Source organism: Pholis gunnellus, assembly GCF_910591455.1.
Source record: "Pholis gunnellus genome assembly, chromosome: 16".
NCBI lineage: Eukaryota > Metazoa > Chordata > Actinopteri > Perciformes > Pholidae > Pholis > Pholis gunnellus.
In genome coordinates this window covers 3,232,765-3,376,943 of record NC_136543.1, presented here as the reverse complement: position 1 = coordinate 3,376,943, position 144,179 = coordinate 3,232,765, and the positions used below count along the sequence as shown (strand labels likewise).

General features: G+C 44.2%; 2 protein-coding genes across 2 annotated transcripts in view; both read right to left on the bottom strand.

Moving 5' to 3' along the window:
* The window catches only part of LOC306708357 (ETS domain-containing transcription factor ERF-like), a 43,280-nt gene extending 451 nt beyond the window's left edge, over window positions 1-42,829 (bottom strand). Inside the window, exons 1-5 of the mRNA XM_079176189.1 lie at window positions 42,220-42,829; window positions 14,126-14,360; window positions 7,695-7,807; window positions 4,240-5,111; window positions 1-4,083 (exon numbers count right to left, since the gene is read on the bottom strand). The exon at window positions 1-4,083 is cut by the window's left edge and continues 451 nt beyond it. Of these exons, the coding sequence (XP_079032315.1) occupies window positions 3,256-4,083; window positions 4,240-5,111; window positions 7,695-7,807; window positions 14,126-14,360; window positions 42,220-42,241 (2,070 nt within the window). The 5' untranslated portion in view covers window positions 42,242-42,829 and the 3' untranslated portion in view covers window positions 1-3,255. The remainder of the gene's footprint in view (window positions 4,084-4,239; window positions 5,112-7,694; window positions 7,808-14,125; window positions 14,361-42,219) is intronic.
* Window positions 42,830-70,003: 27,174 nt separating this feature from the next.
* On the bottom strand, window positions 70,004-127,073 carry pou2f2a (POU class 2 homeobox 2a; the record flags this gene model as incomplete). Its single annotated transcript, XM_079176205.1, has 16 exons — window positions 70,004-70,371; window positions 72,767-72,840; window positions 73,452-73,593; window positions 74,231-74,279; window positions 74,401-74,598; window positions 75,620-75,765; window positions 76,553-76,694; window positions 76,789-77,028; window positions 78,548-78,639; window positions 78,919-79,024; window positions 79,194-79,472; window positions 80,422-80,628; window positions 82,210-82,266; window positions 83,068-83,096; window positions 83,361-83,426; window positions 126,974-127,073. The coding sequence occupies 16 exons, from the start codon at window positions 127,071-127,073 to the stop codon at window positions 70,004-70,006; spliced, it is 2,295 nt and encodes a 764-aa protein (XP_079032331.1).
* Between the last annotated feature and the right edge of the window lie 17,106 nt (window positions 127,074-144,179).

Below are 144,179 nucleotides of genomic sequence, written 5' to 3'. Positions count from 1 at the left end.
TGGAGAAGAGAGACGGGGGCAGGAGGGTTCAGAATAATCAAAAACAGTCATGTTAATAATAGAATTACAATAACAGTAATACGTCAGGAAAAAATACAGAAGAAAATGACAACGACAAATCGGGCGCGGTGGGGTGAAAATATGGACCCGGCGGCGGAAACGGTTATCCTCTTGTTTTGTGTGTAAGGCAGCGCGGTTCAACGGTTCAACGGTTCAGGTACAGCTCGCTGTTTGTGTTCTTCTTTACCACACCTTAAAACGGCTACATCGGTCCTCACAAGGTCCCGGAAATTGGATTTAATTATTTTTCGCTGGCACTTTTTTAATGCTGAGAATGTAAAACAAGCCAATTAAAACCGATAGATGTAAGAGTGTGTGTGTGTGTGTGTCTGGTGAAGAAAAAGTATTTCAAAATAAGATACACACGAGTCCGGAGCTAGCTGGACGAGAAAAAAAAGGAACTTTATAACCTGGAGCCGAGATTTCATTTATGTTGAACAGCTGTGTGTGTGACGGCATAACCATGGAAACCACACATACACAAGTGCACGAACACACACCGAGCAGAATGAGCAAGTCAGGCTATGGGAAGTCCCTCTCTCTCCACTCCGCTCAGAGCCTTTATGATGCAATTTCCTTAGCATACGTGTGTGTGTGTGTGTGTGCAGTTTCTATGGTTTACTGTCTACTCCAGAAAGACTGTGGGGGCGTCTGATGTCACATGTGATGTCATGCTTCCCTTTATTCTAGTCACAGTAAAGCCTCACTGTAACCAGGACAGGTTGTGTGTGTGTGTGTGTGTGTGTGTGTGTGTGTGGGGGCAGGGTTCAGACCAGCCCGTACACACTCTGATCACACAAAGCCGTCTGAGTCCAGAGTCCGCGCTCGAACCAAAGACCGTTTGTGTCGACAGCTGGCTTATGTGAGGCGACGCAGAGCAGGAAAGACCGTCGCCCGGCTCCCCGTTTCAGCAGATCGGGGGCCTAAATGCTTCAGGTGTTTCAGTTGCAGGAGGGCGGGGTTTACCACACGGGGACAGGTGAGGGGGAGACCCCGACGTGGTCAAACCCTGCCTACTCCAGGGAGGTTAAAACACGCCCACCGACAAGTGGGATCTTACCCCAAGAGACTCTGCTCATTCATTTCTCCCCTGAATACACAATAACTGGTTTAAAAACAAACAATAATTTGAACAATATAAATATAAAACTCTGAGGCCTTTGTCGCTGCAGCTCAACGGTCAAGAGAAGGCAAGGGTGAGAAGGCAAAGCTAATCATATGCCCGTTAGAATATATACATATCTTTACCATTAAAAATAGTAGGATTTTCCTGATTTGTATCAAATGACCATATTGAAATATAATATTTGAATTCAATATATATTTGAATAAAATATATATGTGTAGATTTACTTATTCTGTATCTCTCTTTTACAAAAAACAGAAGGCATGGTGGTACTGTGTGTGTGTGTGTGTGTGTGTGTGTGTGTGCGTGTGTGTGCGTGTTATACAACATGCTGGGGGTAATGTGATAAAACTCTTGTTGGCTTATAAAAAGGCACAATCTTATTTGGACTTGTTCGTTAAAATGGGAGCAGTGTTCTTTTCTCCCCCTCTTTTTGAACTTTGAGTAAAACACCATTAAAAAGAAGGTTTGTCTCGATATCTCAGTGAACGCTTGCCTGAGTTTAACCTCGACGCTCCGCATTCATGACCCCCCCCCCCCGAGATAAATCAGTTCGCTCTGAACGTCGGCTGTTATCTGCGACGCACGAAAATTCCTCAGATCACTGCGAATGCCCTAAAATACTGTCCTGTGTTGATTGACAGAAAGAATGCAGTTTAAAAAGAAAACTAAAACAAATGGGGAGGGGGGGGCTAGCAGAAGAGCGGTCGATCCGTACGTTAGAGGGAGAAAAAAAACAACCTCAAAGCTCCAAAACCCCTCAGAGTGTGTGAAGTCGTGCAGGACCAGCTGAAGACGCCCCCTGTATCCTGAGAGGGTTTTGTTGCACACGCACACAGAATTAAGTGTGTCTGTAATTACAGCCTTTCTAGTCGCTGCTTCCTCGACAAGCGAAGAGAAGGAGAGAAAGATACGGCTCTTTTCCGCAGAGACCTGGGCGTCTTTTTGTCATTTTTTCTGTACAGCGGGAGCCCACGTCCATCTGCCGGCTAACAAATGCTAATGCGTGGCGGGTCAGAGGTCAATCGCCCTCTGGGCTCAGCTCGACTGTCCTCAAGATGTGCAACTCCACCCTCGTCTCGTGTCTCTATACACTGTAGTGAACGAGAGGAGGACGATGAGGCCACTCGGCTTGATGCGGCTTCTTAGTGTCCGAGTTGTTTCCTGGAGACAAGGCGCTGATTGGAGAACTCTCCCTAATCTCCCTCTTCAGTCAGAGATCCATCGGAGAGAGGTCACAGTTCTTTTTTTCTGTTCTTTTCTCCCCCTCACTACGCCTTGGGGCTTGGTGACGGGCGTGGACCGAGAGGCACTTCTGTAATCTCTATCAGGGCTGTTAAAAGTGATTGTTTTTTTAGTAACATTAGGATCTGTCTGTCTGTTGTTGGGGAGCGGTGATGATGTGAGGAGGAGGGCACAGGTGTGATGCAAGGTGACCCCCTTGCGGATTTAACTGGCGCTCTGAGGTGTTCTCATGGGGGGGGGGGGGGGGGGGGTTGGTTATCTCTAAAAAATACTGCTGTGTTGGTGTTTGATGGGGCGTAAAGGTCTAGCCTTGCAATACATCTGTGTTGTTGTGGTTCTACGCCAGCCGTGACGTCTCGTGGCAGCCTGCCGACAGAACTGACCACAGGCGGGCACGAAGGTGGGAAAGAAGGGAGGCGACGCTGCAACGGTGACAGACCCGGAGTGGTGATAATGGTGTCATCTTGTTCTTCGCTACCTTGTGAACATTGTAACATGTGCGGGGAAATATTTGGTTTCGTGTGGAGTAAAGGAGCTAAAAGTGCCCGGCTCCTTTAATTGTTGCACAGAAAACATTATTTCCTACACATGATACATGTTCAGACATTGAAGTGTGTTTACACCATCACCTTTCAGTTACTGTCTCCACTTTGCTCACGTTCACTAGTTCCATCAAGAAGCCACAAGGCATTATGGTCTAAAACTATAACGTTTGAAGATGAGACTCAGAGAGGTGTGTGTTTTGTATCCAAGTAGAAGGTGTGTGTGTGTGTGTGTGTGTGTGTGTGTGTGTGTGTGTGTGTGTGTGTGTGGGCACATGATGCTCAGCAGCCAGTGTTTTCTAGAGACAGCTGTGCCGTGGCCCTCTGCAGCTCAGAGCTCGCTCTGCGCTGGGTGGGCGGCGGTGGCAGCATCAACCCCAAAATGACCCCTCCTCCTCCACCCACGGTCGCCACCTCCCCCGCCGATCTCCCGCCCGCTCCCTCTCTCCTCCCCTCCCGCTCCTCCTCTCCCTCGGCCTTTACTTTCTTGTCCTCCGCCTCGTCCCGCTCACTGTCCGCCTCCATCTTCTGGTCCTCACTCCAGCGGCGCTTGAAGCGCAGCTTGAGCGGGATGCAGAGAGTGCCCCCGGGGCTGATGGGAGCCACCTGACCCGGCTCGCTCTTCAGGTTGACCGGGTGGAGGACGGCTGGGCCGCTGCTGACGCCGCTTCCGACGCCGCTTCCGACACCGCTTCCGACGCCGCTTCCGCTTCCGACGCCGCCACCGCTGCTGCCGACGGGAGGGGTAGCAGGGGTCTTGAAGACCTCCTCGTCGTCATCGGGGTCATCGTCGGGGTTATCGTGCGGTGGAGCAGAGAGGCCGCTCCCACTGGCTCGGTGATGGTTGTTGAGCTGATGGTGATGGTTGTTGAGCTGATGGTGATGGTTGTTAAGCCGATGGTGATGGTTGTTAAGCTGATGGTGATGGTTGTTAAGCTGATGGTGATGGTTGTTGAGCTGATGGTTGTTGAGCTGATGGTGATGGTGGCGAGCTGTCGGGGTGAAGATGTCGCTGTCGTCATCCCGGTCGTTCTGATTGAGCTCATCTTCCTCACTGATGTCAGTCACCTCCACCTCTTCCTCTGACTCGATGTCGGATATGGGCTCCACCTGGAGAGGAAGAATATTTTACAGGATGACGTTTCATTTATGACTCAAGCCAGATGTTATTCATGCTTGAAATGATTGAGAGGCATTTCCGAAACCCCTGAACCTGAACTAAGTGGAACCATCACATCCTGTGTGTGTGTGTGTTAGCAGTCTCACCTTGATCTTAGGAGGCCCTGCAGCCAAGGCAGAGTTGAGTATCTGACTAGACCCTGTGAATGAGGAGGACTGGCTGGAGGAGGAAGCAGAGGCCAATGAGCTCTCACAATCCCTCTGCTTGCGCCCGAGCGGTGGCGGCTGCAGCTTGAACTTGAACGGCGACGGGTGGTGCGGCCCATCCTCCCCGCCTCCTGGCTGGTGGCCTAGCGAATGAGAGAGCGGCATGTGCGGGCCGTGGAGGTGATGGGCGGCCGGCTTCTCGAGGGTGGGGCGGTGGGGCTGAGGGATGATGATGTTGGGGTAGTGGAGGAAGGCCCGGGGGCTGAGGTGGTAGTTGTAGACGGACTGGGTGTGGGCCTGCAGGTAGTGCTTCATGTCCTCCGGGTTGAAGGAGAAGTGAGAACCCAACATGGGGGAGGACATGGAGGGAGAAGGGGTGTAGGGCATGTGCGGGGTGGGGGTCATGGACAGGGCCGGGGACAGAAGACCCCCGGGGCCAGGCAGCGGGGAGACGGGGAATGGAGACAGAGAATCTGGGTGGACCCTGGGGCCATGTCTGGCCAGCCCGGTGTTCGGGTAGATTCTGAAGAGAGACTCGTGCGGCAGACGTGGAGGGAGCAGGCCCCTGTAGACCCTGTCGGGCCCCACGCCTCGCTCGTCGGCCCCCACGGCCTCCTCCAGCTCCGAGTTGGTGGAGGTGCCGTCGCTGCAGTCGCTCACGGAGCCGCGGGCCATGCGGCGGGCCACGCTGCTGAACATGCCTGGACTGCGCAGCTCCTCGCTGGAGGAGAGGACATCCGACGGCGTGGAGGGGGGGAAGCGGAAGTGGCTGCCGCCGGTCGGCACCGGGGGGGCACTCTGAGGGACACGAGCTGTGAGGAGGAAAAGAGGGGAGGGGCATTTATATTCAAATCCACAATGTGATGTAAATGATCTCAAAACAAAAAGAAGATAAAGGAGGATGGGAGAAGAAAGCAGGCAAACTGGCCCTTTAAACTGAGGAGAAAAGGGAAAAGTAGCTAATGAGAGTGAGTCACATGTCTCCCATAACTCAAACTATTTTACCCAAAGGGTAACAGGCACACAGAAAGAAAACACTGGGTTACTCAAAGCCACAAGTTCCCTTCTCTTTCAACCCCTCCCCTCTCGCTCTCTCTCCTGCCAGAGAGACTGTGGCACGGCAATAAATTCTTGGCAACCGCGCACGTGCCAGAATTAAATATTGGAAAAGTCGCTCTTACTGCCATCACAAACATGGGTTGGGTTCCTCTGTTTTTTCCAGCATTGCTGAGAGTGTGTGTGTGCGTGTCTCACAGCCATGTGTGTCAGAGACGATGAGGAGAAGATGTGTGTTTATCTGATGTGTATGCTTGTGAGCGTCTGCGCTCGCTCATCAATCCAGATTGACGTGGGCATGTGCGGGCGGGTGACCGTCGTACGAAACCATCATATCACAACATGTCATGTGTGTGGGCCACATCACACGGAGGCTATAATTAAAGTTTCGTGCCGCACTTATGTCACCCGGTATCCAACGCTCCCATATGGGCCTTGTTTACACTGGGTGGCCGGCACCAGAACGGGAGACGACTTCAGAGGAGGGAGGAGAGGAGAGGAGAGGAGAGGAGAGGAGAGGAGAGGAGAGGAGAGGGATAATCCGGGACGTGGCACACTGACGTCTGAGAAGACAGGGCAGATACATGCACACACACTACACCCAAAAGGGGTTTGAGTTTAGGATTTGTACTTCTATAGGATGGTATCTCATTGAGCCATCTTAGGGGTTAACATACTTGATATGAATAGAGGTATAAGACCAGGAAATGATTGAAGCACTTTTGCCCTTCTGGTTCCCTCATCTCGAAGTCAATGGGAATTTTTGGGAAGATGTCTGTAGTTTGTTTATAGCTTTTTACTTTTACCGATTTTGTTTACATTTCAAAAATCATAAAATAGTGTTCATTCGTGAACAGTATGTTGATGAACATAACGTGTAAGTATCACAAGCTTGTGTTTGCCAGAGAGCTTAGTTTCTGCAGTAATTGGCGTTTTTGTCGAGGAAAGCAGTGTGATGCTAACCTCCTGGGTTGGCCTCCAAAAAGCTCTCGATATGATTGGATTATATTAAATGCAGTGTGTAGATGGTGACCAGGGCTGGCCACAAAGCTGCTCCAGGTCTGTACTTATAAGATTTATCTTTGGCATGGGTTGACAGGTTGGTCCCCCGCTACACTAAATTTCACATACAACATTTTAATGTCTTGAAACAAAATTACAGCAAAATATCAGATCATGATTGGCTCTCTGTAAAAAAACTCTGTTCTTGGCTAACAAGTAGTGGAGCAACAGAGCACTGTCGACCCGGGATCCGTACTAGTTTTACTGACAATCATTATCCGACAATATTCAGTAAAATATGTGATCAGGACATCATTTATGCTTTTCTAGTCGCCGATCTCTGATAATGTTACATTGTAAACAACCAATCCCTGTTTAAATTGATAGAACGAGAGCTAGTAACGTTAGCAGCATCGCTAACGGCTAACGAACAAAGGTTTCATTCGGTGACATTATGATGTGTTCAGGCTCTGTTCAGTGAAAATGAGTACTGGGCGGAGGTAAATTATAATGTTATAATCTTGTAAAATGTAGTTTTGGTGAGAAACTTGAATATATCCAGTTTTCAGAGCAACATAAATAGATATTAGAGATGAATTATGACCTGTTTACACTAGCTCCAAGCATCTTATTAAAACTACTAATGACAAGATTTGTTTTAATTAATGAAAATACAACCTTTTATTTCCTTATTTAAATTGTGTGTCTTTATGAAGACAAAACCCAATAAAAAATTACTTTCACAAAGTAAAAGGATAACATTTAGTATTTTGATGGTTTACTGACTTCAGAGCGGTTGAAATGATTTTTGGGACGGATGGAGCCTTGTAGACCAGCTGCTACAATCAAACAACAAAGGGATCTGTCTGCCAATATGTATCATCAATGATCTGCAATTAGTATCAGCGGCAAAAAAAACGTGATCAGGGATCTCTAATAGTTATATTTGCTCCTTGATCCGATCCGTGACTCTGATCCGTGAGTTTTATGAGCCCTTGCACCACTACGAACAAGTGTTCAGCGGTTATTTTAGCTCTTCAAGCTCAAAGATAAGTTCAGCAACACAAGCACGGGGACCTCAAATTCAGACACCTGAAGGCCAAAAACAATGCGTCTGCCCTAGAGCTTACGCTCCTTGAACGGCTCCTTTCTGTCAAGTGTAATTTCATTCTTTTCATCGAAACTATAAATAACCGGGAATTTTTGTTCCCATGGGATGTTATCAGGGCAGCGGTTAGACACAACACAAGGTAACATCTCCACCATGATGCTACACACGTCCTTGAGTGGTGAGCCAAACTGGGATATCGGGTACAGAAATGTGAGTGTGTGCGTACCGGAGCCCATGTCGATGAAGGGGTAGTTGACCAGCACCAGTTTGTTGAAGTTGAACTTGTAGGTGAACCTCTTCCCTTTGGTCTTGTGGAGGATCCTCTTGTTGTAGTAGTATCTAAAGAGTGAAGGACAGACAAGAGTTATCCCCCAGAGAGTTACCAGTTGTAAATACGGTTCTCATCAGCATGGATAAGTGCACTTATCATGCACGTTTTCTCCAGCTGAGGCTATGGACTGAAGTAACATTTGTCCTGCATGAAACAAAACAGCTCACAGTTCATCAACCAAAATCACCAAAGTCCACTCTTCATCCCAAACCTGAATGAACTGTGTGAGGACATTTAGTAATCTTGACCACAGCTTTTATGGTCACAAGTCATCGACAGGCAATCAATCCTGCAGCGTTTTCTGGTATGTGAGCTAATTACTGTTTGTGAACATAAATGAATGAAAGGTACTGAGAGTCATTAGAGGGTTTGTAGTTGTTAAAATGAAACTTTTTCTTCAATGAATAACATTATCAACCACCTCTGGTGGGGCAAGAACTCGATACATAAACCGGTTTATCTCAAAAGCAATGCGCCCACACAGTGTTTAGGTACTCGCGTTCGATATAACGTTTTATTAGTAGTCCGCACAATGGTTTGTTCGACAGCTATAACACCAGCCCAAACCAACCGTACCAACAGACCAGAGTTTGTTTTCACCGAATCAAAGGGGTCGGGTGTGAAAGCTTATGAAACAGTCCTTTTAATACGTGTTAAACGCCTCTGTATGACCTACATAAGCAATCAAGACCCTCAGCAAGACGTTTGGCTTTCTATACAGGATTCATTCTACATTTTTACCAATACATCTCCAAGATTTCCAGTGTATACTGTACATAAAAAATGTGAGTAAAAGAGGTTGGAGTGTGATGTTAACCCATACAGTGAAAAACGTAACGTCAAGAGACATAACTGACCTGCACGAATGTTAAAGTGTTTTTTAACCAATATACATTTTTCCCCAGTCAAACCTAACTGACCCACATGTGCTTTTGTATACAGGTATTTATGAAGTTAATTTCCATGACTACCCCCAAACTTTCTGGGGTGATTTATTTTTCCAAAACGATTTGCGGCCTGCAGACCAGATGGGCCTATGTTTACATTTCCACAGGCAAAGTTTCCAAATGATTTAATACGTTAGCCAGCTAAAAGGAAGCAGGTGGAGATTGTTCTACTGAGATTTGACTTTGATTTGGGACAGTGATGTAGCACGGGGCAAAAACACGAGTCAACCTTGGACGGCCATTCAACCGATGGAGAGAATCGTTGGATTCGAAGAGATTAAAAACCGATCCTCTTCCTCCTCGACTGGTACGTAATATTCATTTATGAAATAAATTGCCCGTTTCTTCTAGGATTTTTGTCAGCAAAGCATCAACAAAGCTAGTAAACGCTTTGGCTAACGTTAGTTAAATGTAGCTGACGTTAGCATACCCTGCTTTATGGTCTGTTGGACTCTAATGGAGCATAATTTATTAAATGACCATCATGCTGTATTGAAGAAGACTTGAAACTAGAGATTGAGACCATAAACTCATGTTTACTGAGGGAATAAATCAAGAGAGAAGTAGAGTCATTTTCTCATAGACTTCTATACAACCTGACTTTGACGCCCTGCTTTATTACAGAAACCAAATTGTTGCACTACCTGCATGCTAATCCGACATTACTCAGTGAACACGCAACTTAACGAGCTGCTCATAATGTGAACACACGGTTGGATTCAAAATCTCACTGTGATCTGACAGACGGCTCCATTAGTAAGGGATTAGTCATCGTCAATACGAGCGATGAAGAGGAGTGAATAGCGAGCCGCTGACAGCTCATCCGGAAGATAAAATGGCTCCGTGTGACTCACCGATGGCCCTCGGGGACCAAAACCGCATTCATATTTCTGTACATAAAGACTAATAAATCAGTGTCTCTCATTCAGCTGAGACTGGTCACTTCATTCTGGGAACTGTAATGCATTATGCATCCTTTCCAGTCGGGCCCGAGGAGCTCAGTGGTTAAATTTGCTCGAAACATTAAGTTGTAAACATGTCTCTTGTTGTCAATTAGTTACAAAAGAGCTGTTCTCCATGTTTCTGTATAAATCCATCCGCCTAGTTTTGGCTACATATTTAACAGACACAATACAAAAATAAGATCGTTGCAAATGTAAAGGTAAAACTATAGTAATAAAATACGATGGCAAATTGAGGATAGAATTAGATATCTGTGAGGTGGATTAATGCTCATACAAGCTCAATAATCCAAAATGTAAACCCTTTAAGTGAGATAAAACTAATTCAAGGGAATACTTTCAAAATTCTGTTTAACTTTGCCAAGTCTAAATCCTTTATTTGCCGTTCCACAGAGCTACAAAAACCATGAATGACAAACAAACAGAATTCTGTGCACCATAACCGCCCTAAAACAAGCCAAGATGTAAATAAGATAAGATTCTTACAGTACAGTGAATGATTAGTTTCCTACGATCAGTCACACTCATAGTCACAGTTACAAATAACAGCAAAAACACAATAATACAGGACGTCATATTTGTCACACTGATGAAGCCGTGCCCAGCTGACTCCCTGCTCCACTGTGGTCAGAGTATTAGTCACTGGAGCTCGGTTCAATGCAGAACAAAGTGAAGTGTGTGAGTGTGAGTTTGACGTAAACCAGGAACTCATCCAGCTCCTCAATGACTCAATGAGTGAAGGGCCTCTTCTGATAGAGACGACTACTACGCACACCCACACGTTCAACACACACACCCACACGTTCAAAACACACACACACACACACACACACACACACACACACACACACACACACACACACACACACACACACGCGCACACGCACACGCACACACACGCGGAGCAGGCTGTTATGCAACAGGCACGAAAAAAACATAAACAAGTAATGACAAAAAACTACCGAGCATGCACAGAATGAATCAGAGCGACCATTCGAGTGGCTTTTAGTCATTTCAATAATTGAACTAAAACGTATTGGGGGTTGCGGGGAGGGTTCTCTAATCATTGAGGGAAGTTAAGCAAACATATAATACTTTCTTAAATGAATATATACTATATTACATGTTAGACGGGCTCTTAGTGAGATATGATGATAATGTATGTAATCCCAAGGGAAATAGCTTTAAAAGAAAATCATTTCCTCCTGAAATACAGTTGACATGAAGAATGTACAGTAAGTATCGCAAAAAGGCAAAAAAATGGAAGAAAAATGGCAAGCCCTTAAATGTGCACTGTGGTTCACTTCTGGCAGACTTTGTGCAGGTGGAAATTAACATGTACGTGGCAAGCGGGCATACACGGAAAAACACACAAAAAAAGCCAATCGTTTACTACACACAGGCTCTAGGAAGTCAACAGAAGTATTCGTGAGCGGGTGTTAACAATCGTGGCCTGTGTGTGCCGTAAAACAAGAGCTGGAAGGACATCATGTTCACAGACGTGTGGATGGATGGATGGCACTTAGAACGGGTCGGGGTGGAAGAGGCCAACGACGTACATGTGAGAGGAGTGAACACACACACACACACACACACACACACACACACACACACAGTGCCGAGTCAATATGGGACAGCCGGTCTCACATGCCGGGCCCAGGCCTCCTGCTCTTTGAAGACCATTTGAACTTCCTTAAAAAAACAGAAACTAGAAAGCACTTTTCACTTTTATAGACTCGGCCTCTATGTTTTGTGCACGTGCGTGAATGTGTGCTTGAGATCCAAACTCAGAAGCGCATACGTCTCTAGTCTATACACGTGTAATGTGTACGCGTGAATGAAAACACGCACATGTGCACTACAAAGACAGAGAGAAGCATCAATCAAAGACTTCACATCTAACAGAGAGACCCTCAGAATGAATTAACAGCCCTTGGTTCATATTAAAAAGGTTCGCAGACCACAGAAAAGACGTTTGCATCAAAGTTGCTCCTTGATGTAAAACACTCTACTGAGACCAAAAAGAAAGTAGCGGCTCCTTTAATAAATGGACTGTGTATTTACTGTGAAAACTTTATGGGATTAATTCTCTCTTCAATGGAACAATTTGCCACCTTTTTATGTGGTGGTCCAATCAGCTTTGATGGTAAATACATTGCTCAGCATGTGTGTTAGTGTTCTGTATGGAAGCAGATGAACAAAAGTACAGCCTGACATTTTCAACTTGGATTTCTAGTCTCCGTCTCTGCACTCCGGATGCCGCTCAAACGCACAACTTCCTTGTACTCTTCGCTCGTATTGCAAACTGCAAAAATGGCATCCCAAAATATGAGTGCACAGGATGTTATGGACAAGGATACGTTTTACAGTGTTTTGTCTAACTCTGATGATTCAGCCGTATTTATTGGAGTTTAGGGCCGGAGAAATGCAGCGTCTCTCTCTCTCGTTTGATTGAACTTCAGCACTTGCAGCCCTTTTTGAGCCCTCATTATAAATCTGTCAATTTGACATCTGAGTTTTACTTTGAAAGGTGCTTAGGAAAGGATATCAATTGTATCAACTTTTGATATGACACTAATGTAAAGTAGGTCTAAAAAGAAAAAAAGAAAAAAAGAGGAATTAACCATTTCATCCCTTCAGCAACTATCAGGCTCGTCTCATCCAGCATTCTTAGCTATACCTATGAAAATAATAGTTCGTAGGTATCCCACCAAATGTTTTCGTACGTTTTGCACATAATCGTGAACGAGGACGTATAAAGACCGCTAAATCTCGCCCACCGAGCAGGCGGGGGGGTGACGTGTTGGTCCAACAAACCCAGATCTTTCACCCAGGAACGAGAAGTCGTTGGTGGCTTTGGTAGGAAAACACGGATAATGGAGTAATTTTTCCGTAGGATATCATAGGAAGAAGCATATTATATACACATTACACCATGTTGCATGGCTTCTCCCTGTGTTTATACGGAATGCATTGTCCCTTTTAAAAAGGAACTTAAACAAATAAACACAGCAGCAAAGACCAAACAAGGTTCAAGCAACAAACAAGACACAGATGGGCTGGAGGAGGGCTGACATACAACAAGGTGTTAAGTGTGTGTGTGAACGTGGGTGTGTGTGTGTGTGTGTGTGTGGTGATGAGGCAGTGTAACTAGTCATCACCATGGCAAACTATAACCCACACCAACCTACAAAACAGGAGGCGACATTGATGACTAGCAGTGTGTGTGTGTGTGTGTGTGTGTGTGTGTGTGTGTGTGTGTGTGTGTGTGTGTGTGTGTGTGTGTGTGTGTGTGTGTGTAAACAGACTGGCAGCTAAATAAAGCGCTGCAGCATCCCACATGTGCTCCGCAGAGGGTGAAGGTGTGTGTTTCTAAATCTACCGTCACGCTCGAGTTTCAGCACGAAGCGCATTCACGACTACACATCAAACCTTTTTTTTACCCTACACATCTGACACGGTTGGACTTCAGATCAAACTGATCAGAGAAATAAGAGATTTAAAAAAGAAAAACAAGTTAAACGTCAAAATCGCCTACATTACACAACAGGGCTGACAACTAAAAATGACAACCATATTTTCAGTTTCGGCAACCAAAAGATGATGCCTGGAAGATTAAGGGTCTTAAAATGTTCCTAAAAATGTGATCTGTGAATCCTTATTTAGCAAAACAAGATGAACATAAAGTAGACCTTTGAAGCATAAAGTTTTGTTCCAGTTCTGGTGTGTGTGTGTGTGAGAGAGAATGGACACACTAGTTATCCTTCACCGCTGCTGAACTGTTATCTTACACTAAAAAGAAAATAGATTTTTAAAGAAAAAAACATCCGCCTTGACTGGTTCACTGACTTGATCCCAGTTCATCTGAAGTGCAAAAGAACACGATTCCAGCTTGTGTAACTTAAGACCGACCCGTCTGAACTCTTTGCCATTATCGGACTCCTCTGGTATCAAGGACACACAACCTCAATATGAAGCTAAATATTAGCATCAGTCCAGAGTAGCCTAACTAAGGATGGCTGATACCTTTCAGACTGAAGCAAGGACCCGAGAGAAGACCGTTTTTGTCATTGGTGTCAATATATCAACAAGTGTCAGCAGACCCGGCTCTGCAGCTCTGCTCCTGATGTGAGTTCAATCAGGTTTTAAAAGATTTAGTTTCAAGGTTGGTTTCTGTAGTGTAGCAGGGCTCGACATTAAAGCTTGCGCCCTTGCCTGGGGCAAGTAAACTCTGTGTTGGGTAGTTTAGTTTCCTGTGTTGTTTGTTGGCATGTAAAGCCCACATGGACTCTCACAGACATGGGTAGAATTGAACTAACTTGGACCCTTGGGGCCATGTGACTTTGAAAAATACAATGTGTGCTTAAGTGTGGAGACGCTGTCCTCCATCACCTCTTTTTATCCGCTTCAGTCTCACCTGAGAGCACGGCTGAGCTTGTCGTAGTTCATCTGCGGTTTACACTTCCTGGCCCCCCACAGACGGGCCACCTCGTCTGGGTCCTTGATCACAAACTCTCCGTAGTCTCCCTGCCAGGCGATGACTTCGTGGTACTCCTCTTTCCTCAGCAGCTCCAGGATGAAGTGCCACAGCTGGATCTGTCTGGAGCCCGGGCTTGATTCGGGCTTGTAGGCCCAATCCGGAAAGGCAAACCCTGGGGGGGAGAGAGGAGAGAGGAGGGTGTCAGAGCTGGATGATCATCAACAGAAGCGAAAGACAGGATGGACACAACAAGAGCTGGCTTATTCCAGCCCTTTAACCCCGTCTAGTCTTTTCTTTGTCTTATTTGTTGTTGGCACACTGCTAGCAGCGTAAAGCAACACACAGTTCGATATGTACCTTGATGTTTGGGTCCCAGTTCGGCACGTTTTCGGTACAATAGGGAAAACAAAAAAAACACAGAAGGCACATTGTAGCAGGTTCAAAACAGTAGGACCACATGCTTTAATTCAGTATCGTCTAAGATTGAGAGCGATCACATCTACGCAGTCATAAACACTCCATACCATAAGCTTCCTCTGCACGGTCTGAATCTGCAGTGGGAGGCTACCTGAACGCTATAACATTTAGAATTTCCACTGACTCCGGGTCAGTTGAAAATATTTTTCAGGTCGAGCATCTTTATGATTTTCCTCTAACCGTCTAAAGTTGTTCATTGTCTTTTTTAGGGATGGCACGATACGTCACAATTTTCCTGGTCAAAATAATTGCGATTCACGACAGTATCCCGATAATCAACAAAATATGCTTTAAACCCGTAAAAGTTGAATTGACTCTGGTGGAGTTGAACCTGACCTGGTTAACAGCTTATAGTCAGGGCTTTGTACTATGTGCTTGGCATAAAAAGTCCTCGATCTGAAAGACGAAAGACAATGTTACCCCTATAGTGATTTAATGGTAGAAGCACTTTGAGCCAGGATATAACCAACATTTTTTTTTTAAGTGTATCTCTTAACCTTGTTAAACTACCCGACCCAAAGATTATAAAAAAATTGTGTTCCATCTATTTGAAAACTTGTAAAAGAGAGCAGGGAGCACACAAATAGCAAATGTAGTTTGGTTTGACTCCACAGACACTTAAATCAGATGCAAGAGAGATGGTGCATGCAGGAAAACACTGGCTGAGTATTTGTGAAAAGATACAAGACATGAGAATTTGGGGAATCACAGGTTCAAGGATGAAAAGCGAACGTTGTAATCCTTGTTACATTTCGGTCTGCGGCTTCGTTGCAGAGTGGAACCAGTGCCTCCAGCAACGCTGGTCGTGAGCATTTCGACTCAATCTGTTCCCAGAGACCGCAGTCACATCAAAACTACACTGCTATCGCCATCAAAGCTGCAAAATCAGCGCTGTTAGAACAGATTAACTGGCCTTGAGATATGTGCAGACAAAACACAAGCTATGATTTTATAACTACTATCAGGGCGCACGCTCACACAAGCGCACACACTATTATCCAACAGTGAAAAGTATAGGCTTTGAGTTGTAAAGCAGTGGGTGGCAGTAAAAGACTCAACACCACTCCAACACAAGGCCGCGCTGAAAGGCTGCATAGCGAAGGCATAGTGACACACACACTCACACTCACACACACACACTCACACACCTCATTAGGACCAGATGTGTCTTGGCAATCAGGCTGAGAAAGCAAAGGGTGGGAAACATGTGGGCACAATATAACAATGCAGAATTCTGTGTGTGCGTGTGTTTATGTAAGTGTAAAGAAACACAGTATCCTAAATACCAGGGTTACAATCAGTTTCCCACACTCGACAAAGTCGGCCATGTCCATAGAACGGTGAAGGTGAACTTTTAACAAAGACACGCTGGTGCGACGAGGCCTTTCCACCCAAGTTGCAGTGACGGCACACGACACAATCTTGCCGATACAAAGGAGAAGTTGTTGTTGTCATTCTGCATGTGATCCGGGTCTAAAAACACCATCTTATGTATATGATATCATATTAAATGCTCTTTTTAAATCGGTGTGCCATATCCATATTACGGTTGACATTACGTTTAATTATGACACCGCATCTAAATTTAAATCTCTGATGGAACTGTAATTTCAATCCATTCATAACTGCAACGTGCAAAGCAACATTTTTAACCCCCTGAACCCCAAAATCCACCAGCAGGGTTGAGAAGCATGTTTTCTTTAAACAACCGGACAAAACTACACCGATTATCACAGCCAGAAGCTGTAAAAACGTCAGATTTTCAACTTTCCACAGGTCATTGAACACATCATGTGTGCTTCAGTCAGAAAGGCATTTTTTTTCCCAATAGTGGTAACACTTGTGACAACTTGGAAAAAAGTTGTATGTATAGAATCCATTGTTTGCACATTTTTGCAAATTAAAGCTTGTTTTTTTTTCTTTTTTATGATTAATGCCATTGTAATTGTGTTGTACTGCACAACAGACCTTTTTTAAGTTATCTCTACTTTTCCCATCGAGAAACATGACAGGATCATGACATAGAAACAATATATGAGATAATATACATAGAAGGCTGCCATCATTATGGAAACATCCACATCTGAGTTGAAATCATGAACCCTAACTTCCGCCAATCTTGTTCATCTGCAATAAACGTAACACATTCTGAGGAGGCAGCGAGTACCAGCGACTCAAGACGGCATACAAACGGGAGAATAAGAGTTGGAAAAAAAAGATAGCTGCCAAATAACTCCCAGAGCACAGTGAACTGCATCTGAATATGTCGCCCAGATGGTAATTAAATCAATTAAGAATTTTCCATTTACAAAATATTTGCTCTCAACGTCTGTACTGCATGCTTTTATAGAAATAAATTTGGGAAATAGTCAAATAAATGAAACAGTGTAAGTAGCTGCTTAGAATGCTTCCCTCACAGCGGATCAGTTAAAGACAACTGGTGGTCTTTCTGTGACGCTGACACGACAAAACTCCAGAGTGAGTCACGACATTCCTACCGACATGGGTGGTGCTTTCTCGAAGAAAAAAAGAAAATTGAGTAACGCCGTCTGAATTCTGGTGAACTACATTTACGAATGGCCGACTCTGCTGATGTTCAGATCGTGACCACAGCGGTCCCTGCACTGACAGCGGGCCTTTACACGTGTTCTCCCTTATCCAGACACAGATGACATTTTAATAGCAGGTGTAAATGGAGCGGGTCATGGAAAAACGAACCAGGACGGACGCAGGGAAACCGAAGTCCACTATCAGGTGTGCAAAGTGCAGCTGCGTGTCGACTCAGTAGTAGAGGTAGTACTGGCAGAAGTAGCAGTAGTTATTGTAGTCGTAATACATAACTGTCTAAAAGTGAGAACACTACTCAGAGAGAAGAAGCCACAAAAATGTGTCTACAATACAGTGTTGACACACACACACACACACACACACACACACACACACACACACACACACACACACACACACACACACACACACACACACACACACACACACACACTAAGTCGAACTCATGTGACTGAGCACTGGAGGCAGATTTTTGAAGTTTTTAGTGCATGAAAAACTGTCCATATTGTCAGACGAGTTTAAACTTAGCAAACAACCTCACTCCAAGTATTGCGTGAGTGACACTGCATGGAGGTCACCATCTGGCTAAATAATGGAGACACACACAAGTTAAGTAACTACAATCTGTTTTCCCCCTTAGGATAGATTTAAGAGATTCCAGCTGTGACGTTTTAGTATCCAACAGACACCAAAAACAGCCTGACAATACCAACACTTTTGTTCACGGGGACTGTTCAAACTACAGGCTGTATATAAGAAGTACACGTAGTCGTCGTGACGTCACCCATTGGTTTGTGGACTGCCGTTTTGAAGCCTTGAGTTCCTCATTTTGCCCTCGCCATCTTGGCTTTTTGCAACCAAAGCCCCGCCCTAAAGCATAGCCTGCTGTACGGTCTGTTTGACTCTAAATGAACATCATGCTGTATTGAAGAAGACTTGAAACTAGAGATTGAGACCATGAACTCATGTTTACAATGTTTACTGAGGTAATAAATCAAGAGAGAAGTAGAGTCATCTTCTCATAGACTTCTATACAATCAGAGGAGTCGCCCCCTGATGGACACTAGAGAGAAAGTAGCTTCAAGACACTTCTGCATCTGCTTTATTTTTTAGAACTGGTGGCTGCTGCCTGGTCAAAACCAACACGACAAAGAAAGTTGCTGATAGCAGCTTTAAGGAGGAGACAATCCCATCCTGAAAACAGACTAATAAACCACATGCTGCTATCTGATCTCCTGTGGTGCTCGGAGAGTGAGCCAAAAGACGGACAAGCTGGCTGTGACCGTTGATAATAGCCATTTGAAGGCAGATTACTGATGGGGTACGAGCATATGACTCATGAAGCACACAATGAGTCTGTTGTCGGTGGGGACGGGTTTAGGCGTTGTGACACAGACGCAACGCGCTGCTGTACAGCGGGGTGCACACTGGTGATTGTCGGAGAAAAACACACACTTCCATATCCGCGCACACAGGCTGACGCATCACAACAGCAGGAGTGGATTAAATCTAAGTGGGCGAGCTAATATCTCCCTCACACACACACACACACACACACACACACACACACACACACACACACACACACACACACACACACACACACACACACACACACACACACACACACACACACACACACACACACACACACACACACACACACACACTCTACAGGTTAGTGGGGAGAGGTAAGTGGGTTCATGCGTGGGTGCGCAGAGCACACAGACAAAGAACGCAGGAATAGCAACCATGCCTCCCGCACGCGTGTGTGTGTGTGTGTGTGCGTTTTGCAGATGTCCCTGCTGACTCATCGCTTTGTACGTTCGCCGTTCAGCTTTCACAGATTCCGCCTTTCTCCCCCTCAACACCACTGCCACCTCTTTCTTTTCTCTCTTTCATTCCGTCCCTCCCTCGCTCAGCCTCTCCTAAGACACGCCGTCTCCTAGCAACAAAAGCTTTCAGCTCTAAAAATAAATGTCCGAGTCACGACAAAATATGATTCAATTACAGGAACTTGCCAAAAGAGTTCAGGGCTCAGTGTGAGGGTGTGTGATCCGTCTGAGGCGGCCTGACCAGCGCTGTCACACGTGTTGTACACATAACATAAAACAGCCCCCCCCCCCCCCGTAGAGCACGTTTCCTCAACCATCCAGATCTATTTGAGCCTAAAATGGCTGTGCATTGATAACGTTTTGCGTCTGGAGTCCATACATTCTCCTGACGTCGTTCAGAGGCGGGGGACAGAGACACAAAATCAGACGGCACAACCGATGGTGTGACAGATAGCTGAGGTGCATCTGCTGGCGGTTAATGGCTGGTAGAATGTGAGATTTTAACAAATAAGGAGGAGTGTGAGACAGAAGGCAATGAGCGAGTGGGACGAGGACAGAAAACAGAGCAGTAAGACCGAAATAAATGTTGTTGTTGTGTACAAACTATCAAAACTAGAAGAAACCGGCAATGTCTGACGATGTCCGTCCTCAAACAAGGAGGAAGGCACTCCAGCCTAAATGTTACAATGCCAGCAGTTCACGACCTGTAGCTTTTTTTCATTAATTTCTTATTTTGCACAAACAGACACAAGTCGCCCTCATTCACTTTCAGGCAGAAATCCTCCCGTCATGAAATCTCTGGGCATCTGCAGCTACTAGCTTCAATACATTAGCCTCGCTTACGGATGATTCTCTGCTAACTGAAAACATGGCAGGCGAAGCTTGCATAACAGTTGACGTCGTGAGACCGAAGGCCACACAGGAATGAGTCGGCCCAATTTGTTAACCGTTTTTACAAACGCGGTGAAGCTCCGGTGTCAAATCTGCAGCTTCAAAGGGAAATCTGAGATTAGGCCACGCTTTAACTCGTACTTCTAGTTTCTTGTACTATGTCTGCATGAAAAAACACACAATAGCATACAAATATATTAACCTTTTATGGGATTTCACTGGCATTGGAGCGGTTTTCATTTACACTTGAGGAATGTATTTAGTCTGACACAATCTTCCAAAAAATCTTTTAACTCTAAACTTTTTTTTTATTTTTTATCCCGTCACATTTTTCTCTCCGTCTCAATTTTCACTGCAATATAAAAGTCCTGCTCCTCTATGGAAACACCACCATGGCTGGAGGAGAGCATGTAAAAATGTCTTATGTGCAGTGTAACAGTTACTGTGCCATAAGTCATAGAAAACAAAAAACGCAAGTTGAATTTCTTTGATAATATATTTTACAAAAAGTTGAAATTAATGGAATCTATATATCAAAGTGCCCACAAGTGTTACCAATGTTGAGAACAATGGAGCCTATACGTGCTATGTATATTGAACAAATTCCATTTTTGCAACCTCTCCTCTGCTCTGTGTTCAGCCTGCAGTTCAGTCCAAGTTTCACAGAATTTGTGTCACATGACTGTTGGTCTCAGGCAAATCAGTCATGGCTTCCAATTGCGCTGAGGAGTGCAGATTCTTTTTTTTTTTTTTCAAAGAATCTGGCTAAAATAAATGTTTATTCGGGGCAAAATCTAAAATAAGACATGGAGAATTATTTTTTTTTGATGAAATATCTCAATTTTAAGCTGTAAGGACCGTCGGAAAGAGGAAAATCTGACGATAATGATGTTTTTACAGCTTCGCGCTATGACAAACTCTGTAGTTCTGGCGATTGTTTAAAAGAAAACATGGTTTTCCATCCCGCCGGTTAGGGTTTTAGGGCTCAGAGGGTTAAAGAGAAAAGGAGTTGGGGTCCTTTTCAAACATAGTGCCAACCTGTGAAACTGGCAGCGCATTGACACACTAGAGTGCAAATGACTTGGTCCTTATCAGCAGCCAGTGAAGCATTAGTGCTGATCAATGCTCCTTTCACTGCTAACTATAATCACTGGTCGACAGCACAAGAGATCTGGATGCAGCGCTACAAGTCGGGGGAAACTGAAGTCGACAAACAAACCCAAAGCCCTTTGTACTATCTGGTGAGCTCTGCTCCAGACAGGAAGAGTTCCTGATTTTCAGGCGGAGGCGAAACGCACCATTTCAGGCCTCATTGGAGTCTATATATAGCCAAGAGCAGGCTAGGAAAACTCATTTACTATTAGTCTGCAGTCCCAAGCCACCTGCGTTCTCCTTTCCAAGAGAAACACAGGATCTGTGCGGCCACAGGTCTGCTTTTCTTCGGTGCGTTGACGTCACCACAGTTGTAAAAGCGCTCCTAATAACCCGATAGCCATCATCGGGGTATTGTCCAGAAGACTAAACATAAACGGCCTCCTACTCTACGTGCTCTCCCCCTAACAACTTTCTTTAACATGCTGTTCCATTTACCCCCCCACACACTCGTTTATTTTTTACCTCCCTTCCTCCTATTCTTCTGTGGGTCTATATTTAGCCGCTGCAAAAGGTTGATGCGTGTCTTTCTGCGTGGTCATGATTCGGGGGCAACAGGGTAAGTGGCCGGGGGCTGTCTGCCTACTGAAGAGGGGTTTATCAGGGATGGGATCGGGATAACACAGAGAGGCAGGAAATAAATGGGTAGAGAGCAGGAAAAAGGGGAATCTCCACTGGGCGTGTGCAGAGAGTCAAAAACACAAATACAAAAACAAATGGAAAAAATGATCGGAAAAGTTTCCAACCCGAATCCAACTCAGTCAAGTGGGTGTTGGGAGGGGATGTGGGGGGGGGGCCTGGCTACACATCTGTATATATGTTGGCAATGCCAATCGTTAGATGACATTTGGATTTGAACCATTGTGTGGTACCAAGTGTTACAGGTTGAATTGGCAAAAGGGCCCTCTGATAGCAACTCTTGATGTAATTCACCGTAGTAAAGGATGCACCTCTTCATATTATTTATTTATTTATATATATATATATATATATATATATATATATATATATATATATATATATATATATATATATATATATATCATAGCAGCAAAGAAAGCAACAATAAGACGGCCTAAAAAGGATCCACACACATATGCTGACCAAGCAATTACACAGTGAAAAACAATGTATTATACGGTACGATTACAGAGGGATTTTATTTAAAAAGATGGACACCACTAATGGAGAATAACTTTAAAGTGAGAGTAAGTTAGTTTATTTTCAGTGTATTACTTCAATTTAGTTTGTTGATTTATTTTTTATATATACATCCACACTGAATTCCTTCAATACAGCCGACCTTATAAGTGCTGTCATCCCCTGCAAAGGAAATTGTTAACGTTGATCAAAATACATTTTGATGTAAAAGGGAACATTAAAAAAATAGTTTTTTAAAAGAATAAACTTCAACCTCACTGAACGTTTGCATACAAAAGTTGGTTAAGAACTCCAAATTAAAATCTTCACTTACTAAATGTAGGAGCCAAATGTGGTGGTGTTGTTTTCCGTGTATACGTTGGGTGGCGCTATACTATCATCCTGTGCCTGTCTATATAAGCTGTGTAAATCACTGGTGTTGGCAGGTGTTTGACCCCGGAAGGGCAAACGGTTTTTGACCGCTTTATGCGTTACAGTTTCCCGAACTGGTGTGTTTATGTCGGTGGAAACAAAGGAAAATAAACAAGCTCTCATCAAACAAACTGGTCAGTGAATATGTACGTCAAAGGTAATCTAGACGCCCCACGCTAGCGCGTCAACCAGGTCATTCCAGAGGGAACGACACCTCAGTGGCCTACAGAACAGGTCTGGGCTTCTTTAACATTAGTCAAAAACCTGGCTCAAGGTGGATCGTTGTTTTGGAAAACATCGGCACGTCCGGGACGCGGCCATAGAGGAATCCAGCACGAGGAGGGATGCTCGGAGCTGGTCGGGTCTCTGGCAAGGTTGGAGGACGGAGCTAACGCTAACGCGGCCGTGAAGCATCGGACCACCGGATCATCGCACGGCGCCCAACGCACAGAGAGGAATCCAGCACGAGGAGGGATGCTCGGAGCTGTTCGGGTCTCTGGCAAGGTTGGAGGACGGAGCTACGGAGCTAATGCTAACGCGGCCGTGGAGCATCTGACCACCGGATCATCGCACGGCGCCCAACGCACAGAGAGGTATGCGTAGCGCTACTCTGTTTTTAGCCATTTACATTGTGTGCACACACAACTGGACATAAACCCAACGCTTGGTTGCCGAAGCGTGCGGACAAGAACAATAGACTTTGCATTTTGACATTCTATCATGGAGAACCGCGAGGCGGTGTTGGACTATACTACCGGGACTGCTGTGTTAATTGAGGGTAAACCCAGCTCTATGTCTGGTGGTGTTGAAACGCAAAAACGTGTAGTTAAGCGCACTGCAAAGGCGCTTGCTAACAAATTAGAAATGTTGCAAAATAGTAGAAAAGCTAAGCTAAATAAAGCAAACACCATAAGAAAATCAATACAATATTTATTGTCTGGGGATGATAAAACACAGGTATCAAATGCTCTTGGAGGACTGATTAAGGTGTGTGATGAAGCAAAATGCATGCATGAATCTCTGTTGGGTTTTCTGCCTTGTGATGAGAGGGAAAAACATGTAACATGGTTTAAAGAAAAAATGCTGTCTAATGATGAATGTATTGCTGGTACAAAACTGTGGGTTTCATTCAATGAAGGTACTCTGTATGAAAATGGTAATGTTGAGGATGGTATTAATCCAAATGACAGTGTTTCTAATGTTGGTAGTAAACACTCAAGTCAAAGGAGTAATACAAGTGGTAAATCCGGTACCACGTCCTCTGCACGGATAAGGGTGGAGGCAAGTAGAGCCGCACTTATCGCTCGCGCATCAGCTTTAAAAGAAATACATGCTTTGGAGGAGCAGGAGCAACAGCTGAGGAGGAAAAGAGAGCAGCTTGATTTGGAAGCCAAACTAGCTGCTTCCAATGCTATGTTGGCAGTATATCAGGCCTCTGATTTTAAAAGTTGTTCTCAAGGACCTTCAGATGGCATGGCTTCCTATTTTGAACGGGGAAAAAGGAAAGGGGAATCTGTCAACTGCTTAAACCCTTTGGCAAAGGAATACAAACTGGAGGGAAAAGCAAAGACACAAAATGACTTGACAGACTGGCCGTTACCACCTGATAAACCACGATCAACGGATGTGCGACCAAAGGAAATTGAGCAATGGTTTAAAGTTACTTCGCAACCTCAATGCAGTCCCAGTGAACAACAGCAGGATAAGAATATACTGGGAACACATCAGCTCCAGTACCAATTGACGACGGCCCAGTTAAAGGAGGAAGAAAAGCATTCTACAAACCACCATCAAATCAATCTAAATCCACCTGGAGACATACTTGCCATCATGCACAGGCAAAATGACATAACAGCAGCTCTGGTGCACCAGCAGCGTTCATCATCTCTGCCACCACGACAAATTCCCACATTTGATGGGGACCCTCTCCAGTACAGAGCCTTTATCAAAGCCTTTGAACAAGGAGTAGAGGAAAAGGCTGGAAGAGCAGATTGTTTATATTACTTGGAACAATTTACAGGAGGACAGCCGAGAGAACTGGTGCGCAGCTGCCAGCATATGGCTCCGGAGCGTGGCTATGCAGTGGCTAAGGGACTTCTTCAGGAACACTTTGGAAATCAGTATAAAATTGCAGCCGCATACATGGAAAAGGCATTGTCATGGCAAACGATAAAATCTGAGGATGGCAAGGCACTTCAAGCGTATGCTTTATTCTTGCGTGGCTGCTGCAATGTCATGGAGGAGCTCCAGTACATGCAGGAACTGGATATGCCTGTACACATGAGAGCCATCATAGCAAAGTTGCCATTCAAAATGAGGGATCAATGGAGGACCACAGCTCATGGCATTGTAGAGACAGCTAACCACAGAGCTCACTTCATGGATCTGGTCACATTCATTGAGCGTCGTGTCAGAATTCTTTCTGACCCTCTGTTTGGTGACATACAGGACCCATCAACCGGTGTTACTGGGACAAGGACTTACGACAGGTGTAAATCCCAACCCAGCAACAGAGGGACGGTAAATATTGTTGCCACCGCAATAACCTCTATGGACTGGCCTGAGGAAGCTATGGAACCAACAGCAGATACAGGGAAGGCTGTAAAGGCTGGATGCCTGTGCTGTGCCCATAATCACTCATTGAAGGAGTGCAAGCAGTTCAAGGGAATGAAGCACAAGGAAAAGCTTGACTTTCTGAAGGAACAGAGAGTTTGCTTTGCATGCTTGTGTGTTGGTCACATGAGCCGGGACTGCGAAAGGCGCTTGTCTTGCAAAGAATGTGGTAAAACTCATCCTACTGTGCTTCATATCAAAGGACAAATACCAGCTTTGGAACAGTTAAAGGAACCACCTAATGACCAGCCAACTTCAGTGAAGACATGTGGATATACAGGGGCCGGTAAGGACCGTTGTGGACTATCGATTCTCCCTGTAAAGGTGAAATCTGCAAAGGGAAATCACATTGTTCAAACGTATGCCTTCCTGGATCCTGGTAGTTCAGCCACATTCTGCTCAGAACATCTAATGCAGAAGCTGAATATTACAGGCAAAAGAACCAACTTCTTGCTACAGACAATGGGGCAGGAAGCGATTGTTCCAGCGTACACCTTGAGTGGTTTGGAGATATCTGGTCTGGACAGTGATGAATTTTATACTTTACCAGATGTTCTAACTCAGAGGAGCATGCCAGTCACTGCTGACAACATGGTGACACCTGAAGACCTCACTAACTGGCCGTATTTGTCACAAGTACACATCCCAAGCATAAAGGCAAGCGTGGACCTGTTGATTGGAACTGATGCTCCCAAGATATTGGAACCTTGGGAGGTCATCAACAGCTGTGGAAATGGCCCGTACGCCATCAGGACAGTGCTAGGATGGGTTATTAATGGTCCGCTGAATGGAAATAGTGGTGCTTTAGGGGCAGAGATTTCCTCTGCTACGGTGAACAGGATAACTGTGTGCAAACTGGAAAAAATGCTGACCAATCAGTACAATCACGAATTCAATGAAAAGGCGGAGGAAGAGGAAATGTCCAGAGAAGATCTCAAGTTTCTGGAAACCATGGAGCGCTCATCAGTACTTCAGGATGGGAAATATTGTTTGAAGTTGCCCTTCAGGAACCAAGAGGTCTATCTGCCCAATAACTTTGCTGTGGCTAAACAAAGGATTCAGGGGTTGAGAAAAAGATTTCTTAACAATAAGCATTTACACCAGGAGTATGCAGGTTACATGAATAAACTCATCAGTAAGGCCTACGCCGAACAAGTTCCTCAGCAAGAACTGCGTTGTGGAAAAGGGAAGGTGTGGTACATCCCCCACCATAGCTTCCACCATCCGAGGAAGGGATCCCTTCAAGTGGTGTTCGACGGTGGAACCATGTTCCAAGGAGCATCGTTGAACAGCGAACTCTTGAGAGTTGGAGGAAGGTTGAGCAGAGGAGCAATGCATGATGAACCCAAACATCCACTCATCCTCGGCAAGGATCAACAGGGATCTATGCTCATTCTCAAGCATGTACACCAGAATCTGGGCCATGGTGGACGGACTCATACACTGTCCACGGTGAGGAAGAGGTTTTGGATCACCAAGGCCAATTCTGCTGTCAAAAAGATCATTGCTGAATGCAGTTTTGGTAGACGCCACAATGGAAGAGCAGAACAAAAGATGGCAGATCTTCCTATGGGTAACTCAGCTTTGCCACCTGAAGTGTTCAAGCCTCATGACCAGTATGGTAGAAGACGATGGAAGCAGATGCAGTACCTCTCAGATCTTTCTGGAAGAGATGGGTAAGAGGTACTTACCCTTGCTCCAAGAGAGGCAAAATGGAACCAGAGGAAAAAGAGTTTGGTTGCTGGAGGTATTATGGTAATCATGCATCCTTCAGCTCCTCGTGGTTCATGTCCACTTGACAAGGTTCCGAAAGTTTTATGGACAAAAATGGACTACTGTGCTCTGTGAGGTTACAGACCAAATATAACATCATTGAAAGGCCAGTCAGAAAACTCTCTTTGCTACAGGGAGTGTAAACTGATTTGTCTGTAAAGCACTTGGTCATAACTTAACATGTTTGGCTCCTTTGTTATATTTTGTTTGAATTGTTATGTCTGTCTGGGTTAACAATTAGGGGCCGGTGTGTAGGAGCCAAATGTGGTGGTGTTGTTTTCCGTGTATACGTTGGGTGGCGCTATACTATCATCCTGTGCCTGTCTATATAAGCTGTGTAAATCACTGGTGTTGGCAGGTGTTTGACCCCGGAAGGGCAAACGGTTTTTGACCGCTTTATGCGTTACAGTTTCCCGAACTGGTGTGTTTATGTCGGTGGAAACAAAGGAAAATAAACAAGCTCTCATCAAACAAACTGGTCAGTGAATATGTACGTCAAAGGTAATCTAGACGCCCCACGCTAGCGCGTCAACCAGGTCATTCCAGAGGGAACGACACCTCAGTGGCCTACAGAACAGGTCTGGGCTTCTTTAACACTAAATTAGTCATTAATTCCTGCCGACATCCTGAACTTTACACAATCTGTATATAATAAAAGGTCCATTTCCAGTTTGAGATGAACTATTGATCGTGCCTGTCTGGGTTTCCAGTCTCGTCGTGCTGTCTACAACAGACAATCATACACGGCTTCAATGAGGAGTCCTGAGCCTCAAACTACTGTTTAAAAAGGCCTCTGCTCCTCATTGAGCTGATCTCATAATTACACTCAAAAGAATGGAGTTCAGATTGGAGGAGCCAGTGGCTTAAAGCCAGGGAGGGGCCGGAGAAACAGACGGGACGAGGAGGAAGTCAGGTGGAAAGGAAGAAGGGAAGAAGGAGAAAAGAAGAATTCCAGCTGAGATCAAAGGGAGAGGAGGACGGCTGGCCGCAGGTGCACGGCGTGAACCCCGACCTCGGTACTCACATGACCCCTCCCTCCATTACATAAGGCTCACACAGAGACACACACGGACAGACGGGGTGAGAGATGAAGACACAAACACAGGCAGAAATAAGCTTCTTGCTGGAAAAGATCCTAATGCTAGAGGTGTGAGGCTGAAATGTGTGTTTGCATTGGACAGAGAACTACGAGGCCAAAGTAATAAAGAGAAAGCTTCACAGAGAGGCGAACGAAAGAAAGGTCCGTGTGAATGAGGAACTGAGAAGTGTGTGAGGAGAGAGACAGGAAGAAAGGCTGCCCGAATACCAACAGCTCAAGCATGAATATGATCATTTTAACAGCGGTCGAATACATAACTTTGCTGTAGTGGAGAGTCTTTCCTATGAGCCGAGCTGCCAAGAGACGATTCGTTATTAATGCCTTCAATTTGTGCCGATAATGAGTAACGTTGGGTTTGCTGGCAGTATTGGTTAACGCCGCTGGAGCTTCAAGTTGGGCCGTCAACACGGCGGCACTGTGCGGCCTCAAGTCTCGGTGATCCATCTTCCAAATAGCTCGCACTGGGAACGGCTGCGAGTGATCCAAACTAAACATAGCCTCGCCATTCGAGACGCTGCACTGCTGCAGACAAAGTATACCGATTATCAGTAATCAAGGAGGCCCCTAACTGATCTACATTTGCAGTAAAAATGACATCTTTGGTTCAAAATGAACACAAACTCCAACACAAAACGTAACATTTAGTTTGATCAAATGCTGCAAAAGAGATTTTTTTGCTGCACTATTCTTTAGTGCGTCCATCGAATAACTGGAAAACATGCTGTATTGTGACATACATCACCATATGGCCCAGCCCTAGTCGTGAATCAGACGGATGCTGGACACTTGTCTGGTTTATCAGTGAAGTGTGTGAACTACACTGCAGGCTGGGTTCTCTACTAAACAGTACGATATGAGACGTTTTATCGGAATTCCCATGGAAATAGAGATTCGACAATCATAACGATCAACGATCGTGGTTGATAGTCGGTTGATCCCTGGGAGAAAGTACGGAGTTCGACCGTTTGCCATAGCGGTGAATCTAATGTGTGCAGGATCATCGCTGTGGTAAGGGAGAAACTACATAAACAGTGACAATCTCAGAGCTGATCTGCAGCACCCGAGCCCAGGTTGGAGGCCTATATTCCCAGAGAGGGAGGAGCACACATACGTGCACGTACACGTGCTCTGAAACTCGTCTGAGCATGTTTCCTTTTCAGAAAATAACAATCCCGTAAAACATTCAGCTGTAATGAGCTCCTGGCTACCAGACAGCCTCGCTGGAGATTTCTTTCTTCCTGTAGTCAGGGCAGAATTTGGCTGGAAGACACTATTGTGTATGTGTGTGCGTGTGCACACAAACGTCCGACTGACAGAAATACAGATAGGAAAGAGAGTGTCTCCATGCAGAGGTGCACTTGGGCAGTGCCCATTCGGTTTATCGGTCGCACAGCATGTGCACAGACACAATGGCACCTAACCTGTACATGTTTGTGAAACATTGTCTGTCTGCAGGAAATAAGGTGTGTTGACACCCTGCAGAGCAAAGTCAAGCAATGTTGAGCTCAACAAACTAGCCAGGGTCTAAATTACATTCAGAGGATATCTCACCCACAGAAAGTAAAGGAGCTGTCGGGGGGGAGGGGTTCGCAGGGATGACCGTCACCGATCGGTCAAACACACAGCTTCCTTGTAGTGTCGATTTTGGACAATTTTAGGTCAGTCTCCACTATGGAAACGCAGACAACAACGGGGTGAAGGAGTCTTTTAGTTTTTTTTAGTAGTCCCTGGACTACAGTTACGGGGAACTTCTTGGTGGAAACAGCTCTTGTTTCGTGTGAAAGGGAAAGACGAGTATATCTGGGAAGAGGAACTATGACCCAAAGTGAAACTCTCTCTCAGAGAAATAGATTAAAGCTGTAGTATTTACATGAAGACTAAACAATAATCAGAGGAGATATCCTGAGAAAATAACTTTCTGACAGACAAACCCTGAATTCAGCAAACCATAGATAAACTATTCTGACTAGAAGTTGTCAGAAACTGATGGAGGCCATTATGAAACATATGGTGTTGAAGAGAGACTTCAGAGCAGAGAGAGAAGATAAATATCTCCCGTTGAATCAGCCTTCTGTGTTGTATTTCGGTTGCCAGACGACTTTAATTTTCCTTCATCGTCGTAGTGTGGTGACCACTGACGAGAATTTGGTGACTTCAGCTGTTGGGTTGAGCCACGTTAGCGCTGGTTTGCTCGCCGTATGCGGACACGACCACAATCAAACACACGGAAGTCACCGCAGCCCGGAATAGGCCCGTCACTCCAAATCCAGGGAGCTGGGTGAGTGACTCATTCTCGTGCGCCCTGCCAATCAAACTCCCCCCCCCCCCCCTCCCAAGAATGCCGCTTTCCCTTTCAGCATCTTTCCACGCAGACAAAGAGGCTCCACTGTTGATTGCAACTAGTTGGGACAACCGGCATGACAATGCTAGCGTTGGGGGATGTGACAAAGCAGAGAAGGAAAAAAATAATCCAATCCTTTTCTTTTTACATTTAAAATAAACATTTAAAATAAACGGGATCTAAATTCTCCTGAAGTTAAGAAAACTTCAGTCATAGCCAGTGGAGTCGGCCGAGTATGTCAAGAACAAATATCAGACAGGAATGCGCATATTTGTGCACTGATAAACATTTGTATTCATACTGTGGAGTTTGTGCCTCAGAGGACTTCACAATCTGTACTACATTTGACCCGAGAGAGAATCAACCGAGGCTCAGCGACGAAACGGAGAAACAGAATGACACGAGGAATATAGAGGACAGACCTCTGACTTTTTCTCTCCTTATACCTCATATTTAAAACTGTAACTCACTCCATGGAAGTCATTGGTACAACTTAATGTAAGGCGACGGTGGGTCAGGGATAGCTGTGCCAACATAAACCGAGTAAACAGCCCGCTTTGACCGAATGAATGCATCTAATATGAAGTGTAGATCGATGCTCAAGGTGAGTTATGGGCACTTCATTCGTAAAGACAATTAGCAATACCTTTCAAAACATGTCAGATTAACCTCTTTTCCACTTTGCTGGGAATTGTTTTTGATTAGACGGACACCCAAAGCCGTTTTACCTCAAACTGCTGCTGAACATGTGCTATCACTGAATAGAAGCAACTTCTCTTCATCTTCTTCTGAAATCAAACATGAATATTTGTCATTTCTGCCAGAACGCTGTGGTTCTGAGCTACCGCTGCTCATAATGTCGTTGACGTCAGTGACAGCATTGCGCTCTGGATGACTGTGTCAAATGTAAAACAGCCTGCGAGGAGCTGTCTACATGTGTGATGTCTGGGCGCGTTAGTCAGCCCTTCTTCATTGGCAGAGTCTTAATTCCTCCGTCTATTGCATTAAAGCTGGATGGTTCAGCCTCCAGACTGAGCGGCTCGCTCCCCGCGTTAAAACATTAAAGGCGGAGGCACGGCGGCGTCACCGCAGGGAGATGGCAGCCCCGAAATGAACGAAGCCACGCTCGCTAGCGGCAGTGAGGAAAATTAAAAGAGTGTGTCTACGGCTGCGCGTTAATGCGAGACAGACGTCGGCCCTTTTTTTTCGTGGCATGTGGGGGGTCCACGGAGCCCCCCTAATAAAACGTGTGCACGCTGCGAGTGGGCGAGATGAGTGAGTGAGTGAGTGAGTGAGTGTCTGAAGGGACTAACTGACTTTCACGTTTCAATAAAACAGAGACCCGGCTCATTCGTCAATTGGGTTTTCAAACCGCCGACGGGGACAGCAAACGGGTCACAGATCTACTTCTCATGGGGTTAACTAATGAGTCAGGGCGGCGCTTTAAACTTAATAAAGTCAACATGTGAAGTGACCCTCCTGATCAACGGACAGCATTTAAAGCTTTTTAAAGAATTCAGCTTTAGGTTGATGTTATAGTGAAGAACTGCAGCAGAGCTTTTTGTGCTGCGAGTGATAAAAGAAAGGCACAGACAAGGAGAAACGGAAACTTCATGGCCGACTGGTGGTGCTGATCAAATGGTGCCGTTTCTTATCACTCATGTAATTTATGGCCCACCTTTGAAGCGGCTACAAGAACAAGCCCAACCCCTGCTTTCCCTCGAAAAGGTTTGGGCAGCTGTTTGATCTCATTCTCAACGATGGAAGTGTGAATCCATTTTAACAGAGATCCCCAAAGCTACATCATCAGCACCCCATTCTGTTTCTGTGCTTGTCTGCATGTTGATGGACATGTGACTGGGAATAAATAAAATGTTCAACAATGTTATGTGACCGATGACTGGCAGCCTGAAACAACAAATATATATATTTGTTATGGGCAGAAAAGGGTTTGTGCTCGTCTGAACATAGGTGTGTGAGAAGAGGAAGGCAAGAGTGAGAAAAGGAGAGGATGCGAGTGTGTATGCTGCCCGCATGCACTCGTGTGGTTTGGGGTGTGAAAAAAAAGGTTTCAGGGCAATTTAGCCTCGAGCTAACTTCATGTAGTTTAGGAGTGAACCGCTCTCAAGCCCGGAGTCGCTTCAAATATAAAACACACAGCGCAGCAGATAACCACAGAGTCCCAGGACAAGTTGTGACCGCCATAAAAGACCCCCAGGCTTCCCAAAAGGACCAGTGACTGGTACACACACAACAGATAAGAGCCACCTCTTTCTCACCGTTTCCCTCCACACACACCGACAGATTCTCTCCACTCTGAAGGTCCCACACAAGGAAAATTCCTTCTTCAGCTCGTTTTGACTTATTCTAGTCAAAACATTACATCATTTGTCTTTATATTGTTTTCATTTGAGGCATTTAAACTGCAAAATGAAATGAAAGCATGCAGCTCGACACTGAGTGATTGGATCTTGTAACAGGCTGCTACAAGGCAGCGTCTTTTATCCACAGAAGGGCTTCAGGCAAGTGGCGGACATGTTTTACTTGCTTGACAGCCAAACTGTGTGAAATGTAGGCCTATAAAAATGTTTAACTATTGTAATTTGTTGACATACAAAACACACAATTAATATGCTCTCCTCAAAGCCACCAGACTCTTGACAGAAACAGCTACTTTACCCGCTGACCATTGTAAAACGCACTTCATTCAAACTGAAATAACAATAAAACTCAGTGGAATCACCTGCTGTGGTAGCTTTCTACAGGAGCTTGGCATTAGTAGTTGTAACGGTCATAATGCCTCTATAAAAAGGTTATAAATTACTTTCGCACGAGGCAGGGCAGTCGCCCATCGGATGCTAGCAGCTAACGTTAACTAGCTCAACACTGATTTGTTGTTCACAATGTAGCATTATCGGGTATATGCGACTAGAAAACACTGAAACCAGTCTCCTTATTGCATATTGACCGATCAACCGGGGCTTGCTTGATAATGATCACGTCTATTTTTTCACTTCCGCATGCCCGAACAAGCGTTAATGTCGAGCCCTGCACAGGCCGCCATGCTGCTTTACAATGTCACACTAGACTTATGTCACCACAGAAGGGGAAGAAAAAAGTGTAAAAGCAAATGTTGGATTATATAATACATGTTGAGTAATGTGGAAAATGACAGCTCACAAAATATCTCTGAATATATTTATTCATGGTGAGTGAGTGCATAAATCTGTCGTTAATGTACTTATTTAAAAAGCTTTTTGTAAATCCAATAATAATTTAAACCCCAGAGGAGGAATTAATGCCGACAGTTATTTTTTTTATATCACCAACACGTGGGATTGGTGGGACGAAAAGTCATCACATGCCAGGCAACAGGCAGCTGCCTCTTGTCATGGGCACAAAGTGGGATTCAGGGTCCTGGTGCTGCCAAGTTCAGCTGGAGGAAAGCGTCTGCTCCATGTGGAAGGACTATGCCTCGAGCCCACCCAGATGTGTCTTGGTGTCTCAGCTTTTGGATTTAATGACTTTGGAATACAAGGGCACTTTAACACGGAATGATCTTTCCTCACAGCCTGCAGACTGCTGCCACATTGACACTTCATGTCTCTGTCGTCCGAAACCTTAAGAAAGTCCTTTAAGCATGTTCATGTCCAGCAAAGCGCCACACAGAACAGAGCATGTGAAACACTTGATAATGAATGTCTGGTCTCACTGATGCTCTAAGCTCAGCTTACCCCCGTCTGTTCGGGAAGGTTTAAGTGGCAACATGTCCAATGGAGTGTCCTTTGTAGAAAATACTATTTAGAGGCGCACTGAGATTCATATTTAGGAGAATATTAATTAAAAATGGTATTTCTGAAAGCCGGACAGCTCACGTTTTCAATCGAGCAGTGTGGGCTTAAAAATGCAGGTGCAATGCCAACAAGTGTACTGGGCAGGAGAAGTCTGGGTTGGATCAACTCCGTCCAAACAACCACAAAACACCCAAACTGTTTTCCTGCCTGCAACCTGTTGGCAGCGTTTCTCTCCCCTCGGCAGCTCTTGAGGTGGTCCCTTTTTAGAGAAAACACATCCAATTTATTTTACATCGTTTTACAACTGGTTTCTAAATCAACAGGTTTGTTTCTGACTGAAGACTTTCCACTGGTGTCTCAATGAATGCTGAGGATCGCCACAGTTGGATTTTAGTGCGCGTTTCTTTTTAAAAACACATTATAACCTAGATGTTGCCACCTACTGGAGCTCTCTCTGACACAACCTGGCAGACTCCATCTCACCGCTGTCCTCTGAGCTAAAACAGACTCCCTAAAAAGCTGGCAGTGACCGGAGTAATGTGGGCGGTATTATGCAGAGCCATACAGGACCACACCTAGTCTGCCCCCTTATCCTTTCTGCAGCGCGGCAATGGCAGACTCACGTTTGTGGAGACCCACCTCGATCCTTACGGCCGCTAAGACGACGCCACGCCGACCCACTCGTTCTTCACGAGCCACGGGTGACAGCCATAACACACAGAGCACCTCTTTGGGTTTGGATGACTCCAGTCACAACAGCCACAGACAAAGCACAGCCCTACCTCCACACCTTCGGTCTGTCTCAACCTTGGTTTGATTTAAAAACCTTCAAAAAGAGCTCCAAGGGCACAAAAAATATGTCTGCATTGTTTGATGAATATTGGTTTTACAAGCTTCACTCAGTTTTTCATGAGAAAATGGTTGAGGACAGAGCTTTTTTCCACATTTTCTCAGACAAAATATATCAGTCTTTTTTTAAGCCTCTAGCTGTAAATATCAATTAAACGGCAGATTAAAGCGGACAGGTTTACTGAAAAGGGATTTTTAAGTTAGTGAAAGTGGAAAACACAGTATCCTGTCAGATGTTTCAGAGATATCTGTCCCGCTGCAGAAGCCGTCCTTATCTGCTGGAGCGAGTCGTCAGTTCCACTTGACCTGCTCTGTCCTTTTCATAGGGGGGGGGGGGGGGGCTGCCACAGAGGCAACACGGATTCACTCAATAGTGAATGCCTCCAGATATCAAACGTGCAGGACGGTCATTTAAGACGATGAGGACTTAGAAAGTGGCGCTGCATGTACTTGTGACCGTGTTGAGATAAATAAAAAGCATTTTATTTCAGCTGTGCCGGTATTTGGGCTTTTTGAGAGCTTCATAACTGAATTACACAGCAAAAATTGCACAAAAAGATTCTATCAAGAGGAAAAAGTTACTGATAATTGGTAGTGTGTCCCTGTGTCCTTGATTATTCAGACTAAGAATTGACAGTCCAATCTGATTGCAAGTGTCTTGCCTACGGTCAACCGATCATGTTTGTCTGTTTAAGCTTTAAATAAAGAAATAGAAAAAAACTACTGGCTGAGATACGTGTGACTGTGACAGTTGTCTCAGAATAACGGGGCCGCGGTTTCTACGCACCGCAAACGGCAGCTTTAAGAGAATCGTTCATAAATTCTAAATATATTTAGCGCTACGTTGGTATGTGAGTGCTCTGATGAATAATTCTTTGATTTAGAAACAGCGTTGTTGTTGTAGTGATGGTACGATGGTCCCGCAAATCACAGAGGAGATTGATTATAAGCACATGTTTTATATTTAACAGTATTGTTAGTCTGATATTTAAACAAAGAGGCTATAGAACATGATTTATTGGGAGAAACCAAGCAATTCCATGTCAAATCAGACATTCAGTTCCCCGATATAGCCAGAATAGAATGATCCTTTGTTTCATAACTACATTTCCCACCGCTGTGACAATCCAACTGTGGTGTCGAACCATCAAACAGTCCACTATTCTGGGTCACCGGCCGCTAACAATTTTATCATTCCTGCTAATAACCGGCCAAACGTAGATAAAGTGGCCACACCATAAAGTAGGATTCAGCTGACTAAAGTATCAACAACATAAACCACGTTTTGATGTCAGCCTCTCAAATCAAAGAGCAAGAGCTTCTCCTCTAACCTCAAACCTTTATAGAGATGTTCAACAACATATGCAGAGGAACTCATCACAGGAGACTCAATGCACCATGATGAAGAACAGCCCAGAGAGGTACACATTTGTTCTCCACCAGAGAACTGTACCAGTTCAAGCAGTCTATGTGTTTTGTTCAAAGTTATCCTGGCAACATGTAGATGCAGTGTTTCCCCAACCATGTCATTGGTAGAGGAAACACTCCCGCCCCCCTTGAAGGACGAGTTAATTTTGCTTAATTTATTTACACGCCAGCATGTCACGTCTGTCACTACATGGTCGCGCGTTTACAATTCCCCTGCTCTCTGTATCGCGCACGCTGGTGTTCCGCCCCGATCCGCATGTGCGCGCACGATGCAACAGTCGCTCTCCTGCGAGAAGCAATATTTCATCAGTAGTCCCTCCAATAGAGACGCGTAGATGTAAAGTGTGTACAAAAAAAAGAAAATGATCACTTTAACAGTACAACATTGCAAATTGATGATTCCTAACGGTTTCAAACTACAAGATGGATTATGCTTTTAATATCCGAGCTGCTACACAACCACTACCGTAGTGCCCTTAGGCAAGGCACTTCAAATCTTGTCCGCCAAGCGTGCCTGCTGAAGCATGCGTTAAAAGAAAGCCTCGTGTTTGATGACAAACACTGTGAATATACAGCAAGCATGAATTTCATGTGAAAATAATATGGTGTAAAATGTATCCACCAGATAGAGAATCTTGGAAAAATAATAATAACGCCCCAAAAAAATATAAAACACCTCACATTTTCTGTAATGTTTTATACATCAGTGAGACCCACAACACACAAACTGATGAACAGCACAAAAATGAATCCACAACTCCTCAGTCGATATAAACTACACCACTTCTGTATCGGAATAAAAATATAGAACTGCAGGCTTGGATGTCTGTCACCGCTCACCTCGCAGACCGACTGGCAGGCCTTCCTGTGCTGAGGCCCGAGTGTTTGTTTGGCCAGCATGTCCCAGCTCGTGTGAGCTCTAAGCTTGGTATGGGTCACTGAAGCTACCGTACACACACACACACACACGCTTCCAGGAAAGGAGGCCCGCCGTGACCAGTGGCAATGCTGACCTGGGCCGCCGCTTGACAACACACCGGAGAAATGCTGACGTCACTCTGCGGCCGTACTTTTTCCACGGTCTGTTTGCCCCGGGGCTCGACTCAGTAGTAATTTAGGAATGTGAGTCGACCTTTTGCTTTGACCTGATCACTGACAGTAACCACATAATGGGAGGAAAACCAGGGAAAAGGGTACATCCTGTGAGGAACAATGGTATTTAGGGGCTTTTTTAGGCTGTGGAGACTTGAAACCTGGACCGTACCATCATATTTAGGGCCTGACCAGACTGGTGCTGCAAAAAAAAAATGAGACCCAAGATCTGGTTGTAGTGATTCCCATTTAAAATATACATTTTTATTTTACCACAAATAGTGTAAAATTTTGAATAGAACACCATAAAATCTAATGGACTGACGCATTCCAAGGCACATCAGCAGATTCAGTGCAAGGTAACTCATCATTCCGTTCTCTACACTGGCTCCCTGTAAGAGCTCGCATCCAGTTTCAGACTCTGGTGCTAGCCTACAGGGCAGTGAAAGGAACAGCTCCTTCCTATCTCCAGGCCATGGTCAAGCCCTACACCCCCGCCCGACCACTTCGCTCTGCTGCCTCGGGGCGACTGGTTCCCCCGTCGCTCAGAGGTCCCTGCGGCCGATCGACCCGGTCACGGCTTTTTTCTCTCCTGGCCCCACAGTGGTGGAATGAACTTCCCACTGACGTCAGGACAGCGGAGTCGCTGCCCATCTTTCATCAGGCTGAAAACTCTTCAAGAAGTACTACCCTGAGCCTTCCACTTAGCACTTATTTTATTCGTATTAGCTTATTGCACTTATTGTAATCGTATTAGTTCGTTGCACTTATTGTATTGCGGGTTTGCTCGTTGCACTTATTGTATGTTTGTTTCTGCACTGTACGTTTGCCCTGGTTTATGCTCTTAGATACTTGTTTAGCAAAGGATATGCACTTATGACTTCTGGTGACTAGTGGTTCTCTTGAATACCGATGTTGAATACACTTCTTGTAAGTCCCTTTGGATAAAAGCGTCTGCTAAATGACTAATTAATGCAATCACAATCACAATCCATTCTTCTTTCATGTCGAGTGACATTCAGTAAACGCTGCGTAAATGTTAGCAGACTCGCAGCACACGATACGACAGCGTCTCTGTCTGTCCTTCACATACCTCAAAACCGCTCAGCCGATCTACTTCACACTTGGCATGTGTATTGTCCGGGTTTATGTCAGGTAAATGAAGTAGTACAATGTTTTCCACTGAAGTAGAAGTACATAGTAAGTAGTATAAAGTTGAGTTACATACTTTGAAGTGCTTTCCGGGCTTTTTGCAAGGTATTTCGGGTGTGCAATGAGTTAGAATAGTAACAGTTCAATATTTTTTGTATCTAAACATATTTAATCTTTGGCTCTTTGGGGCCCTTTCAGTTGGGGCCCACCTTGCCGAACGGTAGAGTCTGCCCCTGGTGTTTTTCACCGGTGTTTCTGATTGTGAGAAGCTGTCTCTTGGGTGTGTGACGCAACTATGTCACGGCAGGCGTGTTGCTGAGGACCAAAGACATCTCTGTGCAGAGTGTTAAAGTAGTTCACATGAGCGGTTCCTCGAGAAAGCTGCAAGCGGCACCACCACAGGCCGGGCACCCTGCTTGTTTTCTACAGGCTCTGCACTCGTCGTCACTGAATCACGGAGGAGACAGAGTGTCCTGAAACACAGAGACTGCACAACCACATCACTGAACACTTAAGCCGCCAGCACGTCTTCTCAAACGTTCCCCCCCCCCCCCCGAGACAAACGTCTTGGCCTCGACTTGTAGCGCAATTGTGCCGTCTCTGCTGCTGGTGCCGACGGCATAATTCGGTTTAATGGTGAGACAGTAACACAACAGAGTCCTTCCCAAAGGAAACTAACAGCGTCAGTCTTTTAACTAAACACGCCTGTGGTTCATTAGCTTTTGGTCTAACCGGTGTTATTAGAGCTATTTGAATCTGCATAAAAAAGACGTCTCGTTGTTCTTCCTGTAATTACAATGGGCTGACTCAACTTGCCCACAACCAAATGGTCTTCCACAAAGGGCAATTTGGTCTCGCTGGTAAAAGTCAAACACTCGCTTTGCTGGGACCACATCAATGTCAGGTAGAGCCGCATATGGGGCGTGCACACACACACACACATTTACACTCACAAACACATAAATACACTCACAGTCATAAACAGCAGCCTAGCTCATACCAGACTTAACACCAGCTAATTGCTCATGTATGGCTCCTTTCACTCCACACACACACACAGTGTGCAACAAAGCGTGCTGGTTTGCTGGCCGTCTACAGCTGTGACGTCGAACATGTGGCGCTGTGTTGATATAAGGAGTAACACAAGTGGAAAATTGGTGCTGGTGGGCCAGACTGCTGACTTCCTGATAGGAAGAGTGGAGTGGAGGGTTGACCCATATATACATAAAATAGTCAACAGGCTGCTCCACCAAGGGAAATACAGACAAAGGGTCTGTGTAGCTGCAAGCATAATATAATGTGGATGTCGATCACGGTTACCCAATGGGATCCTTTGGTATTATATTATATTGATAACACGGGCCTTCTTACAAAAAAAGTCAAAGTAAAATAACACACACCACAGTGATGTCACTTCAAATGTTATACAGCTTAATTTTGAGCTTTTCAGTCCCCAGAAAGTAAAGGAAGTTGGTATGAATCACAAAACAACTAAAATGGGAACTACTGAAAAAACTCACAAGCCGTGCTGGCTTTCATTTAACAGCATAACCAAACCAGAAAAGCATTTATAAATAGTCAAAGGGGAGCTGTTCTCTGCTAGATGGCACATGGCTCAAACAAAGCGCTCTACTTTTAAAACTAAGTGGAAGTGCAGCATAATGTTGCTGTTCTGATCCTCGGGATGATGGGAGTCATTGAGAGGGAATACAATGTTCAGACGATTTAAATATTGTTTATGACACAAGAAATGTCTTTTGTCTAGTATTGGGTGCAAGTTTTCTGCGCGGTGAGCTCTATGGGTCAAGAATAAAAGAAAGTAGTTCCAGGGTTCATGACGTTCAGTTCTACTCTCAAACATTTGGGGGATTTGCCACCCATGAGGCACTCACAAAAAAATACACCATCAAACAGCTGACACAGGCCATTTGAACTTATATCATATTTACCCCCATATTTACACACCCACATGGCTACAGATCCTCTGACAAAAAGTTCTCTCTTGGGAAAAAAAGTTCTCTCATTATTGTTTTTGTGATATAAAAAAGTTGTCTGAAGCAGCGCAGAGATCTAAAGGTTTCTAATTAGGATGATGTGTCGCGGTGTGGCATTCCTCTCTTAAACATCCATTATGGGCATTTGATCTCCTTCAGCACAAGACTTCTGACTAAACTGAGTTTAAGAGCTCCTAAAAGGCACAATCGAGGAGACATCACAAGCTGCGGATGGAAAATTCGTAATCATTTAAATGACAATGAAAACAGCTTAAAAAACAGCGGAATTTGAAATGGTAGCTTGGAGTCGAGATCTGTTACTGCTACTGAAACCATCAGCCTGGACACAATTCCTGCATCTATCAAGGGTCAAAGGGGATTACTTGCAGAGTGCCTCACAAAGCAAAGAAAACACAGAATTTTTGTAAACAAAGGGTTGCAATAAGTTTCCTGATTGAATTTTAGAGTCTCACACCAAGGATGCGGGCAGCGTGTTATCCAGGATCTCAGATAACCTCAGAGTCAACCTCAGCTTATCAGCGATCATCCAATCAAACAGTCACTTTCTACTGTGGGCTGTGATGTAGTGAGACATAGAAGTGTGGTTTACAGATTGTAATAACGAAAATGCAAAGAGCTAAATAAAAAAACGCCATGGTGAACACCAATCAATTCAAATAAATATCTGACAATTAGCTTAGCCACTTCATACACAGAAAAGTAATATCTCTCTTCGCAAAGCAACTATCAACTCTTCCAATTGACTATTTCTATTTTCCTGCAATATGCATTTAAATTAAAACAAATCCGTTATAGTTATCTCTCTTTTAATCCACTTCTTTCCCTTTCTCCTGTAGATTTAAAAATAAATATTGTATGTGCACTGTCAACTTTCAGTCACTCATAGTTGTTCCATGTGGTGTTGGTTAAAAGCTAAACTAAAGCTGATTCGTCTCAAGTGGGACATGAAATAAATGTTAAATGCACCACTATCGCAGTCAGGGTCAGTGTGGCCCCGGCTCTGACTGCTTCCCACTGATCCGGAACATCATGCTAACTCTCATGTCCTCACTGTAAATAGCTCAGCATAGTAGCTTCAACTTAAATATCGTGCAAATAACTTTTAAAAATTGCATTTACGGTTGTATGGATCCGCTTTATCTGGAAATAAACTTGCCCGTGAGGTGGGCTCTATTTTTTTTAACTTTAGCAGAAAAAATAACATGAGGCTCGGATGGATCCACCCTAGCGCCATAATTTTGTCACACTTTCCCCTGGAGCGGAGAGTTTGGTTGGCGTGCTAACCAGCTAGCCGCTGAGGCTAGGCGCCGTTGTTTTCACTTGAAGAACAACGGCGGCGTCTGAAAAGTTGAAGCCAAGAAGCGTGAACCGTCAACTCACCGGGGTCTGCCGGGGTCTTCATCTTCGCTGTCGTCTTCGGCGCGTTGCTTCGGTCACTTTGCCCGTCGACTCGTAACTTTAGCTCGCGTTTAGCCAAGTGAGCTAGCCGAGTTAGCAGTGACACCCCACTCCTTCCTCCGGTGTTGTTCTCACAAGTGGCTCGTTAGAAAAGAACCTGCCCCGACAATGTGCTCGTTTTTAAGTTGAAAAATAAACCAGCTAACTTCACATACGCTTCTGCGTTTTATCTCGACACATCAGCGTTTGTTGAAAAAGTTTTGTTTCGCAATATTTGTACGCAGCGTCTGATGCCAAAAGTTGCCCCGAGCCTCTGGGGGGGGGGGGGGGGGGGAATCCAGTCGCCCGGGTCTGAATGGCGCAGGTCGAAGTTTGGAGGAGTCGTGCTGCCGTCGGTCGTACTGGAGCAGCGGAATGCGACGAGTCTAAACGTTCATCCCGTCTGTTGAAACGATGTCGCATGGTCGATTCCTCCTCCACATCATCATCCTCACCGACAGTCACAACAGCGGCGCCTCAGAAAGGAACAAAAAAAACCGAACCAACTCCGCTCTTTCTCTGCCCCTCTCTTTCTCCGGCAGACTTTTTCTTTTTCCACTGCACTCACTTCGTGTTCTCTCAACCCCCCCTTCTCCTGTCGGGTGTCGTGTTTCGCTCTCCTCCTGCCACACGGGGCCGCCCACGCTGACCCACGGAGGGAGGGAAGGGTGAGGAACTGAACGCCCACTTGTTGCCAAAGATCGTTTATGGAGTGTGAATGTTCATGGTGGATTCAGTTTTCCTTTCTGGGGGGGCACAAAATCAGGGAGTAGATAAAAGTGCAACAATTAATCTTATAAAGTTATGGTAGTATATGTTACAAAAAACAAACAAATCAACAAACGCACTTGAACTAAAGCGTTTTTTGTTTAAATTAAATGTTGTAGTTTCAGCCATAAAAAACACAAGATGTAATACGGTTTTGTCAGAATCAGGATGAGGAAACCCGCAAATATTCACATTTTAGAGGCTGGGACGAGTTTTTGTTTTCAAAATTATTATTGGATAAGCAAAATAGTTTCTGACTTAGTTTAAGTAGGATAGTCAACTACACCTGTGGACTAAACGTTTCAGGGAGCCTATCGTGTGCGAGAACAAGTGGCAAACATTGATGCTGCGAATAACGACCTACTCAGTTCAATAAATAAAAAGCTAATTCAATTAATTATATAAATAACATGAATAAAACAGACTGTGTATGTAAAGACACAAACACATGTCTGCTGCAGTTTGGTTTATGTTTGAGTGTTAATTAAATTAAATCAGTTTACTTTTTTTATTTTATTCCGAGCAATTCATCATCTCGATAGACGATCTTCGATGAGGACCAGTCGCTGCTCTGCTGCCCGGAGTTACCGCCGCCGCTGCCTCCAGTTTAGCACCCCGCTCGCTCCCGGTTGGCGCGTCACGGCGTTGCCGTGGAGACCCGCTGCAGCCGCGAGGCGCCGTGTTTACCTGTAAATTGCGACGGAGAAGCGGCCAGGGAGCCGCCGCCATCCGCCATGCACACACGCGGAAGGAAGGAAAGGAAAGGGACAATCAACAGGTGTCCTTTATCCCGCAGGAACGGACGGTGGCCGTGTGCAAAGACTATAATTATGAGAGGACGTCGCCTGGAGCCTATCAGGCGCTTATTAGCATTATGGGCTCATCACTCACACACACACACACACACACACACACACACACCCCCACACACACACACACACACACACACACACACACACACACACACACACATCTCTTTTCTCCCACACTCCTTTCTCCCTCTCTAATAAAGGGCCCTTCAGCACTTGCAGCAGCTCTGAGGAGGCAGCAGATAAAGAGAGAGAGAGAGAGAGAGAGAGAGAGAGAGGAGTTGAAAGAAAGTAGCGGTAATTACTCAAGAGCGTAAAGTGGAGAGCGAGGAGCGGGCTGAGCCGAAGTGCGCATGGGAAGGAAGTGAAGTGGAGAATAATAAGTGTGGATTTTTTTTCCCCCTTTCTCTTTCTTTCTTACCCAATCAGTCATCACACTTTTCTCTGTCTCCCGTCCATCCCTCCCTCCCTCCTCTGCTCTGCTCATTTACTTTGAGTGGCAGTGTGTGGGAGGTGAAGGCCAGCCGGTGGGTGAAGTATTTCATGCGATTGTCACGTTGTCACACACACGGACGCACACACACACACACACACACACACGTGGTACAATAACAATACAACAGAAAAAACATCTCCTCTTTCTGCTGGCACTCCTTCGCCTCCTCCTCTCCTCCACTTCCTCTCCTCCTTGCCCCCGTACATCACACTCCTACTGCTCTTTCACTCCTCTGCTCTGCGTGGCTCCTTCATCCGCCTCAGTTTTGTAACTATCACCTCCTACTTCATTTTGGCCTACGCCTCTCATCTTCTCCTCCTCTGTACCTCACTTCCTCCTCTCCTCAGCAATTCTCCTCCTGCTTGCCCCGCATGATGCTTCGTTAACACCTTCACCACAAAACCTCTGACAAAGAATCTACAGGTGTGTGTCTGTGTGTGTATGTCATGTTTATGATGATTCATCTGTTGAATATAGATTAAAATAGTTTTGACATTGACATTTTTTGCTTTTTTTTGCCAAGAGTTACATGAGAAGATTGATGCCCCTCGCCTGTCTGTCTCCTCAATTTAAGGCGACAGCTGCTGCGTCTCTTTAGCTTAGCTTAGTTTAGCTTAGCTTAGCACATAGACTGGAAGCAGACGGAAACAGCTAGCCTGGCTCTGTCCATGGGTAATAAAATACGCCTACCAGCTCACTAATTTAACAAGTTATTTGTCATTTCCTAATACGTCGTGGTTTTCCCCCCATTTCCAGTCTTTGTGCTAAGCTAAGCTAAAGTTAAGCTAACCGGCTGCTGGCTCTGGGTTCATGTTGAACAAACAGATATGAGAGTGGTATCGATCTTCTCATCTAACTCTCTGCAAGAAATCAAATAAATGTATTTCCTGAAATGTCAAACTTCCCTTTTAATTGTTTAAAGAAGAAATTGCGTCTCAAAAATGTTCGTTTTTTTTGTCGGACAAACAGTTCACTATCAGTCTAAGAATACAAGCAAATATTCACACCTGAGAAGTGGAATTTTACCTTTTGAAAATGAAAATCAACTCAAAGATGAATCACAGAAGACATATTGACATATCACAGTATGAATAGCACATGTAACTAACACATTAATAATGGCTGAATTCAGTGGCGGGCCGTCAGGGCCTGCAAAGCCTTCTCTGCTGGCCTAAACAGAATCACAAAGTTATAGCTATTTTATAATCTAATATTTTTTCTTAAATACACTACATGTATCATAATTTATAAAAATATTTTTTCCATAATCTTATTTTCTCATTGCACAGCTACTGTCTTCCTCAGTTGCTCTGCTTCCAGTGCAGCTTGTTTTAAGTAGATCTTTTATCCAATCAGATTTCACCTCTGTGTCTCTAGGTAAGAAGAGAGGCCCAATAGGCCTGCAGACTCACCAGTGCCTCCATGTGCAGGTTAAGTGAATGAGGACGATATTGTTGATTGTCATAGTCTTCAACCAATCAGATCTTTAGGTTAACATTCTGTGACGCGCCAGAGCGGTTTGCAGGCCTACAGCTACATCAACATTACTGCAGCTCTGAGATTCAGCGTGTGCTGTGATTGGTCAGTGGGCGAGCATGTGACTGTCGTGAAACGAAACTTACAGCAGAGGCTTACTAGAGTCTTAACAAGAGTTCATATTAAAAGATATGAATGCAATTATGATATTTTTTGCATTTTGCTTGGTGTAGATTTTTTTTTTTTTACCTAGCTTTGTTTTTTAACACTCAATGGCTGAAATTGGAAGCTAAACGGATTTGTGAGTTGGGATTTAACCGATTAAACTCTTTGTCAACAAAGAAAAGAGGATGTGATCAGCATTTGGTAAGTCAACTGGTAATATCTAAATGGCCCTTGAGTGTGTAACAGAATGCGTGTTGCTTCTGTTGTTTTTCCGTTAAGCTAGTTAGCCTAGCCTCCCGGAACTCTTGCGGACTCAGCTGTTTTGGTTCCGGTTCAGAGGTCACACAGACCACTACGTGAGCGCAGGAAACATTATATTTACTACAATTTAAGCTTCTGGATTTTCCAAATGCACTAGTATTATTCAAACGTATTGTTCGGTTTGTAAGCCTCGTACGAACAGTTTAATACGAATACGTAACGTTATATAGTTACAGCCCAAGAAACGAATAATAACCCTAGCTGTGGCGCCATCATGTGGTTATAAGGTGGTATTTCAGCAGTGAAGGGCCAGGTATAAAATGCACGGCCCGCCACTGGCTGAATTCCATTTAGCTGCTTCAGCTTCAGGGTATTGTGCATAATGGGACACTTGAATAGAACAGAGCTATTCTAAATGTTATTTGTAACTGGTGTTTTTTCCCGACATTACAACATTCAAAATGTCTGCTGTGAAAAGGAACTAATTGATTCTGCTCTACATTTGTGAGGTTGTCACTTTTCTCCTCTCTCTGCTCTGCTGCTGACCTTTTGCTCCACCCGAGGACATGTCGGGACAAACACCTCGAGGAAGTGAAGTGTGAACGATCCCGTCGTGTCTGGTCTGCCGCTCAGCATGACGACATCAGTTTGTTTCAACTCCACCAAGAAACTTGCATCCACCAGGCTTTAGGAAACCTTTTCTATGTCCAGCGCACCCAAAGAGGAGCAGGTACTCACTAAGATATTTGTACCCGTCTGCTCTGCAACTGAAAGACTAACAAAAGTGCAACCAGTTTACCAGAAAAGATTCCTAGTGAATAATGATATAATGCAAATTTCTCGTTTCGTTAGAGAAATTTAGTGTTCTGCAGCTGCAGATACGTGTAGCTGTGTAGGTGGGAGATGCCACTGTGAGGCGAGAATTATATATAAACCAAAATACATCTTCCCACCAAGCCTGCATTCAAAAAACAGTAGTTTATAAGAAAATAAAAGTGTTGATTCTTTAATGTTCATTGCTTTATGTCTAAAGACTCTTCACAACACGTTGGGGCGATATAGGAGAGTTAGTCTGATTCGGTACTAAAGTGGCTGGTTGAACGTTGCTTTTCTGCATTACAGCAAGAAGTTCCAGACTGGTTTAAAATGATTGGACATGAAAGAGTAATTAACATTAATATGCATTAATATGTTTGTCCACTGGAACCAGTATCTTGCTTTATGTATTTTGCACTTTTGGATTTGTCTTGTGTATAAGATATGAGCCACTGTGTTTACTGCCTTTTTGTGTTTCAAAAATCTAAAAAAATAAATAAAAAAAATGTTGAAGAAAATATTCCTGCAAGACAAATCAGTTCCAAAAACAAAACAAAACACAGATTTGGAGAAAAAACAACATCCCCCTAAGTGTGATGATGGGAATATTGTGCTAAATAACTTCCGCTCAAGTCCCTATTGTTTGAGGCCAATCCCTTCACTCACAACAAGACAACTTGAAGTCGAGCTGTGTCCTCGCTGGCCGGTTGAAAAGTGGAAATAATAGCTTGTTGATGCAACAGGAGGGCCGCCGAGCAGACTGTGATGCAGACACCCGGCCGCATGCGAAAGCAACGGCAACAAAAGCAACGGCAACAAAAGCTCAGCGGGAGACCTGACGGCCACATACGTGTGAATTGGTGGGCTGATTGGGACTAACAAATCACCAGAGTCGCCATCGGTTCATTACTGAGGTGGTAATGCCCCTCATCAGCAAACAGGACTTCATGAATGAGGATGTTCTTAAAAACGTGTGACCGGTGGGGCTTTGGTGATTGTGCTGTTATTTTGGTTTCAGTGCTGTTGCTCATTAGATGGCATCATTAACTTACCCCAATATCAATGGGCTGCTTTGACACAGTTTCACTATTATGTTTATGTCACTGTTGGGTTATTTACCCAAACTATGTTTTACCTTAAACCTTTAGAAAATAATTGTTTTTTTTTACAAAAGTATGTGTATATGCCATTTTAAACGGCAATGGGTGCACATATTATTTACAATCAGTAACAAAAATAGTTGCATGTGCTTTTTAAAAGAGGTTGAGTTGACTACGTTTCATAACCACACCATATTTTAGTAGCAGTAACATAAAAACATAACCCATTGCTGTGAGTGTTTTTCTACCATGGGTACATCAAGTAAAGTAAAGCCTTATTACGTTGACCCAAATTTTGTTGAGTTTGACCCTGTGCTTTTTATGTGTTTGGGGAAAAAACACTGAAATGTACCTTTACTTTGTTTGTTTTTTGGGGTTTGGTCCCATTAGCAAATTCCCAAATAGAGCTACGGTCACATCTTTGTTTTTTCTTCTTCTATAGTTTAAGTGTTTTCTATCCGAGGAAATCTGCCGTGTTTTTAAAATGGTAAAATAGGCCCGAGGGGGCAAATGGAGCCACACCTCAGAGCGAGCGGCGCTCGGTCTCGACAACAAAACTGTAATGGGAGAGGCCTTTTCACACCAGCCCATCTGTATGCATAAGAAAACACTCTCTCTCACACAAACACACACACACACAGAAACACACACACACACACACAGCAGTTGAGTCAAAGCGAGGTCGCTCGTGTGTTCGTGACAGCAGAACGCGCTCGTGTGGCTGGAGGGGAAAGTTTCTGCCTGTTTCGGAGTGATGAAGACATTTTCCATGTTGTGTTCCTCTGCTCTGCACCATGAGCTTATGTTTGTGGAATAAGGAGGCCCTTGTGTATGTGTTTCTGTCTGTCTGTCTGTCTGCCCGCTGGCTGGTCAGATGATGTCTGCCTGTCTGCCTGTCTGTCTGTCTGTCTGTCTGTCTGTCTGTCTGCCCGCTGCTCTTGTCTGACACACAAAGCAGCGGGACACGTACAGAGAAGATGGTAAAACGGTGGGAAGAGACACGTGGAGAGGTTTTTTAAAAGAAGGGAAAGACAGAGGTCAGGAGAGGAGAGCTGAGGAGAATCTACCGGGGATCAGTAGAGGGGGAGGGGGAGAGAAAGAAAGAAAGAAAAGAGAGTGAGTGAGAGAGAGAGAGTGAATGGGCCCTTTGTGATCAAAAGGCTTGTTTATTTTCTTGGCGCTTGAACTCCTCAGGAGCCACATTGGGCCTGTCTGCCCTGTCTAGCTCCCGTCCTCGTCGCCCTCCCCGACATCCCAGCGACGGGCCCTGAATCATGAAGAGGAGCCGGGTCACTTCAGAACCAACACAAGCAGCTTTAAAACATGGCACGTGGAATTTGAAGCAGTTTGAAACTGGAAGACGACCTCCTGGGCGCTTGAATGGAGTCACAATAAGAGAAATTGAGTTGAAACAAGTGCTTTTTACGTGTGACTCTGACTCATACTACTGTATGTAGTAAGCATTATTATTATTGTAATACAGTTTAAGGGTACTTGTGGTATTTACATATACTTCCACACAATTTCTGCTGAATGCGTCGATAACAATAAATCAATAATTTCAAAAATGTCAGAGGGCAGGATCCCAGACACAGGCACACACTTCTAGTGGGTCAGAAGTGATGCTTCGGAGGGATTACTTTATCAGGTTTATTATCGAAACATTGTTTTTTAGGAAAGTCCTACTCATTGTGCCTTTGAGTAAAAGTAGCAATATCTCACAGCAAAGGTCCTTCAAAAAGTATATAAATATATCCGAAAAGCACTTGAACTTGAACAAACGTAATAGTACTTAGAACGGCGCCTCTTATTGTAATGCTACCCCATTATGTACTGTGATTATTATTATTAATAGGATACATTATTATAATATAACATTATAATTATCATTGCAGATGATTACGGTGAAGATGATTTGAACTGCACACGTCATAAAGGTTACTATTTGGTTTAGTTCAAACCTTAAAGGAGCAGTGCGTAGGATTCAGCGACATCTCGTGGCGAATAGGCCTCCTCCCGCCCCTCCCTTTACAAGCGCGTGTTTGGAGAACTATGGTGGCCTTCAGGTAATGTGAAAGGCTCTCTCCGGAGCCAGTGTTTGGTTTGTCCGTTCTGGGCTACCGTAGAAACGTGGCGGTGCAAAATGTCGGACTCCGTGAAGACGACCTGCTCCCTATATAGATATGAAGGACTCATTCTAAGCTAAGAAAAACACAATGATTCTTAGTTTCAGGTGATTATACATGAATGAAAACAGTTATGAATATTACATTCCATCTCTGCTAATAAATCCCACTAAATACTACACACTGCTCCTTTAACAGTAGATACACTGTAGTCACTCGTTATAAGCTTTTCTGTGTTTCAATCTGAAAAGTAACTAAAGCTGCAATGCAGCAGAGTAAAACGTATGAAGTAGTTTAAAGTGGAAATACTTAAGCAAAGCACAGTACTTAAGTAAATGTACTTAGCTACATTCCACCACTGCAGACACTTAAATACTTAATAATAACAAGTAAGGAAAAAATAAATAGGATTTAAGTCGTCCTCTGCTCTCCTCGAGAGCTGAAAAGTGAAAAACTCCCACATCACACTTCATCATAATGCATGACATTGTATTACCGTCACTAAGTTGCAGTAGGGGATTTTGCATCAACCAGACGCAGTGGCAGAGTATGCAGTCAGTCCTAGTCGGACACAAACACTCTCTGTTCCCTTCTCCCCCTCTCCCCCTCTCTCCCTCTCCCCCTCTCTCCCTCTCTCCCTCTCTCCCTCTCCTCCAGCTGGTATTCACACACGTGTAATGGGATTAACACGCTCCTGCACCAGGGAGGAGAGAGAGAGGACAGAAACGGGAGGAAAGAGGGGAGGATGAGGCCATGGAAGAAATGGGGGAGGAGGGTGAGGGGGGGGGGGGACAAGTAGGGGAAGGTTGAGGGGGAGGAAAGAGCGGGGTTCCTGAAAAGGAAAACAAATGTGTAGAGGAAAGAAAGAGGGGCGGCAGAGCTCTTTCCATTAGCTTGTTATTAGGCTGCGGGAGGTCACGGGGGACATTCTGGGCTCATTTGAATGTCGGGGAGGAGGACAGCCCCCGAGCAGCTCCGTCTGCATACAGTCAGACCAAGAAGTGTCTGAATAACAGCCTGCAGCTATCTATAAATAGCCACCTCAAAAGCTGTCAATGGTCCTGTGTTGATCACTAGTGGCAGTTTATTAAAGTAAAACATGAGCAAGCAGAAGACAAATCAGTGAGGATCAATGTGTAAATTAGAATGTGAGCATGCAAGGGGAAGATTTGTAAGAAAGCACCCGATGAGAGTACAGAGTGGCTAGTGTTATGAATATTATGAATACAAACGTTGTGATATTTGGCTGAGGAGCTGAGGGGCTGACATCGACTTTCAAGTGTTGTCACTTTTCAACACATCCTCATACAACGGGTTGTATGATATTCTATGAAAAGTGAATCCTCATTTTTCATATGTTTTTCTACGAAAGTCTTTTCAAAATAAACTTCCATCTTCACAGGAAACTATTAGTGAGGTTTGGGAAAAGATCGTGAAATAATTGGTTAAGTTTAGGCAACAAAACTACTTCGTTAGGTTTAGATCGTCATTTGGGTTCAAATAACTAAGGAAGTGCCGTTACTGTTCGCAAGTTACTCGACAAATAAGTCAACGTGGATTTCTCTCTCCTGGTTAAATAAAACCAAATTTTGTTTGTCTTTTTTAATATTTTCTTTCATTTATTGTATTTCTTTTCCTACCTAGTTCTTGTCCTTTTTTTTTGCGTTGGGCTTCATGGCTCTGCTATGACTTGCTGACATTCCTATATTTTGTCAGTATGTATGTATTATTTTGATGTGTGTTTTTGTTTGAGCTACTTCGATCCTGTTTCATATCTCTGCTCATCATCAAGTTGTGTCCAAGAAAAATTCAAATGAGCAGATCACAAAACCTGGGCAAGTAAAACCCAAACTACCTGCATGGCCGGACACCAATGACTTAATATGAGTTGAACCAAATTATTGACCCTCCGTCTGCACTGAGCTGGTGTTTTTGACACCTGAAAATGGCCGACCAGAATGGATTCCTCTGCAAAACCTGCTGTTTTTCTGTGGACGAGGAAAACAGAGCTTTTTATGACTGTGAGTCAGAGATCACTCATTATAGCCGATAATGTTGTCATTACGCCGTATTAATGACCCAGAGAGCAGGAGGGGACAGAACGATGTCCCTCTCCTGAACACATGTTGGATAGAAAAAGGACAAAGAGATTCGTCCATTTTCCTTGTGGTGGGAGATCTTTACCAAAACGGTTTCAAAAGGCTTCAGAATCTGTCCTACACGCTCGGAATAATTACCACTTGAATATGTCTTTTGCTCTTTCACGCAATATAGTTTTGTCGCTGATGAACCTCCGCAGATCATCGCTCTGCACAACGAACCGCACGGAAACAACTCTCGCCACGTGGCCGAGCGGTGGGAACGTGGAACAAAAGCGAGCATTTGATTACGTGCGAGTCAGCTCTTCTGCAGAGAGACAACGCAGTCCCATTAAATAGAGCTTTAATGTGGAGAGAGATAGAGTTGAGTCCCTGGAGAGGAAGAGGGACTGCAGGGAGGATTGTGAGGGTTATACTTGACCTCTACTTACAGCCCTGTGCCAAGTCTGTACTGGAGAGAAGAAGAAGAAGAAGAAGAAGAAGAAACAGAAGAGGCAGAAGAAGAAGCGGAAGAACATGAGCAAGGGAACCCAGAGAGGCCGAGTACACAGCCGAGAGGAGTCAGTGAATGAAGGAGAGAACTGTAAGTTGGCAAGAGAGGGGAGAGGAGGAGAAGAGGAGGTGTGATAGAATGTGTGTGTGTGTGGGGGGGAGATTACAGAATGGAGCAGCCAGCAGTCAGTCAGTCAGACTGGAGGTATGTGTGGAACGGTGTCAGTCTATACAGAGCTCGGTGTGTATGTGTTAACAGCCTCCTCCGTCTATCTCTGGAGGAACTCCCTCTTCCTATTCCTATTGGCACCATGCAGCCGCTTCCTCCCATATTACACTCCCCCAAATACCCAGACCGCTCCGTCAACTCAGTCAATATAGCCACACAGCGCCTGCGGCCTGTATGTCGGAGGATATCCGCGATATGTCGCGGTTCCTTCAGCCTAACGTTATGAGGGCCCGATCACACCGAGACGCGGCCGCTGCAGGCGGGCGAGCTTCAAAGAATTCTGGAAAAAATGTAGGACAACAATAGTTTTGCGGGCGACACGGTTCAGTGTGGTTTGGGGCCTGTTGTTGCAGATTGCAACCAACTAAATACTCACACTTCCTTTTCCAAGACTGCGGTGACGTGAGCAGCAGAGTACAAAACCATAGTAACACCATTCGCCTCCTCAGAGGCCATCCTTACGATAATAACACTACTTTAGGAGCAACGGGAGTCAGAAGGAGGCTTTGCACTCTGCAGCTCCTGTTACCGCAGTTTCACAAGCGTGTCGGAGCCAGTGTTTGGTTTGTCCGTTCTGGGCTTCTGTAGAAACATGACGGTGCAACACGGTGGACTCCGTGAAGAGGACCCGCTCCCTATGTAGATATGAAGGGCTCATTTTAAGCTAACGAAAACACGACGACTCTTTAAGACATAAGTATGAATATTATTGTCCATTTCTGCTAATAGGTTCCCCTAAATGCTACACACTGGCCCTTTAAATGATCTCCTACATTTCCCAGGGTTACTTACAAGCGGGTAATGTGGGGAATGAATACTGTTTGAATAAAGCTGGTTAGATTGTTTTGGCCACTAGGAGTCAGAAAAAGTCCGTCTTAAACATTCCGCCGACATGAAGCTGTGTTGGTATCTCATGTGTTTGTGGCCTCCTGATTCACCGGCCTCTTAGCTCACGTCTAGGTTCTGGGTCCACATCGACCTTTATTCAACTGCACTAACTGTACAGCACCAAACGGCTGACAGAGTTAGTGACTAACTGGTGAACAAAGTGGAGCATCTTAAGTGACATCAATGAACATCTCTTCTTCAAAAAGTTTGATATATTTACTAGTTTGTGTGTTTGTTTTTTTGTCTGTTACCACTTTAATGTTGTTGCTTCGATAGTTTGTATCAAGTGTAGGCACTCCCCCTCAAAAACCACAGGAACCATCTTAAAGGGCTTATCCTGAATAAACTAATTAGTATATTCACATTATCAAGACATTGGAGTCATTTTTCTTCTACTTAACAAATCCAAAATTCACTTTTTGTAGTAAGATCTCTGTGATGTTGGTCTTCAGCTGCTGACTAACTGTGTTTGTTGTTGGACAGGGAGCCGATGTGGGTTCATCAGATATGTTTCTTTCAAAAAAGCAACGGACCGACGAACTAGATGAATTCATTCAGAGCAGAATATTTGACTTTCAACAATATTTTGCCATGTGTTTGTGTCCAAGTGACAATTTATGAAACTGTTTCAGTGTTGAAGGAGATGCTGCAGCCGGCAGCCGATAAACAGGCTCCTGTGTAACCGCTCGTCCACTGACTCAGACTCTTATTAGAAGTGTCTGACAACATCACGGAGAGAAGCATAGAGACAAATACAACCTTTTTTTGGGCTGATCTGCTCCATTTGTTATTGTGTATCTTGTGTCTTATTCTGAATTCTCACACTGCGTCCACATTGTGGAAATCAGCTTAACATTCTCCATTAGTCACGTAGGCACAAAAAACATGAAAAATAGGGTTAAAATTTAAAGAAAATACCAAAGCTTCCCTTTAAATTAATCAGATCAACAAAAGTATCTCCTCTGCAAAGACTATTGCCAGATCAAAAGTGTATGCTCCTCTCCCATCAGATATGGATGTTGTGTGTTCATACCAGCATTCAAATACTTTCCAAAAAACCTTACAATTCCTTTTTTTTAATAAAGTAATGTTTTTTATCTGCTACAAATCCCCCAAATACTACCATGGTATTTATTATATAAAGTGCGTCACACAAATAATACAGCACACAGTGAGTAACCAATGCACATACATCAATGGAGCTGTAGGATTGAAATGAAAATAAAACCAAGAGACAAGTGCTTTGAGTATGAACAGTGTAGAAATAAGAATGTGCCACAAAGTAACATACATCCCTGGTAAATGCTTCCTATTCAGGATGCTTAGTCTACGTTCTCACTGACTGTAAATCACTCCCAGCAAACTGAATTAGAGGCCAAATTGCACAGAGTAGTGATAGTGATGCTAACAGGCCAGTCGCCTCCCACAATCTCACAGTGCCTCATTCATACGCTTTTTACAGTCTGTTGACGGCAGAGACAGAAAAGTATGTCAAAGTCGGCAGCAGCCGGCTCAGAGACGGGCCAATGAAAACACTAACGAGGTGCTCAGGTTTCGGTTCGCTGCTCCTGTGAAAGTCTGCGGCTTGGATGCAAAGCGGCCTACTTTTTTACTATCTCCTTCATTTATCTCCTTGCTTCCTTTTCCCGCATCGTCCTCTCCTTTTCTCCCTCCTGGTTCTGGTCTTCGTCACACCGTTCTCTTCTCCGGTTCTGTTTCCTATTGGACGCGACTCGCTGCCTTCTTTCCCCTCATCCTGCCTGTTTTTATTGTCTGAATATAATGTATATATTCGGACTGACATGTATAGTCTACCGTCTTGTCTTCAGGCATGCGAGGCCCCTGTTGACACCTGCGTGCCTCAGAGACGAGTTATAGTCGCTGTACTGGCGGATTAAGGCGACTCTGACTGCTTTTTCTAAGTGTTTAGTTGGCCAGTTCCACAGCCAGGACTTTTCTGTCCCACTGAACCTGAAATAAAAACTTAGAAGACATAGAAGGTTTTTGGCTGCCTCCTTTTCCCCTCGGCTCAAAGATGGAAAAAAAGCCCCATCCTTTTCTAGTTATTTGAATTCTTGTCTTTTACACTTGGATATATTTGTGATTCATGGTTTTGGCTCTTTGCTGTCCACAGTTTCTAACGCTGAGTGGTTTGTGGTTTAGACTCCTGCTTAAAGACTTTGACTGACAGACAAGTCAGCTGTCGATGTGACCAAGTGTTTGACCTTTTTAGATACGAGACGCCACCCTCTACCCACGGGGGCGATCCTGCCGCCTACAATTATGATGATTTCTTCCACTGTTTTGCAGTTCTGTCGGGGAGCGTGTTGGCTAAACGATGTCTCCAGTATTAAATATCAAATGCTGGGTTGGGGCCGGGTGGAGTGCGGTGGGCTCGGCTGCACACAGTTAACGCTCGGGTGGCTTTGGATTGAGGCGCAGTGTGTGTGAGTCAGGTTGAGATTGGCTGGCACTGTGTTTGTGCAGGTCTGGTCGGCCTATAGGCCCAGAAATACGCAAAGCGTCCCGCTCCTCTTGGCTGCAGTGGAGAGCGCGATGGCAACAGACATCACACCAGCGCTGCGGTGATTAGCCAGCAAGACAACCCGCCATCCAGCCAGCCGGCCGCAAGCAGCCGGGCCACCTACCACACGCCACAGCTTTTGTTTCTATAGCTACAGAGGGACTGCCTGCATCACCGCGGCTACCGGGGGGGGGGGGGGTGTCTGGATAGTGGGAGACAGTCTGGAGAGACACTGGGTTTCCACATAAACACAGAACGTCTGACACGTTGAACGGATCAGTGTGTTGCATTTCAGGGGAATCTAATAGCAGACATGTTATATAATATTCATAACTATGTTTTTATTAGTGTAAAATCCCCTGAAACTAAGAATCATTGTGTTTTTGTTAGCTTAGAATGATCCCTTCATGTCTACATAGGGAGCAGGTCCTCTTCCACCATGTTGCACTGCCGTGTTGCTACGGAAGCCCAGAGCGGACAAACTAAACACTGGCTCCAGACGTAGTGTTACCTGGAGGCCACCGTAGCTCTACGACAGGCTCGTGAAACCGTGTTTCCGCCAGCCGCTGTCTGACCTCCGTTGCTCTTAAAGTAGTCATATTATGGTATGGAAGGCTACTGAGGAGGTGAACGGCGTTACAGCGGTTTTACACTCACGCTTCACGTTGCTGGAGTCATGAAAAGGAGGAGTGAGCGGAGGCGTTTTCAACACCGCTAGATGTCACTATGTTCCACACACTGTCCCTTTAGCAAAACCACATTGAAGTAACATTTACTTAAGCACTGTACGAGTACAATTTTGAGGTACATGTTACCATTTACACCTCTACATGTCAGAGGAATATATTACACGTTTTACTGCTCTACATATATATGAAGTTGCGTTTCAGATTAAGATTTTACATAAAAAAAACATGATAAGATTAAAACACAATGACCTGCTGAAGGTTAAATCAGTCGTTCTTTTTTTTTTTTTTTACCTGTTACAAAAAACGGTCTAATTTTGGGCTCCTCGTCACGTTTCAGATGTCTATGAGATTTAAGCAGTTCCACCAAAGACACATTTACCTCTAAACTTCTGTGACAGCTTTATTTTTTACAAAACGGTTCGACAAAAGTCCAAATAATGAAAACTTTGTGAGTCAGAACCTTTTTTTTCATCTCTCATCTCCCATTAAACATCTCACGAGCCCTCAGATTTATCTGACTCGTTGGAGGGGCCCGACCCCTTGTTTAGAAACCACTGGACTAAAAGTTCTAGTAAAGAAGTTAAAACCAGCTCCGCCTCGAGCAGCTTCACGCATCAGTATTAATAATCAATAACGTCATATATGACAGGTCACATGGTCATTCTTTTAAAAAAATCAGTACTTTTACTATTGATGCTAATATTGATAGGTATCTACATTTACTTACTTTTACTTGTAATGGAGTCTTTATTGGTACAGGTCCTGTACACGAGCAGATCAACTCATTAAGAATGAGCTGTTTGCCCAGCCATATTCATAATATAACATAATAACAGGGCAACTGTGGCTAAGTGGAGAGCAGGGCCGTCCTTCAATCAGTAGATCGGAGGTTCGATTCCGAGCTCTGGCTCCGCTGGTCGCATGTCGATGTGTCCTTGAGCAAGACACTTAACCCCAGAGTTGCTCCCGTAGCTGTGCCTATGTGATAGAATCTGAATTGTAAGTCTGCTAAATGACTGTAATGTAATGTGACATGTTTGACAACACAGTTTAACTGTTGAGACAGAATTTACATGTGAAATGCAGCAAAACACGCCAACTGACTCTCCAATTTAGGAGCAGCTCATTTCCATTCATTAAAACAGAGACGCAGAGCAGATGGAAGGACAAGTGTGTCTTTACCGTCGGACCACCTTCAGCTTCTGAACATGTGTCCTCATTTTAAAGGGCTTCAGCTCAAGTGAAATACAAAAAACAAAGTGCTCTGCAGAGATGTTCTCGAACGCTCTGAAACAGAAACCTACAATGAGCGGAACAAGTCAAATAAGATGTAGTTCTCAGAAGCTGGACAGTTTGCTGATTTCCTGTGATGTACTTCAGAAGAGTTTAATATTTGTGACAAGATTTTTTTTTTATCAGTATTTTAGTAGAAGTGGTAGAAAGAAGGTGATTCACAAGGTCACGTTTTTTGTGTTTTCTCAGCCTCTCAGCGTGATTTTCTTATTTCTGACTGAAACAAAATGATAAGATGTGAAAACATCTACGGTTTTTAAATCCTGACATCAGAACGCCTGTTTGTCTGACCCTTAGCATTGTCATGTAGTTCTGAAGTATGAAGTATTTCTTTATGTGCATCGGAATTTGTACTCCAAGTCTTAAATGAGACAGTAAAGAGAAACATTCCTTCACTCATAACGCAGATACTATGTACTCACATTGAAGGTTTGGAGAAGAGTTCATATCAATTATTATAAATTAAGACAACATTTAATTATATATTCACAGAGACAAAATAAATATGATCAGTGCTTCATTTCTAGATGATCTCCAGTCTGAAAGGACAAACAAGTGACCTGTTCATGCTCCCATTGAGTCTCTTCTGTCTACGTGATATTTTTACAGTGAACAGGCGCCATCTAGTGGTCACAAACTACAACTCAACATACTGTTCCAAGCAACGTCAATGTCTTTAAAAAGAACCAAAGCAACGTTACAACCACTTTAGTTTCAAACAGAGGCCATGGAATCTCAAAAGAACAATGAAGAATGGAAATGAGAATTAAGATTGTGGTTCATTTTAATTATTTTGTTCTCCTATATTGCCCTTTAAAAAATACTTTTTAAAAGAGGGTTAAATATGAAATAAAAATATCTAATAATAAAGTATTTTGTCTATTGTTGGAATGATAACAATCCACCTCTGTATGAATGTGGTTTATTGAGATGTTCCATTTATAAAATACATTTAATTTAAGAAAAATATGTAATATTAGAAAAACGCAAATTGTATTATATACTATTTTTGGCGTCTTTAGTTGTTTTGCTTCTTTTCAAATAGCGTGTTTACTGCTGCTGAAACAGATATCCTGTGAAACTTGGTATATGCATGTGCTTTTATGTTGTATTAAAATCAGAGACATGAAAGCTAAACAGAGGGTTTTTTGGCTCATAAATGCTAATCAAAATAAATCCCTGAGATCACAAAGCCCACTAAGCAATTACAAAACGTTTCTTGCTGCTCTGCCATCTCTACGCTGTGTGTTCCTACTGATTTCACGGCTGCCTCACACCTGGTATTTACATTCTGGCTCCATCACATCTGGCACGCAGAGTGTGCGAAGCTGCAAACAGAGCGCGTTGGTTCACGGAGACGGAGTCCGGGCCGGAGTGTGAGTTATAGAGACGGAGTTTGTCTCCTTGCAGCAGGAGAAGTTACTCCTGAGGGACCTGTGGGTTACGACATGTTAGTTCCCAGAAGAGAGACTGGGACTGACTGGAAACACACACACACACACACACGGGGCCACCCAGATCTGAACCACCCAGGACCGCTAGCAGCATCATTATGCTACTTCATGGGATCAGTTCATGGATGTCAGAACTACACATCATCAGTTTCACACAGAAGCCTCGTATCTGCCTTTTATTCCACCACAGCTGGCAGCTGCTGCCAGAACATATTTCACACGACCGGTGAACCATCTGAGGTTTAACGTGTTTGAGAGGAAAATACAGTGATATTAAAAACCTAAACGACAGCGCGGAGGCCTTGATTTGAGGATGAAAGCGTGTGTGTTTTTCCAGGTTACCGGGTTACTGGTGAGCTCGGGTGCCCGGTGGACTGATCCAGTGGGTTTGACTCGACGTGTCAGCGCCCAGTAATTAGTTGGACAGGGAACTGAGGAGCTAATTCGCACCCTGCGGCTCTGTGTGTGTGTGTGTGTGTGTGGAGTTGGATGCACTCGGTGTGATTTACTGGAGATGGGAGGAGCCGCGGGGGGATTTCTCGGTTTGGCAGATGTGTGACTTCACAAAGCATGCGAACCACCCTGGATCCAATCTCATGAAAAAAAGAGCAAGGAGAAGAGGGAGAGGAGGGAGCATGAAGAAGCCGGGTGAGAAGAGGGTTTTTTTCCCCCTAAACAACGCGGCGTGGAGGATGGTGGTGCTGCCGGCGCAGAAAGAACTTGTGAGTGTGTGCAGGGGCGCCGCTAGACATCTTGGAGCTCAACAACACATTAAATATATAATCCCCGTCCCGCTCCAGGCCCCCTGAATCATTCAGGGGGTTCCCTCCCAGAAGCCCCCCCCAACGTGCACAACTGCCAGAATGTTGAGCTAAGTGTGTTAAAACTTCTCTCGCCATGTCAGCAACTCTCCACAAACCCGAACTGTGAGAAAGAGTGCAGGACAAGGAACGATGGGGGAGATTCAAACTTCTACTACACTACACTCCAGACTGCATTCATTTATTCCTTTAAGTTCCTTTGTAGATTCAGATTAACAAAACAAAATATAAGCAAAAAGCTAATTATAATGTATTGCTATAAATAAGAACACTTAATTGATCCTCATAAGCTACCCAGCAGCTATAGCTGCAACAGTAAAGTGATGAACACATTAATCATAATCAGGCTCTTCTCATCCAGCGTTCGTAGCCTACGAAAAATAGTGCTCCGAAATCTGTGGTTATCCCACGAAATAATGTTGTTTGTTTGTCCCTGTAATCATGAACGAGGTCTATTTTGAAAAGAGTGTATGCAACAAGCAGAAATGTACACTTTAGTGGGAAAATAAACAAAAAATGAGGAGTACTATGTTGTACGAGGATACGCTGCACGCATCAACAATTGTAATCCAGTTATATATTATATTCTGAAATGGTTCATTCTGGATAATGAGTACTTTTACTCTTGGAACCTAAAGTGTATTGTGATGCTAATACTTTTGTACTTGAACTTAAGTAAGCTTTTGAATGCAGGAGTTTTACTTTACAAACTCTAACCCTGGAGCCTGGTGTCAGAATGATACGGCCTGTTAAGTGTAGCTACTCTGAAATGAGAAAATTATGAAAATATCATAAGTGATAAGTGAGACAGGAAAGCACCAAAACTCAGTTTGTGGGATTTTAAATATAAAAGTACTGTACTTACACAGACCGGCTTCCACCTCACAGCGTCTCCAGAAGGGTCAAAGGCTTCAGTCGGCGCTCCAGTGAGTGTCTGAAGAATGTTTCTTTTGTGTGGCTATTTCTTTTCATCATGAAGAGCAGCTCAACATTCCTATTTATTGACTGCATGTGAAACAGTTTGAGTACTCGTCCTCTGAATTCTATTTGTGTTTCGAGGACACAATATTTTCCGCTTTGATTATATTGAGTTGGACACATTTCAAAAAGTATTCACTCTTTCAGTGAGAATGTTATTGACTAGGACATAATTTAAAGCGTCATTAGTGTTTTTTTTAGCTTGTGGGCAGCGGAAACACAAAACATCCTTTATCCTCTTTAACCCAAACCACAATGTGTGTTGGTTAAAACTTCGCACTTTAACAGAGATCACAAAGTTTCTAACTTTCTGTTAGTTGTGTTTTTACAGCAGCCTATATTCACTCTCGTTCTGTCTCTATTTTTGGTCTACAACTTATGAGAAAATGATCAGTCTCTTTAGCTGCTGAATGCTCTATGTTCGGTTCAGTTCAATTCAATTCAATTGTGGAACTCAAGTACTCAAATATTTTACTCAAAAGGAGCTTTAGCTGGAATTCAGAGTAAATGTATCGAGGGATTGCCTCCACTTGGCTCTCAACATGGCGACGGCATAGCCGGTGGCTTGCAGCTAACGTTGCTAACAGTGCTGAAAGAGTTAACAGTGTTACCTGAGGAGGGGGGCAGAGGGTGGGCGCTCAGTTTGCGACGACGCCGTTGGTCGGGACCATAGACTGTATATGAGAAGTGGAGATAGTCATCGTGACGTCACCCATCAGTTTGTGGACTGCTGTCTTGAAACCTTGAGTTCGGAGTTTTGGCCGTCTCCATCTTGGTTTTTTTTGCCATCGCCAACTTGTTTTTTTGCAACCAGTGAACAGAAGTGACCATATTTGGACTGTGGAGGAGTGATGTAGAGACGTCGTATACGTCTCTGTAACGACCTGTCAATCACAAAGTATCCCCGCCCTAAAGCATACCCTGCTTTATGGTCTTTTTGACTCTAAATGGACCAGAATTTACTAAATGAACATCATGCTGTATTGAAGAAGACTTTAAACTAGAGAGTCATTTTCTCATAGACTTCTATACAACCAGAGGAGTCGCCCCCTGGTGGACATTAGAGAGAATGCAGGTTAAAGACACATGAATCAACTTCACTGTTCAGAACTGGAGGTTGCCTCCTGGATGGGATGGTGTTATACAGAGTCAGCTGATAATTCTGTTGGTTTATCATAACGAATAACCCCTTTCACATTATGTATAGTTATTTTTCATATAAACATATTGATTAATGCAGGTTTATTATAGCAATATCACTAGCAAATAACAAATACTAAATAGTACACATATATTTGTACCTTTTTGAAATGGTCTTGAGTTTATTTATGTAAAAAAACTACCTGCAAAACTTTATTCAAAACTCTGTGAACTCATATAGTCATGCACTAGAAATGTTGCATCATCTGTTTAGTTTATTCCGGGAGTCGTATTCTACTTGCTGTTTGTTTTCTATCATATCAAGACAACAAAGACACGGGAAATGACTTTGGTCTAAATTCGCACTTTATTCCTAACACTTACAGGTTTGTTTTGTCCCCGTTTCCCTGGCCCCCAAAACAACAGGCACACAGATAGCGATGAGTTCAGGGACAGTAGGGAACAGTTTCAAACTCAAACGTTTCCAACAGAATCAGGTTATAGAATCAACTCAGACAGAGAGAGCCTCGAGGTCAAAAAACAGCATATCGTAAGCATACTTCAAAACAGAAAAGAACTGACCCGAAAAACAGATACTAAAGCTTACAGAGCAGTGTTTGTTTCATCTTTTCTGTTCATCATCATCACCATCATCATCATTAGGCTATATTAAAGAATGCTTTTGGAGTTTACAGCCATCAGAAAAAAAACATGGGAGTCGTACAATGCGGAGAAAAGAAAATCAAGCTGAGAAGATACAGTGGAGCTCTTTGGTTTTCACTATTGAGGTTTTTTCTTTAGCAGTAAAATCTATCTTTGCTGTCCTCTTAACCTTTGGATTTAAGCTGCATTGTAGAAAAAATAGAAAGGAAAACGTTTCTTTTTATTCTTTCTCCTGAATAAATGAACGAGAAAACGGGGCAAACAATATCGACTGAAGTTACTCTCTCTCTTTTTTTTTTAACGTCAGGTTTTACATTTTATGTTCTCAAGGCCAAAGAAAAAAAAAAAGGTCTTTAATGAGTCACGGTGACTTGGAAAGTTGAACAGAGTAGTAAAATGAACATTCACAGCCACAGAAGAACTACAGTAGAAAACTGTCAAGGCCTGAAGTGCTCTTATTGTCTGACAGTGTTTTTATATCAACGACAGGCGCTCGGATGCCTTTTATTTTAGCAGATACAGTCCCTAACAAGAATCCTGGATGTGTATTTACACGTGGAATGACTGTGAGTGTGTGTGTTGTTGTGTTTGTAGTGTAGCGTCTCACTGTGGTGGTTTTAACTTTGGTATCATTCTCTGTCCACCACAGCCGAGCCGGACTACACAGGCACACAGAGAGCTGCACTGCTGTCGGGGACAGAAAAAAAAACACAAATCGTAAAAATATTTAAAAAAAAAGTAGGTTTACTTTGACATCCGCGCAGTTGTCAGCTCTGCAGTGGATTTTTTTTTTTTGAACAGCCCAAGGGTAAATTAGTATTTTAAGTAAAAACATGGGAGTTCAAATGTTTTCCTCCGACAGCAGTGATGAATACACACACACACACACCTTCCTCTCTACAAAACACAGCCACCAGGACGTGGTGGTGTATTCTGTGGGTTAAAGCCATAAGAACAACTGAAAATCTTTGTTTCTCCATCGTCAAGCCCACTGGGGCCAGTTTCACATCCCTCGCTCCTGAGTTCAGACAGGTCACGTCTCTTTTTTTTAATTTTTTTTTTATGTCATTAAAGCTTGAATGTCTATTTGGTTTTTTTTCATCAGAGTATCAGAGGTATGAGTTAAAAGCCCCTTCGTCCCTGACGAAGAGACGAAGGGGAGTCAGAAAGCTTTTTTAGAGAGCAGAGGAGGAGACGTGAACGGAGGAAACTCACTCAACGGGACTGATTTTGAACCAAAACAAGGGGCGAACATTGAGAGAAGCTGCTAGTATTTTCAACGTCAGTTTAGTTTACTTCCTAACGACTGACAGCACACCAGACTCGCTATGTGAAATGTCCTGAAGCAGCAGGACCGGGTTGCACGAGCTGTTCGTAAAATCCACCCCAAAAGTGTGTTTAAGATCTTACAAACTAATATCTAAGTTTTAGACTTGTGATGAATAAATCAGGTTGCACCACAAAAATGATAAATGTCTTAGTGATGAAGACTTTGTTCGTGAGGAAACATTTGTAGCGCCATCTCATTGAGCAACTGTTCATCACAAGCTGTCTTATCTACACATTAAAGGTAACTGCTAATCCTTTGTATAGCTATGACTTTGTGTTATTGCATACATGAAGACATTTTTTGTAGTATTTGTACTTAATTATGCTAACCAATGCTATTGAGCTAGCAATTCAGTCTGACATAGCGTTTTGTAACAAGATGTAGCTCTATTGCTTTCTTTGTGAAATGTAATTTAACATCTTCCAGTTTACATTCTCCTTAATCACAGTTTGAACAAGTGTGAGGTCAGCTATATTGACCATTTTGTATATTAGCTCTTTTACTTGTCTATACAGGTTAGCAAGCTAACGTTAGCTTTGTCAGTTAGTTTTGTTAGCTATGTATCAGCTACCCCTGGAAGCTACTAGGTGTAGATATTCATGACGAGTTCCATTTGAACTGTGAGAATTTCAGAGTTCCCAGTCGAACATTTTTAACTGCAAAGTTGGATTTCTGACTTGGAAAATTGGAAAAACATCCTGACCACAAAATCCAAGATGGCAGCTCAACATAAGTGGAAGCTGTAGTAACATGCTGTTTGTTAGCAATCCGGTGTCTCACTAAATCAGTAGTACACACAGTACTTCCAACTTCTACCTGTGTTGCTACAGTGTTTGCGTGTGCAAAATACTGTGTAATGCGGTATTGGTATTGCTAGCAATGGCTAACCTGGCTACAATGGGCGTCCATCTTGGTTTTCCGACTATTGGAATGCTATCTACTCAGGTGTGATGTCATTGCCAGCTCACATGTCAGCGGTAAATGGAACGCAACTAATCTAAGAATTAGTTTGTATGGTGCAGACAATTTAGGTTTGTAAATCTCCACTTAGTAAACACTTACAAGGCTACGGTTGAATTAACGAAGAGCTGGTGCAACGGTAACATATAAGTCTGATGTAAAATGAGAAACCCAAAGTTTCTTGAAAAGAAAATCTGTTAGATGTCAGTAAACATCACTGACTGAATATTAAAAAACAGTAACACACACCCCAAGTTCTGCGCAAGCTAATTTAAAAACAGCATTTTCCTCCGTCACAGTTTCCCTGCTACTTTGTCTCTCCGTCTCAGGTTACAACAGTCTTTAGGTTTGGTTTTGCTTTGAAACATTCGTTTGGCATCTTCTCTTCTTGTCTCGATCTCAAGAACCCCCCCCCCCCCCCCCCCCCCGATACAAGCCTCACAACAACCCCTGAAAATACTAGTACAAAGATCCAGAAAGACATAAATAGAATCCAATAAATACATAAATAAAGAGTCAATAAATAAAGGTGAGAGACAGAGATACAAACGGACCATCTTCCCCATCCCCGAAAAAAGCACAGACCTCCTTCATACAATAAATACAAATAGTTTTTTTTCCAACAAAGAGCCCATGAGAGATAAAGAGTTTTAAAGCTTTTGGTTCTTAAATCCGTCGTCGTCGTCGTCGTCTGCGGTCGTCATCATCAAGAGATAATAGTCTCAGTCTTTTTATACATCAGCAACTAGTAAGAGTAGTTGAACATAGATTATTTTCCCCCTACAAAAACCTAGAAGAGCTAATGGATACATTCCCTCTAACAGTGGACGTTTTTAGCCTTTAATCCGCCTCAGACGTCAGCCCCCCCCCCCCCCCCCCCCCCCCCCCCCTCTATCATCTTATCAATGGTTGCCTTCAGTACCTGTGTGTGTTACATGAAACTCTGTTTTCAACCTGGGCCATGAGAGTTTTTCCTCCCATCTGAGTGATAATCGCCTACTGCTTCACTGTTAGAAGCATTCAAACCCGAATAACTTGAATAAAACACATTTTATGATTCGTCATTTGTCAAAGTGAACCACCGGTTTTTAAATACCCGACCGCTGGTTTCCACCGTTCCTTTTACAAACTCTTCGTTGGTGATGCATTTAAGGAAAATTACCATATGTACCACATGTATATTCGCTTGTTTCTCTTGTTTGCAGTTTGACTTCTAGGTTCTGTTTCCAGGTCACGTTATTTGTGAATATGTCGTCCCTGCTCTCCACTGCATTATTACAATAGCAGAACTCTGAAGTTATCTGATTACGAATAGACTTAAAAACTCAATTTGTGCATCTTTTTTGGTAACAAATTGGGTTTTAAAAAACACGCTTCGCCTTTTGAAATAGAAATTGAATCTGCGCTGCAAGCGGCAGGAATGGCGAGTTGGCGACGATACGTTTGATGGGAAAGTGGGTCCAGGTTGAAAATGAGCAGAGTTGAGCTTTTAGCTGTCTGAAATAAGCATTAAGCGACGTCATTTTAGTTCAATATGTTTTCCCGTGTTGTGTGTTTTACGGTTTGGTTTGTATGCAAAAGAATTTATCTTTATACCGACACACACACACACACACACACAAGCACACACACACACTCACACACTCACACACACACACCGCTGAGCCACTGGTACAACTTGTGCATTGGTTTGGTTGTTCTATTTGGTATGGTTGTATGTCTAAAAAGTTTTGCTTTGGGTTGTTTTGATAAAAAACGTGTCTTTTATCCTGGAAGCTACATTTTCACAGTTATTTCCAACCGTAGAGAAAAATAAAAAAAGGCCAGAGCACAACTAAAGAGACAAGAAGATTTGAAAGTAGGCAACACGTCGCCCAGCACCTCACCTCACCCGCCCGCCCTCCCCCTCTCCCCCTCTCCCCCCCGCCGCATATTAAGTAGAAAGCAATGAGACAAATCCATACATCATTAACAGACACACCATGGAAAGCAAAAAACAAAAATATATATATATATATATTCTCAAAGTCAGTTTGTTGAGGTTATTCCATATTTGTATCCGTCCAGGAAAAAAGAAAGTGAGAACAAAGCCGAGGTTTGCTGGCAGAGGGAGGGAGGGAACGATTTCTGTCTGTCGATACAACGACGGCAATCACAGCTAAAGACAAACAGACAGACAGGGCCTTACTCCCCCCTCGTCTCCCCCCGTCCTCCCCCTCTTTGTTTGTATTTGGTTTCGTTTACGGTTCAGTCACTCACACATAATAAGTAGCAGTAGTAGTAGCTTTTGGTTTTGGGTTACTTTTTGGTTATTTGGTCCGCCGCTTCGAGCGCACCTCCTCCTGCTCCTCTTCCTCTTCTTCCTGCTTAGCCCCTGCAGCTTTTTCATACCTTTGGCTCCTCCGCTCCTGACCGCTTCTTCTCCTCGTCTTCTTCTTCTCCTCTTTTCTTTTGGCCCTTTGATCGGATCTTTGGAGACAAAGGAGAGGGGCAGATGGGAGGGAGGGTTGGAGGGCAGGGGTTTGGGGGCAGTAAGGGGAACGCCGGTGCTTCACCTCTTTCCTTTGTTCTTTTTTTTTTTTGGTTTGGACTCTTTCTTATGCTTGTAGTGTGTTTGTGTGCGTGTGTGTGTGTGTGTGTGTGTGTGTGTGCTTTCCCTTTGACTCTGCTGAGGTTTTTGTCTGGACACTCGTCTCCCGGGCGAATCAAGAGACAACGCTGCCAGAGGCGATGCTTTGGTATCCAAGAGTGACTGTCTGGTGGTCGATGAGCGGTCTGGAGGATGACATGGCGATGGTACGAGTGTGGATGGGGCGATGATAAATAAAGGAGAACAAAACAACGCTGAATATAATCCTAAGACTGTCCACGTCCGCCCCTGGTGTCCTCTTTGTAGGCAGTAGAAGAAGTGTCGAGTGTGCAGTTTGAGCAGACATTAAAGAGAACAACGAGAATATTGATAATGATGATGGTGATGGAAAAACCTGATGGAAATGTTCTTCTTGAACAGAAAATGAAGATGAAAATAATTAAACTAAATAAATAAATAAATAAAAAACAAAAGACTGTGTTCATTTTTACCTTGGTCAAATGAGATTTTCCAACCCGTCCGCTTGGTTTTATTCTATTGACGAGTCAGAAGGGTGGCTTTGGCCACATGGTAGGATTTAATGAATACCAGCTTTTTGAAGTTGGTACGTATTGGGATCTTACCTGATGCTATTGTGATTCCAGTAGTAAACCCCACCCGTCTGCCACTCCAGGCTGTTTAAAACAAACCCTGTCTGCTCTAATGTTCATCACTGTAAAGCTGTAAAGAGAGAGGTAGATATCCTGCATGTGGGATCAGCTTAAACATTTACCTTTGGCAAGGAATACCACAAAGAGCCATGAACACAAAATGATAGAAACATGGATGTTTTTAAAAAACTGAAGATGAGACTAAAGGAAATCCTGAGTGAAATGTAAAATGCTTGGCATGAAGTAGAATGGAGTACTGAACTGAACCTGGACAGATCAGGATGTGAAAGTCTTTTTTTGAACTAAAGCTTTTCTCTCCGTTTGTTGTCTTTTTTGGTTTTCAGTTTTTGGTATTTGGAGATTTTGGTTTTCATCTTTGTAAGTGTGTGTTTCTCTTCTAGCATCTTCTCTTTGTTTTTCTAAATTCGGTTACAACCACGTGACCTTCCGTGCTTGTAAAACAAGTCTTTTCTTCTTGCCTCCCAGTTTTCACACAGTCTCTCTTCTCATCCCTGCCCTCGGCGAGTTCGTCTCTTCCTCCAGCAGATAAAAAGCATGCTGTTGGTTTCCCGATGCCAAGCGCAAAAAAAACACTCAGTGCCACCTCTCCAGCTGTAGATCATTATTTGGTTTCAAATCCCCCCCCCTCCGCTCTTCAGTTCTCTCTATCCTCTCCATCCTCCCTCTCTCTTGGCTTCGTCCCGTCATCCGTCTGTGTATATTTTTGGCTTCAGAAGACTTCAGCGGGGACGCAGAGAGAGAGAGAGAGAGACGATATCAGACAGAGAGATGGCTTTGGTTGAAAGGCGAGGTTGTAAATTTAAGATTTTTTTTAAAGCTCCTTTAACTCGTCCTCTTCTTCCTCCTCCTCGTCCTCCGCTGATAGGATACTTTGGCTGTCAGTCGGGGATCACTCGGCCATGGCCCCTCCCAGGGGCGGTGGCGAGGCTTCGCTGAAGGAACAGAAAGAGGCGGGACTTGAACAAGGAGATGCGGACTCCTCGGGGCACGAGGTCGGGCTCATGAGGCCACTGGCGCCAGGGGGTGGAGATTGGGAGAAGGAGAGCCTCGGGCCGTACCCGCCAACACCGCTGACCAGTCCCATGGAAGGCGTGGAGGGCGTCGCCATAGAGCTGGTCACCATGGGGAGGAGGGTGGGGCGGTTGAGGAAGAGGGAGGGGCGAAGGGAGTGGGGACACCCGGGTCCGCCCAGAAGCATGTGAGCCGCTCCGCCCTCGAGGCCGGAGATGGACAGCTGCCCGCTGCTGGCTGCCAGGGCTGCTCGGGGGGGGGGGAGAGAGGAAGAGGAGTGCAGACAGTGATGGAGCAAGAGGGGGAAGATGGAAAGAGAGATGAGACAGGAAGAGGGGAAGAGATGAAAAACAACAACAACAAAAAGATGCAAGAAAGTCAAGAAGAAGCAGAGAGATCGAAAGAAAAAGACAAAAATGTGATGAATACAATGTGAGGGATGATGAAGAGAGGTAGACAAAAGGAGTGAGGATAGGAGCGATAGCAGAATGAAGAGAGCAGAGATGAGACACAGCAACAACGGAGGAAGAAGAGGTGACGAGAAGGATGGAGGCAGATAAGAAACAGGTAGAGGGGTTGAAGAAAAGGAGGAAGATGTAGAAGATAGACAGGGACAGGAAGAGAAGAGAAGTCAGTGAACACATCAGGCACATCGGTAACCACAGATACAGATGATGAGGGACGACACCGTCTTATCTACACAACAGGAATAAATGAATAAATGATTGACAGGATGGCGTGAATGGTTAAAGGGCTCAGTTCACCAAACTCAAAACAAAACTATTGTCAAAAGAATAGAAGAAGACGAGATCTTAAAACCAAACTGTCTGCATGGATTCTTTGTTTGTAATTTTAGTGAACTGAACCTTTACAAAGGAGTCTGTTTCTATCTACATTTGGAGGTGATGAATACGCAACCCCATAATGCAAGGGGACAAATGATAGTCAGCAAAACGGTGAAGATGATGATGATGGTTGTTTACCACACACATGCACTCTCCCATGTAATGATGGAATGGATCGAGGCGGACGCTTGTGAAAGTGTGAGAAATGAACTTCCGTCTCGTCCTGTGGACCGTCGGCACACGAAGCCTCGCATCGCCACGGTAAAAAAAAAGGTCCAGCGATTCACAAACTTTTTTTCTGGGGACCCACTTTTTGGGACCCGATTAGTCGGCCTTATCTATGTGAATTGTAAATGGCAATCCTGGCCATTTCTGCATCAATTTGTAATATCTTTAATAAGTAAATCAGCCATTTTGAAGCGATTTGCGACACGTTTGACGTATCACGTATTGTTTTATGCACGTTATTGAAAACACACAAAAATAAATGAGACCAAATAAATAGTGAGAGTTACCAAGCTATTTCCTCTCATCAGTAATCATATGATATTAGATATTAAATATTATTAGTACGCTACAATTATCAGAACAGTAGGAATATTCAGGCTCCCTCGTGTGGCTCTAAAGGGTTCTGCAGATATAAAAGTTAAATAAAAGGAATAAATTCTGATAATTTGTTTACGACCCAAATAACACGTCCTGTGACCCACCTGTGGGTCCTGACCCAGTCTTTGGGAATGACCGCTTTAGATACTGTAAATATTTTCAAGGCATCGATATATTATTTACATCTTTATAAGAATCTTTTCTGCAGAACCACTGCGGTAAACGTGGCAGAACGAACCCGTCCGTCAGACTCAGCTCTGCTGTAACGGAGAGACTGAAACCTTCTATAGCTTCTATCTATTACAGCGCCATGAGTGTAAACATACATGGCGTGTGTGTGTGTGTGTGTGTGTGGGGGGGGGGGGGGGGGGAAGGGGGGCGAGGGGGATTCAAAGCAGAAATCCTTTTTTATTTTTTTCGCTTCAACAACTTGATTTCAACCCCCGAAACTCCTCTTTCTTCTCTCCTTCAGCCCGTAACGCTATCAGAGACCGGCAGTGCCAGAGCTGCAGTTTCCGTAACAGACTGTATCCTTCTCATCAACACGTGGCCTGGAGGAAGGCCGGCCCTGAACCGAGCGGGAGAAAAGGGGAAGGTCTGAATGGGCGCTATAGGGAGATGGATCACGTAAGGAATTCAAAGCTGAGCTCGACCGACCTTATTTGTGATGCTTAATTGATTTGGCAGCAGATCGCCTCCTTCAAAAAGGGGAATTTTGAGAGGAGACTAGTTATTTAGCCGACAGGCCTTGGTGTTGCAGAAGGAGGGGATTGTGCCTGTTCAACTGTTTACTGTAAGCTGACTTGGCCTCCTAAGCTTCGCCACGAGGGCCTCTTGTCACTTTGTGATAATGGCGGGGCTATTGTATGAGAATCAAATTGAATCTTTCACCATACTGAGCGATTCAACAAGTTTGTGCTGAGGAGGAGGAGGAGGAGGAGGAGGAGGAGGAGGAGTGTGCGGCCGGGCTCGCTGTTGGCTACGGTCGTCGGAGGCTGCGAGGAAATTCATTTTGAGCAGAATGGATGAGGGGTGAAATGGGAAGAGGTCTTTAGAAATGGAGACTCGCTGGGCTGGAGGGGGACAGCCTGCATGCATGCACACACACACACACACACGCACACACACACACACACACACACACACACACACACACACACACACACACACACACACACATGCACACACACCTTGCATGGTAGCCAGGGGGTTGCTGCCAATGAGGGCCTGGTTCATCCCTGTGCTTACTCCCATCATTGTGTTCCTGAAATGTGGATGGACCGCAAATTCACACACACACACACGCACAAAAATTCACACATGTAGAGAAAAAGTCGGCAGGTTAACGTACTTATAAGGGACCTCAGGACTTTGTCCTTGACTTGTGTTTCAACTGAGGCAACAGCAGCTTCTCCTACTTTTTTGTGCAGCAGCTGATGTTTTCTATCTGTGTCAGAACCGCATGCTGTAGCTGTGTGTGTGTGTGTGTGTGTGTGTAAACATGAAGAATTGCAGCAGAACCGGCGTGGCAGCGGTCTGAATGCCACAGATTCCTTTGTAGCGTACAGCTACGTATGTATCAGGTGATCAACTTAACATGTTTTCATTTATTATTTTCTTTTATAGATTCATTCAAATTTTTTTGCAAAATGGGGATTTATTAAATATCAATTTATCTGACCAACAGTTCAAAAAACAAATTCTTACATTTTACAAAAATAAATATATATTAAAAAAAAAGTAAGATGCGGAAACTGGAGAGCATTTGCTGTAACTTTGACTTAAAAAACAAGAAGCCGCTATGCTAAATACTTAATAATAAAGAAGTGCATTGCTTTGGATCTTGGATGAAAACTACAAAGCATAAACACTCACCCGGTGTTAAGCCCGTGGGCCCCGAGGCTGGGAGGGGCGAGGCTAGCTGTGCTGTGAGGGGGCGGGGTCACAGAAGAAGAGGTGGAGCCCACCGTGGCGGAGCTGACTGGAGTCATGGGGCAGGATGCTGAAGAGCTTGCGGCTGAAGAGGAAGAGGAGAAGAAGAGGGATGTTGATGCCATGCGGCGGGTTTGAGTTACAACGTTGTTACTAAATAAGGCTCAGGATCCTGACGGTTCTTCATCAGCAGTCAGGATCCTGAGCGTCTTCTTTAACTCCATTCTACTGCGGACCGGAGAGGGAGGTTGGCGAGAGCAGAGCGCAAGCCTCGGCTCAACGGGCCGATAAATTTCCCAGCTGTGTTTGTTACCTGTCAGGCCATCTGTCATATCTGTGAAGCCCGAGATAGCTCGCACTGTAGCCTGAGGTCTATAAATCACGAGGACATGCCATGACTCATGGAGGTAAACAACTCGAGATGGGACCCGTGCCTCCATGTTGTCGTCAACAAAACATGTTTTCTATTTCAATCTCCCTCTCGCGGAAATCATTTTCTTTAAAGTGATGATTCTTCAGTGTTTCATCAGACCGGTGAAAGGAAAGGCTCCGACAATACAGAAACATCAACTTCTCCCAAATAACGCCAGGAGCACTTTAATCTTCCCGTGTCCGGGCCTCACGGTTCCAAAAGAAAAGGCAATTGGGAAGCGCCGCTCCGACCTTTAATAATTAATGGACGAGACTGCACGGGAACAAACAGTAATTACAGCTGAGCTCACCTGTTGTGCTGAGGCAGGTGGTGACCTGGGACAGACCATGACTCGATATCTGGTGTGGGACAGAGAGAAAAATTAGGAAATGCTTCCAAATCCATCTGTCAAGCAAATATCCGGCTACACAAAAAAAACTAAAAGGCGGTAAGAGTTAGTGGACGCGCGGTGGACTGTACCATGTGCGGGCTGTAGCAGGGGCCTTTGTGTGTCATGACAGGCGAGGTCTGGCTGGGCAGGGGAGGCGTGGTGCTGCTGGAGGGGTTGATGCGTTTCTCCTTCTGCCTGCGGTTGCAGAACCAAACGCGGATCACCTCCTTCTCCATGTTGAGCTGATCCGTCATGAGCAGGATCTCCTCCGAGGTAGGCTTCTGGTTCTGAGGAGGAAAAGCGTCAGACGGATGAGCAGATGGGGAAACACATGTGACAATGCCGGTTTATACCCTTAAACTCCCACCTGGGGTACCTCAAATGATTTGTCTTTAACAATGTTATGGTGATAAACAAAGAGCCATGGAAGGCCATGGAAGGGGGTAATATTTAGAGGAAAAACATAACACTAATACAATTAATGAATTTGGCGGCACAAGCTACCGCAGTGTTTAACGTGGCCCCTGTGGTGTGTTGCGGTTGATCCAACCATGCAAAGAGATGAGATGTGGTTCCTTAAGAGAAAAAAACGATTTTTCGCGCAAATTTATGATGATTTTTTTAATGGCAATTTGTGAGTTATGTCTCTTAATTGTACATCATACGTTTTTTTCCTATAAAATGTACAACTTTAAATTTTTCTTATTATTTTCCCGGTCGGTGGCAAAAGAAAGAGTTAAGTCTGGAGCCTTGCTCTCAATTACAGTTCTTAGAAAGAAAATCTGAATTGTGAAAATAATCGGGATCGAATCGAAAATTGGAAGCGGTGCATCTCTAGTGAGCACGCGTCCAAGAGGAAGCTGCGTGAATGACGGACACAGCGCCGAAAAAGTGCAATAGCGAGCGGGAACGCCAACAGAGGACAGAACTCGTTCCAAAACCAGAGTGAATCTGTGGGTGGCTTTGACCCGCTGCCGAGCACCATAACCCTCGTTGAGCCGGGGAGGAAGGGCCAACATCACTTCACAGCACTTAAAATCCCTTTGTTTTTAAAAGCTCTTGGTGATTCTTGCTCGAAAAGTTACATTTGTTTTCAATTTCACATTTATTATTTCTCTAAAATTAAAGCTGAGACTCCACTCTTGAATCTGCTACCTGCACCATTTTATACAATTGATTTATCTACAATAAATACCTTACTTTTCAGATATCAGCTAAAAATGTAATGTTTTAGAATGATTTGATATCATTTCATGGATCTGTCTCCATGTGCAGACATGACCGATACAGCTTCCTGTGTTCTCCTACCATGTGGAAGTTGCGCTCTAAGGCCACTCGCACGTTGGTCTCGATGCTGGTGCGCTTCTTCCTGCGCCGGCCGGACAGACCCTCGATGCCCAGCATGGGGGAGGAGAGAGACGGGCTGGGCAGCATGCTGTCTATTGCCATGTGTTCTGTCGGAGGGAACACAGTGAGACAAGAATGTTTGAAGTAAAACAACCATCACGTTGTTTCTGCTCGTAACTCATATGGTGACGGCAAAATAAAAAAATGTATCACATTGATGACGTTGGACTTATAGAACTGTTGCTGACATACAGTGTAGCTGAGTAATCTGTCAGCTGTACGGCTGTATAGCTGACAGGCTGTATTATGGATGAATCAAAATGACATATTATCAAGTCAGATTAAATAAGAGACTTTCATTCTTTTATTTAAAAAAATGACGGCATATTAGGGCAATTGTAGGGAATAATAAACAAAGGCAATTTGGAGCCGTGTGAGGGGGCAATACTCAGAGGAAAAACACAACACTAATAAAATGAATATATTTGCTGGCTCACGATTCAGCAGTGTTTTACCTGAAAATTCACAACTTCATAATCTAAGAAAAGTTTTTTCTCTTTTCAATTTACAACTTTAATCTCAGAGAATAACCAAGAGATTTCCTTATAAAATGCACAACTTTAATCTTGGAAATAATATTATTAACGTTTTGTTTTCTGAAAATGACCGCGCTCCCCTGGCTCTATAATAATTAATAATAACAATAATTAGTTTCACCTATAATGGCCCTAATACTCTGTTGTACTGTCAATGGAAGTGTTAAGCTAGTTTCAGGTCATTCAAAATGACAAACTGCCAGGAATAAACTCTGCTTTCTCCATGTTCCTGATGACAGACCGGTGTCGGCAGTCGACCAGGTTAAGCACCGGCTCTGCTGAGTTTTTGGTTGTTTACCTGCATCACCCAGCCACTTCTCCAGCAGCGGTTTCAGCTTGCACATGTTCTTAAAGCTCAGGTTGAGAGCTTCGAATCGGGAGATGGTGGTCTGGCTGAAGTCGTTGCCGTACAGTTTGCCCATCGCCACGCCGACGTCCCCCTGGCCGAGACGAACGAACAAAAAGTCAGAAACAGAACTGAGACTCACGCGACTTACTCCACTCCACCTTCCTCTCATCCCTGTCGGATTGTACCTGGGTGAATCCCAGCTTGATGCGTCGCTGTTTGAAGGTGCGGGCGAACACCTCCAGCTCCTCCAGGTCGCTGGGCTCCTCCCCCATGTGACTCCCGTGACCTCCGGGAGTCAATCCGGACGTCAGCGAGGAACCTATGGCGCTGCCGGACGCCGAGGTGGCTCCTACAGACGTCACGCCGCCGCTGGCAGCAATGGAACCGCCGCTTCCACCGACCACAACATCGCTGCTCTTCTCCCTCTGTCATATCAGGAAGACAGTGTTATTAGGTAGGTAGGTTTGTGATTTTGCTTTGAAAGGTGCTATATGAATAAAGTTTTTATTATAAATAGTACAAAATGATACAGAGCTGAAAAACATTCTCTAAAATGAAATGTTTTCAAATAAACTGGATAGTGAATAAACATGCATAAAAAACAATCATTTGCCCCTGGTGCATTGACAAATCAGAGAGATTCGACAGGAATCATGCAAAAAAAAATACTATGAATCTAATACAGCGTTTAGCCCTCGACGCAGGAGGAAGGAATTTGCCCCAGCGTGCTTTGGGGGTATCGCCTAATTGACCAGATGCATGCGTGATATCTGCTGCCGCACGCCTCGTTTACATTCACCGTCTCTGTGCATAAAATACACGGACAAGCAGGGGACGCCCCGCCGCCGCGTTTGACATGACTTCATCACGGCCTAATGAAAAAATCCATAACGGCCCCCAGGTGTGTGGAGACGCATTCATGCATCACGTTATGGCAGATAAAGGCCGAGGACACGAGGGGAGGCCGTGTGAATGCATCGACGAGAGCCAAGAACCCCGTTGGACTGGCAGACTGCGTCTTATGGTGGAAAGAAGCAGCATTTTCTAGCAGATATTAGCTATTTGCTTAAACTATGAAGTGACTCGTGTCTCCTAAAGTGGAGCGTGACAATTGAGCGTTTTGCATTCTGCAGGTGGTCTGCAGCAGACGGCGGTTGATAGCGCTGAACGCCATTCCATTGGCACGAAAATAACACGACAAGTCCCACTTATGTAGTTTCCAAAGGTCTGTTTTTCTTTTTCTCACTTCCCCGTCTCTCCCCGTCTCCCCCCTTTCTCTCTCGCTCTCTCAAATTCAACTAGCCTTATTGGCATGACCACAAATTGCTGTTTTTTCTTTGAAAGGAAACCAAGGTACTGTTTTTGAAGATGAACAAACAAAAGTAACAAAAAAAAAAAACCTTAGTGTGACAAAATAAAGGACATAAACAAATAATACATTATTAGTATTATATTGATTATTATGTGTGTGCAAGATATAGTCAGTTATCTATGCATTTGATACATAAATAAAATGAAAGCTTTCCCTCGGTACGTTTTCTGACTGAATAGAAATGTGGATGCCTATTATTAAATATTGTTTCCAGACAGGTGTGTATTTTGGGCAGCGTGTGAGGATGTGCTACCACAGGAGGCACAGTCGCTGCTCTTTAGCGTGTTTCCTTACATCTGACTGTTTCTATGTGGAAGCAGTGAGCTCTCAGTCTGTACTGTGTTAACATCAGTCACTGTCACAGTGAGCTGTCTGCTGTAGGACCAGAGAGGTCATTCTGTTTCTGTTCAGTTATGATTTGGTTGACTCTGATAGCTCTCATCTCTCTCTCTTTCTTTTCTCTTCCTCTCTCTCCCCCCTTCCCCCCTCTCTCTCCCTTTCTCTATATCTCCCTTCCCCCTCCGTCTCTCTCTTTCTTTTCTCTCTCTCTCTCTCCCCCAGACATTTCCTACCTGTGCTTGGAGTCCCAGGCGAGGTGGAGTTGTCAGTAGTCCCCCTGGGCTTTGCTGAGGTAGCTGGATCAGATTTGGTGTCGAGAGCAAACCTGTGACAGGAAGAGCAACCAATCAATAAACTAAACAATCCACCAAATGACTCAATGAATTAACCGGTAAAGCAACCAGGTAAGGAACAACACATGCTGTAAAAAAAAATCAACAAACAGTGATTTATGGCTCTAAAATGAAGTATGCGTTACTTTTGATTAAAAACAGAAAGATTTAGTGAAATCTCGGTGGTTTTGATCCTTCAGAGTTCCTGTTCTGTGGCTCAATTGCGTATTTTATAGTAATCATTAGAACTGAAGATCAGGAGATGACCTCACCCTGCTGCGGCTGCGCTGGCTGAGACAGGAGGAACTGGGCAGGAGACTGGAGATGATGACCCGGCATCAAAACCAGCTGCTGGAGCTGCAACAGCTGCTGGATGTCCTGCAACGACAGACACAGACATGTGTCAGTCCACAGCACAGAGAAACCGGGCTTCAAGGAAACACAGAAGTCTTTGAAGAAGTGTTAAAAGTTGCAACTCACGGGTGAGATGCTTACCTTCATGTGTATCTATCGACCAGCAGGGTGGTTTCAGTAAAAAGGTTCATACCTGGGCTGTGAGCTGGATTGGCTGTGACAGGGTCAGCTGTGGTGGGGGCGGGACTTGGATAGTTTGTTCCTGTTTGGTTTGATTCTGCTGCTGGGATTGCGACTGGTTCTGCTGCTGCTGCTGGTTGGCCTGTTGCTGGGCGGCGGCGTGGGCTGCGTGGGCTGCGTGGGCTGCATGGGCGGCATGGGCGGCGTTGGACTGCTGAACAGCGGCCGCCAGGAGCTGAGCCTGAGCCTGTTGGAGGAGCAGCTGCTGCTGGGCCGGGAGGAGAGCAGCAAGCTGTGTGTGTGTGTGTGTGGGGGGGGAGCAGGGGGGCGAGGAGGAGGAGGAGGAGGAGGAGCGATGGCGTTGAGGCGAGAAAGAAACGAGATGAAGACGTACAGACGCAGGATGGGGATGCGAAGGACAGGGCGAGGTATGGCGACAAAAGGAGGAGAGAGCGGTGAAGGAAGAATGAAGCGATCGGGACATGAGTGGAGACAGAAAGGAAAGTCAGCAGAGAGAACAAAGAGCAGTGTCGGCTAAGCATTCCAGGAATAGAGGTGTAGACGAATCTGTTAGCGCAGAGTAAAAGCATGCCGGAGCCAAGACAAGCAAGAGAAGCCTTCCACTTAACTTACAGAACATTTAGCTCAGGTATTTCTCTTCCTATGTGTTGTGCAAGTGCTTTCATGTCCTTCAGGGCAGTTATGTCATTTTACTGAGTGTTCTCCTGCGCGCGACAGTTGCCACAAGATTCCTCTGAGCTTAACATGAAGAAGTGAACATACGAATGCTGCTTATTTCACCCACAGAGCATTTAACTCAACTTCATTTAGACACAGATGTGGACTACAGCGGCTACTATCTTCTAACATGAGGCAAAAAAAAGAGCAGAAGGGCTGAGCCGACATTTCAAGAGAGACTGGGTCTGTTAACAAATAAGTCAAATAACAAAAATGGGGCAACTTTGAGTCGAGTGAGCGGAACTGTTCTTCTTTCAACTTGTTAAGATGAAAGAAAGTGACTGAAAATATCAAATAGTTCTGATTTTGTAGACAATGCCACATTTTTCTGTACAAATGTTGCTAAATTTCCAAATGAAATCACTTTTCATGTAAAGTCAAAATGAACTGAGGGGAACTGTCCAGCTTTGAAATCAGTTGGAATAGAACGGGGTCAAAACTTTCCACTTTACTGTGTGTGTGTGTGTGTGTGTGTGTGTGTGTGTGTGTGTGTGCTGTCTCACCCCTGCTAGCTGACTGCCAGCCAGCATCATCTGTGTGTGGTGGTGTTGTTGTTGCTGCTGCTGTTGCTGCTGTTGTTGTTGCTGTTGTTGTTGCTGTTGTTGCTGTTGTTGCTGTTGTTGCTGTTGCTGCTGTTGCTGGGAGGGAGGTGCAGGAGGAGCAGGAGGGACGGTGCTGTGGGTCATCTCCTCGCTCTCCTCGCTCTTTCCCTAAAGAAGATCACAGAGGCACACCTTCATTCAGAAACGTCGGCATACTGCTGATGGGACTTTTAGTTGTTTTGCTGGAGCGGACAAATGTTTTCTACGTTCATGTAAACTCAAGTGGTACTGAACCTGCACAAAACTCCAACGGCGACAAGAATAGGTCTGTTTTATTGCAGACATTCAACTCAATATGACTGACTACATTTCTGTCTCCGCTTTCCGCATTTTGCTTTCTCGCACAAAACACGATGCAGTATTGAACCGATGTCTGACAGACAGCAGACGTTCAGCAGCTGCATACTGAGGAACCAGTTTGGCCCCCACTCTCACAAACGTCTCATTACACCGGGGCACAGCTTTCTCAGAATGTAGAGGCATTAGAAGACAAACCAGATTGTGCAGGTGAAGAGAGAGAGAAAGATAATTCATCAGCACTCCATCGTGTGACTCGGTGAGCTCGAGCCTCTATTGCTGCTCACTGCTGGTTCAAGTGTTCGTCCCGTCCAGAGGGTAGACTCAACCCTCCTCGTTTTTCGAGGTGTCAGGAACGCTGCTTACCTCTGACCTCCGGCTGTCGTTACCCATCCATCACCACCGCACTGTGCTGCTTCTTTACCTGTCAATCACTCACTGCCACCTCGTTCACATCCTTTAGGATGGACAACATTTCCACACTTTTCCAGGACTTTCTCAAGGACCCTTAATAGCATTTATAACTGTACCGTATGCTCCAAATGTTAATTATTGTATGAAAATGAAGACAGACAACTTTTTCAATCTCTAATAGTTGGTTATATTTATATTCACTTTAAACTACAGGCTCAGTCAATACATTGTCCTTAAATACTAAATGTACATTAAACACACCACAGATGCCTTCAAGCCCACACAACCACTCGCTCACACCCACCTGCATGATCACATCAGGCGAAAACCTCCGGTTCTAAAAAATAAAGCCAATGCAGAAGTGCCTTAGGGCGGGGCTACTTTGTGATTGACAGGTCGCTGCCACAGCGTTGGGTTCATCTTAGAACTTTAACCCTTTCATAGTGTATTTTCAGTTCATTCAAGTTGACATTTTGGTCGCCTAAAATGTCTTACTCAGCATTCGGTTGTTTTTAGCTCCACCCTCTCGTGTCACTTCTGGTTTCAAAAGAACATGTCGGTCGACAACCAACAAACCAAGATGGCGACGGCCAAAATACAGAACAGAGGCTTCAGAACGGTGGTCCACAAACTAATGGGTGATGTCACGGTAACTACCTCCACTCTTAGATACAGTCGATTGTATTTATTGTAGGAATTGTTCTTTTCAATACGTACACAAAAACACAATTAAAAAAACATAAAAGGTATTAAAACTACATTTGTTGACTACATTCAGAAGTCGGTACAGGAACGTGATTCTTAAAGCGTGAACGGATATAAAAAATAATCACTCAGCTCTTAATGTACACACACACGCACACACACACACACACAAAAGGTTTGATTGCTACAGATTTTTGATGTTTAAGCTGATGATAGCCAATATTTATGAAAGGGTTATGAACTGGGATTGACCAAAGCAACACACACACACACCTTGCTGACAGCCGGTGTGGGAGAGAGGCTGAAGGGGCTTGTTTTCATCGGCTGGACCTGCAGGAGCACACACACACACACACACACACGAGTGTTACAAATACAATCATGCACATTCACAACATCAGCATCATCAGGTGAAACACAACCCTTTAATCTGGGTCAGCGAGCTCCCAGTTACTCTCCCCTACAGTGGACTATGGAGACGGCTCAGACTGCACATCAGTTACTCAAACAGCAACAGAAGTGGAGATCCACATGAAACCACAATCTCCCATGACTTCCCAAGATTGAGTTCATTTTGTTTAAATATATATATATATATATATATATATATATATATATATATATATATATATAGTTAGTTGTGTAATGTATGCGAGCGTTATGAAACAACACCATGACAAAGTTCACTCTAATATTGACGTAGCAGGATCTTTAAGCAGATAGTTGACTACACACTAAATATCAAACCACTCTGATGAACAGAAAAGCAACATTAAATGTCACTGTGAGGATTTGATATAGATATTGCTGCTGTGATTAATTCATTTATCTAAATATATTTTGTATTGTGATAATTTATATTCACGATAACACGTTATTTTATCCGTAGTTTGATGAAGATTCTATTTGATTTCATTCATTTTTTATTCTATTCATTCATTTGTTATGGAAGAAGAGTTTCACTATGTTTCACTGTCTATGATTTGACACATGACAATAAAACAAAAGTTTATAAAACTATGCTTACTGTATTCATAATGACTCCTTTAATTATTGTAGCTAACTATTATATACAGTATATATATGTATAACTATTATTATCAGTCATAAGAATAAAAGAATAAAACCCACCTGGTCATCAGGGCTGTTTCTGTTAGAGTCTGAAACACAGAGGGATTGTTTATTAGATTGTGTGTGTGTGTGTGTGAGTGTGTGTTCACTGGGGCGTAGAAATTGCACCATGCCGATGACTTAAAGGAAGTAACGTTCACTTATAAACACAAGAGAAAACTGCTCAGGTTAATTCACGTGTGTCACATAATTGAACTCTGATGATTTGACAATAAAATGTCATTATTATTCACATCATGAAATATGTATATATATATGTGTGTGTGTGTGTGTGTGTGTGTGTGTTTGTGTACCTGAACTGTCCCCTGGATACTCAGCCCCAGGCTTCTCTTCCTCTGCTGCTTTAGACATCCTGATATCTGCAAGAAACACACACACACACACACACACATCAGAAAGGGTCACGGAACATACACAGAGGTTTGTAAGGCGATGACGCGTGGTTAAGAACACAGAGAGGGTTGTTGGTTCAAATTCTTGGATGATGTGAGAAACATACTCTCTGTGACTACCGTCTCACACACACATACAGATCTACACATGTACCTAGACACACACACACTCGCACACAAACACACACCGTTTCTCTGCATTTATTAAATAATAAAAAAGCTTCATTCCATCAAAAAAGCAGTGGAAGCGATAATGCATGTTGAATAAAACACAAAACAAAAGCAGTTTTTATTACCTACTTATTTGAAATGAACTCCAAACTTTTTCATAATCATAACTTGCATAATGTTTGAACTTCTCCCCTCTGGGAGGCGCTGTAGAACAACAACCAGACAGAAGAACAGTGTCTTCACTTGACTTCATGTCATTCACTGTCAGCAAATCTAACAGTAAAATATCTACTGCTGCTATGAAAGATTATCATTTTCATTTTAAATTTACATCATCTGTCACTGTCAGTATAAATCCTGCACACTGACCATATATATATATATATATATATATATCCATTCAGGATGTATTTCTTTGCACAATTTATGTTGTTGATTCGATCCCCTCAACTAGTTCTAGCAAAGAAAGGTGCAGTTCAGAGTCAAACTACAATTTTATTTCATTTTTTTAAACAAGAATCTACTGACCGAATCAGTTTTTATCATTTTAGTCAAACTAAGTAATTACTGTTTGAAAAGAAAGATATTCCCAGTGCAGCTCCCACACGCACACACACACACACACACACACACACACACACACACACACACACACACACACACACACACACACACACACACACACACACACACACACACACACACACATCTTTTCTTGAGAATGAAACATCCATGTTTTCATCTGCTGCTTGTTCTCTTTCACCATTCAGATCCACAAACAAGAGCACAAACAATTCCGGCTCTCTGAATGAGAGGTCAGCCCTGCAGTACTCTCGCAGGTCAGAGGTCAAGCGAGATCAACGCTTGTCGGGAATTCAAAAGAATAGGGAGCGAAGTCTGGCGAGACCGCGACAAATACTTTACAAGCAGTCAACTGTTTGTAAAAGCAGTTGCCGTGGAGGGGGAAATGGTTTGGCTATTGTCCCGTGATAACCTCGCTGCTCCGGAATTGCTGATGAAACCCTTTGAGAGCTTGGCTGTGTAAAATCAAAAAATACACTCTGGTTCCTAAAAAGTTCAGGCTTGGAAGATACTATACAGTTTTCTACCCTGCTTGTCATCCCGTTTTTCATTGCAAACAAACCAGGGAAAACCCTGCTCAGCAAAATAAAACTCACATGACCCAACAAAACTAATGACTCCGTCCTCTAATTTAGCTCTTTGAATGAAAACTTTATCGACCCGGGACGTGAGGGCCTTAACGAGCGGCTTCTTCGTGGCAGATATCCGCCTGACTACCGACGCTGTGCCACCCGTGTGCGGCGGCTTCTGGGAACCGTAGCAGTAATTGGTGGAAGATGGGGCGACGCCAGAGAAACTGCTTACCGGAGCACCAGACATTACTCAGCACTACCGCCGCCATCTTGGAATGAAACGCTGCTCTTTAACTGCTGTCTGTCTCGTGCTTTCTCAGGACTTTTGCAGAGAGGAGACGTCTCATTAACAAAAGAAAAGCGGTAAGAAAGAGCTGAAAAAAAATAAAATAAAGAATGCTCTGTGTGATTTAGTGCACGCGTTCTGTCGGCGAGAGGTTCATGCGTCTGAAAGGAGGCCGTGGAAATAATCTAAGTACACCTGATAAAACCACAGCTAACATCCCCTGCCCTTCCCCTCCTCTTCCTCACTATAATTACACCTATAGCTTCTGTCCTGCTGCTGCGCTGCCTCCTTCTTACACTATGGAGCACACACACACACACACACACTTTGTGTATGATACAGGAAATGTGAGACAAGGAAAGAATAAATACTTGAAAACAAAAGAAAAAGAAGAAGAAGAAGAAGGGCTTATTGGAAACGATATATAAGCCCGGTGTTTGAGTGTGTGGTAATCTTATCATCAGGGTCACAGACAAGTTCAAGGTGTGATGATGAGGGGAGGTGGAAAATAGAGGATGGACGGGGATGAAGGCGAAAGAGAGACAAAGAGGAAGAGACGGCGCGACACACGGAGAACATTTACAACCCGAGGAAAAGTAGGGGAAGATGAAATATAAGAAAAAAGACAAAAGACGAAGATGAGAAGAAAGACAAAACAATATTTACGCACTTAACAGAGATGCAAACTCCATCACGCACTTCTCTTTTTCAGTTTGTCGACTTCATTTGTTTCTCTTCTCTGTAATAAATGTCAACCTACGCGGTAATGTCTCGTCGATATGAGGGATTAAAGAGGAGGGAAGCAGCTGATGGCATCGGGTGAGGTTTTTATCCATTCATTGGTGTTGTCTTTCATGTGAACATCAATGAGCATATTGAAAAAGTCTGTCAGTCTTTTGCCTGGGACCAAAAAAAGGCTGTAGTTAAAATCCAGTTGCATTAATTAAAAGGGGAAATGCATTTTTCTAAAAGGACTGAGGAAACCCTGTTAGTGCAGGTGTTGCAGTTACATAGTCTAACCAGATGGTGGCAGCACCCTCCTGGAAATGCTGAGCCTCAACTTTATGTGTGTGTGTGCACCTGTTAGTATTGTTCCTATACCATCAGCTATGCACTGTAGCTATCACAAAAACTACCACCTGCACAAACAGCAGCTTTCCACCATTTAAAAACACAATTTCACTAAAACGTTGGATCTGTTTCATTCACACGAGGGCTTCAATGTAATACACTCCACTTCACGCACACACACACACACACACACCCGTACACTCACACACGTACACACACACACGTACACTCACACACGTACACACACGTCTTGTTTCCCGGCTCGTTCATCCTCTCAGCATATGAAGGTGTGTGTGTGTGTGTGTGTGTGTGTGTGTTGGGGGATCCCATAAAATCATTTTATCATCCCACTCCCCCCCTTTCATCTCTCCTAGCCCATAACGCCTCAACTGCCCCTAACCCCTCTGGCCATGGGGCCTTCAAAACCCCACCCATCCCAACCACTGCGTATATATGCAAACAAAACAAACACACCAACTGCCCCCCCTCTCGAAAATGTCTCAGCAAACGGGACATTTTCAGGATTTTCATCAAACTGTTTTTTTCCTCACGCAGCTACAAAAGTGCGTAGAGTTTTTGATTTCAGGGTCAAATTTCACCCGCCGTCCCAACGCACTCCTCCACCCCGGGGTGGCAGTTTGACAGCAGCCGCTCGGATGGAGACCACCCCCCCCCTCACTACTACTACTCTACTCATCCTATCAGTGCTAATAGCATAGAAAGAGAGAGAGAAAGAGGGGGGGGGGGGAGATGATGTATCTGTCTTCTGCGGTTGACATGGCCAGTGTGTGTGTGTGTGTGTGTGTGTGTGTGTGTGTGGGGTTTGGAAGGGGGTGCAGGGTCACTGTCAGGGAATTAAAAAAAGAGGGAATAAGTGAGAGAGAGAGAGAGAGAGAGAGAGAGAGAGAGAGAGAGAGAGGGGTGGGTGGGGGGGTTAGGATGGCTGGAGGGGTCCCAAACTCGCCCCCTTCCCCCCTTCCTGGTTGCCCACCCACCCCGCCTCGGTCACGCCTGTCAGGGGCCACTGACAGACGGCGCGTGGGTTTCTCTGTGTGTGTGTGTGTGTTTGAGGGAAGAGAGGGGGGGGGCACTGTTTGGCGTGTGGAGGTCAGAGGTCAGACACATGGTCTCGGCCACTTCGCGCCTCGCAGTGACACACACACACAAGCTGCCTGCCTTTCCCACCTGTCCCCTGTCACATTCAATACCAAACACACACACACACACACACACACACACACACACACACACACACACACACACACACACACACAAATCTGCAACTGTTGTAATGAACAGTTTTCAAATCAGCTGTGAAACTAAAAAAACTGCATTAAACAAAAAAGGAGTAAAAGTATTATATTCAGGGATGCAACCAACGGTTACTTGTACTATCGATTCATTTCTTTAATGTTGAGTTAAAAAATGGTGGGACAAAAGGTGATGTCTTTTGCAGCTCTAATTATCTGAGATATTATGCAGTAAAGAGAAACAGGAACATTTAAAAATAGAAATAAATAAAAAAATGAGTTTTACAGCAGTTTGGTCTTCAGTGTTACGACCTCTGAATGACATAAAAAAGTTACTCCAACTTTAATGTTATAAGGTCAGAGATGAAAAAAATATAACAGTTCTACAAAAACAAAAAAAACGTTCAATCTAACTGACTAAAGAATGAGGAAACATTGGCGAAGTGTATTAAAAGTTTCACATTTGCGTCTTTTTTTCTTTCCCTGCCAGTTTTGAAATCAACACATCGGAGAAAACAGACGACGTGTATCGCGTCTCATTTTAATGACCATCACGGCTGAAAACGAAGAGCAGAGCTGTGTTATCTGAACACGTTGGTCTACATTTTAATGAGAACACATTGGGCTTCAGACGAGCGGAGAACATGCGGCATGTACAAGGTAGACTGTAGCAGCTGAATCCTTCAGGAGAGATATTTGACTTACAAATGATGCCACCCTACTGTGTTTATTGTATTCCATCTACATACTATGCTGTGTGCTGTTTACCATTAACAAGGTTCACAACTTGCTGGATATTTATGTGGTTAAGCAGCATGTCTTGCCTTGAAAACATGTGTTTTATACTACAAAAGAGATATTTTTTCTTTCATATTCACACAGTAAAACTTTGTCAGATTGCAACGTACTTCTGGAAATAAGACGTTTGCTCCTAATTTCTACACCAGGTGAATATTGGGGATTTAGTTTTCCATGTCGGGAGCTGCAGTCTGCTCCCGGCTCCTCTCGCCTTCACCCCTGTGCTGAGAAATGATCCGCTCCATGTGCGGCCCTGGTTTAATGAGTCCTTGTAGCTCAGCGAGAGGGAGTGAGCACAGTCACTTATAAATACAAACCCAAGTAATTCTGGATTATTGGTGAGCGTTATTGGCTCTCTGACACTTGCGTGACAACAGGAAGAGCCAGTTCGCAAGTTCACCTTCACTTTTCCCATTAGCGTCGCTCCTCCTTCACGATGTCCCTCACCTCCTACCTCTCTTTGTCCTCCACTCGGTCCCTCCTTGATTTATTCGGATCTCTCTCACACTTCCTCTCTTCCTCTTCTCCCTCAGCTGTAATACGACCATCTGACTTCTCTCTGCCCCCCCCCCACCCCGCATTCCATCTCCACCTGTTTTCCTTCCCTTAATTCCTCCACTTCTAGCCTCTCTTTCTCACATCCTCACCTTCAATACATCATTTTTGAAGCAGTCTCTTTTCATACATTTTGCGCAAATGGTCGCGGAGCTGCTCTGGGAAACGGACGCGCACATTGGGGTGGAGATGATCCTCATTAGGGTGGAGGGAGTTGGCTTCTGGCACACCTGAGGGTGAGCGGGCTGTAACTAGCTCACCTGTGACACTTGCTGTGGCTCCACCACAGTGAGAGCAAAGCCGGCGCCTGGTCTCATGAAAATAACGAGTCCTTGCGAAATATTGTTAACATGCTTTGAAAAACAACTGTTACTGTGGAAAGCTGTTCTTTACGCAATATTCACTGTGTGCTGCGTCAACATGTGTGTTAAAGCTACCAAAGGACTAAATGAAACAGATAATCTTTACATATATTTGAAGTCATTTCTGAGACTTCGAGAGAAGAGTCTGCTTCCTAATCATCGTCCGCTTCCTGTGTTTCTAACGGGCTTTTTCCACTGCTTCAGTCTGATGTTAGTCTAGGCCTCCCATTAAGCTCCAACGTCCACCAAAACCCCCCCCACATGATTTCTGGTCAACGTGTCTCTCCCTCCGTGTCTTCATCCCTTCATCCCGTCTGCCTCTCCTCCTCCTCCTCCTCCACCCCCCCTCTCCTCCAGCAGTGGTCAGCTGCAGCGGTCACGGCACCACTGGACAGCACTCCGCTAGCACAGGACACACAGACTCGTTGCCAGGCAACAGCAACGAAAGATCACTGTGTGTGTGTGTGTGTGCGTGTGTGTGTCCACATGTGCGCACAACTCTCGTGTGTGTGTGTGCGCGCTTGTCTGCTCCTCGCATGTTTGTGTGTGCACCTGTGAGAGTGTTAATCATTAAGAATAAACATGTTTCGCTGCCTGCAGCTGTGTGAGGCAAACAGAGTGCCCAATGCTAATGTCTCCACCCATGTTTACACTTTATCAAACACTATTCAAGGAATATTAGGTTTTTTTAAATTAACATCACAGTCGTCCGATAAGAAAAAGGCAAAATCAGAACTGTGTATTTCACATTAATTCAGCCGGCAAAGCTGAAAGATTTTGAAGGAATTAGGATGTTTCGTAGGTTGTTAAGAATGTGTTTCATTGTTGCAGTTTTATGTCAATACATGAGGAAAAAACTCTTTTCAGTGTTTTCTACAGAAATACCAACCACTTCCTGTCTTCAAAAGGCCGATAATATCTTCAGGATCTGTGTGAGCACACACACACACACACACACAAAAAACATAATTCCAGCACACCCATGCAGGCTTCGCTAACGCTGATCTGTACGCAGTCGATACTGCTCATAAGTGACTTGTTTCATGCTTCCATACACTGAGGAGTGTATGAGTAACGTTGTGTGTGGACATCGTTTGTATGAGTTTATGCACAACTGTGTATTGCGCACACATGCAGCGTGCGTGTGTGTGAGTGAGTCAGAGACAGAGAGTCATTACACGAGCGTGCTCGTACGCATGTGTGCTCGCGGGCATGCGCGAGCGCTTTCCCGAATATGTCTCTAGAGTGTTTATTATATCCGATACAGTACCTCTTTCTCGCACCACATATTTCTGTGCCGATCGATTCTTCTGACTCCCGACAAGACAATAATCGCACCTCCCTCCCTCTCTCCTTCCCTCCACCATTATTACTGCCCTCCCCGAGGAGCGCAACGCGGGGATGGAGGGATGGAAACATAGAAATAGAGGAAGGGAGGACAAGGGAAAAGGAGGAAATGGCCACTGTGTGTTACTCCCCCCCCCCCCAGAATCGCGCAGATGGAGGGAGAAAGCCGGGGAGATGGAAACGAGTGAGAAAGGAAGATGAAGACGAAGATGAGCAGATGTTGAAAATTTAGGGGGATTTTTAGGGTGGATAATGGTGGAGGCTGGGAGACATGACAGAGGTGGTTTCAAAGAGAGAATACAAGGGGAGGAAAGAGACAGAAAATGGCAGAGGGAGTGATGGGACAGTAGGGAGGACGCACGAGGGGGAGGGAGAAAAACAAATGAGGAGAGAAGATGAAAAAATGCACTAGTGAATGACAAACAGGCAACAACAACAACAAAAAAGTAAAAATCTGAGGATAATGGCTGAAGGTATAAAAAAAATAACGAGGGGTGGTGGAAAAGGGAATTTGAGGGAAAAATCCCCCCCCCCCCCAAAAAAGAAAGAAACGCAAGGGTGGATAGGAAGAGCAGAGTGGAATGGGTGAGTAGGGGGGACGCTGGAGCAGTTAGTGAGGAACAGAGGAAGGAAGTTCATGAGCAAAAAAGAGGGACGCTAATTTAGAACATGTGGGATGAATGAGAGAATCTGCAGTGAACACAAGTGAAGTGAAAACGAAAGGAATTAAAGTGAGAAAAGAAACGCGTGTTGCAGTGAGACGCTGCGTCCCTGCAGGAAATAACAGGAAGTAAAAAAAGATAGTGACAATTGGACTAACAAAGACACACAGCCTCGCCTTGATGGTGTGTGTGTGTGTGTGTGTGCGTGTGTGTGAGACGAGGAGGGGGGGGGTGGGGCTAGATTGTGTGCAACAGAGTCGATGACAAAATGAACAGACAAGACCAAAAGATGAGATGAGATCAGAAGAGAGAAGAAAGAAAAAAGGTCAGATAAAAACCCGGAATTCATGTCCGAACTGTGTCATCACATTAAAGCAGAACAGGACTCAGACTCGTGGATCAAACCTAAAATCAAATTATAAAAAATGCAAAGAAGGTGTATTGTGTCCCGAAAGAGACTGCATTTTAAACTATTTCCGTATGAAAACAATTTGTTAATTTCTGTCTGAAAACATGCAGTCCGGAACATTTTTCTAGTTCACTTGCACACAAAAATTAAACAAAATATTTGACAAAAATAATAATAATATATATAATTTTTTCAGACCCTCAGTACTAACTTGACCACAACATTCATTCAATGGGGGCTGAAAGGATCTCATAAGTCCAGAGATGGCAGAATTTGCTCCACCCATAGGAGATCATATTATCCTTCAATTTGGAGTTATGAGGTTGTCATGTGACTGCAGAGATATTTATGTTCAAACTGTTTGGATTCAGGGTGAAAATCCCCGTAGTGTGTGTGTGTGTGTGTGTGTGTGTGTGTGTGTGTGTGAAAAACAACAGCTAAAAATCTAGCCTTTCCTCTCTGTTTTTGTGACACCGTTGATTCTGATTCAGGATCTGATCTTGCGTCTTGGTGCAAAACCAATGAATGAATGGCCGACTGTATGAGGCGCGTAGAAACCAGCACCCCGTCCTCTCCTCCAGCCGCGGAAACCCCGTTGATCTACGGCGCGTGCCGCGAGCTGTTGAGACGGTCGGGTTTACAGGTTTATCGATTGGACCCGACTTAAATTGGCTCCCAATTAAACAGAGCGCTTATTTGACCTCTTTACCCCTTCCTGTCCTCTCCTTTCCTGTCCCGTTAAATACCCCCCCCCCCCACACACACACACACACACCTCCATCTCCTCCTTATTCTCCCCCACCTCCCTCACAGCCAGCTCCTCTCCATCGACACATCCATCTCTCGCTCAGTGTAATACCTCTACTCCCTTCCCCCCTCCGTCTACGGCCGTCACCCCATCCCCATTTTCTGTTACCGGCACCTTCTCCCCCCCCCCCCCCCCCCTCTCCCTCTCCATCACCATACCAGCGCTGCCTTCGTCTCCTCCCGCCGTCCATTTCACCACCTTTCCCCACATCTGATCTTCCTCTCTTTCTCTCAGTCCATCCATCAATCTCTCCTTAAATACCAGCGATGAATTATTAAGTGTATTTATTCAAACACCATTAATTATAAAATAAAGCCAGCTTGTCGGTCCGCTTGCTTTGGCTGAGGCCCGATGAGGCCGGATGGGAAGGGAAGAGAAGAAGAAGAAAAAGAAGAAGAACAAGAAGAGGTTGGAAGTACAGGAACAGTGGAGGGTGAGCTGGTTTTGTGGTTAGGTTTGGAAATGGGGGAGAGAAAAAGAAGAAAGGAGGGGGGAGTTAGGAAATTGGTGTGGCTAGCGGAACAGCTCCCCTCCCTCCCCACCACCCGTCCCTCGCTCCCTCCCCCCTTCCCTTCCCCGCTCTGCTTTGTATTCTGCGGAGATGACAGGGGGAAAGCTTTATTGCTCTGAGTTGGTATCGATCGGGGCCCCGTAGAGGGGGTAGCGAGACCCGCGCACACTGGAGGCCCTTTCGCAGAGGCCGCTGACTCCTGCCTACAGCCCCCCCCCCCCCCCCCCCTCCATTTTCCCCGCCCCGGCCAAACAAACCCTTCCTTCTCTTTCTGTTTCCACCTCTCTTTCTTCTTCCTCTCACTTTTAAAAATTGCGGGCTCCTTTTTTCTCGTTTCGAGAGGTCAAGAGACGAAGCGCGGGCAGCTTCTAACGCGCCCGGACACAGAGAGACTCGCACGTGAATGAAAACATGATTTCTCTCTCGCAAAAGACTTTCCACGCAAACGAGCACGATCAGAGGTGAAGTGCTCACATGAATACGCTCATATGTGGCGGCAACTCACACTAAGACGCACACACACACACATGCGCGTTTCCATGACACAATCCCAGGCTGCGGGGCTGAGCTGCTGTCCTGACCAGTTGCATCAGAAAATCCCTAATCTGGGAGCGTGACCGTCCTCAGTTCCAGCAGGCAGGGATCAGGACGCTCCGGGCAGATTCAGAATTTAAGGATAAGATGGGATGGGGATGCAGGTTTCTGAAATCACCCCAAGGGACGAAGGGATGGGATGGAGCCAGGGATGAGAAGGGGTGGAAGGGGGTTGTTGGAGTGGTATGATTTGCCCCCCCGTGCCCCCCTCACTGTGCACCCAACTTCCCAGCATTCCTAGGGGCCGAGGGCCAGTGGAGAAACACGGAGGTGGAGGAATTACATTTGTTTTTTTGCCCGAATGAGCTGCAATCCACAGAAAAGCTTTGAGAATGAGGACTTTTTACCACTCGGGATGCAGGTGCATGAAGTGCATTGCAATTTAAATTGTTTTTCTTTTAGAGACGAACAGAAAAGGATTGAGAGATGGAGAGAAAGAGTAGAGTAGTAGAAGAAAGAGTTAGTTGAATTAAAAGTTTTATTAAATTAAATTAAAATTTACTTGCTCAGTAAAAGCCTTTACATTCTTTTCAAATCATTATGATATGACAAATACTGTCACACGGAACGAGAATATTCCGCAGAGAAAAGTTAATTATTTTTAATCTTTTCGCACCGCGAATAAAGGCATCGGCCAATCACGTTGTGAGTTGCGCCTATATTTATGACAACACGGAGGCTCCGTAGTCCGAACCAAAACTGTATTACTCCATTTAACCTTGACAAACTCAGACCAGATGTTCTTACCTTTCACAATAAAAGCCCATGACATATAATACCCCCCCCCTCCCTCAGTGTGTAAAGGCCTTAAGAGTTGTTTTCATGATCTACAAGCATGAATGGCCTTTTCTGATTGGTGCAGAACGATCCAAGACATCTCCACGCACAGACCAACATAGATTTCTTCAAAACAACAACAAGAAAACAAATCAAATGTTTTCCTTCAAGGCTATAGACGACGTGGGATTTAGGCCTCCCAACTCTCCGGTCGCTCTCCTAAATGTGACCTCCCTGCCATTCCACTTAACAAACTCCATTTTGTTGAGGTCTGGCTGAACGAATCGGCGAGCCAGCCACGGAGAGAGAAAGAGATAGACAGAGCGAGGGAGAGAGAGATGGACGAATCGACGGCTGGAGGGAAGAATGGGTGCTCAAGGCCACCCTGCTCTGACCCCCCCCTCCTCCTTCAACTCTTTCGCTCCAGAGTGGCTGTTATCTCTCTATTTTTACACTCCTTCCATCAACAGACTGCCCCAGACCCACTTATGTTCACTCACCAAATGACACATGGACGGACACGCACAGACCCGCAAAAAAAACCAACACAATTACAGATGTAGACAATGACCGTGGTTGCTGCCAAGCCGACTGCGAGTCCTCGGAGCGAGTGTATCCTTTAATGTGGGCCGTACGCGTTTGTGTGTGTGTGCACCGCGTAACCTTTTACAGACAAATCACCTGCTGTTTGACCAGAGGGTTTTGATCAGGAGTGGTTTTTCTTCTGCATTAGGGCCGGTTTAGAGGTGCTTCTCTGAAATGTTGTGCCTCACTTTGTTTGATTTTTCAAAGGAAGTCTTATATGGAAGGTGATTTTGAAATTCAACTTGAGTGGACTCCTTGGGGAAGAAAACGATGATAAAAGCTTGAGGTTTATCAAGGTTCAGCTGATTATTTTTTTTACATATTATTTCCCCCCTATCAGATCTTTTTCACTATTTTATAAGCAAAAAGGTTTTTTGGGCAGTTTTAGATTCCTGCTTTGATGTTTCTTATGGCACCTGAAAATATAGACCAGAAAATACACTGAAAATAATCACATCAGGTTAACCATTACACACACACACACACACACACACACACTTACACACAATTACAGGCTTCCAGAGCAGAGATAATTGTAACCGCAATAGAGAGAATAGGTGTGTGTGTGTGTGTGTGTGTCATTGTATGGATCAGATCCATAGGGGGTAGACTATACAGTAACGACCAATTTAATGGAAAAGTCTATCTTTTGTGTGTGTGCTTTTAGACCACAACACACAACAGGGATGCCAGCTTGATGCCATTATAGGTTTCACCATAATATTATGCCTGTCTGGTGCTGTGTCTATATTATTTGTAATATAATCATGTCTTTTATTCTGCGCGTTTGTGTGTGTGTGTGTGTGTGTGTGTGTGTGTGTGTGTGTGTGTGAGTGTGTGTGCACGTTGGTCTTTATTCACTGTAGATGAAAGCCTGCTGGCACACACTGGACCACCACAGTGTGATGTCCAACTAAGACCCCTCTCTCCTTAACACACACACACACACACACACACACACACACACACACACACACACACACACACACACACACACACACACACACACACACACACACACACAGACAGACAGACAGACAGACAGACAGACAGACAGACACACACGCTGTCTGGCTGACTGACCTACCGCCATTTCACACCACTGACCAGTACAAATTGGATAAGGGTCCATTCTCTCTGCACCAGCACACTTTCACACACAGACACAAAGCGCTCAAGTACACATATCTCACACAGACACACACACACACACACACACACACAAACACGGTCTACAAAACAAGCTCAAAATGGCCGAAACGCTGCTGTTAGAGTCGGTCCCTCAGTGGCGAGTAAACTTACAGAGCACAGAGGGAAGGAGAGGCGAGATAAGGAAGGAAGGTGTGTGTGTGCTTTCTTCTTCTCTTTTACGCTCAACTTTGATTACATTTCGGCGATTACCGCTCAAATTTTGTGTAATTTTTCTGTCCAGGATTTTCACAAAAAGAAATAGAGAATTGGAAGCTGGTTAGAAGCAAAGTTAAAAGTATCCGAAATAATTTCCTGAGAGAATCAGCGTCTACTGCGCGGAGCAAATCTCCTTCGACCAACTACAACTCAAGAGGCTTCCCAGCACTCGCTCTCCTTCAAACTGATGACCACTCCTGTTATTGTTGTTGTTGTTGTGGTACGGAACATGTTTCTATGTCACGGCCTTGGTTGTGTTCTGTGCATTCTTCTCTTTCTGTTTAAACATTGTTTCTTGTCCTCAATTTTCTTGAAAGGATTGTGACACAAATTGTCTGTTTGTATCCGTTCTCCCCTTTCCCTTTTGTTAAAACCCGGAATCTGTGTCTGTTCGTCACTTAGTTGTGAGTGTGACCTTCAATACATCGACTGCCAAATGTATAACGTATATATGATCATGATTGATGATGACGTTTTTTAAATGTTTCACCCCTCTACTTATCTACTTTGTCACGCTCTCTTAACTATCAAATGTCCCTCTAAGCACTTGATAAAGTTCCACAAAACAAAATATCTAAAGATAAACCAACATCTTGTTCCAACGAATGTGTCATCTACAGCAGGGGTTATCGACACGTTTGTCTCTACCAGATGATGTGTCGTGATTGGTGTGGTGATATTCAAACGTTACTGGTCACTGAAATAGTACAATGCTATAATACAATAATACAATAATTTGACTTTTTATTTATTCGTGTGAATTCTTGAGCACATTGAGGCTGCATGTTCAGACTGCCGGCAGATCTGATTTGTTTCTCTACAGCTGGCTGTCTGAACAAGGCCTTGGAAATGAAAATATCTAGATTTTAAAATCACCAAACATTTATAATTTTCCGGCAGCACATGACGCTCTGAGGCCCACCGGTGGGCTGATCTACAGATTGGTTACTGAACACTGAAGCGCCGACCAGACCCTCGAATCACCGTCTCCCAAAGCCGCACTGATGAATGATTTCATTTCAATACAGCTGAAGCCTTTAAACGAAGCTTCGCCAACTGACTTCACCAAGGCCCATGTTGCCCGGGCTGATAAACAAGCTGTGGGGGGGTGTTGATTCCATCTACAAGTCTCTTTACAATTTAACCTCCAAACTTGATTCAACTCATTTGAAGCTCTTGTATTAAAACCCCATCCAATCATTCCACCTGGTGGTTCCCAACAGATCGCCGTTTAGATGAAACCTGGATAAGGCCGATACTCTTCCATGCTAACCCTTTTTTGGCCCTCCCTGGTACTTTTTGGTTTCACTCAGTTGGTACAGCAACCCACTCACTCCAGTCATAACACCCTTGACTTGATTCTGTCGCGTGGGATAGAGGCCTCTGCTCTGACCGTCTCCCTACTGTCACACCAGTGGTGTCATATCACTTCCTTATTGAATGTGAAGCGACACCAGCCTGTCCTTGTAATGCTGGTGCTGATGTATTCACCGCTCGCCACGTCGGTCCGTCAGCTCTAACTGCACTCTCTGAGCGATGGCCCGCGGTCCCGGCTCCTTCCATCGGGGCGACAGGTCCTGTTGAACATCGCACCGGTGACTGAAACACAGCCCTTTCTCGTCTCCCGCTCCAAAACAAGAGGGTCAAAGGGTCCACTTGTCCTCTGGATCTTCAGCCTCGTCTCTCTCTCTCTCTCCCTTTGTGTAAATTATTTGCGTATTTGCTGGTGTAGTCCCCTTCATGTGTTTCAGGTCTTCCTCCTGGAAGTTGCTCAACGTCCTCCTGGTTCCATATTCGTCATGTTCACAATATATCTTTAATTTTGTCATCCTAATTGTCCGTACTCTAATTTTACAAACGTGTTCTATTCTGCAGACGTGACCCCTTTTGCATGTAGGTCTGTCCTCTTCCTTGGGCTTCTTTCAAAATTGTGATTTGTGGTATTGGGCTACATAAATGAAGTTGACTTGACTCCGTGTTCTCACCTCTCTATTCACTGAGATGAAACACTATTGATTGTTAGCCAGGCTTTCAATGCAGCAGCTCGGGTCACAATGCAGCGCAGTATATAGCGCTACCCTTTGCCTCCACCTAGTCCCCACCCCACTCAGCTTCATATAGAGCTATGTAATTATAGTGTGGCCTTGCCATACCCCCCCTATAGCGTCTAATTGTGTGGATGCCAGGACCGCATGCTGTTAGGGAGCGGCTGCATTGTGTACGTTTCAGATGTTTGCCTTCATGTGCCGGTCTGGCGTAATAATGTCCACGCGAGCAAGGGAGCGGAGAGAAAAAGATTCATGTGTATTTCCCGCATTCTTTAAATGCTGTGCGGTATTTCTATCTGTGAAAAGACTTAAGACAAGCTTAAGACAAGCTGAGTTTACATTCTACAGCTTTTAAATCCAGTCTGCAATGTGTGGTGTCATTTTTTGGAATGATTCTTTTGATATAAAAGAGGAAAATGTTCCACCTGATGCCTGATAATGTACCAAATAGAGATGAAGAACGAGCTGAATTGGTGTATTTTTCTTTAAGTTAGTTAACATCAGGTTAACATCATAACCTTCATGAAGGTGGGAGCTGTTGTGTAAGGCCAGTGTGTCCCAAACCTTTTCATGGGGACCCACTTTTTAAAAAGAACAAACCGTCCAGATCTATAAATCGAGAGAAGAACGAATTTGTGAGTAAATTAACGTTCCTGATCATTTCTACATCACTTCCTATGATCTTGAATAGGTAAATCAGCCCTTTCAGAGAGATATTTGTTTGATGTATCACATTGTGTCATTGAAAACATTTACACATATGAATTATTTATAAATGAAATACATTGAGGCTAACTCATTCTTTTTATTTCCTGTCATCAGTAAAACAAACAGAATGAATGTTAGCCTGTCATATTAGATATTAAATGTTATAAGTAGGCTGACAACTGAGAGTATATGTATATATAGTGTATATGTACAGTACATCAACCCAAACCATGAAAATCAAAGCAGCAATTGCCTTTTGTACCAAATGACAGCTAACGACACACACTATCTGACACTAATAGAATGACATCAGAGAGTCATCTTTACTGCATATGTACACACCAGCAGAGAGCTGTTTCTGTACATCTAAGCAGTTCAGAAAGTCAGCAAAAAAGTCCCCTTAAATCCTATAGAACTAATTTAAAACGGATGCCTCCCAGTCCTCATATTTGTTCCTTGGGTGGTTGTGTGTGCAACTCTTTCATGAAGCCACAGGAGAGCTCGGCCTGTAATTGCTCAGCAGCATTTGTCCTGTGACTCCATTTAATCTGGAAAATGACTCTGTTGGCGTTAGTGATTGATGAGGAGGTTGCTGATGACTGGTCAGGATACTAATGTTTGACTGTAAACTGTGGCTATAAAGTCAAGGAACTGTGTTTTAATCTGTTGATTATTAGATGAACATCCGTGAGATGGGAGCCACTCACTTAATAACTACAACAATGTACCCAAATACATTTTCATGTGATAAACAAGCTACGTTTCGACGTTGCTGAGGAGCTCAAGTGATAATTCCAACAGAGCCTGTGATAAACCTAAAGTACTGTAATTACCTGTTCTAAACCCTGAGCTGCTCCAGGTAAAGGGGTAACCAGGAAGTGATGCGCCGTATTGATATAAGAGGGTTTATTTACACCGAATAAAAGAAGACAGAATATTTGCAGCATGGATTCAGACATCTGTGTATTTATATATATAAGGAATATTCTCAAACCGAAGGGCCAAGTGTGGTCATGATGTCACATCGGGATCTCTCTGGCGGCTCCCACCTGACGGTTAGTGTACATTTGTAAATCTGAATATTTGTGTACCGGCGCGGGTGTTTGCACTCACAGTAGAGCCACGTGGCCCTGGTGTTTACAATTGTTGAATGGGGGCACGCGGGGCGATATCTCACGGTAATCGATGAACAAGGGAACGGGGGGGGGGGGAGAAAATCGGTAAGGAAAGCAGGTTATCTCCTGTCATTAACGGAGGGATTCCCGCGTGGAGGGAAGGAGGGAGGGCCAGGCGGGTTGCGTAGGGGAAAGACCTGGATTCATTGAGAAAAAAACGCAGGGTGTTTGGCATGAAGAGAAAGCAGACAATTATCTATATTGATTAAAGCCAGCCAGCCAGCACAGGAAAGACAGAAAACTATGGCCGGATCAATAGAGAGGGAGAGAGGGATGTAGGGCAGAGGAGAGAGGAGAGAGGGATAGTCGGAGACAGACGGGGTGGTGAGGGCTGGAAGAGTGACGAGGCCGGGACTCGACAGATGAAGAAGTGAGCGGAGGGACGGAGTATTAGTACGTGAGACTAAAAAGAGAAAATGAATTAAAGCTGAGACGAGAGGAGGCGTGAGAAGTGGCCAAGAAGAAGAAGAGGAGACGACTGGCAAGATATCTCACGGCGAGGGATGAGGTCGATGAATTTAACCGATGATAGTACAAGTGTTAATGAAAATGATGGCCGGGTATTTGGTGACTTGGCATGTAAGGTGCACGTGGAAGAGAGTGTAAGGAGATCAATAAGTAGACGTGTTTGCCGTACATGTTGCTGGACGGATTCAAAAAGGGAAAGGGAAGAGGAGGATGAGGAAATATGCTAAAAAAGAAGGAGGAAAAAAGAGATGGATAAACAGAGAGACGGCACAAGGCCGACGTTTGGTGAGATGTTGGTAACATCATCAGCAGATGTTTCCGAGGGACTGGGAACCATGGCTGAGGGTGGTAACGCTCCCCGTAGACCGCCGTGTGGTTGTGTTTATGTGCTCCTGTTACATTTGTGTATCCACATCTGGATCAAAGAGACAGCCAAACACCTGACTCATACTCTACCTCTATAGGACGGTGTCCATACCGCACAAGCTTCAAAAGGTAAGAGACGTTGGCAGCAAATATCCATCAAATACAGCATCTCAGAAATGCACCAATTGTGGGCTAACTAGTACTTAGTTAGGCTTAGGTAACAATAGCACATGGTAAGTTTTAGGCAACAAAAGTACTTGGTTGGGTTTATGAAACAAAAGTACTTGGTTGGGTGGACACGTTTTAATTTGTATAACGTGTATCTGAACTCAAAGAGCTGGTTTCACAAAGCTAGACTTTGGTTGTTGCTTACATCTAACAAACTAACAGTCAGACACGTGTCAAAGTTCATTCATTGCCCAAAGTTTTACATATGACTAATTTGCCATGAATTCTTGGTAAATTAAACAATCAAATCAAAGCGCTCAGATCCCTCCACTCAGCAGGTTAACGATGTCAGTCGGTCTCCGGATGATATTCAAATTAAAAGGTTTGTCGTGCTCACGGCTCTATATTTCCAACAGGTTACTGCGCTCCTTTCTCATTACTCGCTCCACAACATTGTTATCGAACCACAAATGATGAGCCATATCTTACTCTCCTCTCGTCATCTGCTGTCACTGAGTGTTACCATGGAAACGTGGCTCTCAGTTAGCTTGGGGAACTTTTTAGATTTAAAGCGTAAATTTAAAAAGTCCCTGGTTATTTTGTGTAACCACCTAACCTGCACTAGACTGATCTAAGACTGGCCGAACACTACACCGTCTCAAATAGTTCTGTGGCACCGTTCCCAAATTCCATGTCAGTTTAACTAGTGTGTATTTTTTTATTTTTTGACATTCATGTTACAGACATGAACTTGAAAAAGAAATGGAAGACCGAGTTCCCTTTTTATTCTTGCAACGAGCTCCTCCTTGTCGCTGCATCTCCCTCCTCATCTCTTGCTTTAACTCTCCCTCCGTTATTTTCTCATTCTCTTCTGGTACCCCCCCTACAATCTCTTTTCTCCCACTCTCCCACTTTCATTCACAATTCCTCCATCTCAATTTGTCTCCCTCTCTTCAGTCCGGCCTCTGCCTATTCATTGCCGCCCCCCCCCTTCACTCCCCTCTCCCTCCACAGGGTCAGCCTGACGGTCACCAAGGTGCTGTCGTGAGCAGTACGGAGGATTGTAGGTCTGGGGCGAAATGGCCCTTAAATGGCTCTCAAACTCACACTGGCTTTATTGATGCTCTGGCCTGACGCCAGCTAGCCTCACTGCTCTGTGTGTGTGTGTGTGTGTGTGTGTGTGTGTGTGTGTGTGTGTGTGTGTGTGTGTGTGTGTGTATGTGTTGGGGGAGAGTGCTGCTGATTGCTATGTTGATTATACAGAGTAGTCCTACACCACTCTGAAAGCTTCTTAACACAGATGGTGTAGAGAGACAAGACAGAGACATGGGGCAAAACACAACGCTGGTTGGAGTTTTCATGCACTGAGCTGGTTGTTTTTAAATACACTGTATATGTTAAATGAAAAACAAGAAAAGTAAGAAATGTCAGTTTTAAAAGGCAAAGAAATGTGCCTGTATCATAATCTCTCACTTACAAAAAGAATATGTCAATATCATAAACTGGCAACATAAAAAAAAAGCAAATTGTGAACAGCAATAAGGTGACATTTATTTTTGAACTTTTTTCTGAGCTTTTGTTTTTACCGTGAATAAAGGCATTAACCAATCACGTTGTGCGGAACAGACATATTCAAAATGTACATTATAGAGTACAACAACACTGAGGCTCCGTAGTCTGAACCAAGACGGAAACTTTATTACTCCTTTCAACCTTGACAAAGGCAGCGCAGACCGGATCCACTCCCTATGTTCTTACCTTTCACAATAAAAGCCCTAGACATATACACTGTGTAACTTGTTAACAGAGGGAACTGAAATTCACTCAAGAGCATTTCACTAAAAGGGAACTCGATAAAACAGCTCACAGTAGTTGAGACTGTAAAATAATTTAGCTCAGACAGACTGCCAGACGCTGCTCTGGGTCAATAGGATCATTGTCATGGTAGTTGCTCCTCCGTCTGCCAAAATCTATTCAAACCTGTTATTGAAAAGTGCTGCAACTGTCGCAAATTTGCATCGCTACAGGTATGAATACTTTTGATTCGAAATATTCGTGGTCTATATATACATACATATATATATATATATATATATATATATATATATACACACAGTATATATGCTTCTGGTGTGTAAAGGCCTTAAGAGGGGATTTTTGGTTCAAGGCTTAAGTTTTCCTCCTCAAAATTAATACATTACATCATGACCTTTCAAAATAAGAGCGGGAATTTGGGGAAATAATGTTCAAGTACATATAGCGTACAATGTGTATCCGCCAGTTAACGTGATATCTCTCGGGGTTTTTTTGCCTGCATCTGGAGCAACGCAAGCCGACGTCGCGCTCACGTAACCGGTGATCGGACCGGAAGACGCCCACAGGAAGCAGAGCCTCGTGTGCCGCGTAGCATTGCACCGAGCAACTGTGAAGATGGAGGAGAGACCGATCACCGCCCTGATGACCTTTCCATTTAAGTGACACACGCGAGCACACAGCCCGGCACTAATTGTCCCAGCGCCTAATTTGGTGTGAAGGAGGGGGATGGGGGGGGGACCAGAAAGGTCGTGGTCACTTTGTCAGCGTTTTACACCACAAGGCGAGCAGTTATAGTATATTATGTTCTGCATGCCAACAATCTGTTTTTGTATGAAAGAAGAGAAGGTGTTTTTTTAAAACACTTTAACGTGTTTATACTGTTTCCTAGTGGTTTTTAAATCCTATAATGCAAATACTATTAATACTAAACGTGGCAAGAAGATGCTGCTGTTACGTAATGTGTAATCAGGGGTGAGGCCTTTACATCCTCCAGTGGGCCCAATCATTTCAAAAGTGGACCTGAGCTGATAACTGCATGCTGGTGTGAAAAACTCTAGTTGCTGTGTGGAAAGAAACACTGTGGTGGTCATATCTCTCTCTAACACAGACACACACACACACACACACACACACACATGCACGTAAAGGCCACATATGAGTGGCCTCAGTCAGTCATATATAGTTAGGAGTCTCATCCACATTGTGGCTGAATGTCCGGCTTCCTTTACCTTCAGCTGACGCTGGCATGTTACTGAACACAATGCCACAAAAAGAGTGTGTATGTCTCACACACACACACACACACACGCGCACATACACAGTGCTTTGCTCTCTCCCACTCCCTCACTCTTAAACAAACAGAGAGGAGGTGTGTAGAAATCACAACTTTGACTTTAAATAAGGAGTAGAGCTTTTTCTTTTTTCAAATACCTGTCCCGTACAAACAACATGCAGATATACGTTATTAGCACATCGTATTTTCATTCGGCTGAGGAAGCAGATGAACTACTTTGACATATCTCCGTGAGGATGCCTCGGTAACTAGCCTCGCTTTCATTTTGCTTCCGACGTGCGATTGACGGATGACTGAATTCAATAAAACACAATCTACTCCGGCAGACTCGATGAAATTTGGAATGCAAACGTATGTTAAAGTATGTGTTCTGTATGGCACTGGGGGGCCGGCTTCAGGGTTGCAGTGGTTATAAGGAGCAGTGGGTGTGTATGTGTGTGTGATGGGGGGGGGGGGGGAGATCACGCTTTATGAAAAATAAATTTCAAAAAGCCAGCATTACCTCTGCTCAGGCCTGAGCTCCAGCCTTTGCATTTCAATGTGAGGTGCAGCCTCCATTATTTATGACGCTTTACACCTCAAAACCACGGCCTGCCTCTCTCTACCTCACCCGCTCCGACTCTCTCTCTCTCTCTCTCTCAACCCCCTTATTCCCATAGTAACCACTAGCTCTGGGTCTACAGAAAACACTGTTTGCGTGTGCAGAGGGAAAGAGGCAAGCTGCCGGTGGGATGCAGGACAACGTGCAGGAAGTTCAAAATCCACTTCAGACGATTGGCTGAATTGTCACACTAATATTTAACTTCACATGCGAGCGTCTCTGGAGACCGACAGTGGGGAGATTTTACCGCTGCAGACAACAGCTACGGATGTTTTCTCAACGTTCACGTCGGTGGTATATCTACAAGTTTGTTCAGTGATAGCACCGGCTGTCAAAACGTTCACTCTTTGCTGTCTTCCTGTCTGTGTCTCTCCCTGATAGGAGGAAGACTTTTATCTTGACATGCGATGGGAGACGCTGTCACAAACTGTATATCTACACTGAATAAAACTAACTTCTGCTCAACGCTTAGAACACTCAGACATGGAGAATCTTTAAAAAGCTACATGCAGAATGTACTGTAACCTGCACAAATTCATGATATGAATAGTTTTATCACCAACTATCACAGCTTCACTGCGTTTCACCACAGTTGTCCCCGGCAACAATCCCTTCACAATGAGGATGTAACAAGGTTTATAGGAGATGAAGGGTTGCTGTCGCACCGACAGTATTGTTGATTTCAATGACACAAGCAGCACTTGCAGTACATTTGCTTGTAGTATCTTGTCATGGGGTTTTGAAATGGCAACAACTGATCATGTTCAAAGGTATAAAGGTTATTTCAAAAGAAGGCTAGTAAGGCATGAAAATATCCACTTTGACAATAAACTATGGAACACCACCTTCTGTGCCGGAAAAATCACTTTAGCTCAAAACGGCACTTGGACTCTTTTCAGATGGTGAATTCTATTTCTCAACAAAAAAAAAAATCAAGAGACTTATTCATGAGGAAACCAAACTTCTTGGCGGAGACTCAGTTACTGTGGGATCAGCAGAGGAGTCAGAATGTCTGACTCTGAGTACATGGTGACAGGCTGGCCCCAAAAAGTCTCTAAATTGAGACTAGGTCTGATATCAGTTTTCAAAGCTGTTAAACGTGATTGTGTTTAATGATCCCATTATATGATGGAAAAGGAGTGCTGCACCAATTTGGCGTTGCACTCCTGTAACATTGTCCAACCTACAATGGATAAGTTAACAAAAGAAAAAGGAGCGGAACCAGAGAGGTAATTTATTCCATTCCACACATTCCATTTCCCTGTCAAAACCTACAGCCTACATTACCCACCATGCAACTCGACCACTGACAGTTGGGTCAGAGATTCCGGTGCGTTTTGCTGATTCTGATATCCTGCTAGCCTCCCGCAGAGATAAGGAGCGGGCTACAGAGGTCTGGTCAGCTCTAATTCCTCACGTCCAGGTTCTTGTAGTCTTCAGCCCCAACCAGCACTGACTCAAGTGACATCACTTGAGGCACATTATCAGAATACGAGCAGTTCCCTCATGAGCCAACAAAAAGGCTTCAGACAAAGTTTTTTCACATATGCAGTAGAACTCCCCACGTGTAGCATCCATTTGATCGGTTTAAGCTTGTTTGGTGGCCATTGAACTTGGCCACACACTAAAGGAGAATTCCACTATTTACCACTTATACTCATAAATGAGTCCATTCTGACTGTGGGTCATACGAACGCTGCACTCCACCTCCATTAATATGGAGACTCTGGCAAAACCATGTACATAGGGCTTCCTAAATCACCACAATGAGGCGAGCGCAATAAGTTATTATGGCCCATTATCAGAATAGGCACAATTATAAAACATACCATTTTCTTTTTTCCCCCTTTTTACACCATGTAGTGAAAAGGAACGGTCCAGCAATTCTGATAATTCCCATCCAATATAAGACAGAAGAAGTTTTCTCTTACTGACCTGATAACAGAGTACAGAGTTTGCACATTAGGACCGGGCAATATGTAAATGTTAATCAGCTTTCACTGCCTCACATCCGTACCTGGCCAGTGTTGAGACTTGAACCGGCAACCCTCCGGTCCCCACAGACTGAGCTACTGCAGAGAAAACAGAGACTGAATAAAATACAGACCCTGTCTCTGTGACGTCACCCATAGGTTTCTGAAGAGCTGTTGTGAATCTTAAAGTGGGCGGCCCCGGCCGTCGCCACCATAGCAGTGACGACACGGCCTAACTCCCGGCTCATCATCGAAAATGGGCAAAGAGGTAGATCGTCCTCGGGCCCAGGTGACGCAGCAGAAGACACCTAGTGGCTAGTGACCTGATACGGCACCCTCCTGTCACTCAAAGTGGCCACGCCAGGATGTTTATTTCTGCTGTAAACAATGAGATGTTTGATAATCATCAGTAATGTGGACATAATGACTTATTAGGTAAAGGCAAATAATAGAACAGCTAGAACAGTCTGATTGGTTCAGAAAATGACATCACTTTACAGTAATGCAGCATTAAAAATCAGGAAAAGACAACACCACATAATTATATCCAAAATCTAAGCTGCGTAGTCTCATATTGATATAATATCAATATATTGCCTGGCCCTAGTAAGCGTTGTACAAAAAACCCTTGAGGGTCATCTTCCCTATGTTTGTGGCCTCTTTGGTGCTCAGGTGCTCCACAAACATAATCAAGAATACACAAGAACAAACATATTTTCACCTTAGGGCTCTGAATTATTTTCCTCAACTCAAATCCAGCTAAAGTGCACGTGTTTCCTATAATTCAACTACAAGACAGGATGCGTGTCCCGCACATTGTCCAGAAGATTGACATGCGCGGCGCGGGCTCGATGGCCTTGTGTGCGAGTTAAAGTGTAAAATGAAACTAATGTAATAACCGCGGAGGGCCTGGAAGGGACGAGGCTTTTCATAGGGGGGAAGATTTATAGCTCTGGAGCGCAGGAGAATCTCCATTTCCTGAATTAGAAGCGGGCTGACTCCCCCCCAACCCGCCGCGACAATAGTTGGCGTGTAGCGTTAGAGCATCTGCCAGATATTAGTCAAACACACCATTGGCTGAATGATGAGGCTTCTGAGGGGGTTGTAAATTACAATGGGAGAGAGAGGGGTAATATCCATCAGTCCATCCATCTGCGTGTGTCCGGACGCTCGGACAAAAGGCCTGCTGCTGCTGCTGCTGCTGCTATGCTGGCCAAAAGCTCTGCTGGTCAGACTTAATGAACCTTACCCTACCCCCCTCCATCACACACACACACACACACATATATATATATAAACACACCGCCCATCCCCCCCGGTGGCTCTCTCTCCTATCCAGCTCTACCTTGGCCTGCAGTGGCTGTGTCACTGCTAATATTGACGACACCCCCCTCTCTTTCTCTCCTCCCTCCCTACCTCTCTCCCCCCTTTCTTTAGCCGGCAACCGCTGTTGTCCACATCTCACCTCATCCATAGTAGACAGTATTGATTTTCAGCACGGAAAATAAAAAAGGCCATGAATTTTAATGCCTCACTGTCTGTCTGTCTGTCGCCCGCCCCCCCCCCCCTTTTCTCTCCCTCTCCCATTCTCTTAGTACTCATCTTCACCTCCTCTCCTTTTATTCTCAGAGCCGCCTCCCTCCCTCTCCCTTTTCTCTGATGTATCTCTCTGTCCGTCCATCCCTTTCCCCCCCTCTCTCACTTTCTTTCTTCTCTGACCATCGCTATCTCTCTCTATCGCTCTGTCCTTTCAGCAAACCCACCCACCATCATTCTCTCTCCCTCTCTGTTTTTCTTCCTCTCATTTTTGTCCTGAGGGAAGGATAGGGGAGAGAAAAAAGAAAAACGTGGGGAGGCAGGTGTGGAGGATGCAGTGATGTGTGTGGGTGTGGGTCATCTGCCATTTCCAAGCTTATACAGTACCAACCTTGTTAACTAATCTGGTTGTGAGAGGGAGGAAGAGTGTGGTGGGATTTGGAAAGAATGCCAATATTTCAAGATAGAAAAAAAAAAATCTTTCTTATGTCTTATTAAAACATTAGCTCATTAAAAAAAGACCCAACAGACAGTATTTGATCATTATTTTGTAAAACCATCTGAGAAAAGTCTTCTGTTTTTACACATTCTGGCTGTAACACTAGCGTGCTGTTTCACGCCGTCTTACCTTCGACCACGGCTGCAGCAGAGCTCTATTGGATTTCTCCTGTTTTTCGATGGTTATTAAGCCTGAGAGTAGCCACTGGTGACCACCGCATTTGACGCCGGCTAATGCTGGGTGAAGTGAGGAACATACTGCAATAAGAAAGCACCTTCAACTGCTAGAATCATGGAATCGTGATTTCGAGGTATTTCTTTTCCATTTTCGCACATATTGAAGATAATGACGCACGCGCATCGTGTCATTTTTATCGATATAAAAAGATAAAACCACAGCGCCGAAGGGAGAAAACGGACAAGTCGGACTGACAAGTTGGAACACAGTGATTTAGCCACTCAGGAGCAGCAGAAGGAGAAAGTGGCAATTGCCATCAATGACAGGTTGCATGCTTCTGTCGGCGCAGAGCAAGTGTCCCCGTTGTCAGGTAAAATCTCTGCTTTTGCAAAAAAAGCGCAGTTTTCAGAAAAATATATATTTTGTGCTGAAATTGTAATACCGGGTGTAAGCCTTCATGGTTCACTTAGTACATAAATAACAAGCTTTCGGTTACACACGTTCCCTGCAAATACAGAAGGTGAATCCTCGGTACAAAAACGGGTTTGAATCAGTTTAAACCACCAGCTTTACTGCATATATGACACATGTGGCTCCGATATTACTGTAACCTGTAATCACAGCAGCGATCAGATGGACCGCGGACACAGAAAGATAAAGATAATCCCTATAAACACCACAAATCTCCATCCAATTATGGGGGAGAAATGACACCTCAAGTTAAATATATCAAAACTGTATAAAAAAGAAATATATGATTTGTCTAGTATTTTACAAATTCCCACCATTTGCTTTGGACCGGGTGTCATTCTGAACAAGTCGAGGCATGTGAACGGGTTTGCTCTCTTGAATTCAATAAGTGGTGTCAGGCCTGCGGAGACTCGTATCATAGAGAAAATATAATAATGTGAATTGATTCTTTCTTTGTATTTGTCAGTGTGGGCATTTTTTCATATGCTATGGGTGATATATTTTCTTTTTTACATGTGCTAGATATCTTGTTTTCTGCATTTGGCTACATTCTCAGAAGGATATATCTTAATGCACTATTACAGTGAATAAGTGTATTCTAGTTCAACAAATAACCTTCTGTCTCAGGAAGATTTTTCTCTGTTGAACTCATTATAGCACAGCGGTATGTGGGTCAGGGCCAGGGAGAAACATAATGGACACACAGTCATACACACAAAAATGCCCATATATATATTTATATGTATTTACACACACACACACACACAGTATCAGGGGGCATCCCAGACAATAGCTTCACCTCAGTTAAATGTCAAACAATCAACACATCAACTATTGATTGCCAGCAAAGAAAGCGTCCAATCCAATCAAACTAATTCACACAAGTTCTGATAGAATCTGTGTCTCAACTTGCTGATATTCTGGTCTCAGTTTGGGTCTTGTGATGGTCTGAATGCTGTTGTTTGTATCTTTTTGTGCGAATCCGATTCCACCAGAATACAGTCGTTTTGTAGCCTCAGCATTCAGTGTCGGCTCATGTGAAAAATGAAAAAAGTGACTGCATACATCAGAGTACAACGGTTACCAGCTGGCTGGCTTTGGCTCTTGGAGGGCAGAAGTCATTCTCCATTTGCTGGATAACCTTCAGGCCGGCTCAATCAACTGTCAGTTGGGATGCTTTCTAAACAAACTCCGGCCCATTATCAGCCAGAACGGCCCGAACACTAGCGGTGGGTTAAATGTCAGATGCCTAAACAAATTGGTTTCACACTGAACGTATCCTTGGACTTTGTGGGGCTCTGCATCTCCTCGAGGAATGTTACTTAGCTTGTAACACAACACAAAACACTGCATATTTGTATGTTTCCTGAGGTTAATATGTGTGGAATGTGCGGTGCACAATGGTAAGAGGTTTTTTTCATTATTATTATTTTTCCTCTTTGGCACTGAGTGGGTGTTCTCTAAAGGCTAACGGTGCTGCGCTGGGACAATGGAGGCGTTTTTTTCAGTTTAATGAAAGCTTTGTTATTGTCAGTAGCTGGTTCATTCATTGCATTCATTCACCGCCACGTGAGCAAACTGAAGGACAGTGTGTGTAAGTGGATGTTTATGCGCTCTCATACAGAGATATTATAAGCTTTCTAATAAAAACAATTAACTAAGAAGAAGAGTCAGGAGAGCATTAACTTAGTGCTCCAAACTCACAAAAGGTCACCTCTTGCACCAGATATGAAAAATGGATAAGCGGCATAATTAATTTCTAGAACCCTATAATACACATGAATACAAATTATTGAACCACACACACACTTAAATCCTCTGCCATTCACAAACTAACACAACCCTTACCCGTAAAAAAACATCACATTCAAGCCTTCTTCACTGACAATACACTTTAACACAACGAGCTGCCCAATCCTGTTAATTCCACTCATCCACTCAATGTCAAGTCCACCGTCTGTGCGTCCGTCTGGCTGGCTGACCCCGGGCCCCACCCACCTTGACCCTGACCCCCGTGACCACAGCTACCAACCCCCCAAAGCAGGGCCCCTCAGCGAGGGCGACAATGGAGCCTCTCGACAAAAAGGGAACGACTTCAGACTGTAAAGGTGAATTAATGTGAGCCACTGCCCAACATGCTAACAAATAAGAAAATATTACAAATGAAAACAAAGTCAAAACATAAAAATGTTCATGCATTATACCGCCTACCCTCATTGATATAAATGTAGAAACAACAGGAGCACCATCATCTTCCTCCCTAAAACAAGAAGAACATTATAACTTTCATTAAGGTCGGATTCATTACAGGACTAATGGACTTCATTCATTTTAGCTTAAAGTACCTAATAAACTGGCAACTGAGTCTACATCATCTATTTTAAATACCAGGTACCTAGTTTTATTAACAAATAAGTCTCACTTCAGATTTCCAGCCTTAATAGTGGATTAAATGACCAGTAAAAACCGACACGTTTGTCAGAGTGAAGCTGACCCCGACGTGTGACCCCAGCCCATCCCCAAAACACCAGCCCACCATCTATCTCTGACCCCCGCGTTAAAAAATGAGCAGCCAAACACTGGTTCTCCCCCTCCCCCTCCGTCCCTCCCTCCCTCCCTCCCCCCTGATTCCCCGGCTGCCAGCCAGGTCTGGTCTGCCGTGGCCTGGCCTGGCCCCGGATGGCCCTGTCCCGGGACTTGAACTTGAGATGCGACACAACAGCCTGGCCAGGCGTGGACGTATGAAAGAGAAGAATAGGGGCGGCTGACGGGGTCGCTTGCATATGAATCGCTGGGGCAACCGGAGAAGGGAGGGGTGGGGTTAGGGGGTTAAGGGTAAAGGTCAACCCCCACCCCCCATGCGGTGTCCCGGGGTCTCGTGCAGACCGCTCCCTAACTGACGAGTAGACAAAGGAGATGAGGAGGGGGTCCGGGATGACACGGGGCGCTGAGCGCTCGGACCCCTGCACCCCCCCCAGGAGGAAGGAGGGGAGAGAGTAGGGGTCTGGAAAATGAACACACACACATATGCATGGATACACACACACACGGGCAGATGCGCTATGCAAACACACTTAGGCTCACATGTGCCACAGCTGAGGGACAAATACATTTGTCCATTTCATCTGAAAGTGCACACACACACATACACACGCACACACACTTTGGTTCAACTCACATGAATGAGCACACTGAGGACATTTGCATCAATATTTCATCACGCCTAAATTCAAAAGCTAACATTTGTGCACACTGCGGTGATGAGCACTTCACTCTGTGAGCATTGATTGTATTCAAATGGGCAACATCACCAACAGGCTCCTTGCAGTTATGAGAAGCTCATTGTCCATTTAAAATGAATGTAGCTTTTGGTGGTTAAATAAACCTCCATATATGATAGAACTACCACAAACCTCAAGATAAAGTATCTATTTCCAAATGACAACATTCATTGACACTCCAAAAGTGGAGTTTGGGAAAATAAAAGTCATACTTTTCTTTATGTGTAGCACTCAGTTTCCCCAACAGCCCCCACCAGAATGTGTCAGCTGATTAGACAAACTGCTCCTCAGCTGAGAGGTCACCAGGATCGATTCCATCTTACGGGTCATGTGTCCTTGGGCAAGACACCAAATTTCTATCACGCCGCAGCCTGGCCCCTAATAAATGTTTGATTTTACAAGCCGAGGTGATTACGATTTACACGCCGGCCTGTATATATATATATTGCAACAAAAAACGCAATCACCTACCGAGCAGAAGGAGGAAATATATCAATTTAATGGAGATAGCTTGATGTAATGACTCTATATCTTCTGGGAGTGTGGTTATTGTGACCGTAGCACACTCTTCCTACAGTTACATGACTCACGTTACTGTTCTTTATTTCCTCTCAGAGATCATAATACACCTTCTAGTTCAGATTAAACACTGCTTGAAAGAGCCAATAATCACAGCCATAGTTGAGTCGCATTATTGAAGCGCTGTTTGATCGTGTCAGTGTTTCCCGGCTCCGCCGTGGAGTCCAACTAGGTGCAAATAAACTGAACGCTTTGTCTTCTCCGGTAACGGATGACTGACAAGACTGTCTGCGTGAGCTGCCATCCGGCCATGTTCTCTGACCCCGGCAAGACTGGAGCCGCAGAGCTGGTAGAAAACAACCCTGTGTGCGTGTGTGTGTGTGTGTGTGTGTGTAACAGAACATGACGATGGTCATCGGTGATCCCTCACCGCCTCGGGCGAACACTAGCTAAATGTACCTCACTCAGTCAGCGAGACACTGACATGGATAGAGGCTTTGCATGTGTGTGTGTGTGTGAGAGAGAAAGAGAGAGTGTAACATCCAGATAGCGATGTAGCTGTTGCGGCTCCAGCCACCATGTTGAAGCTAAGCTGCTGTGTTGTGTGCTATCACTGCCGCGGTGCTGCTGAGATAGATAGGAGGATTGTGGGTAGGCCCCCCCCCCCCCCACCCCCGAGAGCAGAAAGGGAGTGAGTGCTGGGCCCTAAATGCGAAATCTCCTTAGCTTGCACCCCCCGAGGGATGCGGACACAGGGCCATTTTCTGGGAGAGAATCATGCCGCCAAGCGGACAGCGGATTTACCATATTCATACCACTCTTTAGAGGGAAGGAGGGGGAGGAGGGAGAGGATCTTCACCTGTCCCATTTTGCCTGCTACGACTGTGTGGCTGCACCAGCTCCCTGCTAAAACCCCCTAGGGGAAACCATTAAGGAGAAGCTCGCTTGCTCACTCCCCAACGTCTCTCTCCCTCATCCCCCCCTCCGCAACATATCCCCCCCCCCCCCCCCCCCCCCTTTTTTTTTCATATGAAGTATGAAGCCTCTTTCCCATTCATTCGGTATCCCCCCGCTAATAAGGAAGGGTGGTTCAGGCAAGGCCAAAGCTAAAAATCTGACAATATCTGCCGTCTGTACGTAGAAGTGGGGGCCGTAAACAGCTATTTTCCAGGCGCGGGCCCCGATGAAAGATGTGTGGCTGCTAAAAAGTACAGCCGCTATATTGCTGCCGCCAGCGTGTAGAAAACAGCCCAGATTCATATCGATGGCTTTGATTGAAGCACCGGGAGAAACCCGCCGGAGGACGGTTTGTCAAGGATGTCAACGTGTGTGTGTGTGTGTGTGTGTGTGTGTGTGTGTGAGGATCGGGATTCGTCGAAAAACTTGTTTGGATACCTGCGTGGAATGAAGAGCATAAGTAGAGACTAAGTGCGACAGTGCCTTTGTCTGTTTGTGTGTGTGTGTGTGTGTGTGTGTGTGTGTGTGTGTGTGTGTGTGTGTGTATAGATCGGGGTAGCGAGTGTAAGAGAGAGGGGCAGGCGGGCTAACAGATTCATATCCAATATGAAGAGGTTAAAGTGACGAGTCCAATCCTCCCCGCAGAGCAAAGAGAGAATGAGATTGAGATGCGGGAGGAGGAGGGAGAGCAGGGAGGAAGAGGAGGAGGAGGGAGGGGTGTAGTACAACAGATTAATTTCATTTCTGGTCTGAGCACTCCTCTGCTAAGAAAAAAAAAAAAAAAAGAGGATAATAAAAGAGGATAAAAAAAGAAGAGAGGAGGGTGATAAGCAGGGGAGCTGGGAGGAGAGAGAGAAAAAAAGAGTTTCTTCGCTCCTTTATCTGATGTAGTAAACGCGTGCTGTATGGAGGGAGAGATTGGAGCCGCGGAGTGTGAAGACGATTATGTGTTCAGAACTGCTGTTGAGTGCGTCTGGCCTCTGTGCATCTGGGGGGGGAGTACATATCAACTTCACACGCCGACCAAGGTACTTTAAATGATGTAGAGCGGCTAAAAGCAAGAGTGAAGCCTTCTCAAATATGTCCTATTTTAATAAAAACTACACTCAATCAGCAATGTGTCCCAACGACTTTCTGTTGCTCAACTAAGGCCTTCATAGCAGACACATTCAGCGTCTCATGCAGGTCAGGCTCTCGTTCAGAAGCTTTAAGTATCAGTTTTATGTCAGCAGCCCAAGTTGAACCAGTCACCTGTTTGTTGCTAGGTAACCCGATACGTTTTTGTTATGGTTTGATGTATAAATATACATAAGTGTAGGTATTAGAACGCGCCCTATCGATAACGATAATGATAAATATCTCTCACGCAGGGTCTAAAAATGAACGCCCGCTAAAATGATTTTTGAAATCAAGACTTCTTCAATTGATTAACTGATGATCAATAAATTAAAACAATTTTGCTCCAGCCTCATCTTTCAGTTTGTATTCAACATGATACCTTATTATCTCACTGAAACTTGTACATGTGTGATCAAAAAAGGCGATTATTTATTTTGGCAGGTGGAAAAAATGCGTGGCCGTTTTTTTGCACTGCGTCCCTCGACATACAGCCAATGGGATTCTTCCATTGCCTTTTGGATAATCTCAGAAAATAAGCTCTGTGGCAAACAAGCGTTTATGATATTTACACGTTTTGTTCAGCAAGATAATCTTCACAAATGAAAACCACTTTTATGATTTTTGAAACGTGAATGCAATCACTAGAAGTAAAAAGCTAACGTTAGGCTACAAAGGAACTACACCACGGTCACATGACTTCAACGCCACCACCACGAGGCTAAAGGCGGACTAGTCGGCGGGATGACGTCTTGTCTTCCCTTTCAGCCACTTGTAATCAAACACCTTTTAAAAATGTACTGACATATTTTATATCGTAGAACGAAAAGTTAAGATCTCTTCTCACTCAAAAAAACAATTGACTACGAAATGGGGGAACAGGAAGTGCAAAAAGACCTGGTTCTGGTTTTAGGACTGCATGAAACTGAACTTGTCAGTTTAACGTGTCAGATGAACAGCGACAGCGTTTCCAGTCCAGACTTGAACCCCACCATGTCTCACTGAGGACTCTGCAGTGGTCTCACTCTGAACGGTTGTTACATCGGTCCACAAAGAGGCCCTTTTTCTCTTTCCATCTGAAACCTGATGTTTTTACTGGTGATGCTTTTGACAGGCGAAAGATTTTTCAGCTATTAGTAGTTGCTGGAGACGTTTGTTTTTTTATTTATTCTAGTGTGTTTTGGGATTTATTTTCCTTTAACTCAGCGGGCACTCAAACTGGATTCATTGCGTGCATTAGACGCAGCACATACAGCACATGCAGCACATCCAAGTACTTGTGCAGCTCGCTGTCTAGCAATGCTCTTAGTCTGTTTTCATATGCTTGTGGAAATTGTACATCTACGGGAGAGCTTTTTTTTTCTTTTCCTTTCTGCCATGTATTGACGGCGGAGGCAGTTGAAAGAAAAACTGTCAACAAAGCAAAAGTTTATAAGAAGAAGAAGAAGAAAAAAAGAGGAGTCCAAATGAATGTTAAAAACACTTTAGTTTGTCCTATTTCTTTGTCCGGTGGACGGTATCAATTAGGAGCAGCATCAGCTGTGCAGTCCGCCCAAAACACCTTCTAAAAGCCCTTGAGCTCGCGGGTCTGGCGACAGCATGTGTGTGAGTGAAAATGAGTCACGGAGAGTAAATGCATGTATGTATTTGGAAGCGCGCGTGTGTGTGTTTGTGTGTAATGTGGGTAGGGGGTTAGTTGAGTACAGCAGAATGAAGCACTAACCAGAGCACTCAGATTTATTAAAAAGGGCCGGACCCCAGCGCCTGCCCAACCCCTCTTTCCTCTCTCCGTCCTCTATTGTTGTCACTTTACTTCTGTCTCTGTGCATACATACAACCCCCCCCCCCCCCCCCCATCCTGCATGATATTAAGTTTTTCACTAAAAACCCTTCGCAGTCACCGCTGGTCCCTCCATAAGACTGAGGAGAAGGAGGGGGGTCAAGGGGGAGGTAAATGGGAAGCCCCGGGCCCCTCCTCCCTTCTCCTTCACACACACCCTTTCTCTCCCCTCCACGTTCATTACCATATCCCCTGTCCGCTAAATTAAATTGGGAGGGTTTAAATCCACCCCCCCCCCCTCTCAGATCGGACGGATGGGTGGAGAGAGGAGACAAAAGAGGTGGAAACCAATCTAACTAACCCCACTTTTGTCATCCGACTTTATTAGCTAAATGTATCAGCGGCGAGGGAAGGGACCCATTGTTGGCTGCGGGGATTCATATTGGCCTGGGAACACACACACATACACATGCAAAAGAAAGGACACGCGTCGGCTCTCCGTGTGTGGTTTTATTGGACACAAACTACGATGGCGTGCATAAAACGTCCCTGCGGCGCTCAAGATTACATTACAGCGGCACACGTAAACATGCAAACACTCGGAGGGGAGAGTGTACTCACACACACACACACACACACACACACACACACACACACACACACACACTAAACGCCACTCTGCGTATCCGCGGCCTTCTCATTGTAAAAATAATAGAATAAAGTCCTACAGATTGGAGACGGCGGACTCGCACGTCGAGATGAGCTTACTCACACTTCCACAGGAAGAAGGTTTTTTTTGGGGGGGTGAGATCACATGCCGGCTTCATTATGTCAGAGAGCTGTGAAGGAGGACAGGAGAGCTTCCTAAGCCACGTTCTCTCTATTCATGCAAGCAGGGGGAACAACATCACTGCTCTTCAGACTGGCACAAAAGACGCGCACTTCTGTATCGCACACAGCAGCAGCAGCAGCAGGCAGTCATGGACATTAGCTAACAGATAAGCACACACACACACACACACACACACACCTGCTACAGTACGGCCTTCTATACACCCACAGAACATAGCATAACGTTTACTCATTACAACTACAGTGCTTCTTAAATTTGACTACTTGATAAGTGACAAATGACTCAAAAGAATATCTAATATCTGGTCTACACCTCAAAAGATTTCGCACATGGAGAAATTGTGCTTACAGACAAAAAGTCTGAAACCGTCCAATGAGTCCGTTGCTTTGTCTTACAGAATGTTTCCAAAAAAGTAATATATTCAAGGAAGCTGGTGGACATAGGGGTCTTGTCCCGAAGACATACAGATGTTGTACTGGCAGCTGAGTTCATTTCTTGGTTCTTCTTATGGTGCGTTCAGGACAACTACTTGAGAGTACAATGGAACGTCACGCAGTCAGAGTTCTTACTCGAGAAATCCATCTACCCCGACTTCACAAAAGAAAAGTTGTCTGCGTCACACAACAACGGAAGTGCACATTGTGAATGGCAAACCATACAACTAAGCTGTATTTAATTAAAATAGTACATACTATCATATATAAAAAGCTGTTCTGCGTGTAGATGTAGGTCAAAAGCAGTTGTGTAACGGACCACTGTCAATCCGTACAGATCCCCCCCTTACAGTTTAACGTTCACCATCACAGTGTAAATAAAGTTTTACTGACGATCGTTATCCGACAATATTCAGTAAAATATGTGAATAGGACATCATTTATCTCTGATAATGTTACATTAACAACCAATCTCTGTTTAAATTAATAGAAGGAGAGCTAGTAACGTTAGCAGCATCGCTAACGGCTAACGAACAAAGGTTCCGTTCAGTCACATTATGATGCATTCAGGCTCTGTTCAGTGAAAATAAGTACTGGGCGAAGGTAAATTATAACGTTATCATGATGTGTTCAAATGTAATCTGTCAAATGTAGTGTTAGTGAGAAACTTCAATGAATCCAGTTGTTTGAAGGAGACATTTTCAGAGCAACATAAATAGATATTAGAGATGAATTATGAGCCGTTTACACTAGCTCTAAGCAGATTATAATACATCATTAAAACTACTAATGACAAGATTTGTTTGAATCAATGAAAGTACAATCTTCTATTTCCCTATCATTTGAATTGTGTGTTTCTATGAAGAAAAAACTATAGATGAGTATAAGAAAGTAAAAGGATAACATTTAGAATCTTTGATGGTTTACTGACTTCAGAGTGGTTGAAATGATTTTTGGGATGGATGGAGCCTTGTAGACCAGGAGATCGGCTTTATTGTTTTCTATTTTCTGATGATACTACATTGTGAACACAAATTGGTGTTGAAATCAACGGGAGGAGAGCAGCACCGGTGCTAACGGCTAACGCACTGAGATTGCATTGAATTACATCATGATGCGTTCATACACTATTCAATAAAAATGAGTATTGGGCGAAGGTAAATTATAAAGCTATCATGATGTGTTCAATGTTATCTTGTAAAATGTAGTTTTTGGTTAGAAACTTGAAAAAACCCCAGATGTTTGAAGATGTTTTCAATTTAACATAAATAGATAATAGAGATGAACAATGATCTGTATAACTTCCGAACACTAGTTCATATAATACATCATTAAAACTACCATCTTTTATTTCCTAATCATATGAATTGTGTGTTTTTATGCAAGTAATGTTGACTATAACAAAGAAAAAGGATCTGATTTTGAAACAACAAATGAAATAATCTGTATAAGCCGATTTGACTCATTGACGATCAACAATCGGCATTGGCGGCAATAAAAAACCTGATCGAGGAATTTCTAAATTTGCTCCCTTTTTTTCTCCCTATCCGATCGGTGACTCAAAACCCTGATACGATCCCAAACCGTGAGTTTTGTGATCCGTTGCACCCCACCATACACCTCTGACTTTGTCTACAGTGTGAAATCTAATCATTCTGCTTAATTAGAAGGCGAGCAGCAGCCCTGACCTCAAGACCATCCGCCAATCAGTTGAACAGCCTTCAGGTCCGTCTCCCTCGCCCTCACCCCTGTGTCCTCTTTTCTTTCCAACCGGTGGCACGCCGGGGCCAAGGTGGGGAATCATAAGGATGGAGGGAGGTATGAAGAGGAGCGCGAAGAGAAGGAATGCCAGCTATGAGACGAATGAATAGGCACGAGCTTCTTTATGGCGTTCATGTGCGCAGAGGAGAGGGCCTATCGACGGGCAGCGTGTCGGACAAAAGGGGGAGCGCACTGAGTGCATTCGATTACGGGCGTGCATCGGTGTTAAACCAAAAAGCTCCCCTGCTGTGCCCAGGATTCATTATTTAGTAGGGGTGTAAAATGGACACTGGCCTATACACACACACACACACACACACACAGTACTAAGATGAGCCATCAGGGAAACGCGGATTTACACACACACACGCGCCAGAAATAAGTACTCATAAGTACACTGGTACACATGTTTACACACACGGAAATACCAGAAACATACTCACAAATAGCCACAAACACACACTAACACACACACATTACGATTGGCGATTACAAACCCAAAGAGAGCGAGACACACGGGGAAGTCAAATATAGCCTGAGTACAGCCAATTTAGCCCATAATGGTCTTTGTGACCATCAAGAGCAAAAGGCAAAGATGACTCTCCAATGGAAGGTGCACACGTGTGTGTGTGTGTGTGTGTGTGTGCATGTGTGTGTGTGGAGGAGGACAGTGTTTACTTAGATTCCTTTTCCTCCTATATGTGTGTGTCTAATGGCCTATGAATGTTTCCACGGTAACAATGACAGTTTGAGCTGGTTGGGTGGATCGACATACGGACAGCAGCCGAGGGGAAGCAGAGTTCAGGTGACCATTTCTGGTTATGGTTGGGGGGGGGGTGGTATGTTTTATTTCATATCCGCACAGCAGGTAGTGTCCGTGGTGTGAAATTACTTTTATCATCTATGTGTAGCAAAGACAAAAGGTTCCGCATGTGTGTGTGTGTGTTCCCTGCTGCAATCACAGTGTGTGTGTGTGGGTGTGTGAGAGGGTAATGTACAGAGAGTGTGTGTGTAAAGAGATAGATCAAATACACAGTAACTTGGTATGAAGCTACTTACATTTGCCTTCAGTCACGTGGTGCGTGTGGGGTTTTATTTTTGCGGGACACATCTGCTGGTGCACAGGAAGTAACGAGTTCAATGCCTCCGGTTTATTCTGAATAAACGGAACATAATGATCTGGAAAAATTCACTAAACTCAATAAATTCAATAAATGTGCAGCAAGCTCAAACTTTCTCTGGGAAGTGTGAACTCTGGGAAACGCAGTGTAGAAACACCAGAGTGAATATTGTCAAGACGAAAGTGTTTAAAAAAACCACAAACAGATAAAGCATGACGATACTCAAAACGTTCCCACTTTAAAGTACTTACTGTACGAACATGTGTGAAAGTGAAACAGGTGTGCATGTGTGTGTTTGTGTGAGTGTGTGTGTGTGTGAGTGTGTGTGTGAGGGTAGCGCCGTGTGAGAACTGGTTTGTCAGCGGAGCCAATCTGTGTGCACATTTCTTTGTGTGTGTGTGTGTGTAAACACTTTAATATCTGCATGCATGTATTTCAAACAGCAACTACAGAACAGATACATCCTCAGTTTGTATGTGTGTGTGTGCGTGGGTGTGTGTGCAGAGCCCTGGGTGGGGGCGAGGCAGCTTAACACAATAAAGCATGTTGTATTGACATCTGTGTTGTGTCTATTGATTCCCCATTATGGAGCTAACAAACCCGCCTGGACGCTTTGTCATTCGCAATCACGTTAGCACCGGGAGTCACCGACGACGCGGCCCCTTTTCAAATCTGATCCATACACTCGTGCACACACACACACACACACACACACACAAAAGCAGGTGTCCTCACTTTTCTCGCATTCCTACACATTCGCGGCGATCGTTCCTGTCATCTAGCGCACCGGGTCCACCCCCACACCCACACACACACACGCACATAAATGGAGTGGCGGGAGAATAGTCAATGCTGGCTAATCAATAGCGGTGGAAGGTTAAAACCACTCACACAATGGGCAGCCATGAGCTTGCGGTTTTCCAGATGAACCGCACATACCGGACAGATCCATAACTGACCTCAACGCGCAATTATCGTCCACCTGTGCCTGCAGCGTGCACGCACGCACTCAAATGACCATAAATGCATATGGATTTTTGTTCTTCCCAAACCAAAACATCTGCACTTTGCAGCAGATGCACAACTATACACAGACCCGGCACAAATTCCTGCTTATGCACATCTCTTGCACACATGCTTTCCAACACATGATCATGCACACGCGCCGATAATGTATGTATGCAATCCACACGTGCACAGACGCATGGAAATAAAATGACGTTCCAACCTCAGCCGATTCCTCGCACAAAACACAAATAAATCCGGGTACACACCCTTGCATGCAGGCTCATACGCAAACACATGGACGGACACACACAGACACACACACACACACAGCCAATAAATCTAGGCACTGGGGCCTTTGCTCAGGCCTAGTTTGGTGTGGCCCAGACAACACAACTTCCTCCTGGGCACCGCAAGGTGAAGATACTGGGTGGGAGAAGAGGTAGTTATCGAGCAGCACGGAGCACTTTGTGTGTGTATGTGTGTGTGTGTGTGTGTGTGTGTGTGTATGTGTGGGCAGGAGGCTGGGCTTTGAACTCTGCAATAAAAGTTCCTCTGCTCGGTTATTAAACAATAGAATAGGATGGAGTAGAGCAGCGGACGCACTGTTGCCACATCGCCTTATTGTTCCAGTATCTGTCGCTGTGCTCATTTGGATTTAACAGTCACGAGATTGTTGCTTTTTGTTTGTTTGGCTTGTTCTTCTGTGTGGTGTTTTTCATACCACCTGCATAAATATATTTGTCACAAGGCTCTCTGTGTTCTTCCGTGACTTTTCATCACTTTGCTTTGACTGTGTAAAGAGTAAACTAACCAGAAAAGCAGACAGTAGAACAGAGCAGGTCGGACCAAAGAGAGTAAAAACCAACACAGTGCTGAAGAACTACAGCTCGAGTAAGAGGCCTCTCGGAGTAGCGGCATAAATACCCCCACACACACACACCTCAATCCAGACACGGGCCTTCCTCTGTGAATTTGACAGCTCTCAGTTTTATGTGGGCCACGGTGGCCCTGGAGGATTTTACAGCAGTGTACATCAAATAAAAAAAGAGCATTTAGATTTCCTTTGTTGTGGTGCAGAGCAGCCACAGGTTCCACACAGCAGAGCTAGACCGTCCGGTGACATCTCTGAGCCACACAAAGGAAAAGACAGAGAGACAAGGATCGGATGCTGAAGATGAACGGAGGAGCGTCGGTCTCCGCTCTTCATCTGTAGTATAGTTGGCCAGCACAGGTGTATTAATGAGCAGCAGCGCTTTAGTGCCTCCCCTCCGGTCTCGTTTCTTTAATTCCAGCTTGTTTACCGTCGACATGGATGAGATGCCATTCGTGAATTTTAAACATGACTTCAAAAGTGAAAGAATCAAAAAACAACAGAAACACAGCAACAAATGTGTTCTATTACTACTGGTCTTAAAAATCAATGCAAGGACTTCGGTTTCAGGCGGTGTGATATTTTTACTCAACCGCAACGCCAAACGGCAAAAACGTAAAGTCAAAAAATAAATAAATAAGCTCTTAACCCGGTGGGTTTTTTTCTGCATACGTAAGGAGTTAAAGGGTCCACTGACTGTAATAATATCTGCAGTCCTGTAGCAGCACAGTCAGCTGGTTTAATAACGGTGTCAATATTTAAAACAATTAAAATGCCTTTTTATATTCCAGTACTCGCAGATATTCAGCTAAACTTTTCCACTGGTACAGATCCACACACAGTTGTAATATTTCCACTGGTAGAGGGAGCTTCTAAAGCACAATGTAGACTGATGGGTTTCCTTTAACGGTATAGCTAATAAAGCAACCCAGCCCATCGACTCAGGTGACAGTAAACAACTTAATATATATTACTGGGCGATTAAGTGAAAAGATAAAACATCTTCTCCCTCTGATAACAAATGCGATCCGGTGACTGTTTCACCGCGGCGGCGGGTCCGAGGCCCGGCTGAGCTGAGGCCAGCAGTCTCCACGGCGTGGTGTTAAAGAGTCGAGCTGACAAAACCCCCATAAGCCCTCACTTTAGACCCACTGTAGAACCACTGTCTGCTAGCGTCTGCTGTTTAGGACCTCTCTCTCCTCCTCCTCTTCCTCCACTGAACCTCACTCACCTCATCTTACACTTGTGACACCGTCGTCTTTGCTCACACACTGATGCAAACACACCCGGATATGTGCGCGCGCACACACACGCGCCGCTTACAGGTGCAGGCAATCGTACAGATGCACACCTTGGTCAAAGGCGCAGATCAGAGAGGGAGACAGAGAATTGTGGGTAACAGACTTAGCTAAAGTGGCTTATGGGGCCCCGGCCAAATCACACCAGGCAAATCCAATTCAACATCCTCCCCTGACCATGGGGAACGAGAGAGAGAGAGAGAGAGAGGGTTTGCATTTTACTGAAAAGGCTTTCAAGTCAAGTGAATACTTCACAGAAAGGAGAGAGAGAGAGAATGAGAAACAGGAGGATTGTGACTTTCTTTTTCTCCACAGATCAAGGATGAAAGTCGGAGAAAAAGTAGAAGGAAGACAAAACGGACGAGGAGATGAGGGGATGAGTGTCGGCCTTTGATCTCCTACTGGGTTTTATTTCTCTCGTGTGTATTGTCGCTGCTTTATCACACCAACAATGTTTCAATATTGTTTTTAAAAGCATCCCGCACTTTTAAAAACTGGAGGAAAGACGCTCGAGAGAAGACAACTTGCTAGCTCGTGTTTTCCACTTGTTTGTTATTCACTTGCTCCGCGTGTTCGTTCAAACGATGGATTCTCATCTGTTTATTCATTCTTTCACTCGCTTTCATTAACTCGCTGGTTCTTGCAGCTGTTAATTCGCTAACCGACACTTTCAACCTTCTCATTCATCATTTATTATTCATGTATGCACTCGCTCATTCCGCCGTTCCCCCCTAGCCTCCACCTCTACTTCTCCTTCACTCGTTGTGTCTTTCGCTTCCATTTCTTTAAGGGCCGACATAGATATTGCCCCCCCCCCCCACCACCACCACTGTGCCAGAGCCTCCAGGAGCAGCTCTCATTAAAGCCTGGACTGGTTTTCTCCTCCTGACACCTACTTAAGGTGATAGCCTCTAAACATGCAGACACACTTCAGCACACGCATACGGTCTGTGTTGAAACAGGTCACTCTGCCAAGTGTTAGAAGTCCCACAGGTGGAAAGAAAAAACCACATCAGTGAAAAGGAAAGCTAATATACTGACAGAAGAATACATTTTCTTTTTGTGTCCATCTGGTGCTATAGTTCTTTTTGTTGTTGTATAAACACATTGCTGTCCCTTCTATTATGGCTATAATAATAATAATAATATCACAGACACAGCCCTTTAGGAATATTACAGGAACATTATAGTGAGATGGAAGTAAAAATACATAAAGAGCACTGCTGCCCTTTATTGACCAGACTGCAAGTCACTAAAGCAATAGAGTGATCACAGGGTATTAAGGCCCAGCATAGAGGCACGATACGCTCCTTATAACCAACTATTGATTGACAAACTCGCTGCGAGTCCCCGCAGTGATGGGCCAATTATAGGAATATTAGTTTCACCATCATCATTAAAGTTAAGGTTTGTTTTTTTTGTGATAAATATGTTAACTTTATTTTGACAGAAATTTGAATTTCAATCACTTCATCTCCAGTAAAGACAAACTTTCTCCCTCGGCCAACTTTGACTGTACTCCTGTTTTCTCAGCGCGGCCCCCTGTCGGAGATCAATACCTAGTAATCGATAGGTGACCGTGAATATTCCAGCCCAACCTGGCCGAGGAGGACTGAAGGAGAGGAGAGGAGAGGAGAGGAGAGGAGAGGAGAGGAGAGGAGAGGAGAGGAGAGGAGAGGAGAGGAGGCAGATGGAATGAAGGTCGAGATGGATGGATTGCCACAAATGAAAGAGGAGAAGCCGAGGGTGCCTCTCTGTGTGATGGATGCTAATGAGCCGAATATTCATGCATCCAATTTTGCGCGTTTCACATTTTGGATTAAAGTAAGTATCTCAATTAAACTCTCTGCCTTGTTAATGATGAATGCAGTTCATTTCTCTCTGAGGAGATACAACAGGAAAGATGGCAACAGAAACAGGCTTTTGGGGCTGAAATATTTAGTCTTTGGATTCTTCTTAAGAAAATTGAATTTAGGATGCACCTTTTCACGTGTTTGTGTAATTTGGAGCAAAGCAGAATAAGACAAATCACAAGAAGAGCATTAGTGATTTTGGGGAGAAGTTGATTAGAATTTCAAACAAATCAATTTAAACAGTTTAGCAGATTCTTTCTTTCTTAAAGAAATAACATCTGAAGCATTTTTGTAAGACATTATGTTTTGGGGTGCATATCTTTCAGCTGTAAAAAGTGACTTGAAAATATAAATGGAAAAGAATGCTTAATGTGAGTTGTATGTTGTAAAATATAGAGGATAAAAAATATCAATGGAATCATGAGATTTATCCAAGTTTATTGGCCCTTTATTACATTTCAGATAAGACAGATACGATTGGGATGTTGTGTGTAATTAAATGTACCGGGTTAGAAATAAAAAGTGATTAAGTTTAAGATTAAAAAACGGGATTTATTCTGTGTGTGGGTGACCAGTGGAGATTAGAAAGGGCCCAGTAGGAAAAAGAGTCTCTTACCGGGGCTGGACCGCGGAGCCAGCGAGGACTTGAGTCTCCAGGCGCTGAAGTCGGACGCTGTTCTCTGAAAGACGAAGGGGACCGGCAGGGGGACAAACATGGTCCCCTGTCGACCTGGGGGTCGGGGTTAGTTTGTTTTTTTGTTATTCTACTCTCACTTTTCTTATTTTCTCATCCGTCGTGCGTTCCGTCGATCTTTGGCCAGTTCTTCGTATGCTTTCCAGGTTTGTGGACAGCCGGTTGTAAAAGACGTTTGGATGGTTTACAAAAAAACAATTTGGCTTTTTCCTTCCGTGGATCGAGTCCGTGTCTCAGCGGATTCACATCTCAATGTTGTTGTTGTTATACATTTGTGCGGCTCCGGGATTCCAGACGGATATCACAGTCTCCCCTTTACTTGCGTCTTTTTGGAGTCAACTAGTCCGACACACACACACACAAATACACGCACGCACGTACGTACACACGGAGAGGTGCGGGGCGCGCAGCTATAAGCTTTGGGTGGGAGATGTAGATGGCTGACACCCGTTCTCATCGCACCCACGTGAATGTAGCGCAGTCGGTGCTTCCCATCTTAGCCGCTCTCCATTGAACGTGTAGCGCAGACACAGCTGGACTCCATGTATTGTGTCCAGACAGTTGTGCGTAAAGACCGCGGCGGCTCTCCGTTTCCGTCTCTCCTCCTCGGCCCGGGTCTGCTTTGGTTTTGGGGTTGCGCAAAAAAAAAAGATGGGTTCCTCCTCCCCGGCACTGGCATGAAAAGTCTCAAACAAAAACACACTGTCCAACCGGTGAATCCTCCGGTACAGAGAAACGAGGAAGGGTGGGGGGTGGGGGGGGGGGGGGACTGTCCGGGTAGAGTTGCTTCTTTAATTTTTGGTTCTCGTAAAGATTTGGTTTAGTAGCTGGCTGGTTTGTTGGAGAATACACGCACACAAAGCGAGACGATAAGAAAACGCGAAGCGATTATTCGGTAAAAAAGATGGAATAATCAAATCATAAAGTAAGGCTACGCGGGCACCTCCTGTCTGACTTTCGCTCCTCCCTCTCCTCCCCTCGCTGTTTCTTCCTCTCTCTCTCTCTCTCTCTCTCTCTCTCTCTCTCTCTCGCTCTCTATACCGCGGGTCACTAATTACAGCAACAAATCGATAGATAAATAAATGAATAAATCCATATCAATAAGTACACCTGTCGTCTGCTTTCCTCCTCCAATGAAGCAGGGAAAAAAGAGGAGGGAGAGGGGGGGGGGGCGAGATGATATCCCCTTTTTTCTTTCTTTTTACGCTGTAGTGTCTTTTCTTTGGCTCTGCTCCGTGTCTCTCTCTCTTTCTCTCTCTCTCTCCAACCGTCTTCTGTGTGTATCCTACGCGTGTGTCTATCCGCGTTCCCTTCGTTTATTGTGGGAACCCCGGTGGTTTTCGGTCCTTCGCCGCGCAGCCTGAACGCACTCTGGCACGGCGAAGCGCTGCGTCCGGGGAGACAGACAGAGATACCCAGCCCCCCACTTTTTTTTTTTTTTTTTCCCCCGCTCGCTCACCCCCCCCCCCCCCCCCCCCCCCATCCCCCCATCCCATCTTCCCCTACCCCCTCACCCCGACACATATGCACATATATTCGCAGAACATACACACGGCCCCACTTTCTCTGTCCATTTTATTTCAGCGCATTTTATAGTTTCTGATCTGTATTAAAGTTTGACATATAAGATACACATGTATGTACAATATATTTCATAAACGGGATTTACTCTCCAAGAGTCCATGTTGAATTACTAGTGTTTAAAAAATACACACACACACATAGCCGAGTCTCGCGCCCTTTCTCTGACTACTACGGATCCGGCCAATTGAACCTCTGATTACTTCATTATAATGAAGCCAATAATCACATCATCGCCGGCCTCCGAAAAAATCGATCGCCTCTTCACAATGTGCAGACATGAATTCAAAGAGGAGGGGGGGACCTTTGATGTATATTTCAGCAGGTGGATCTCTCCCTCTCATATAGATTTACGTGGGTCTGGCTAACGCAAGGTCACCTGCAGCACTCAACTAATTTATTTCTTTTTTCCTCCCCCCATCACAGAGGTGAATAATCAAAAGCCTGCAAGAGCCACGGGTGTTAAATTAGTAATTATTTTTGGGGCTCGGGAAGGCTACGTGAGTGCGTGCGTGCGTGCGTGCGTAAAATGTGCGTAAAATGTCAGTTGAGCTGAATCTAAATTGACTGTTTTTCCTATTAAGGGGTCGGTGAAAAGGTTGTAGTTGCCGTGGTGAGTGGAACCTGTGTGTGTGTGTGTGTGTGTGTGTGTGTGTGTGTGTGTGTCCGACGGAAGGTTGCCTCCCGGCCAGCAGTCCTCTCCTCTCCATGCTCCACCCGGCTGTCAGACGCGCCGCCCCGATCTGCGCTCTGCATTTACACTCCAGATTATCGCTCACATGGATTTTTTTAAATAGAAAAATCTATAGGCTAAATATCGCAGTCAATAAAAGAAAATAGAGCGAACAACACACACACACACACACACACACACACACGAACCTATAACACTCTGAGGTGGGACTGAGCTGTTAATAAGTTATCGATCAATTATGGCCCTCGTATATGGAAAGGCCTCGGGCTCTTTGCCATGCTAATGTCTATGCAGGAAGAGAAAGGAGACGTCAAATATAAACTGTCATCAGGAGCTTCCTGATCCATGGCCTCTACTCCAACTACTACTCCTCTTTTAGTAATACTATACCACTTTAATAATGTGTGTACATTTCTACTGCTTCTACTACTACTAATATGTATTTATAGTACTAACACTGTGACCACTATTGCTGCAGCCTCTACTCCAACTACTATTCCTCTTTTAGTAATACTACTACCACCACTACTACCATTTATATAACGTGTTTCTATTTCTCCCGCCAACTATAGTAGGCCTACTCTTAGTGCTACTAATGCCGTTATGTCTAGTATACACTGCAACTACTACAGTACTTCTTCTCAAACCTGTGTCCTGTTCGGGAACATGTCCGTTACCCGCTGCAGCTTTTGATGTCATGTATGCACAGACACACGTCACATCACAAAGGAACCCCCCCCCCCGTCATAAAAAATCCCACTCCCCATTGACAGATGACATCCGCGTGTCCAAACGAGCGAGAGAGGAGCGAAAAAGAAAGGGCGCGAGAGGAGGAGGAGCCGTATAAAGAAGCGACCGGTTGTCCCTCCAGAGCCCCCCTCTCCGCACCAGGGTCGAGCGCAGAGGAGCCCCGATCCAAACTCCTTCCAGACAAAAGCAATTATTTCTTGTAGAATATAGTGTGTTTTGTGCGTCCGTCGCGGGGAGGGGAGGGGAGTGAGGGGGAGTGGAGGGGTGCGCAGATTTGAAGGAGAGGTGAAAAATATGGCGCACGGAGGGCCTCATCAATAGCAATATGTTCTTTTCCCCTTCTGTTATATCTATCCTTTTATAACTTCTCTGCAACCTGCTGCGGTTTCTTTGTCTGACATCGTGGGCTTATGGGCCATAGCGGACTTCTGATCACACACACACACACACACACACACACACACACACACACACACACACACACACACACACACACACACAGCTGTATAAAAGGAGCTATAAATAGATTCCGCCCTTTTATCGTTAATCCCAAACCTGTTGTTTTCTGTATCCAGCTTTGAAACTATAGTAAACTATAATGACATTTAATGAAATATTTCATATCAGCGTAGAGACTTTATTTATGATTTATAATGAGATGACCGGTTGAACTGCAATCCACACACACACACACACACACACACACACACACACACACACACACACACACACACACACACAGTCTCCAATTAAGACATCTATCCTATAAAAGCATGGAATCAAAAGATTAAAGTTTGTTGCATAAAGTAACATATTTTTTTAAATTACATTTGTATTATAGTATCGCATCAGTAGGCTTTACTATTTTTGCAAAAAAAAATATAAACATATCTCAAGAAAACCAGAATCTGACTGCTGTAAGTGAACGCATCCTTTTCGGTACGGGAAGTCTATCGCAGAATTAGATCTTATTGCTCTCTATCTGTCTACTCCGTGTGTGTGTGAGTGTGTGAGTGTGAGAGAGAGAGAGAGAGAGAGAGAGAGAGAGAGAGAGAGAGAGAGTTCATTGTTAAATGGCAGTGTCATGTTGACAAACGAGTTGGTTGAATTAAATTCTCCCTCATCAATAACAAGAGGGGGCCCAATCAATACCGGCTTACAATTATATCACCGCCTACCCCTCTGCTACCGCTGTAACCACACACACACACACACACACACACACACACACACACAACACACACCAAGAGATAGCGCACGCAAGATGGAAGAATCATTACCTCGCTGTAACATCGGGCCTAATAGACACAAAAATATTCACACACACACACACTAAAGAGGAGAGAGTTATTACTTTGGTGTTACATGGATTATTATAAACACACTCCTGTACACACTAAACACAGAGGGAAATCATTCATGAGACAGTGACCCTAATAAACACACACACATTATTTTTAGCACCTGACATTTGATCTATTTTCTCTCTCTCTCTCTCTCTCATTCTATGTCTATGCGTCTCTCCCTTTCTTCTCGCGGCCTGACTAAGTAATCAATGCTGACAGATCGTCAATAGGCCGGTCCGGGCCCTGCCAATACCTCTCCTACATATCCATTATTCCTCTTAAGGCCGCGGAGGACGAGCACAGAGGAGAGTAAAACATGACGCTGTCGATACGCCACCTTGATGCGATCATCGAGGCGGAATCGATGCTCTTGCTTACAGCTCGTGAGCTCGCTGGGAAATCACGGCCGGCGTGGAAATCGGTTTTGCGAGTACGTATTTCTCTCTCGCTGGATGTCTTCCTGTGTTTCTTATCTTCATAAGCCGGGGGATTTTTTTTTCTTCTTCTTTTTTTCATGCATATTCTCTTTCATTGTTCGCATTATTTTATTTCGACTTTGAAAATTGGCTGAATTTCCCGGTGTTGGTGTTTCACACATGTTCTGCATCCTATTTCATCCTGGATTGGTTGTAATGGATTAAAGATGTGAGATGTGAGGGAGGGGGACGGAGGGCAAGGGGGCAATATCGGCTTTTTTGCGCTCGCACACACACACACACACACACAGATTCACGTGCTGGTACACGCACAGACACAAATGTATGTACATGCTTAGTGGCACACGCATGCAAACGCACCGTAACGAGCAGGAAAGTACGGAAACACCGGACCGACACACTCGTGCAAGATAGTCACGTACATGCAAACGCACCTGAACATGCACGGATGCACGAAAAAAGTATACACACACACACACACACACACACACACACACACACACACTCAAGACTGTGGCTATCGTGCTCAGAGAGGCCCAAACAGCTTAGCTTAGCACAAATGCAGCATCAAGGCTCGAGGTAATGCCAATGACATGGATGGAGCTTTCCAGCCCGTACAGCCTGGAGTGTGTGTGTGTGTGTGTGTGTGTGTGTGTGTGTGTCCGTTGCAGACATGGGGGGAGATGAGAGCCTTAAACACTGAGAGGATCAGACCCGACTCTCCTGGACACCATGGAATACGATCAAGAGGAAAGAGAGAGACTGTGTGTGTGTGTGTGTGTGTACGAGAATGATAGCAAGACATAACTGCAAAAAAAACCTACAAATTTGAGACCTAAAAGGTGTTTAAAATGTCGTCTTTCTTCAAGTTTTCTGGTGCTGAATTAGCATTTTATACAGTGACGCTGAATATATTCAAAGTTAACAAATTTGATCAAAATATTCCTATAAAACAGATTTAAACTTTGAAGCGAATTCTTTCAAAATAAGGCAGAATCAGCTGTCTGACCCAAAGACATATTACTGTTCATATTAATATTGTATTTCCTAAGTTATATTTGTTGTATGTGAAGCAAGCGGAGGTTTCTCCATTTAAAATAGATTCCTTAAATTATGGAGTATGAAAACAACCAAAGATTCCTGAGGACCTTTTCTGTCTCCAACACAGACACACACACACACACACACATACACACACACACACACCTGCATCTTATTCACACACATCTTATAATCCCTTTTCTTGTAGTACATAAACACCATCGACTCAAGTCTCAAATCTCTTTTTTGTCTGCATCTTTTTTCTCCATGTTTACTCTCTATCTGCTTCCCTCTCTCTCCGTCTTCCCCTCACTCGCTCTCACACACACACACACACTCGCACGCACGCACACACATGTCCGGCCCGCGTGGTGTTCATGGAGAGAAAGAGAGAGACAGACACACAGTGTGTGTGTGTGTGTGGGTAGATTTAGAAGCGAGGATCAATGAGAAATGTAGAAATCAATGCACTTAGCAGTGGGAAATCAATGGGGCCTAATCGGGATGCCAATGGCACAAGTCAAAACAATTAACAAGGAAGAAAAATGTTTAACAACCCCCCACCACCCCCCACCCACTGCTTACACAGAGGCCGAGAGGAGACGGAGGGAGGAGAGAAGTAGAGAGGGCTGCAGTACACAATTAAATGCATTTACCTTGTAAACTAACTGCCTCCAGGGTTGCAGGTTTGAATCCAGGTCCATCAGCTCACACTGCTCAGCTCACTTTCAAGACCAGGTCACTCACAGTGATCTGTAAGAAAGAGGGAGGAAGAACACAATGATCAAAGAAGAAGGAATACAATTCAGAAGTAAAGAAAGAAAGTGCCAAGTCACAACAAGCTGATCAGAGGATTTAACCAGTCGGAGGTTGTAGCCTTTTGGACCCTAAGCCTTTTTTAGGCCTTTTCTCGAAAATTGTAACCCATACAAAAGAGACTACAATTCTGTAACTACAAGGTCTATTTTAAAAATGTTGATGCTTGAATAACACTAACACGATTGTGAGATTTGATGAGATGAGTAAATATTGTGTATATGTTACTGGTTAATAGTAGCTGAACACAGCAAACACAGCAAACAGGGAAAATTCCCAAGTTCGTCTGAAGAAAAAGCACTGTAATTTATTAAATGAGGCCCTGGCTAGCCTAAAAACATTCCCAATTCATAGCACAAAGGGTGCAGGTACCTCACAAAAAGATTTGGTGTAAATAAAGTGAAGCAAACCCCAATTATAGGTGTTTATCTAAACAAAAACATGCAAAATTCTCATTTTATATACTTTATAATTATATATTTCACTTTATTTGTCACTCATATTGTACAATCTATCCTAACAGAGCTGTTTGGCATCATTTTGGCATAGATAGATTAAAAATCTTGTAAACCCCAAATGGGGCTCGCTCGGGTCCAGGGGGTTTTAATCTCGCTCATTGAGGTTGATAAGTTGAAAAAACATACACCTTGCCATCAGAATTGTCAATTTCCGCCTGCTAATAAATGGTGGTAGCAGGCTAAGCTATGTACCGAAGCTGCTCTTCTCCCCAACCATGTCCAGTTCTTCCTGGTGGATCCTAAGACCAAATGGGAGCACAAATCTTCTGACTTAGACCCCAGGGTTTCGTTCCCCAACAGGAAGAGGGCAATCCAATGCTTTTAGGCAGCGGATGGTGGAGGATGCTCTGAGGACACCAGCAGAGCTACATTACCCTCCACTCTTTTGGCTTCTTGGCTGCTAACTAACTCTGACGTTAAAACTCCTCCGACTGCTGACTCTAGAGTTCCCCGGGACAACCATGACAATAGTCACTGACGACCCAAATTCTAAAAAAGCAGCCTCTATCCAAATTCCACATGCAACTTTCTGCCACCAAGGCCTTCACCTTCCCTTTCACCGGACGGGTTACACACTAGACTTTTAGACCTGACTTTGTGGGCGGCCCCATACTGAGCCTGACCAGGCCCTTTTGGTACAAGTGTGGCCACCAGGTGCTTGCCTGCCCACACCGTTCCAAGGCCCGATTCCAGAGTGGTTCTTGGCTACACCAGGAGCTCTTGCCCCCCCGATAACACAAACACGACTCCCACGCGCACCCTCGAACCACTCCAACACAATGAGCTGGCAGTCCATTGAGGGGAGTCTATCCGTCACATTCTACTCAAACGAGATTCAGCACATCCAACAACATTTTGACAAGTTGTAGTACGTTTTTAACTATTGTACATATTGTATCTTTTGTATTATTCTTGGATGCCCAACTACATCAGACAGAGGGACTGCCGATGAGAACCAGCCTTTCAGCTCGGGTACTGCACATTTACAGTTGGTTGAATGTTGAGTCCCTTTTCAAAACAACATAGGCTTTAAAGGTTGCTCTGACTAATTTGCACATTAAATTCTAAAGATATTTGACCGACCACAGCTGCTTTCTCTGTGAGGAAAAAAAGACAAAAAATGTTTGACAGCCACCTTTCAAGTCGACAGAAGGCGAAGGTTTCGGGTGGAGTGTTGGCTTTAACGTGCCGATGGAGATGAAAAGGTAGCGGAAGCATCAGGAGTGGGGCAGAGCAGGTATAGGGAGGCAGAGGGAAGCGGTTTTGTTAGATGCCTCCCGCAACTCATAAAATCTGTCAATAAAAATATTTCTCACTAAAAAGAAGTGAGTGATGGAGATGACACCGCCGCGCGGCACAAATATAGCCGGTGGCACGCTGGGAGACAGACAGAGGGCAGATAGGTAGCGAGAGGAGAGCCATAGAAATGTAGAGAGAATCTGAAGGTATGGCAAGGCCACATGCCGTAGGACTGCGGTTGGGTTTTGTGTGTGTGTGTGTGTGTGTGTGTGTGTGTAGTGGGGAGGCGGCGGTGGGGTTGATCTGGGGCCAATCAATAGCGGCAGGGCTCTCTTACGACCCCTGAGTTCCTCTTGGCTTGGCTGGCAGGCTGGAAATCAATGGGCCGGGCCCATAACTCAGGATGGTGTGTGGATTAGTGAACTGTCAACTAATCAGAGAGTAACTGAATCTGACACCGCAGCTATTAACCTATCGATGTGACACTTGGCACTGACACACGCTTACACACACACACACACACACATTTATATATATATGTATGTATTGACGAACACACACGCGTAGAAACACGTATGTAAATACTTGATACGCACACGTTTACTTTCTGGTGGGATGTACAGTACAGTCTCATGTAGAGACCTGGATCGAATGTGTATTCACACAGTGTCATGGTTGGAAGAATTAAAGGATGGATTATTTGGAATATAGGAGTGTAAAACAGGCCAAAGAAATCCATCAATAACAAAAAATATTCAGTGAATTGATAGAAAACGTGGTGACACATTACTGTAACCCCTATATATAATAAATGGGTTATAGTACACTATAATGTTGCAAACAAACACAAGTATATTAGTGTATTGTTGTAACTGTGGAGGCTGGCTTATAAGCAGATAAAGAAGGACAAGTACGGTAAAACACAGGTGCCACATCAGCTGGAGTTTATAACGTGTCTTACTTCTGTAGAGGGACTTTTGTGTACGCCACTTTTGAATTAAACAGTATTTTTGTCACTCAGAATTGAATCATTAGTAAGAGAACATCCTGAAGTGAGATTTGGTGGATTACGTCGTTGGACTATGTTCTATTTGTTCCACAGCTTATGACTGGCCGAGGTTACTTCTACTGCTAACCGTTACTTTGTGAAATGAACCTGTTAAAACCATATTCCCCGGGGTAAGGAGGGTCCTACAGTGTGCGACCCAGTGGACAGTTACGCGGCTGGATTGTTTGAAAGAGAAAGCGCCAAATAAGTAAGTGCATTAAAGTAACAGTCTGCAGGTCTCGTATCGTGGCCAACGAGCTGCTAGGGTTGCGTTATTTCTTCGAGAGATAACTTTTGTTTTTGGGACAAATAAACCGGAAACGAGGACAGCTGCCTTCAGTAGTCTACATTGAAAAACGTAATACAAAGTCTGTCCCACATTTATGGCTGGAGCACACTGACCGCCTTCCTTATATCTGTGTACAACTCCATTATTGTGTTTTATAAAGCGTTTATTAAATGTTTGCGTACTGCTTATAAATGCTCAATAAAGGCGAACTTCAAGTAAAGTGATGCCACAAAAGTATGACTGCACGGCTGGGCGAACACAAACTGATTCATATTGCCTTAATTGCACATACATACACATACACACAAGTATGTGTATGTGTATGTATATCTGTGTATGTATATCTGTAATAAAAAATAAAACAGGTTTGGAAAAATGTCTCCTGCACAGAGACACGATCATATAACTCGCTGTTTTTACATACAGTGTTCTGGAGAAATAAACACTCAATATGCATTGATCCCTATTCAGTAGTCACGGTTCATTTAGAGATCATTTTAAAAAAGGACAGCCACCATGCAGATGTATTACATGTTCTGTGTGGGCGCTGAATGTTGGTGAACCACAGATGTTAATGTATTCCGCTGTTACAGGCATTGTGTGTCTCAATATCTCAATACTGCTGGGTGTTGACGATGGCTAAGCCTCGTGTCCTGCGTGCTAAATTATTCATTAGTGCTCACAATGTGTTTGTTTAAGCTTTAAAGTGAGAACTAATATGAACAAATGCTGTAATTTCATAAAATGTTATGCAATATACATTTAAGTCCGCTGTCAGCTGAAAAAAGGAGAGAGTTATCTCCCCATAATAAGGCGAGTTTAGGTGGCTTTACTCTGCACTCCATCCCTGCTTTTGTATCCACAATCCACATCCAGATTCCTCTGTGCTTCTTTAATATGGAGACTCTCTAATCTTTTGACATTCTCATGTTCCTCTAGTGTGGAACTACAGGCTTATTCTGTGTCAGGGGTGCTGGTTCGTTTTTACATTATTCTCTTCTTTTCTTCCGTCCTTCTTTTTTTAGAGGGGGGGGGGGGGCAAAAGGAGATTATTTTGGGGGGTAATTCCATTGAAACCGCTCTGAAATAACTTGACTTGGCATGTGCCTATACAAGGCTCCACAAAAGGCTCCAGGAATACTATTCAGTAATGGGGTAAAGCAAGAGAAGAAGCAGGACAAAAAGCCTGTGTGTGTGTGTGTGTGTGTGTGTGTGTGTGTGTGTGTGTGTGTGTGTGTGTGTGTGTGTGTGTGTGTGTGTGTGTGTGTGTGTGTGTGTGTGTGTGTGTTACAAGAGCAGCTGAAATGAGGGAGAGGAGAGAGAATGAAATCACCTGAGAGAAAATAAGACAGCTAGCTGGAGAAAAAAAAAAAGAAAGAGGATGAATGAGCAACAGAGAAACCGGTGGAAACTAATCAAGTGTTGAGAAAAAAGAGAAAAGCACTAGTTTGATACACTACAAAAATAACAAAATTGTTATTTATATTTATTAAAAGGTGCAATGTGTAAGATCGGGACAGAATTCTAGTTTAAAACGCTCAAAAAAGAAGAACTAACATTGTCAGCAGAATGTTACAGAGGTTACAGGACCCGATCTGTTTGGAGCACGTGGACAGACCTTACACAGCGTTAAGAGGTGACCCTCTACAGATTTGTGTATTCATCACTTTCTCACCATTAAGTTTTAAGTCTGCGTTTTTGAGTCAAGAAATGTTGTAAATGAGATGAAATTGAATAGAGTTTTGATCGTGAATTTGGATCCAATAGTTTCAGTGTAATGTAAGAATCATTTAGTCGGCAGTTTGTAATTTGTGATGCACAAAGTGTCATTTCCAAGAGAATTGGCAAAAAGGAAGCGAAGAGAAAAACATAAGAGAAGTGAGGAGAAAATGCAAGAGATGAACAAAAAAAGAGAAAACAAGAGAAAACAAGAGAGGGAAAGGGGGAGGGGGGGAGGCTAGTTCACGCTGCTGTCTAACGATAAGAGCTGCAGAGAGAAAGACAGAGAGGGAGACCAGGGCTAAAAGAAAGAGGAATGGAGGCAGGTTACAGCATCACAGCCACCAAGAGAAAGGCGAGGGTGGAGGTGGGTGAGGAGGAGGAGGAGGAGGAGGAGGAGGAGGAGGGGTTTATGGGCCTCCCACACACTCCGGATTAGGAAACATATGCAGTGGAGTAGCGAGGGATTAGGGGGTGAAGGAGAGCTGGAAGAAGGAAAAGGAATGTTTTTTTGGGGAGGAGAAGAGGGGTGAAGGCAGGGGGGTGGGGGGCAACACAAGTGCTCGGCCAGGCTTATTTCCACCCCGCTTTCATCCTACATCCCCTCCTCTACCTTCCTCCTCCTCCACCCACCCACTCACCTTCATCTTTGAACCTCTGGGATGACGTGATTGGTGTGCAAGGACTCGTGTGTGTGTGTGTGTGGCGGGGGGGGGGGGTTCGACAAGGGAGTGAGGCAGCGCCATCCTTTGATTGTGGTAATTTGCTGCGAACACAAGAAGCACATCGGGAAAATTGTTAGGAGTACCAACCTTGAACTTAATTCCTTTCAGTCTCCAGACAACATGAGCGGTGACTTGGGCTTCATCTGACTGCTGAAGGAAGAGGAAGAGCCAACAAAGCCTCTGGATTTCAAGTTGCTGTTTAAGAGACAGAATAAATCAAATGTATTGACAAAGACAACTTAAAACACATCATTGTAATTGTGACAAATCATTGTGGGAATTTCTGAGGTAGTCCATAAACTTCAGGACACAGCGTGGCTTAATGTGCAGCACCACTCGTGAAATGGATCGTGTACAAATAATTACAGGCTAAATATACCCACAATAACACTTGGTGCATTTACACGTACTCTAAAAATTAAACTACATTCAAAATGAAACGGTTTCCTGATAACAGCAACTTTAATGGGTCATCCCTCTTCAAATAAGGTCCACAGATTAAGAGATCTGGTTCACTACACATATTAAACATACTAAATTACTATAAACCCTACTTTCTGGATTTTCACCAAAATCTTATTCTACACGTGTTTTGCCCATCGGCCCATTCTGCAAAGCAATTCCCTTTGTATAAAGAAAGGCAAACACACTCAGACTGCTAGCATTAAAATGTAAATTCCTCTGTGCAAGAACCAATACACTAAAAATGTTTCCTGTAGGCTACAACAAATCATATAAAGCTGTTTATTTATTGGTACTTTAATCAAACTATTTCAGTTATGGTGTGCATTTAAAACAAACTGTACTCAGTCATATTTTACCGTACCAATATTTGGAGGAACACATTTTTTACACTGTTAAATTAAAAAATGACTTTCAGGAACGCCTCCGAAATATAGATTTAAATACTTTCAGGAAATCTCTTCTGAACATACTCTTCTCAAATATGTCAAGGAACTTACACTATGTGTGTGTGTGTGTGTGTGCGTGTGTGTGTGTGTGTTGATGGCTGCTGTACACAGGGGAGTCTGCAAATCCAGTGCGTGTGTGTGAGCTAATGCTTGTGTGTGTTGAATGCCTGAGTGTATGCGTGTGTGTGTGTGTGTGTGTGTGTGTGTGTGTTTGGGGTGTTACAGGGGGTCATGAGTCAAGGTCAGGTGATAATTTGCCAGAAAAGCCGGGGAGAGATGAAGGGATGGAGAGATGGAGAGATGGAGGGACAGCGGAGCAGACGGAGAGAAGAAGAAGTAACAGAGAAGGAAGGAAGGACTGGTGGCAAAGTGATACTGAGAAGGACCTTGAGGCCGACCATCGTGGAGGAGTAAAACCTGCGACTGAAACTACCCACTGTTCTGTTTTGGCCGGTGTCTACAACATTTTCTAATTTCATTCACTGTTTTTTCCTCCGTTTCCCATCTCTCATCTTTACCATTAGTAAACCATTTAGTATAAAAACTTCAATAAACACTCAAACAGCAGTCCTCTTGCCTTGAAAATCTGCAAAATCTTCAAATCCTCCCTCCTGCCATCCTCTATCCATCACTTCTGTCATGCCACACACACACACACACACACACACACCAGTTTTATATATCAAACAATTGACACTAAATTTCACTTGTCCACCAAATTTCTCCCTCCCTCTCTCAGCCGTCTCACTCACAAACAAACACACACACACACACACACACACACACACACACACACACACTTGGCCCAGAGAGGTCAACCTTTGGTGGATGAGGTCATGTGTCTGGGATGAAGTTGACCTTTGACCTCAAGGGCATCCTAACCAGCTGGACAGAGAGCCAGCCGTCCAACCACCGCTCCATCTCTGTAAAGCGAGTGGTGTGTGTTTACATACGTGCACTACCGTGTCTATGTTTTTGTGTGTGTTTCAGTGACGTGTGCAAATGCATGTCCTAACGCATGTGTCTGTTACTGAGGAATGGGATTTACCTGGGCCGTCTCAGAGGGAAGGGGGTCGGGGCTGCCTAGTCACGGATCAGCATTGATCAGGCCGGGGGTCATCCATTGATGAATCCCGCCTTTAGTCCTTCCTGCAAACGCTCATCACTTCCTGTCTTCTTCCTTATTCGGGGTTAAAATCTCATTAACTGCTATTATCACCACACCGGTCACCACGGAAACAGCCCCCCCCTGTAGCCCGCATCCTGCGGATCAGACAGGCAATGAGCGGATTATTGGAAATCAATCGGAGGGGAGTTACTGTTTCCCTGACCTCCCAAGCTTCATTTCCACTATTTATCGAAGAACGCGGTCAAATGTCGACTATTGTGCGCTTTACACAGACGTCAATACACTCAGCGACGAGTCGATACGTGCAATGGCTATCATGATTGCGGTTAATCATTTTTTTAATTTCATAAATCAGACGTTAGCTGGAAGCCATTTGATGTCAGAAAAAAAGTTAGTTGCATGGATTAAAAAAAATGATTTTTTTTTGGACACGGTCAAGCAGAAATTAAAGATATACACCCAGAGATGTTATCAGTTGGTTTGGGATGAACTCCCTTCATATTGCTGAGTAACACAGAGATGACAGTGAACCACGGGGGGTAGGAGTGAGGGGCTTTTCTTCTCTTATCAGTCACTGGACAGTCCTGATCCTTATTCTCCACGGAGCAATGGAGGGAATATTATTTAACAGCCTACAGTTTGTGCTTGGCTGCACAACTTTACCATCACAGCATTTGAATGACTACACAATTATTTCATAATAATTTGTTGATGATAATGATCAGCTTTTCACACTGATTACATTCATACGTTTAAGGTGAGGAAGGTTAATGATGACATGTAACTCACTGGTCATGTAGCCTACCTCACTTAAAAATATATAAATAAGCTGATCAGATCCACTATATGGAAGAATTGTATATCATGAAAAAACTGTTACTGTAAATGTGTTCATTCTGGAACATGCAAACTGTAGGTCTGATTGAATAATTTGTCCAACATTGTTAAGCTCCAGTGCATAGAGCAGAAGTCACATTTACAATTCATCCATAATATCGAGATTGTGTAGCCGACCTACAGACCTACAGAACTACTAACTACTGGCATAATTAGGGGAATAAGCTAGCTACTCAGTTAGCTTTGCACTAACAGAGCTAGCTAATGATTTTATAACTGAACATTTGTTTAAACATCTTGAATAGCCCAATGAAGCTGTGCATTGCTTCCGTCGAGCTGCTGGATAGCATGTGGTTTAGAAAAATGTGACGTCAACTAACGAATGCCTCCATAAATTACAGCGGTAACTCACGAGGAAACACTTCCGCTAGCTTAGCATGAACAACTGGTTTGGGCTGTAAGCTAACGGCTAATGTAGGTTAGTTTAGAAGGGAGTTATTATTGGGCCCACAGGGTACTTACCCGTAATTACAAACGAGCCGGGTCCGCCGGGTGTCTGCAGAGAGCTGATGAGTTGCGGTAATGGCGGAGTGGCCGGCTGACCTTTGACCCAAGGGGTCAAGGCGTCGGGGTCTGGGCTCGCGAGGCCGTCAGTGACAGACGTACCCCGCAAATTCATGAAAAAGCCAATCGAGACACAAAGAATCACTCCACGGCCTCAGTGGCGATAGCGCTGCTTTATTACGCAGGTCTCATGTGTATGTTGGTGTAGCAGTTTGCTGGAGAATATATATTTCCAATTACAGATGTTTAAGGAGGTAGCGTTTGTGTCACAGTGCTCTCCTGTTTTTATAAAAGCTAATAAATAATTCACCTCAACTGCATGTTCTCTCTCTTTTATTTATTTCTCCACAGAGAATTGTGAAGGCCTCAACTCTCTTTCTTGAGATTCACAATATAAGGAATCAATATTCAAAGAACCTAAAGGTAAAGTTTAAATATACATTTAATAATTTAGTAATAAGTTTCTCAAATGGACGGAAAAACGTTTAGAAATTCGACCCGGAAAGATATGAAGACTGTTGTAAGCATCAGGGGACCAGTGACCCCCCAGGTATGACATTGTGGTAATTATTCATCAATTCAAATGGAAGTGAAACTGTTTGGGTTGGGATGGGAAATCGATGGATGACAAATGGACTTTTGAAAGTCGTGGCAATTTCCAGGCACAAAGTGGACATTCTTTCTTAACCGTATTCACACAATGATATTAAAATCTACATGTGAAGCCTAATGCATATTATTTAAATGTATGTTCATGTTTATGCACAAAAGAAATGAATGAACTAAATACAACTGAATGGCAATGACGCAACTTTCCTGGTTGTCTTCCGGTGATTTTTTTAAATGTATTTATTTCGGATCATTTATTCATGCATTTAATTTCGTTTACGTCCACTTTGTTGCTTTTAATAAAACATTATTCTCTTACATTTTGTATATTTTTTAGTGACAAATAATCCAATTCTTTTCCGTTCTTCCGGCGCATCGGCGACAGGCCATTTACATTCATGCATGAATCAAAACTTCACCAGAATAAATACAAATACGTGCAGATTGACACGCTGCGGTATGTTTCATTGTTATTTGGCATTTACTATTATACATAATAGCAAAAATTACACGTTTGCACCAACTGTGTCTTATTTGCATATAAGCAAAGTATTTAAATTCGTGGAATAAACACGAAGATCCGTGCATTTTTGTTTGTATTTGACAGAAACAGACGACCTTTTAATATGCAAAACGAAAAATGAGAACCGACTTCAAATACATTTTGGAGAACAATCAAGAATTTGAAACCAAAATAATAACAGTTTTAAAGATTAAAAAAATAGTTTTCTTGTATTTGCCAAAATACTTGTAGTAGATGAAAGTACACTATATACATATGCACGTTCTGATTCCTATTAATTAATCCGTATAGTCAGACATGAAGCATGAAGAACGCTCCTGCGGATTTCTTCATTTACCAAATGACTCCTCAA